This window comes from Natrix helvetica (genome assembly GCF_964273705.1).
Source record: "Natrix helvetica genome assembly, chromosome: Z".
Lineage (NCBI taxonomy): Eukaryota > Metazoa > Chordata > Lepidosauria > Squamata > Natricidae > Natrix > Natrix helvetica.
Genome location: NC_138554.1, coordinates 39,866,796 through 39,987,362, shown reverse-complemented (window position 1 = coordinate 39,987,362; position 120,567 = coordinate 39,866,796). Strand labels below are relative to the sequence as shown.

Genomic DNA, 120,567 nt, shown 5'->3' with positions numbered 1-120,567 from the left:
CAAAGGGTGGAGACTTTATAATGTAGCTAAGTACTAGTTTGTCCTCTGCTTGTCTTTACTTCATAATAAAAAGTAGACCCTGATTTTTATCCATTTGTTGATTTGCTTTGAAATCTGCTCCAGTAGATCAGTTTCCTTCTCTTTTCCTACCAGACTTCTAGGACTCTCTGTAATTCTCCTTTCCAGGTGGGATCAGAAAGAAACATGGGGTGGGAAGAAACCCTTAACAGAAGAACCACAACAGCTCAGCTTCAACACAAGAAAACCAAAACACGAGGATGACTGGAAGAGTTGAAACATCACCTTTGAAGCTAAAGGCCCAAATGTAATTCATTGCTGATATTGTGCTCCTTCTCTCTTCTTTATCCTCAGGTCTTTTCTCAGCTACAAAAGTGTCTAAAATTTATTGTAGCACTGACACTAACATATAAACACAAGAGGGAAGGGGTGGAAATCACAGAAGTGTAGCTTACCTGAGGCACCAAGACATCTTCAAAAACCTAGAGATCTAAGGATCTCATCACTGCAGTTTCCGAGTCTTTCGCTCTTCTCCCTATCATCTCTCTGAATCCTCCAGCAGTTCTGCTTGTTATCGTCTTCCTGCAATATCTGCATCCAAAATCAAAACCATCAAGCTCAAGAAGAGTAAAGCAAGAGAGGAGGAGGAGGAGGAGGAAAACATCCAGATCCGGGCTGTTTTCCTCTGTGGAGGTGGAGCTTGCAGCTTTGCGGTGCTGATTTTTAAAAAAGGGAGGGGGGGGAAACAACCCAAACCAAAAGAAAAAAGCAATAAAATAAAATAAAATAAAATCAATTAGCCTCTAAAATAATCAAGCTGGGGCTATGGGTGGTCCCAGGGTACTAGAGGCGGAGATTAACTGAAAGCTGGAAGCAGCTTATCCGGGCGACTGAAGCAGGAAGAAGACACAAGTGCGGTGTAGCTTTTCTGAGATCCTTGAAGCTTTTGGCTAGGACAGCCTGCCTGCCTGGCTTCTCTACTTCTCAGGAGGCCTGAGTCTGATCTGATGGTATCAGGCATCCCTCCAGGTGGCCGGAAAGGATAATGAGCAAACAGATCCATATGGATGTGGAAGGGGCGGGGAGGAGGAGGAGGTGGGATAAGTGGCAGAAGGACGCTGCAAAATCTGCAATTTTTGATGGATCCCAGAGGTCCCCCTCCCCTATGGGAAAGTCTTGACTAAGAGGAACACAAGTGGCATGGAAATTTTTTCCAGCTTTCAAGTTCTGCAGAATTATTTGTCAGGTAACTTTTTTTTTTTTTTGCAGAGGAGGAGGATTTGCTTAACTTCTGATATCAAATTATTTTCTTCACAGAATCTCAGCATCACTGTTTTTATATATCATAAACAGATGATCTGGCTAGTTTACACCAGGGCTTTTCGTCACCTGATGATTACATCATCATGTGATGACATTCCCTTGTGAATGGTCTTCAGGTTTTGAATATCACAGAATCTATATGCATAAACACATCATTTAGAGTGAGTTCCTATGTTCAGATACTGTGAAATGTCCAGTAGTTGCAGGTAGAGAACAAATCCCCAGTGTATTTGTCTGAAATGGTATAGAGTTTCCTGAGCAATGGGGCAGCAGATTTCCAGAGCAGGGAGTTTTCTGAACAAGGTCCTATCCAACTCTGATTCTGTTATTCTATATGCATGAATAAAGTAGACTCCCTGGTTCCAGTTCTATTGTTCAAATTATAACAGCTGCTATTTAGTGAAGTCCTGAGGCTATTATCACTTAGAATTTCCAAAATGTGCATTGGGAACTTGAGGCCTCCTATCTGTTGCTAAACTACACCTCCCAAAATTCCTTACCTTTTTATGGCCAGTGTTATTGGAAATTCAAGGATATCTGTAGTGTCATAGAATCTTTTCCCTATTATAGTTGATATTCATTAACTTGATATCCACTACTTTTGGAAAGTAACCCCATAATAAATCCATGGCTCAATCTGTACAGTGACCTTCTCCAACTTGGTACTTCCAGAATTACGAGAACTATATGCTCCAAAATTCCCAGACAGCCTGTTCATCATGACTATTAGGAATTCTGGAAATTTCTCAATTAGTTCTGGAGAGGACTGAATTAGTTAATATCATCTTAGCAACTCTGGACCATAGCAGCCATTATATACTTTTCATATGGCATTAAACTGAGAATGGATATATGTTGCAAAGTTTATACCAATTCCTGCTCAGCTCTCATGAACAACCTATTTATTCTTATCAAATGGAGCAGTGATCTATGCAGTCTCCCATCCTGGGAGGAAGGAGGAAGAAGGAAGGATTTTAGTTTAATGTACAATAAACCATGTTACCAGGTATTTAAAAAGTATGTAAGTTTAGTTGAATAAATCATGGTTGTATATTTTAAAAGTCTATTCTGTCATTAGTAAACCCAACATTTTGATTGTTAAGGGTAGTTTTAATTCCAGATGTGTGTAGTCAATGTGTGTCAATTTAGTGGCCTTTAGAAAAAATGCTAAGACTCGGCTTTGCCCTCAGGAATTAGGGTCTAATAGAGTGGAATCCCCTCTAGTTGATTAATTATTGGGTTACTATTTTATATATATAAAAGAAATGTTTTTTAAATGATGGTATTTGTAGGGATTCTCAGTCATCCAAGTCATGGTTGTCCCAAAGGTGCTTTTTCAGGACTGGACTTTCTTGTTTTTTCTTTGAAGATGTTTCACTTCTCATCCAAGAAGCTTCTTCAGCTCTGACAGGATAGTAGTGAATGGTGGCCCTGAGAACACAGATAGACTCCAAGTGCTTCAACAACCCTCTAAAAGGATGCAAATGATCAGTTGTCTGCAAGGAATATAAATCCTTCCATTCCGCACTATCCTGTCAGAGCTGAAGAAGCTTCTTGGATGAGAAGTGAAATGTCTTCAAAGAAAAAACAAGACAGTCCAGTTGCCTCCTGAAAAAACACCTTTGGGACAAATGATGGAATCTAAGCAATTCTTTGGGTTGAAATTTATTTTTATTGTATGCTGTACTGAATGTTGCATGAATCATACTGCTTAACTGGCTGGGTCTTAGGCAGCATATAAATGTAAAAAACAACAGCAATTTACATTTCTCAATTAAAATAGGGCACACTGCTTGGATCCACACATATTCTATGGCCGTTCATTATGACTACATCAGCTGTGGTTACACATTTTTGTGAATAAAATAGAAAGAATAGGATTTGGGCACCTAATGTGTGGAATAAATGTGTGGAATAAATAAATATATGCACAAATGTACTTCAGATTCTTAGTAAAGTAATACTGGTTTGACATGAACAAAATTGCTCTTGTTTTGTTTTGCATTTGCAAACAGTTGTTTGGCATCTCTAAACAATTAGGTATGAATCTAAGCAATTTAGAAATTAATTAATTAAGTTTGAATTTATTAGCCGCTCCCTTTCCAAGTAGGACTCGGGGATAGTCCTTTAGATTTAGCATATCTTGTAAAATTCCTTCTCTGTAGGAAAATTACTCCCTCAGTTTATCCTCTCCTGGAATCATTTTATCCCTTTCCCACCTCATTTGAAAGAGATAGTGATATAAACTTCTCCAGCCAGGTGTTTAACTCATCTTTCCAAATCCATGTTCTAAGAATTAAACAGGGATTTAAAAAGGGGGTTATTTTGAGATGACAGCAGGATTTGTTCAGAAGAGGTAAAGAATTTGGTGCTGAATGGACAGCTCCAGAAATTTTTTCAGCTAACTTGGTTGAATTTGTAAAATAAGATTAAAAGTGAGAAAACATTTTTAGATGGTAAGTCCCATTGAGTGTAAGAATACAGATTAAAGCTTTTCCAAAAGTAGTTGCATAGCCATTCTGAGTTAACGTATGTAATTAAAAACAATGCATTATTTTTGTTTAACATAATTTTCTTTTAATACAGCTGGGCCATAGCTTATGGCATAAATAGTGCAACTGGGTGGTGATTGATGGGGATGGGGGGGATGGGCAGAGATTATGTAGCCAAAATCATACCTTTTGTGCCTTTCCCCTGGAATGAATGATTAAAAGCTTGGACTTTTTTGGTGTATTTTAACGTTTGAGGTAGATTAGTTGACTAAAGGTTGCTTTAACATTTACAGATGATGCCTGTTTCAGCCCTTATGAAACCTGTTCCCAAAATAAATTGTAGCCCTGGCTACTTTTAAAATAGATGCAGACCTCAGGCCAACAGAAATTGAATGTCTTAGTAATATATAGTCATTTTATTACACAGTAGAGTACAGCTATTTCATTGTTTAAAAATTGTGTGGTGAGTGCTAACAGATGAAAAGTATTCATTTTTAAAGTCATACTGTATATCAGAGTTTTATAGTTTTATGAAACTACACCTCTTGCAAAGATGTTTAATGACACTGAAATGCAGAGATAATTAATATTAAAAAGACATTGCACATATTACAGATATGGTCATCAATAGGATTCAAATTGGATATCAATAACAGGGTCTTTCCTATGTATATTCAAATATGTATCCACTCCATTATAACTAGCTATCCAAATAGATAAGATCATTTGATAATGCAATAAGCCTATATCTTCTAGGATAGCTAATCATAGCATAAAGAGAAGCACTGTTGCTCACAGATAAATAGCTCCAGATAAACAAACAGTAGCACTGAAGCAATAAAATTCCTGCTCATTTAGAAAGTATTTTTTTAAAAACTGCTGATAAATGTCTAGCCAATCAGATATGTATCATAAATCAAGATTTCCCAGCCTTTTTGTGGCAATGTGAATATTTGGAGTTTTGAAGGCATGTTGTCATTAATTTTATTAAATCAGTATTTCTCAACCTTGACAGTTTTAAGATGGGTGGATTTCAGCTTCTAGAACTTTCCTTCCCTTGTTAAATGGTTGCCACTAAATGGTTGCCATGTTGCACTTGGTCAATCATAAAACATTTTATGTACTATAAGGGAATAAAGCACAGAGCTACACTTACGTTTTTAAGATTGCCTGTATGGCCTACTTGAGACCCAGAGGTATTGTTGTAATTACAGAATATGCTTGCGGCTAATGCTTTGCTGTATAGTGAAGTATTTCCTATTCATTTAATAGTAATTTTTTTCCAGAAAGGAACGTCAGTTGGTGAAGACCAGGAGATGCATTTTTCCCAGCTATAGCCCAGGTTCTTCCCCCACCTTTCCTCCTAAAAACCTGGCTATGTGCCTTAGCCTGGGATCCTGAGCGCCTGAGAGATATGTTTCTTGAGTATATATAGTTTATAGTTCATCTGTTATTTGCTTTTCATTTCTTTTCTGTCCTGTGTTTTGTTTTTATGATTGTTCGCCACCCAGTCACTGGTTTGAGTTGAGTAACTATATAAATTGAATGAATAAGATTATTTAATAAATGTACCTTTCTATTACAGTTAACATTTTTGTTTAGCAGAAACTTTGGGTTGCCCTTAAGGATTTGGGGATCACTTGGCCTGCAGTATTAAGCTGTGCACCATGATACTAATTGTTTAAATCAGTTTGATTTTGATGCAATTCTTCCATAGTGCCTGTGTTTTCTCAGATGTAACTTTTTTTTGTTTACTTTTAGAGATGTTGACTTGGGTAATTTTCCAAAGTTGCTATTGGGATTTGAAGCTATTTGAGAAGATGGGCTCTCCCTTGATGGAGATAATTCATCTGACATAGGACATTCCAGCCATTTGTTGGGAATACAATAACTCAGGGAGGCTAGCTTAAATGACCACCCAACTCCTTTACTAATCCTATAGTAGTGGCTGTAGTCCCCTTATTCCATGACTATTTTACCTTAGGCATGGCTTCCCTTATTTTCAGGAATAGCATAGTTAAAATGCAATATTCCAAAGATGTTTTTTTTCCCCCAAAATGCTACTGGACTGTTTTTTCTTTGAACACATTTTGCTTAACCAAGAAGCTTCTTCAGTTCTGACTGAAGACATTTAAAATGGAATGGGAGAAGAGGTTAAATTATGTTCAGTTTGTTTGGAATCATGCATTGGAAAGCATCCATAGTGCATCGATATCTGTTCCTTTTAACAATACTGCATGTAGACAAATTCTAAATATATTCCTGCAGCTGACCAAACTTTGAGAATTTGTTTGTGCAGTGTGTGAAATATAGGTTTTTTTTCATTAGCTCCTGAATTTCTCAAGATAAGTTAGCCCACATCTCGAACTCTCATCTTCCTCAGCCAATCTGGACGTGGTGTTAAGAGATGATGGTAACATAAGTTACTAGATTTAATTATGAGTGATTTTCCACTTCAAGAAGAGCTATTTCAAATTATGTCAAATTTACATCTTCAGAAAAGAAATTTATAGAAGGAATAGTGGAAGCTTGTAACCAGGTTTCAGTGGAGGTAGTGGGTCAGTCATCAGTATGACTGAAACTTGTTTGGGATAAACACTTGCCCATCACCTTACAAAAAATAAAAAATAAAATAAAAAATAAAGATAATAGACATTAAAAAGAAAAAAAACCCTCAAAGACTTGATGGACCACTCGGTCTTTTTCTGTTGTTAGTTTTCTATTTTTCTAAGAAACAGATTATTCTCCTAGTTTCTTTAGTAAGATATGGTGAAAAAAGATGGATAGGCTTAGCAATAATTTCATCAACTGAATTAGTTGAGCTTCAGAAAGGTTCTCCACCTTTAGAGAGACAAGCCAATCAGGAAATTGTGTTTATTAAAAGGGGCCTATATTCTGATTCACAGTAAAGCAGGGCTGCATGTCCATAATCTAAATACAATAATATCTCACAAATGAAGGCAAATATACATTTCCCAGGATGATGATGTGAGGTCAAATTTGGGTCAGTCCTGGTGACTAATCCACATTTGACCTCATTGTAATATCTATTTCTCTATATTGAAGAAAAAGGAAAGAAAATTGGGGAATTTTCATTCTGCAATTGGTAGTGAATATCATTTTAAGTTCTGCATTATCCTGCACCCAAGGTCTTAGCTTTCAAAATGTACCAGAGTTGAAATTTGACTGGCAAATGTGTTTCTAAAAATCAGGACTCATTAACACTAGATACTTCAGTGGCATTCTTTCTCTGAACTAATGTAATTAGTGAAGCCATCAAGACTGCACTATTAAAGTGGGAACACATTATAAGGCGTTCATTGAGTTTTATTTTTTTTAATATACATGCTTGGATTCAAAGAGGTGGTGCTATTAATCAACAGCCTGGTACAGCAAATCTCTGGTACTAAATTACCAACTAAATCACAATTGATTTGAGTCTGTAGCATTCCCAATGACTAGTATGACTAATGACAAAGAATTATAGGAACTGTAGTCAAGATTTCAATGAGCATCACACTCCTAATTTAGCAAGTGCCTTGCTTACATACAGAATTATCTATTTAGCCTAAGGAAGAAATATGTGCGTGCAAGCACACGTGCACACACACACACACACACAATTTATGTAGAATTCTGTATGGGCCAACAGACTTGTCTTCTATTTGTCTTAATACAATGGATCATCCTTTATTTTTAGCAACTTATCTCCCAATATCATCTAAATTGTTCATTTACAGGTAGTTCTTGACTTGCAGCTGCAATTGCCACCAGAATTCTTGTTACTAAGCAAAGTGATGGATAAATGAGTGGCACTTGATTTTACGACCTTTTTCTCATATTGAGTTAAGTGAGTCACAGAAACACTAAGTGACTTTGCTTGCTGGAGCTAGTGGTGAAGGTTACAAATGGTGAACATGTGACCCCTGGATCTTGAAGCCTTGGTATATACATGCTGTTTGCTAAGCAACTGAATTTTGATAGGATGACTGTGGGGATGCAACAACAATAAGTGTGTGGATTGATTGTATGTCACTTTTTTCAGTGCTATTTTAACTTCCAATAGTTGCTGAATGAATGGTTGTAAGTCAAGGACTACCTGTATCATTTATCTCAGGAGGATGAATCACATATAGCTGTAATTTAAATATTATTATCACTACAAGAAAAGCTGCAAGTGAATGTTGCAATTTAGCAACATTCCTGCCAGGTAACCATGTCCATCCCAGAGTGCTCCTTTCCATTCTTCCACTCATATAGGTTTTTGTAGCCCAATAATTATGGAGCAGAGCCCATCCTTATTGGGCTGTTTCCTCGCACCCATCTAACACCATGCTTCTTCTAAATGACTGCATTCCTCATCTTGTTCGTGGACTGCCATTTCACTATCCAGCCATTAGCCACAGTACCAGAGTTTGCTATTCGAAGGGCAGATTGATTAGCTTTTATTAATATACACATTAGACTAAGTTTAGCCTTCAGGTCTTCCAATATCAAGCCAAACACTTTGTTTTTAATGATAAATCAGTCAAGTCTTGGAAATATACATTTGCAATACTACTTTAAAGGAGGATATTTGTAGCGCAGGGTTGAAGTGAGAGATCCTTAGTGCTCTCTGAACTTTGTTGTTCACTTGCAGGGGTTTCATTACCCAAACTAGGTAATATCACCAATGCTAGTGACTAGCAAGGAAAAACAATCAAGCACAGAGAGCACCAAGGATCCTTCACAATACAACTTGGCATGGCAACAGCCTAGAAACACAAATGGCAAACTACATTTTCACAGGCAAATCTATAGTTAAACCCAAATTATTATTTTTAAAGAGAGACAGTTCAGTGTAGTGGTGGAGATACTGGCATAGAATTCAAGAGATTGTGAGTTCTAATTCTGCTTTAGGCATGAAAGCCATCTGGATGACCTTGGGCCAGACACACACACACACTCTCTCTCTCTCAGCCCAACCCACCTCAAAGGTTGTGGGGAAAAAGAGGAGGAAGAAGTATTATGTACATTTGCCACTTTGAGTTATTTATAAAGTAATAGAGGCAGGGTTAAAAATCTAATACATACCATGCTTGTTTACACCTTTTGCCTCTAATTTTGGTAAGCTTGTTCTTTTTATTGTGGCTTTCTGATGTGGTAGACTTTTCTATTTCTATTTGAAGGCATGCTTTCTGAGTCCCAGCCAAACATTTTCAATCCCAATGATATTGAATGGCCTCTCCATGAATACATCAAGGCAAAATTACAAGTTAAGAGAATCAAATAGCTCAATTCTGAATTGAATATAACAACCACCACCACCACCACCACACCACTATTTTTTTGAGAACTTCACTTGCTCTTGAGATTGTCCTATTGCACAGGATGGACAATTTCTGGCCCATGAAGTCATATGTAACCTTGCATCTTTTTTATTTGCACTTCCTGGAGCCCCCTTCAGTTGACAAATTTCTCTAGCAAATTGTTGAATTATAGTATTATTATTATTTTTTTGCATTTAGAAAAGTAAATACCATAGCTATTTGTGAAATCTCCAATAGGCTTTAAAAACCTGTTTTGCTTTAAAAGCAACAATAAACTTATTCCCAATTTCCCTATAGGGATGAACATTACAATCCCACTTTATCCAGAAACATCACTTTGCCCCAAAAGTGATTCTCAGATGCAGAACAATTTTTAAGGAAGTGCAACTCCCCTCCCTAAACTGCTCCTACTTTCATTTGACTCTTGTAACATTAATCTGCCTTGATATTTTCATTTCTTTTGCAATCCAAACGGGAGGCCTATAAAAGGCATTAATGGAATTTAATGGAAGTTATACAATCCCATCTTGAAATCATGTTCATATCTCTCAGTGTATGAATTTCTGGAGCAGTTATCCATTTGTATGCATAAACTGCAGACACCATAAAAATGCTTTCCATGCCACCTTTCCATACCTGGCTATCTTGTTGGGTGAGGGATTAAATAGTTTTTGTTCAAGAAACAGAGAGAAGAAAAAAGGCCAACATCACGATGAAAAGAGGATTTTATATTTGAATCCTCATTAATGGGTTACATCCTATCCACCTATCTATATATAAAAATTTCCTCTTGCTCTTCTATAAGAACTCTCTTGAAGAACATTTTTAGCTACGTCAGCCAAGTGCATTCATGCAAGTTCCTCCCCTGCAATGTTTGAAAAACTGAACAGGGTTGGAAACAAAATCTTGCTATTTATATGACCAGATGGTAGGACAATTGGAATACAAAACCAGGAACAATACGTACGTACATACATACATACATATATATATATTATACATATACATTTATACTTGTGAGATTAAATTTAAGATGTTTTCTTTTAAATCTGATCTGCTTTTCAGAAGATTACAGTTCCCTGTCCACCTTTCATCCAGTTAGAGCATTTTGTATATCTCTTATACTATCTTGCTGGATGCAGATCTACTTAATCTGCTGTAATTCAGTATGGAGATGAAGGAGAGTCTTTTCGAGCTACTTTCCATGGTTTTCATTTTGTATGTATGGGAATTCCCATGTTATTAGGAGAATGGCACAATTTCTCCTGTTGTGGCTATTTCTGCAACTTCTTCCATCTGTATGTATAAAGAGAACATAGTATAGGACGTGTTATTTTGAATGACATCACTCAATCATACACATGTAAGTTCCTACCGAACCTGGATCCTTCAAGCGCCAGACAACCAACTCCATTATCACCCCAGCAGTTGATGGAAAATGTGCTGCAACAAATATAACATATAAAGGGGACTGAGGCTGTAAATTGGCTGAACTACACTTGCAGTAAACTTTTAAGCAATTCACAGAGCACTAAAATGCATACTCCCCACATTATATGTGCATGAACATACAGTATGATGCCTTTAGCTTTAAGAGCAGTGAGCTTTAGGATAGATATGTGAGAACATTTACAATGTGACCCTTTCTATGTAGAGGAGATAGGAAAGTAACCTTTCCCAAATCCTTTGATTCCCCACTTCTAGGATAAAAAATTGGACATCTCAGTTTTTTTATTTTTAATTAATGAATCCAAAATATTTGCCATGCTGAAGTTCCTTGTTCAAAAATCATGGCATGTGGATAGAATACCCATTCCATATATAAATTGAACTTTGGAAAATAATCCACCAAATTGTCACCGTTTGACCAATTTGAGTATATAAGCAGATCATGGAAATATGCAAAGATTAACCTAGCTTTGGGAAGTGATCTTCTTGAATACTCATCTTACGTGTGAACAGTTTTCACACATCAAACCTTTGAATTCCAAATAATGAAGGATAAAATGAATGATTTTTATCACAAAGAAACTACACGTCCTCATGACGGGATCTGGAAATTTCTAGGTGAATCCTGGAGAAATAAGTGAAAGAAATCATCATCCTTCAAAATAAACCAACTTCTATATAATGCCGACCCTGGTATTCAATCTCTTTCATCACCAGTATGTTATTTTCCACAGCAGTATTAATCCAAGAACACCTCTCTCAAATTATAGGAAGGAAATATCTTGGGATTTTCCTCCCCACAGTGAAAAGTGCATGAGCACCTGAGGACCAGGACATGACAATTCTAAAGGAAACCATCTAGACCTTTCCTGACAGAATACTATTTTAAAATAATTAATTCCAAGCTTTTGAAGTAATATAGCTCAGTTCTTTTTGACAAAAAAAGTCACTTTTCCAGCAACTTTTCAAAATATACTTTTACTGCCACTTCTCATAGAAGATATTAAATAAATAACTGAGGGCAGTTAACAACGCCATTAAAAATACTGTCAAAAGACTTAATATTACCAGAATTAACCTGGTATTGTTCAATAGGTGGTGCTATGATTGGATGAGAGAAATTGCATGATTTGAACCCCCACCCCACCCTTTTAAAACATTATATACTTTAAAACAACAAGATAAAACAATCTAGAACAGTTGTTTCTGGAAGTTTTGCCAACCTGTATCTTCTGGGTGTCCTGAATTACAACGCTCATCTGCTGGCTTGGAACCATATGAATTATAACTTCACCCATGGAGGACACCAGCAAGGGAAGGAACTCTCATGTTTTTCAACTCTCATGAACTTACTTTATATGCAAAATCGTATACGGGGACTTGATTATGGGTGCATGTTTAAAAATTATTTAAATAATACAACATTCAACTAAAATCCAGGCACAAGAATAAGTCTAAGTAACTAACAAGAAATATTCTGTCTAAGAAAGTAACAAGGATAGACATGTCTGGTTTCACACATCATATACACTATGGTATGTTTACTGTAGTTTATTGACTAACCTTCAATTGTGCTGGATTTGCACATGGTAAACGTCCAACAAACTACAGTATGCCTTGGTATGTTGTATGAACCAAGCCCATTAATAGAGAAAACATTTTTGGATATCCTTCTTGAGTTTCAGCATGCTACACTTCACAAGTCTTGTCTTTTTTCCTTACTCTCTTTAACATTATCCCTGCATAAAACATTGGCCATTAATCCCAGTTACATAGCTCCTTCACATTGCGTAGCTTATAAATTGACCATGAAACTGATGGAATACAGAAGATTTCAAGACTTGTGGTGCCAAGAAATGTTCTTTTGCAATCTCTTTTCTGTGGTGTAATATTTGATTCTGAATGAATAGCTTTTTGGAATATTGCTTCCTAGCTGATGATTCATAAGCATGCAGGAACATAGAATAACAACTATAGCATTCCGCTTTGCTTCATTAAATAGAGGGAAAGGGGTAAGAGGCAAAAAAAAGTTGAAGTCCTCTGGCACCTTGGACAGCTTTTGTAACCCACTATCAGCATCTGATGTAACTCAACACTGCTGCGGCATAAGATCTCCCAGGTAGCTAAGGTGTTGCAGCATTTTGGACCTTCCTGTAGTTACTGTCTACACTAACTGTTTCTTCAGCAAAGAAATGTGTTGAAGTTAAGATACTGACAGGTTAATATATGTGCGACACATGACATTGTGTCACTGCCAGGGAGAGCAGTATGCCAACAAGAGAGATAAACTCTAAATCCCAGCACTAAATGGATCTGTGCAGTGGTCCTCAGACCAGATGTAATGAATGAAAACAAAACACAATAACCCTTACCATTAAATTAAAAAGACAAGATTCATTGTACAGTTTGCTTTTGACCACCAGGGCTTTGTTTTCATGTTTTGCTCCTAATTAGTTCCAGATTCCAATTTCCCCAGCAAACCCTGATGCTGACAGTGGTGAGATGGATCCAGCACAAACTGGTGGCCTTTGGAGATGCAAATACAGAATGGCAGTTCCATGTTTTTCTAAAGTTTCTGGCTTCATTTCCTGGCTACAACTGCCTTGATATATTTGCTCTCAGTAATTACGTCTGAACCCTCAAGTCCTTTGGGGGAGTCCAGTTTGTTAGTCTCCAGAATGTAGATTCCCAGGAATCTTCCAAAAAAAAAGGAATAAAATGTAATGAGGAAAAGAAAAACAGGCTGATACTTCTTCCCTGATGTAAAAGTCAGTTGCCAGCAGGGATGTCCCAAAGATGGCCAGCAAAACCTCCTGCTGGCTCATTCGTTAGGAAACAGATACAGTTCCCACCACAAAACATAGAGAACAATGGATTCCAAGTTGCCCAAAGGATGGAAAATTAAAAATCTTCCCATCTCAAAGCTAGACAAGTGTCCCACCCTCCACCCCACCCAGCTCATAAGATCAAGTTCCAGGAAGCAAAATGAAAACCGCTGGTCTTATTTGTCACCAGCAGAGTCTTTCTATGTTCTAGTTGCCTGCACAACTGAAGAGCCAACAAGTCAATGTATAGACATGGGGCATCAGTCCCAATCCATAAAGATTCTCATCAGGCAGATGGGACAGAAGACATACGTTACTGTACACAGATGACCACCTTCCCGCCCTCCATGATCTGTTTCTCCAGTTGACACAAGATGCACACCAGACACAGAAACTGACAATGATTCATCCCCATCAAGAGGTGGGTTGTGTCTCTGCAGTCCATCTAGAATTTCACCACCCCACCTGGTCTTTCACAGCCTCATACTCAACAGGGTCATCTACTATTTTTGCTGCAGTAGTTCTTCTGACAGTGCTGGGCTTTACAGTATTTCCCCTGCAGTAAAATAAAGGGAACGAGGCACAGGATGAGGAAGAATAAAGACTGGGCATGGGTGGAGGAAAATTCTAAAGATGTCCCTTGCGAATAATAGTAATAGTTAATAATAAGATGAATTAATTTCTCTGGTTGGTTTATATGTTTTTCTGCTCTCTCTCTTTCTCTCTCTTTTTAAGTCGTGTTGGCATTTTTCAAAGTTTGCAGCTTCGCCTCCAGTTCAGAGATCTGAAAAACATATAACAGAAAGGGATAAAGAGAAATTATCCAGGCAGAGTAAGGAGCGTTTGGGATGGGGAAGAGGTAGGGTGGACTTAGGAAAGAAATGCAGATAATGTGGCTGGAGCCAATGGTCTGTTGGCTCAGATTGGCAGATAACAATATGAAATGGCTAAAAGAAAAAATGGTGAGGGGAAAAAAATTAAGGGCAGTGAAGGACAGTAAAGATAATGTTAAAATGTATATGAATACAAATTAGGAGACCTTGTTTCCTGCAGATTTCAAATAGCTTAAGTCTGTAATCTCTTTCCATGTCACTTTCATTTCCTGTTGCATTGCTATACATCAAGTTCTTTATAGTTGGCTGAATTACCTTCCCAGTACTCCTCATTACTAGACATGCTGACTGGGGTTGAAGGCATGAATTAGAAAAATCTGCAGGACTGCAAGTTATACACATGGCAGAGATATTTCTGGATCACTCTGTTTCTTATTCATTAATAGAAAGAGAAGAAATGAGCGTCCACTAAAATAAAAGTAGACTTACCTCCCATAACGGTGCTATTATACTTTCAGATCATTAACTATCATATGTGAGAGGATGTATGTAAATCCTTGCCAATAATAATGGATTACTTGGATATGGGGCCACACTTGGGGACAAGAGTTCCCTCTATTAAAAGAAGTGGGTTGTATTACCCATATCCACAAAAGATCTGTGGGTTGGCCATCTACCTGATCCAATGGTAACTGTAGATCTTCGGGTAGTAGAGATGCAAGGAATGCATTTATACAACTATGCTTTCGGCATTAGAAACAAACTTTCCTGAATTGGTGTAATTTGGCAACATTTACCAATGCTTCAATTATATCATATTTAGACTACTACAATGCAGTGAGACTAGTCTGAAGGATATGAAAAACTTCCACTGATTAAAAAAAAAATGGAGGTACCCATATAGGCAATGAGCTCCCTAAGTTAGACTTATAATTTTTTTAATACAGAATCTGTTTTAAAGCTATTCCTAATTTACAAAGGAAAAAATGTGACTTTGCTGCCACAATATCACAGTCTTGGGAGAAAAGCTCTGAAGAGACTCAAAAATGGGGCTTAGGGTATGTTTCATGAACCATTGTTTGCTCACTTCTGGAATAAATGGCTAATGGTTTCGATTAAAGCTTAAGTAGTAGGGAACTTTACAGATATCTAGATGTTAGACTATGCCTATAATCCTTGACTTTTGGCATGCCAATGAAAGACAACATCACAATGATGTGTTCTGTTTTCAAGCTTGGACTTAACAACCACAAAGCTATTGTCTTAGAAACATTACTGCAGTAGGTAAATAGATTCAACATCTTTGGAAACTCAATTTTGCCTATCCTTCCTTCTAACTCTTGTCCCAAAATTTCTGTCATTGTGTCCTTTATTTATTTATAGGCTGCCCAATTCCATCAGCACTGTCCACCAGGTACTTGTTTTAGAAACCTTGTGAACAATTAGCTACTGTGCCAAAACAGAAGGAGAGAAGAAAATGTTGATCAGCAACATACATGGGGAACAGGTCAAGGATAAATCAATGGAGCGATGATGATGAAAGAAGTGTTTGGGGAAAAACAGAATGTCATGGGAGCAACAACTGGGAAAGCAAACCCTTTGTGACTTAAAGAAAGGTTAAACTCCTTAAAAAAGGAATGGAATTATAGTGAAATCTTGTACTTTTAATAATAATGGTTTGTAACATTTATGTTTGTTAGATAAAAATTAGACTGTCCAAATTTCAAAAACAGTCAGGGAATGTACACTTAATTCAACTTTGTAAAGGAAGGAAGAACTAATATAACTAAGCATAACCAGTTCCCTCTGCCCATAAATCTATTATTTTTTTCTAAGCCTGAATATCGCAGCAGAAAACAGAGGGATTTTTTAAAAAATCCATTATCTACAATCTAGATTGAGGCAGCTCATTTCTATCATTTTTGTAATCAACCGCTACCTCAGACAGATCTACTTCCAGGCAAGATTATTATTTTTCACACAGGTACTCTCTCTGGGATATATACCAGCTTGCATTTTTGCCTGGCCTATCCCAAGGTCATACTCTTACTTTGTCCAGCCACCACAATCATAGCAAATGTTCCCCAATTCTGTTAGTTTTCCATCTGGCAACCCAGGAATAAAAAAAAATGTTGCATGAATCTATGTAAAACTAAGGTTTAATTCCTTCAATAAAGTAAGGCTGACTTCTGCTAACTTCAGCTTTTATACCTATGAACCTGGCTCTATTCATCTGTAACTAATAATCAGTGGATCTGTTTCCATGACCAGGGTCAGGATGGTGAGTGAGGGGAAAGACCACTTCAAAAAGACATAAATGGTTAGTTTTTAGGGGCTGAATTTCCAACTATGCACTGCAGAGGGAGCTGGTGAATAAATAGCCATTAGAGTTTTAAGATATTCACAGAAAAGGTTTTCACTTTGGCTTTGGCTTCCATATCAGTGTTTCCTATCTGTGAAACTATCACAGAAACTGAGAGCCATCACACACACAGAAATGTGCAGGCATGTGCACCAACTTTTAACATACAAAAGCATGAAAACACCCTGACAAATCTGATATGATAACTCTGCCTGATGTAAGATCCAAGATGTGGCAGATTCTCCATGGCTCAGTAAGAAAATCATTGTATGCATGCATCCATGCATGCATGTATGTGACCATGAGATCTGTTGCAGAGTCAATGAGGCCTGAGAGTCCCATTCAGAGAAAATATACATGAAGAAGAGACAATTCCTAAATTAAGATTGATTAGTAGAGATCTATATGGATCTGATATGCTCTGATGTAAAATCAGATAGGTTTCTCAGACTGCAGGACCTGGGGGTGGTGGTGGTGGTGGTGAATAATGGATTTAATATCTGATGGAAATGTTCTCCGGTGGAAGCTTAAGAAAGATACAGTTAAAGGATTTCCACTATGCAAATATAGGATCCTTGGGTGAAAAGGGTATGAGATGAAATTATCAATCAGACAGAAGGATTCAAGATATTCCCCTCTCCTCTCCCAGCTGCAGGAGCTACTGCATAACTAATGATTGGTTGCTTCAGATGAAATCCTCTAAGATAAAAACATTCATGCCCAGCAATAAAGCAGATCAGAAAGGCCTGCATGTCCCCCTCTTCCTCCCCCATCTGTCAGCCTTGTGACAAGTGCTCATATTTACAGCTAGGTCCTTCTAAAAGCAAGTGCTTTCTCATGCGTTCTGAGGCAGAACTATGGCCTCTCCATCCCTGTCCTTCTTTCTCGTTCCTTTTGGGGTCATGGTAAGCCCCCAGCACTGTCCTTGATGCCCACCTTCTCTTGCAGCTTGTCAACTTCCTCCTTGTGAGCCAATTCAGACTCCTCTTGGATGCGACGCTGAGCTGTCTCCTTCTTGAGGAATTCAATTTCTCTGCAGGCGGAAAAAGGAGGTGGAGATTAAAAATCAAAGTCAGAAATGCAGACACTATCCAATGGTGGAAAAGCATAGCATAGGATCACAACTTCTTTTAGGCAAAAGAATGACATTTGCATTTGAATGACATGCTGTAAGCTAAAAGAAGGTATAAAAAGGTAAGCAGGCCCAATAGAAAAAGTAAATTTTATTTAGTATATAACAAATATATTTTAAATTATTAAGTATTTGTCTCTATTTAAAAAATAATTTCCCCTTTTGTTAAGTGAAATGGCAATTTAGTAGCAACTTCAGCAAAAGTTGTGCAAACTATGCCTAAATATTTCAGGAAAGTATATTTGACTCTAGAACCCTCTAGCTCAGAGGAATGTTCTGCTTTAAAAAAAAATCAGTTTATTCAACACACCTAATAGAACAAACATTAGAATGCTTTCTCTGTGTAAAAAATCCTCACCATAAGTGAACCTTCTTCAAAATGCTTATATTGGGCACAAAAACAATAATATCTTTTTCTCTCTTGAAGTATTATTTGCAAGAAACGGGGTAGGTAGGTAGATGATAGATAGATTAGATAGACAGATGCATTAAGCATATAATTCCATATTGAAACTGACCAGCATTTTCAATCATTTTCCAATTCCATTCCACTTATATAAATCAGACTATAGTTTCTGCCTACAGTGCAAATATTCTGTAAAAAGCCACTCACTACCAGTCACCAAACTGTGAAATGGTTCAGCTAGTAATTCACATATAACATATATAGACAAAAAGGGAGGGAGGATCATTTTGCTTAATTATTTTCCCTATCTGTCTCACATCCTTTATCAAGAATGCACAGCTTTATTTTTTAAAACTATATTAAAACTACTAAAGGTGTTTTAAGAAACCGTGTGGAGTAATGCTTATTTTGATAGGTGGTTTGATCAGGCATGCTGCCTATTTTTATTTGTTCTATATGCCTACCAATCCCATTGGATGGTATGGTGCTAATCCAAGTACCCTGGCTTTGGGAAATGGCTTTGTAAGCATGCTTATGATAGAACAGGAGCTGAAGTGATGGAGGTTGATAATTATGAAGTAGATCTGGCATTCTAGTTCTTACTTCTGTTGATACTCCTTAATAAGTCGCTTAGCTTTGCTGTATTTCCTTTCCAGAGTCTGGTACTGGGCCTGGGTCTCTTTTAAGTGCTCATCCACAGCCTGGCATAAGTTCTGAGCCTCCATCCAGTATCCCTCCAGTTTCTCCATCCGCTCCTTGTTTTCTTCTACGCTCTGTTCCAGCTGGGCTTTCTCAATGCGCCAGCGAGCTTTCTCCTGTTCAATTGATTGTAGCTGAAGAAAGAGAATTTGAGAGGAAATAGTTATGTGTTAATTGATAAGTTAATTAGTTGCATTGCATTCATTTCACTTGGTGTAGGAATAAATAATAAATAACCAAACAAATAATTATCTTAATGAAAATCAAGGTCAGACAAACAAAACCAACAAAAACAAAGAACAAATGGAACAACTATTCATAAGGCACCCACAGCTCCATATCTTTACACTGGAATGAAAGCTTGAGAAATTCATATTGTTTACAAAGTCAGGAACTTTATTTTAAATCTGAACATATATTGATAGATAACCCAGCCTGACATAAATTTGCAAATTTACATCCAATAGTAATGTAGGACTGAATGGACTAGACAACTGGAATCTGATGCTCTCCATTTCTTTCTGAATTCTGTCCATCTGCCATCATGGAAAATAGTAGAAATTACAATAAAAAAGTGAAGAATGTTAAGTTGAAATATGTTGTGCTGTGCTTAAAATCCTTCATAAGCAGCTTCATACAAAAGTTGCAATATTTCTTTCAGATGTGGATGATAGTGAACAGGTGTTAGTTTAATTGGAAAGGGGAAAATTAGTACTCTAAGCTTGACTCTAAGATAGTCTTGTTGCAAGCTGGATTATTCTTGCTTCAGCTCTTTTTAATACCAAACCAGCTGACTTAAGAGCCTTACAGCTTGAACAGTGTGAAGGAAGTTATAAGTGGGCAGCTAGCAACTTACACAGCAGAACTCTTGGTATGGAAAGAAAAAAATGCTATGATTTATTGCCATTATAACTGTATTTTAGAAACCAATTTTTTATCTGTGGAATAGCTCATATCAAAGGAAAGGAAAAAGCACAAGTAACATATTTCAATTAAAGTCCAAAGGGGCCATGCAATAAAGTAGGAGATGCTCTCCAACTATTGACAAAAGATCTAACCATGGGAAACAAGGAAGGAAGTAATAACAAGACAGAATTTCCAACTGGTAGCATCCTAGCAGTTCAGTTGGAAAGTCAAAACACTGAAGACAATACAATTATCCATGAAAGAATGTATTAAATTAATACAATTGTCATGGTGGCATTAATATAGCTTATGGGGGGGGGGTGTTACACTCCATTTTAACTATACAAAAACTCCTTTTTTACAAAAACTGTAGTGCCAAGGACTACCCAGTGAGCAAAAGCTAAATATAGATCATGCCCATGTTCTCCTGGTTGGCTCCTTTGAAAATTCAAAGAGAAGTCCTTCATTTGTTCTTCTGCCCATCCCATTTCAAATGCTTTGCACAGCACTATTAAAAATAGTTCAACTATTACAAGGCACATCTACAGAGCCAGTTCTTGCAGCTTTTCTGGAAAACATTCTCAAGAATGGATTTTGGCAAATCTCCAAGGGAAGCAAAGGATTTTATGGCTGTCCTCATAGCCTTCATCCTTACCTTTCTTTTCAGCTGCTGTATTTCGGCTTCAGTCACAGCATGCTTGATCTGGAGCTGCCAAAGGAAGACATAGCAAGTTTAACTCCTTCCCTGGTTTTCATACATAAATCAAGAAGCCCCATAGCTTATGACTGCATTACAGAGAGAAAAGGTTTGCTTTAGGATTTATTTTATTAAACAATAAAAAGTAGGCAAAACATTTTCTAAAGATAAATAAATAAACAAATTAGGAGGCCAGCTTTCATTTCCAATATACTGATGAGCGTTAATTTTAGTTGTGTTCAGGCTGCAATACTTCAACAATCAAATCATGCCCTTTGTCATTTTGGTCTACTTATTATTCCCTTTCTGCACAAAATATTTTTTGTTTGACTTCGGTCATCTTTCTATAGGGACAAGAATTAAATTACAATAAAGCAATCACTACCTTCTGCAGAATTTCTGTGAGGTGTGCTTTATCTGAGTAATTTGCACCACAGCAATACTTGCATACCAATATCTTTTTCAACAAAGACACATGCATACAGGTATGTATAGTTTTTATCAAGAATTAGAAGTACCCTTTGCTAAAGCCACCAGCACCTCACAGTTCTGAGAAGAGAAAACTGAGCAAGCAAAATATGCAGTACTATCCATGCATTTACTGCCTTCTTATCTTCCTTAGAACAAGCAGATGGGCACCCCAAGGCAAGTGTGGGCTCAATTTTGCTCTTTCTCCACACCCTAAAATCAGAGCAGAGAATCCTGTCCTCCTCCTGTATTCTCTGAGTCTTCTTAAGACCCCAATTTAGCATTGCTGTGATAATTATTTACATGCACTCTCCTTCTCTGTCTTTCACCATGTCAGTAAATCAACCCTGAACAGCCATGACTGGATTGCTTAAATGAAAACTTGCTGACACACATTATAGGGTTGATGAGGGACCACTTCACACATTACTGGTGAAGCAATGAACATTAAACATTAAATGTTTTCCAATCAATCATTTCCAAATCCTTCCCTTTTTAAATTACCATTCATACACTGCAGATGCTTGGGTTTGAGAGCTAACCATCTGCAGCTCTTCATAGCACCTTTCTATAGTTGAGGGGAAAGGGGGATAGGTATGGATGTGCCAGATCTGCGTACCAGACCTATAGAAATCATTCAAAAAGGATGCACAGCTATTTTGTGCACAAAGAATGCCAGGAACAGTATTTGAAGCAGCAATGTGAGTTGTGCAAATGTTGTTATGACTCATTCCCAATTTTTAGTGTTTATCACTATCATTTGCAAGATGTATGTCTGAAGGCATCTTGAATAGACTAATCTAAAGTGCATGATTCTTGGCTATAGTAGGGATGAAGAAAATATAGTTTTATTAAGATTGCAGCCCTAATTCACCTGTCCTGGTACCAAATGTAAAGAATATTTGTAGCTTAGGGTTGGACTCCTTGATGCTCTCTGAACTTAGTTGCTAACACTGAAGATGTTATTGGTTGGGCAAGGACAACCAAGGACTCCAGAAATGTCCTACTCTCCGATGAGTAAAACTAAGAGAGGAGAAAACAAAAGCCTTCTGAAGTGTTATATTCTATACTTCAAAACCATTCACCCCCAAAAGAGGGTTATGACTACCACTATGACCCCGCCCTGTCACTAGTACTTCTATTCTGACCTCTCCTGAATGGAGCTATTCTAGTTATATGTGTGTAGACATGACAGATAAAGCAATTTATTAAGTCCATTCATTTAGCTGGCCCTTTGCATATTACCAACCAGCAGAAAAAAGAAAAATGCCAATCAGAATACTTCAATAGAAAGTTGTCTATCTACACGAAACCATTTGTCATCAGTAGGCTCTTTCCTTTGCTCCTCTTCTTCTACCAACTTCTGTCATAATCTGAGTTAAATTCAAACTGGTTTTAATAGCAAAAGATCAGCAAGAAATCTGAATCAGAAGATAGCACCTTCTCCTTTATAAAGGTAACAAATGTCAACTTCAAGTGCTGTCATGTTCTGTGGAAGCAGCAATAGAGATGGGTGTCATGCAGTAGTGCAATTCAGCTGTTTCTATCTGGTTCTGGCGAAACGGTAATGGTGGTGGCGGTAGCTCCACCCCCCGCCTGGATGCCATCACGTCCTGTTTTTGACGCTCTGCGCATGTGCGCACACGCTCAAATTTGTGAACAGGTAGTGAAGGTAAGTTGATTTCACCCCTGGTGTTATTTCAGCATTGCACTTAATCATTAAGGATCACAGAGTTAAACCACTTATGAGATTGCTGGTTGAGTTTTTTAGTGTTATTGTACATTTGTGATATCAACATGCCTGATTGTCCCACAAAGGCAGCTAGGTAATCGTGGCTGGAAACACTATGTAGGTTGCAAGAGCAGGTGTGTCACAGGCATGCAAAAGAAACACACACGTCCCACTCCCCAATTTCAGCTCTACTGCTCCTGCACAAATCTGAAGGACCAGAGGCACCGTGCTGCTTTGGCCAGTTCTTTAGGAAAGAAGAGAATAATGGCAGCAGATGGGTTGACCAAGGATATTATTGTGTATGTTGATACCAGCCTGATATGGAGTATAAAATACTTCTCTAATCCTATCCACTACTGATCCTGACTATATTCAGTGCAATGGGTAGCAAAGTATAACAGGTTAAGAAGGAAAAAGGCAATCTCAACTGAACCTGGAATTTTGGAAGTGATTCATTATGGTTCTCAATGACCAAACTCGATTTTATGAGTGTTTTTACAATTTTCATTAAGTGAATCACATGTTCATAAATCCAAATCCAGTTTATTTAATGGATGCTTTTGCAGTTTTTGGTTGGAAAATATGGAAAAGTTGCATAATGCAATCATGTGATCAAGGGACACTGCAAATGATCGTAAATGCAAGTTTCTTCCCAAGCGCTGAAATGCGATCATAAAATAACGGAGATGGTGCAGCAGTTGTAACTTAGGGAATGGATTAACTTTTATAAATTCTGTTGTAACTTTGAATGATTTTTTAAACAATTGTCCATAATCTGAGCTCTACGTATACAGTTAAGAACAACTTAACAATTTAAGATTGCCCCATTGTGGACTGGACACCAAATGAACAAAATCATATGAAGGAAAAAAAAGCTGCTGACAGGAAATGTTCAGGCTGCAGGTGGGTACAAATAGGAATGTGGCCAAAGAGGCATTTTTATTCCTTGAAATTCAACAAAGGCCGAATTAATTGCATCTTAAGCTAATGAAATAACTGCCTGATGAGCCACTTGGTTAGTTATGTATTATCTTAAAGAAATCCTGGAAAACTGGTAAAGTGCAAAAAGTTGGGAAAAGGGCAAATGCTGTCTCTACCTTCGTAAAAAGGGAAATAATGATGCAGAGAACTTCAGCTCAATCTGTCTAATATTGATGCCCGGGAAGAATTTAGAATATATCATAAATAAAGAGATAGGTATTTTAAATACAATATGGTGATTAGTAGAAATCAGGATGGATTTGTTAATAGATTTTGGATTACTAATCTTCTCTCCTTTTTAATTAGGCAATTTCCTTAATAGATTTTTAAAATGCTATAGACATAACCTATTTTAACTTCAGTAGAGACAGGCTGATTAACAAATATATGTAACAAGAAAGTGATATACTGTTGGCTTGGAAATCATATTCAAAGAAGATTCTGCATTGAATTGGAGAGAAGTATTAAGGGGATAATCCTGAATTTTGTAATATTTTAATTAATGACTTGGATGAAGAGGTAGTAGGAATACTTAAAAGATAGGACATAAATCCAATGAATAAACCATATTACAGGAAAATGCTCCGTTAGCAAATAATCTCCATATTAGATTTACAAATGATAAAAACTGGGTGTAAAAACAGATATTGTGTAAGAATACAATTGAAAACAATTTAGAGAAAAAGGTTCAAAATAATAATTTTAAATGTAATGGATTAAAACTTTAAGTGCAAGGCATATAAAGAGGGATATCTGGCTTGGTAATTGTGAAAAAGATCTTAAAATATAATTGGTTGCAAACTGAATGTGAACCTGCAATGGCTGGAAAAAAAGCAATGCAATTCCAAGATGCATTGGAGGTAAATTTTCTAAATCATAAGAAATATTTGTTCCACTATGCTTTGCATTGGTCATATCTGATATTGACTATTAGTCCTGTTTGGGACATCATAGTTTAGGAAATACTCAGAGAAATCAGAAAACTACAAGGGTGATTAGAGGACAAAAAACTGTGAAGACAGATCCAAGAACTAGAAACTTTGAGAAAGATAGTTGAAAGATAGTTGAGAGAGATATGCAGTAGAATTGCTCAAATACCTGCAAGAATGTCACACATAAAACCGTCATGTTATTTTTTTGCTTCAGAATACAGAATTTAGAATAATGGAGTTAAGATAGAGAAAGTCAGATTAAAGTACAGAAAGTCAGATTCTGATTAAATGTTAGGAGAAATGTCCTAATAATAAAAAAAACCAAGAGTGGTAAGCTCCCTTTTATGGGATTGTTTCATATGGAAGCTAGGCAGGAGTCTATCAGAGATAATTTAGCTTCTGCACTAAAGCAGGCAGTTATATGCCATGATTTAAACCATCCTTTCTAATTCTATTAGATCTACTTACTTCTCATCTCATGTCTCACAATCAATGATGTTTACCTTTTCTTTTCCTTCTTCATTTGTTTGCTTTTGATATTACAGCTTGTTTGCTGTAATGTGCTATCACTCTTTTTGGAGTACTGAAAAATTCAAAACCTCCAGAGAATAACTCTTTCCTTTCACTCATGCCATCATTAAAACCAGGTGATCCTCATAGAAATATGGAGTTACTTCAGAACCCAAATTTAAGACTGCCTTGCAGAAGAGGTTTCCTGCCTAGGCAGGGGGTTGGACTAGAAAACCTCCAAGATCCTTTCCAACTCTGCCATTGTATTATTGTATTATTGTATTAAAAAGTGAAAGACATTCAAAGGTTGTTTTATAGCCTTTCCTAGCCTAGTGCATTTCAGGCATGTTAGCCATTCCTCCCCAAGATTTCACATCATAGCATTTTGATGACCACCAGGTTGGGAAAGGTTGATTTATACAGTTAGAAATAGCAGCTAAAAAGGCCAATGATTACATCAGAACTGCTGGACATAAAGGTTTTTTAAAGCCCCTTTTCTTAAGCAATATTGTCTTTAACAAGCTATTTCCCTCATTATTCTTCTCCCATCCAATCCATTTTTCTTTATCTCTTTTTCTTTTCTTCTTCAGGAAGCAAACCTGAAGGCAAAGACTGTTTTATGAACGATGCAGGCTATCCCTTTATAAAACAAGCAATTATTAAGTAATAAATATTGAAGGAAGGAAGTGTTTCATCTTTTATGAGGCATTCCTCTCATAAGAAGCAGTTTACAGAAGTACTATATCTACTTATAGGTAACATTAATTCCCCCTCCCACCAAGTAGGAGGAATGCTTTAACGTAAGACTACCTATGGAACTGTCTTTGTCCCATTACATTGGCCAATCGCACCTGGTCAGGCGGGGGAAGTATTTTCTGGACCCTGCCAGTTAAAGAATTCTGACTGGCAGAGTCCAGAAAGAAAGCCTTCTCTGTCATTGTGGAACATTCTCCCTCCAGAGGTGAGGCAAACCCCACTCTTTCCTGACCACCCCAAACAGGTGTAGAAACATTGTTCTATGGCCTTGCTTGGAGAGCGCAGGGGAAAAGCACACAACTGTGGGGCTGGTTAGCACCCTGAAAACCTTCCCTTTACCTTTTAATTAATTTTTAGTATTGTTTTCAATAACTCTGGTCTCTTTTTAACTTTTATATATTGTTTCTATGTTTTAATATTTTAATGAAGGACATCCAGAATCCCTCTGTGAGGGAGATGGGCAGTTCTAAAATGTGATAAATATTTTTTTAAAAAAAATAAAAACTTCCCTAAGAATACTGTAGTAGAGGTTAATTAACTTGGTTTTAGTCTAGCTTTTAAGTGAAAATTCAATATTGCTTTTTTGGGGGTAAGTTTTATACTTATAAAAAATATTTTGTGGGGAAAGTATTAGTGGCTTAAGTCAAAATGTATTTTAGAATTAATAAAATAGTTTCCTGAACTAATTACCTTAACTGATCTAAGAATGAACAACTGCGGATTATATAATTTCTCTAATCAGAGAAAGAAGGGAGGAAATGCAGCCGATTTCACTACATCCTGTCAGTGTATTATGAAATCGCTGCTAGTATTCATTGCAATGAGATCTAAGTCCTCCTCTTCTTTCCTATCCAGCTACTCCTCAACAAGTTTTTTTTAAAATCCAGACCTAATGGTAATGTTGCTACACACACATTTAACGTAAGTTGTAAGTTCCAGCTATCTTCCCACCCATCCTCCACTTTAGAAAGCCATATACCTCCTTAAATTTATGCACTAGCTTCTCAGGATCCATCTCCACTGGAGACAGCATGTCTTCATTTTCAGCCAATTCAAAAACCTCAATAGCCATTTCATTGTTGGGGAACATGGGGCTCATCTCTTCATCTTCGTCTGTAGCATATTCTCCTGTCTGCAAATAACAAAAACAGGTTTTATCATTAGACATTCTGATATTTACCTTGACAGCACACTAAGTATAGAACTAAGGACTATTTAAAACAATTCCTTAGAATTCAGGAAGTAAGTATAAGTTCAAGAAAATTACACTTCCTGTTTTGAAGCATGGGTAAAGCTGGAATGATTTGCACAAAAGAAATGAGCAAACTAATTTCAATCTGAAATGTGTACATCTCTTTCTTATAATTCTTTTCAAATGACACATCACATAAAACTAGGACATTCAGCTTGTTTTTGCTCTTTCTGTGCCAGTATCATTTATGAAGCAAAATACAGAAAATGTTTAAATATTCTGGATAACTACAGTTTCAATGTGAGGTGCTAATATAGTAATTAGCAGCACAGAAAACAATACCAAGAAGAGAAAGAGACCTCTACCAGTTATAAAGAAAAAATTGGGGGCCTAAGGAAATTCATGAGTAATCCAAATTTAGTCAAAGCATCGTTTCATTACGGTTGCTAAAATGGTCTTCACACTTGTTAACAGCTGTTCAGCTTCCCTGAATTTAAGGTTGAAGCTCTACTACTTTCCTCTTCTCCCCACAGGCAAAGAGAAATTAATTATACTTACTTCTTCATCCTCCTCTGTATATTGGGTATACCTCTGTTCCATCATTTCTCGCTGCCATCGTTCCTGTTCCAGGGTCTGCTGGATCAGTTGTGCCACTTCACTCTGCTCTCCTGGCTTCTCCCTGCCAATGAGGAACCTAAAGGAAATTAAAATGAATAAATGAATGCATGGCATTAATGTAATAAGGGAAATCTCAGTATGGTCGAATAGCATCTGTAGTTAGGTAGTCAGGCTCTATCTCAATCTCTCTCTCTTTCTCTCTATCTACAACAAAGTGAAAGGTATTCTAGCTCTTGAATAGATATGTATAGATCTGATCATTTCTACTCTAAATGATTCAATCAGAGCAAATAACGACCAGCAAAGACTAACACACCAACACTACTTTCTACTAATTCAGAGGAAATTAACCTTTAGAGGCCTGAGTTGTATTTTTTTTTCTTTGCAACAAAGACCACAATAGATATAATCCCAACTGTTTACAAAGGTAGTACAGAACTGATGACTACTTCAAATAATTCTTTGGAATAAAGGAAGCAGTACATACAAGAAAATTACATTTCCTGTTTTCACACTAAGGTAATGCTGAAATAGTTTACATCAAGAATTGGGCAAGCTAATTTCAAGTCTGAAAAAGTCTCCTTTCAAATATTAACTCTTGTGAAAACAGGAAATTCACTGGAATGTGTGGGGTCAGGCTTGAAACCTCCCTACCCCACAATCATTCAAGGAAAAGCTTGTTCTAGGTATGTTAAATTTATCTGAAGTTTATGACGTAAGTGTTCCTTTGCTTACAGGGAACTGTGCTGCCACTGTTTGGTGGTTTGCTGTGGGAATTTGGGGGATATGATCGCAGTACCTAGTGAATGCAAACAAAGCAAAAATCCTAAGTATGGGCTGCTTATTACCAATGGATTGCCTATTGCAGTGCTAAATGGACACATCAGAGGATTCTTAGAACCAAAATAAATGTTCTTAATATTCAGGCATATGAGGTCAGATTTTTCCCTTAAATTTTTAAAATCAGCTACCAAGCTTTCTTAATTAGATTAGGAACAAGCATACTAGTAAAGAAGAATTGTTCATTCTTCTTTACTAGTATGCCTTTTTAAATAGGACTACTATTTCTGTTAATCTTGGAGGAAAATACAGATGCCTCTCTTTTCTCACCAACAACAGGGGAGGTAGATTCCAACATAAATATAGTTCAAAGAAGTTAACTCAAAAACCAGATAGGTCCTGGGTGTCCCAGAAACACAGAGGCAAAAAGCAGCACAGTTTTCAAGCCTGACCTTAATTTGAATTAGGTCTAACACAGCTATCCTTAATGCTGATTTTCAAGATGGAGTGTTATAATTCCCATCTTCAAAAAAGGAGAAAAAAAATGGATCCAAGAAACTGGAAACCAGCCTGACATCAATACCTGGGAAGATTCCAAAAATGATAATCAAGCAATGAATTTCTGAACATTTAGAGGCAAACAAAGTCATAACCAGAAGCCAACATGGAGTTGTCAAAAACAGATCATGCCAGACAAATCTTATTGCATTATTTGATAATGTGACAATATTAGTGGACCAGAGTAATGCTATGGATATATTGCTTACTTGGACTTCAGTAAGGCATTTGACAAAGTAGACCACAACCTATTTCTTTGTAAGCTAGAAAAATGTGGGTTAAATAGCATCATTAGATTCATAACTGGCTGACCAACCCCACTCAATGTGTAGTCCTTAATGGAACTACATCCAGATGGAGATGTAGTTCACAAGAGAAGTGAGCGCTCCACAAAACCAGAACTGCAAATGCTGCAACAATGGTGCCCCACATGTCTGCCCGACATGTAGCAGAACATTTCGTGCCCGTATAGGCCTTACCAGCCACCTGCTGACACATCGTGGACAGCCCACAACCTGTAGATGTCAAGGTCCTCTTCGAACACGATGGACGAACATCATCATCACATCTACATGGAGGGAAGTAAGTAGTGAGGTACCCCAAGATTCTGTTTTAGGCCCAGTACTCTTCAATATCTTCATCAATGATTTAGATGAGGAGATCGAAGGGAACTTATCAAATTTGCAGACAACACCAAGCTGACAGGAATAGCCAATATTCCAGAAGATAGGATCAAGATCCACAAGGATCTTGACAGATTTGAACACTGAGCTCTATCTTACAAAATGAAATTTAATGATGAGAAAATTAAGGTTCTACATTTAAACAAGAAAGACCAAATGCACAGGTATGGTAGCTGGCTTAATAGTAATAATTGCAAGGGGGATCTTGGAGTCCTACTGGACAATCACTTAAATATGACCCAGCAGTGTGCTACAGCTGCTAAAAAAGCCAACACAGTCCTAGGTTGCATTAACAGAGGGATAGAATCAAGATGACATGAAGTGTTAGTACCACTTTAAAATGGCTAGGTAAGACCACCCTTGGGATATGGCATCCAGTTTTGGTTGCCAGGTATAAAAAAGATGTTGAGAGTTTGGAAAGAATGCACAGAACAAAAATGACTGAAGGCAAAAACATATGAAGAATATTTGCAGGAACTGGGTATGTCTAGTTTAATGAAAAGAAGGACTATAAGTGACATGATAGTAGGTTTCAATAGCTAACAGCAATAGCACAAAGAAAAGGCGGGGGGGGGGGGTGTCAACCTATTCTCCAAGTATCTAAAGGGAGGACAAGAAGTAATGGATGGAAAGTAATCAAAGAAAGAACCTACTTATAACTAAGGAGAAATTTCCTAATAATTAGAACAAAGAATCAGTGAAACGACTTGCGCTCAGGGTTCTCCAACAGTTTTAAAGAAGATATTGGACAACCATTTGGACAGCCAGGTTTCCTGCCTGAGCAGGGGGTTGGATCAGAAGACCCCCCAAAGGTCCCTTCCAACTGTGTTATTCTGTTATTCAAGGCTCAGAATTGGGAGAGTAAACCTGAAGGCTTCTGAACATATATAGAATGAAGATCTGAAGAACTCCATAAAGACACAAGGTTCCCAGCATAGTTGCATCAGGCTTCCAGATTACAGGAAATTACTATCAGACTTATAAAAATGTCTCCACCCTTTCTGCTTTCACAAAGTAACCTCTAGGCAGAAATTTCAGTTTTGTGGAACAGTGTAATTTTTTTAAAAAACAGAGGAAATTGTGGCTAAATTGTGTCAGTGCAACAATTAAATTGATAATCAAACACTTTATTGGTTAACACAATCTTTTCCTTGCAAACGCAGAATGGGTGGTATGCAATATGGAAGAAACTAGTTGCCTAGCAACCCATTCTCATAGTTCCTGTCGCTTGGGAACAGAGCAGCACGTAAATCTCGGAGTAATGGACTCAGTTCTAGGTCTGAGTCCCTATATTGTACAGGCCTTCTGATAGAAAGTGCCTGCTGTAATCACTCATCATCTGTGTCTGCTTGTGCTAGATGTGTTTGGTGACAGACCATTTTCAAGCAACTCATTCTTTTAAAACCAACATTACAAGGATGCTGGGCTAATGCCAAGCCTTGAATTCTTAATACTGCCAGGAAAAGGCAGGCCAAATGCCTCTGGTGAGATTTTAAAAAGGCCACAGAGGCAGCTGTATGGATAAACGACAGATAGAAACACAGCTGACAGGAAAATGCAGTGCACACAGAGCTAAATATCATTTCCAGCCTCCATTCAAAACGTCTTGATTCATTTCTTAGAAAATCAAACATTCCTGATATGGAACACTTCTCTATGATACAAAGATGCATATTCTGAGATAATGGGTGTGGTGCCTCTATAAAATGGACCCAATCCCACTAGGGCAACATTGCCAAGTAAGGGTTCTTGCCAATTTCATTAAACAAAATGTTTATTTCATAAACCATTTTCCTTAAGGAAATATTTAAAAAAATAAAACCTAAAACTTCCACCTAATTTTCCCTTCAAGTTCTGATTACAGTTATTTGGCTTCTCTGCATATCTATCATCTATCTATCTATCTATCATCTATCTATCTGTCTATCATCTATCTATCATCTATCTATCTATCTATCATCTATCTATCTATCTATCTATCTATCTATCTATCTATCTATCTATCTATCTATCTATCATCTATCTATCTATCTATCTATCTATCTATCTATCTATCTATCTATCATCTATCTATCTATCTATCTATCATCTATATCTATCAATCAATCAATCAATCTATCTATCTATCTATCTGAGATAATTCATGTGTGCGCGTGTGCATGCATGCATGCACACACAAGAAATCTACAAACTTCACCATTAATCTGGTGATGAGATGATTTTTCCTCTTTTGCCTATGCTCTAAAATCCAGCAGTATCAGCTCCCTCTATTTCTCCCATTTGCTTTTTTACCAGATGGGCTGTAGGTTTTGAAGAAGAAAAGGGTAACCATGGTGCAGTGAGGGCAGGAGAGAATATAGAAATTTAAAAGCTGCCATGACTCTATAATGTTCTCTTAATAAACAATAGTTATATTTTTAAAATGCATCTGACCAGGACTATACTTAAGTAAGTTATCAAATTCAAACACCGATTGAGATTTTACTGTAATATGTAATACCATAATATTATATATAACTTGATTTATATAATGGCCTTCAATTGGGGGTAACAGGCAGATATTCAGCACTAGATTTCCATGATGGGGAAGGATTACACTTACTAAGCTTCATCTGCATCTTCAGCATTACTACTTTCGTTTCTATTTCAAAGCTGCAATAAAAATGCTTGTCTTTTTTTTTAAAAAAGTGAAACAACACTAAATTCAGTAAGTGAGCTTCCACCACTGCACATCCAAATAGTTGAATTTGTGTCTGATAGGAAGTAGCTAAAATCTTTATGTCCTGCCAGGATGAAAGATATAAACTCTGCCATAAACACATCTAATAAACTAGCTATTTTTCTCTCTTTTGTCTGATCAGTAAAAAAATATTGCAATAAAGGGAATCTTTATTCTTATCTGATTCATGCTGTTTTTCATGTGAATTCCTTTGTGTCTCCATTGTTCTTGATTTGCAAATAAAGGTTCTATTGACAGCAAATGAAAACCAAATGTATTGTTTAAAACCATTAAGACTACAGCCTCTTGGCTACCCCATGATGTAATAAATTTTCTAAGCCAATATTATCTATCTGCTTGAAATATAAACAGAAAAAGCAAAACCATGGCTGGCAGGAAAACCTATCAGTGGCCTTCTTATTCCTACAATGGTAACACAGGAAACAAAAATATCTGCTTATAGAACTTTTTCCTATGCTTCAGTACAACTCTCAATGAGATCATATGCTTCCTTTTCTGTATTTTTACATAGATAAACTAGCTACATGTTCTGGTCCCACCAGAAAACTAGGCTGCATATTGTTCCCCTACCGGACTCTACCCTTGGTATTCCTCAACACAGAGGCTGCAAAGCTTTGAGTCACGCCCACCAAACTGGTGCCATCCACCTCAACGATAAGATCATTCACCTGGATCCTAAGAAAGGAAAAAGAGAAAGTTAGACATAGATCACCTGTCCAACTGCAATAAAGTAGACTTATTGCAAAGTCAAAGGATGTCAAGCTTATGTATTCAGTAGTGAACAAAAAGCATCATTTTATCAAGTTTTTAATTTAAAAAAACCTATCATATTAAAAGTGATTATATTTGCATTTTGGGAGAAATGGAAAAAGATGGGTTATTTTTGGCATCACATTTATAAATTACAACAGGCCCTTTTAATTTAGGTAGCATTTATTTAACAACCACAATTAAGCCTGTAATTTCCATCATAAGTCACTGAAGCCATTAAGTGGATCACCATGTCACCCGACTGGGTTTTTTTTTTTTACTCTTTTTATAATGGTCATAAAGTGAGCCAACACAGTCATTAAGTAAATATATGATTAAGCAGATCCATTCTCCCAAATGGGCATTTTGTTTTTGCTAGAAAATAGCAATGTGTGGCAAATTGTGATCATGTGACCAAAGGATGCTGCAACCATAGTCATAAATGTGAGCCAATTGCCAAATGCCCAAAATGTAATCACGTGATCTTGGAGATTGTGTGAGGTAGTGGTATGTAAGAGTTCTAACCAAAGATAGAGCATACCTTTTTTCAAGTTCATTGTAATGTTGAACAATATTAAGTGATCAGTCATTATGTTGGGAATACCTATATTTAAAGGGTTGAATATTACCTTCATCTGGTTTAAATTGCAATTTGATCTTCTACAGGGCTACATAATAAGCTTTATGCCTAATTGGGAACATGAAATCTTCCATCCAAATTTCATCCACTAAAGTGTGCGTGTCTTTCTATACAAGTTTGTGACAGTGAAAGGATGTACAATGTTATTTTTATTTGTATCACTCTGGGACCGGGCCAAGCCTATTTTTATTGGAATAACATTTGATAGATTCTGAAGAAAACTTGTAGCCTTTTTATAAAATTAAAAGGAACATCAGGTAGAGAAGAAATGCACAAAGGATTTTGGTGGGTACAATGTGCAGAACAATTTCTAAGATTCTACTGAGCTTTCACCCATGAAGGCCTCTGTTTATATTTTGCTGGTGTTCTGGTACTGGGCAAGGAGCCATGTTGGTTGCCATGACAGCATGCAGGAGCCCTGCTGGCATTTAGTACCAGGACTGCTTTTCTCTCCCATCCTATCTTCCTTTCTGAATAGTTCACTTCCATGAAAATAAACAGGCAACAATGAAGCATTCCAGTTCAGCAAAGAGATAGCAGCTCCTTCTTTATTTAAATTAATGGTCTGCCAAATTCAGAGGTCAATCGCTTAGGAGACTAATAAGACCTTTAAAATGTATTGAATCCAGCTTATATTATACCCCTTCACAATGCTTCACCCTGGATAAATGAAGTACATGAAGAATAATGGTATAATATTTGTAAAACTAAGACAGCTCAAACAATCCAAAACAATTCTTAAAGGTCAGCTCTAGAGCATCTGAATGATTGCTTTTCAAAGTCAATCTCAATTAGGTTAATATACAGCAACAGTTGCAACTATAGGGCACACACAAGAGAACTAGGTGACTTTTTATCACTGAAAATGTTTATACAATGATCAGCTTGACCTTCCTTTAAAAGACTCAGAAAGAAAAAGTTTACTGATAATTTTTTATCATGTTGTGAAACACTACATAAAAAACTAACATAGTTATTTTTCATGGTAGTGACATAATTATTTTAATTCTTTTCAAAACTACATTCTGTGAAAAGGAAAACACAGGAATGGGCCTGGTGTATTAGGTGAAACTATCTTTTTTCTTACTGTACTGTACTATTACTTTTATTATCTCTACTATTGTTTCCTCCACTATGTCTTCATTTAATCCATGGGTCGTCAACCTGGTCCCTACCGCCCACTAGTGGGCGTTTTGGGATTTCAGGTGGGCGGTGGGGATTTCGGAGGTTAAAACCACCTTTTGAACTAACGTGCGCGAGAATGCGTGCGTTAGGGATTTCGGAGGTTAAAACCTCCTTTTGTGCGAGTGGGCAGGCGAGCGCAAGCGCGTGCACAAGCAAACACGTGGGAAGAGGAAGGGGAGGAAACTTCTCAGGTCGCACCTGAGCTGGTGGAGTGCAGGCAAGCGCCGTCCCATCGCCAGGGAAACAGTGAGTGAGGTGAATCGCGTGGTTGCTCAGATCAGAAGAAGACATTTCTGAGAAGAGAAACTTCTCCGGTCGGGCTACACCCGTGTGATTTGAGCAACCACGCGATTCACCTCACTCACTGTTTCCCTGGCGATGGGATGGCGCTTACCTGCGCTTCACCAGCTCAGGCGCGACCAGAGAAGTTTCCTCAGTGAAGCTCCTGAAAGGGACGCATGCTCAGCCTGCCAGGCTGCCACCGCTCCACTGAAGACATTTCTGAGAAGATAAACTTCTCCGGTCGCGCCTGAGCTGGTGAAGTGCTAGAAGCGGGGAGGGAGGAGCAGAAAAGACAAAAAGGAGAATGAAAGGGAGAAAGAGGAGGTGGGGGATAGTGGGATCCTTGCTGCTTTCTGAGCTTGGGGGGGGGAAGGAGCAGAAAAGACAAAAAGGAGAAAGGGAGAAAGAGGAGGTGGGGGATAGTGGGATCCTTGATGCTTTCTGAGCTTGGGGGGGGGGGGAAGGAGTAGAAAAGACAAAAATGAGAATGAAAGGGAGAAAGAGGAGGTGGGGGATAGTGGGATCCTTGCTGCTTTCTGAGCTTGGGGGGGGGGGAAGGAGCAGAAAAGACAAAAAGGAGAATGAAAGGGAGAAAGAGGAGGTGGGGGATAGTGGGATCCTTGCTGCTTTCTGAGCTTGGTGGTTTTCTTACAGACATTTCATTACCAAACTAGGTAACATCATCACTGCTAGAAGGGAGTGGGGTTGTGGGGAAAGGAGGAGGAGGAGAAGTCGAAGGACAAAACTGATGGGCGGTAAGGAAATTTTTCCATCAAGAAAGATCCATTAGTGGGCGGTAGGTAGAAAAAGGTTGACTACCACTGATTTAATCCATTTTCTTCTGCTGCATTTTGTAGTATTTTTACTGCCTGTTTTTTTCTACAGTAAACAGAGCACATGTAAACTTAGAAATATATTCGTTGTCTATCAGTATTTAGACTAGCTGATGAGCATTCTGTTTAAAAGATAAAAATAAACTTCTCATAATCCTGCACATACTGAAGCTCAGGTGTTTATCATTACAAGCATTGAAGATTTGAAGTTTGTACGAGAATGTGTAAGTTCATAACATCTGGGGGCAGGGAGGCAGAAATGATGGATTGAAGATGCCGCCACAAAAACCAGAGCTGATGATTGCAGTGGAATGAAAAGCTAGCAAGTAAACCATATCTCTGATAATTCCTCTCAAATATTAGCTAAAATTAACTAGTTTAATTTGAGATAGTCTATAGTCATTGTTTTGGAAAATGGCCAACGTTCTGAAAAACATATGCTCTATGCTGTCCAATACCAACCCACCACATGTGCACGATTTGTGTCTGTGTCAAAAAACCTGAAGATGGCAGCCACAGGTAGCATAATTAAATTCAACTCCTTTCATACATGGACATCACATCACAGACACATAGAAAAGAGGGAGGTTTTATTTGTGCTGCTGCTGGGATCATCACCCTGCTTTTTTCATCCCTTGTTATGAATGCCCCTGGCTCCCACATGCCTTATGCTCTTGATGTTCCCTAGTTGGGTAATGAAACAAACAACCAGCTCAGAGAATACCAAGAATGCCATAGTTCAAACTTATACTAAAAATAGTCTCTTCTATTTGAATTCAAATAATTTACCACTCAATTGTATGTACCTGAAGTTGATACTGGTATTTTTTTTTCTTCCTTAAGCATTTTAATTCCTATTTACAATTGTCATCAAATAATAATATTACATCAGATTATTTTGGATGAATGAAATCTTCTATAATAAGCTTAAAATGTAGCAATTAAATAAAATGAGTACAGCAATGGATGCACATTCAAAAATTAGTGTAATGAGCATGGCAGTTAGATTTCATAATACAAAAATACAGATAGCAGGAATGAATGACTGGTAGTCCTCAAAATGTTGAATTTAAACTTCAATCTCTCATCATTGACTGATGGAAGTTCCTTTACACCTAGAATACCGTAAGCTGCCCACCCAATTTGCAGCACTGATAGCTAAGAATAATAAAAAACACTTTTAACTTTTACAGAATTAGAAAAATTAGGAATTTAAATTCCCGCAATACAATTTTTGATTCTGAAGTCTCTAATTTTAATACCCTGTGAGAACAAGTCTCAGAGACAAGTTACATATTACATCAAAATCATATGTAATAATTCTTTTATTTTTTTCAATTTGAGTCCAGAAATTTGGGGGGTGGGGGAGAAGTGTTTAATCCTTCTTCTGCCTGCTACTTCCTTGCTGAATATTTCCATTGCTCTTTTCATCCATGGGGGTTCCAGACGGTGTTTGGGACTAAAATATTGTCAATGAGAAGCATTTGGACAAAATTTTCAAGGGCAAATCAGCTATCAGGTAAAGGATTAAAGCATATTTTTTTCTAATACAAACTGAATCCTCCGAGGACTGTTTGCTGTGGAAAATGAGCTGCTGAAGCTACAGCTGCAATATAAGATGTATCTAGTCTTCCTAACAATTCTTTAGGAACAAAGGCTGCCTTTTGTTGCATAATACTGTTTATATTTAATGTTTCCATTTATAATTTGTTTCTAACATGTTCATGATCTGTTATGAGGATGGGAACACAGATGGCTTAAATACAGTTTCTCCTATAAAATATAACAAATAATAAATACATCAGTTAGATCGCTTTGGAGGACCACATCTTATGGTATTTCTATGCAAACTGGGTTTTTAAAAATAAATTTTTAACGGGGTTCCCTATATGATCCACATTGATCACATTCAATTTATTAGTTACTATTATGTGCTTTTGTCCTTGGTAAATAAGAACCACATCTAAAAATGACTAAATTTCCTGTGATTTTCCTATCAATGTGTGGAGAGAGACAAGAAACATATTTTGGATGGTTTGCGAAATGTAGTCACCTTATAACTAAACTACTTGAATGTTGGCACTCCTGCCTGCTCTTCTAAGTGACAAATATAACCTCTTATTACATTTTATAGGGCTGTTTTGCTTCAGCTTTTTTAATGCTTCAGCTCTTCTAATGAAGTACGAAGAGGTTCTATATCTGGACTTCTGTGCATTCCAGAGCTTCTTTCACAAATCTGAACCACACTCCTAATGTTTCAGGTTCTGCAGTATATTTGCATGTGCATATAATGGAGAGAAACAGTCATAACTGATATAGATTAAAAGGAAATTAATCCTATGTTTAATTACAAATGTATTTTTAAAAAAGGACTGGAATGACATGTCAAAAAGATCAGTATAAAACAAAGCCTGTCACCTTTTGAGCTACTTTTCTTAATGCTATAATGTGCATATACAGATAGGCCTCGACTTACAACAGTTGGTTTAATTACCATTCAAAATTACAATGGCAATAAAAAATGTGACAATTTTTTACACTTCTGACCATTGTAGCATCCCCATGGTCACATGATCAAAATTCAGACTCTTGACAACTGGCTCATATTTATGCCAGTTATACTGCTTATTGTTGTCATGTCTTTTGCAAGCTTCTGACTTGCAAAATCAATGGGGAAATCAGATTCATTTAACAACTGTGTTACTAACTTAACAACTGCAATTATTTATTTGATAACTATGGCAAGAAAGGTCATAACATGGATCAAGACAACTTAACAGAAATTTTGGGCTCAATTGTGGTTGTAAGTTGAGGACTACCTGTAAAATAGAAGAAACTGACTAAAAGCTTCTTCTAATCTTAGATGCAACTATTGCTTTTTATGCTAGCTTCCATGCACTTCATTAGGAAATATTACACACAAACTAAGGTTGTGGTCTTAAACTTGGCAATTTATTAAAACATAGAACACAATTCTATGTGCTTATCAGACATGTCATACTGACTAATCCTATGCAAATGAGCAAAGGAGTAAAGCCTAACTCCTGGTAAACCTAATGAACTCTATTTCTGAGTAAATCACTCTGTAAATTTCTTAGTACTTATATTCACATTATAAGAATATCCCCAGCACCTGAAATGTTTGCCTGCACAGTAGCAGAATAAAAAGTAGATGTACAGAGACATAATAAAAGGGGAATCTGTCACTCTTTTGAGGGGAAAACAGCCAACAATAAATCCTGGTTGGAAAAAGAGAGCCTAATGGTCCTCAATTAGGGTTGGTACAATTTTTCACTATCTGTCAAGAAGAGAAAACATTGACAATGATGGTGCAAATATAATATATGGGAGATGAGTTTTTAATCTTATGTTGCGGCATCTTATGATCCTGAGTTTTTAGGGAGGAAAAGATATATACCTTTGTCAAAAGTTTCACAGAAAACAATGAAGAAATCTACGATTTTAACCATCTTTCTACTGCAAACAGAGATTGGCTATGATCTATAAAGTAAGAGTTTTTGTTTTGGTAAATTGTTGTTCCAAGTTAAGCTTCATTCCCAATATAATATCAGTCCTACTGACCTGCCATCTCGATGAGCTGCTCCTCCTTCTGTCACAGTCTTGACAAATATGCCAAGCTTTTCTAGACCCATATCAGCTCCAGCCCCCATTCCAATAATACTGATCCCAAGACCCTCAGAATCTGCATGAGACAAGGAAGAGGTGAATTGAATTAAAATATGAGATGCCAAGTCTGAAGGTTACCAGAATCTGGTAATAAATCCAATGAAACCTGCTACTGCAAATTTCTTCATCCGTTAGAAGGGAATCCTTCCTGGCTCTTTAAAAGAGAAATTGACCGTGCATCGTTCAACATGTTTAACAGGTCAGTTAAAAACCTAGCAGCTATATATATGTACAACATACTAAGCTTTATTGTAACTCTCATTGATTAGTTGATAGGGGGGATAGTGGGCTTAGTGTGTTGTGCAATATCAGCTCATTTCTTTTGGTTATGGTTCAATCCTCCCACCCACCCCAATTCCTGCTGTGCTGGCTCATTATCATGGAAGGGGAAAGAGTGGAAGAGGAAAGGGGAAATTTTTTTATCTTTTTATTTTTTACATAATTAAAAGATAAATAATTAAGCATACATAAAGAGCAAAATTAAAAAGTACAGATAAGAAAATAGTACAGATAAAGAAAAAAAAGGATGCTTCTTCTAAATATCCTTATTACTTTCCTATATTCATTTCTCCCCTTTAGAATTACATTATAGTTCCCTTTTCCCATATTCACCCCTTCTTAATCAGCAAATTGAGAAATCATCAGTTCATTTTTGTCCATTTTCAGCATAAAATCCACAAGCAGAGTTTAGAATTTCCTGCAGCATCACCCAAGGCATGAAGGTCACTACATCTTGCCCAGTTAAAACAAGCAGTCACCTGTATTAGGCAGCAGTTATATAGGAAGAAGCTGGAGGTAGACAATCACTTCAGTGCAATAGCAACAATATTAATTCATACTGTGGTAATTGTAAACCACCTCTATATTTTTATGAACAAAACCACATGAATATAAAATATAAAATGATATAATGCTAAATGATGTGCCCCTCAGGTCAGATTACATTCAACATGCTACAAGGAGCTTTGAGAATTCTAATGGTGTTTATAAAGTGGCTCGATTAAAGCTTCTGGGACATTGAGTTCCTGATGTTGCCATACAGGAAAAGAAAATCAGAAGCTGCAAAGTCAGAATTACTTTGTGAACATGGAACATATGAAGCATGAATATCGGAAAACTCAACTCAGTGAGGAAAATCAGACAGGAAACATGACTAGATGAGCTAATTCTACTTTATTGTAAGGCTATATTAACAGAATCTACTTTATTATAGGGTTACATTAACAGAATCTTGTCTACTTGCAAGTCTGAAAATAGAAATTTCCCACCATGACCTTTAACTGCTGTATTAGGTGGGTCCTTCCTAAGTTTCTTTCTCTTGTCCATCAAGTCCCTTGGTAATCCTGCCTCTCTTTTCTAATTGTTTCCTAGGCAGAATCTCTTCCCTCATTCCTTAAGGTCACACAATGAAAGATGAAATAAAACATCTTAGGCATCAATGAATAGAGTCAGAAGATCATAATATTTATTATTCAGGACATTAAAAACAAAGTGACATTATTTTTATAGCTAGGAAAAGTATAGCAAGAACAATACTTGGCTAGAAAGCAATCAATGGCCAAATACTGTAAACCAGAATTTGGGGGCAGCCCTTTATGACCCTTCAACTTTATGGTCCAAATATTCATGCAGAACAAGAGGTGGCCAATGAGTTTTATGATCAAGTTCAATTTAAAAATGATACAACACCCAATCAAGAGATGGAAAGTGAAAATATTAAACTTAATTATGAAATTGAAAAGCGCGACATTGACTTATTAATTTCAGATATTTCAATTACTTCTCCATAGCTTCAAACAACCAAAACCACTTATCCGTATACAATCTCTTTAGATGGAGAATACAGAAGTCAAATTGACTATATTATTGCTAAAAGAAGGTGGCAAAGTTCAATTGTAGCATCAAAGTCATGAACAGGAGCTGACTGGAACAGATCACAAAAGCTCATATGTAAGAAAGAAGAAAGTCAACCAGCTTCCACAACACATGGTAAAACTACACTAATCATTTTCAAGGAAAACAATAGGAATTTCTTTGAAGTCCTGAGCTTCATTAGCAAACTGAAGAATTGGGAAATGAACTGAAAGAATGAATGTGAAAAGGGATTGCCAAGATGGAGAAACAGAAGAGAGCACACTAGATGCCAGAACAAATTTGCAATTAGGAAAAGAAAAACGAAACTATAAAACATAAAAATCTCAGAAAGAAGCTTTACAAAGAGTTTCAGAGAGCTGTCAGAAGAGACAAGAAGCAGTATTACAATAACATTTATAAAGACACTAAAGATGGAAAAAACATGGAAAAATAAAGATGTTTCTAAAGATGTCTAAACCTAGGAGATTTCAATCTTAATATGGTACATTAAAGCAAAATAGCAAAATCAAAGGAGATCAAAGATAGAAGGAATATACTGAAATAGTGTATAGTAGAGATGCCAACATCTGTGAGGGAATGTGCACCAGGAGAATTAGTGGATAGAAGTTTTGGCAATACAGATCTTTTTCAGGGAGAAGGTAGTAAATCTCATTAGAGAAAGGTCAAGATTAAGACACTGTGCAGTCCCAAAATGGATGGGGGAGAAGGCAAAATGTTTAGGGTAGCCACATTCTAGAATATCTCAGAATATATCTAGTAGGTTACAAGGTTATAGCTTTAGTTTGGCAAGAACCTGTCGATTAGGTACAAGCAAATAAAGGATTGGACTTGATTGAATTTCGCTGTGTCATTTTTGGGTTTGGGCCAGATAACATCCAATATAGCTTAGTAGTTATTTCCTTTTTACAAGAACCTCTAGTACTAGAAGATGAAGTAAGATCAGCACTTCAGTCATTACTAAGTCATAAGGTTACAGGATACAGGAATATGGCAGGCAACAGAAATAAAGGTTCCAACTATAGTATCTTAGAAAATTAGAGAATGACATACTAGCTAGGAAATTAGAAGTGGTAAATCTACATTACAATATGAAAAGGGGGTCTTAAACGACTGTGCACACTATTATACAATATTCTTAATTTCACAAGCTAGCAAAATAATGCTTAGAATATCCAACACAAATTAGAGCTCTATGTGAAGAAAAAGAAATGCCAGATGTTCAAACTGGCTTTAGAGAAGGAAGAGGAACATGCAACATTATTGCTGATGCACTCTAGATAATTGACAAAGCTAAAGAATATCAAAAAGAACCCAATATGTGCTTCATTCGTTATAAAAAAAGCCACTGATTGTGCCAACCATATCAAGCTGTGGAACATGCTCAGAAAACGGGATTCCCAAGACATTTCACTGTCCTCATGAAAACCCAACCTACAGATCAGAAAGCCACAGTATGGATAGACCATGGTGAAACAGACTGGTTCCAGGTTGGCAAAGGATGAGACAAGGATATAGATTCTTCCTTTATTTATTCAGTCTATATGCTGGATAAATACAGGTAGTCCTCAGTTTATGACTGTAACCAAGCCTGGCAATTACAATGGCAGATTATGATGATCATAAAGCAGGTCACCACCGTGTGACCAGATCCAATTTTACAATATTGTTTACAGTGATCATTAAACAAATGTGATAGAAAACAAACATTATGTACTCGTTGTTCAGAAAGTTTCCCTGTAAATAAAATTACAGCATCTCTTGTCAATTGTTGTTTTTTTTTTGTTTTTTTTGTTAAACATAATAAATCCATTCCCCAAGTGAAAATGAGATGCAACTATTGGGAAAACTCCCAAGCAAAATTTTAAAGAATTTTTTTTATTATTAAGAATCGAACAAAGATAACAATCAAAATGGATGAATATGAGATAATGATTGCAGTGATTTGTGGTAGATAAGAAACCATTGTAGACTTTCTATGAATTAAATATAACAATAGATTATTAACGAAGGGTTTTGAAGTTTAACTTTGCTGTTAGTTTACCTGTTAACTACCTTTTCTTATATATAATAGATAGATGGCAGGTTAAATTGGTTGCAAATCAATGTATAGAATAAATTATAGACGTGCTTTGCAAGGAGGGGAAACTATTATTGCTGCAATATATTTATCGGTGTTCAACGAGGAGGGCACAATATATGTAGATATGTTTTTATCTTGTGTCTTGTCTAATGCACATTTTTAATGTCTAATTTTGTTTTCTTTTTGTAAATTATTTTTTTTCTTTTTTGGAATTTGTACTTTAACTTTCTGAATAGAATTAAAAATGATTGTGAAAGAAAGCAAACATGGTGGTTTTTAAATGAATCATTGTTCACTGTGTGTCAGTTTTTGCCATCAACCACAATAAAACACTAGTTTATGGCATGGCATGTGACTGTGGGGTGCTGTAAATGCCCAAAATGCATTCAAATGACTACTGGGTACGGGGGCGGGGGAAGAGATATTAGAATTTCAAAACTGGGTTGTAATTAGCTTTTTTGGGGGGGGAGGGGTGTTCATTGCAATTCCGAACAGTCTCTAAGCATCCAGTCATAAGTGAAGGGCAACCTATATTAAGAGAAGCTGATTGGAAGAAAATCAGTGAGGTTTTAAAACTGGAGGAAAAAAATCATCAATCTGTACTATGCTGGTGACAACTGTCATGACAGCTGAAAATGCAATTGAACTGAAAATTCTAGTTATAAAAGTCAAGGAATATAGTGTAAAAATGGACCTACAATTAAATACAAAGAAGACCAAACTAATGGGGTAGGGGACACCAATCATTCTTAAATTAATAAGAATTCTTAATATAAAGAAGGGTAGCTTATCTATACAGGACTGCTCAGGGGTAACGTTGCAGGGCACATGGTGGGTCAGAGTGAAGCAAGCACTGGGTGATAGCCAAACTTAAGTGGGGACTAGATGAAAATGCGTAGTTTTGATTCAGCTTATTGTGGAAAGCCAGCCTTCTCTTAGCATGGTATATAAACTAGGATATCATGATATGCCATAATTCTACTTATGTTTTCTGGGCATAATATGCAGAAAGAGAACTTTAGTCACTTTGATTTAGGGTTTGGCATGATTATGATTCCAGCCACATTGTATTGTAAACCCAGTGTTTTTTCTCTCTCTCTTCCTCTCTCTGTTATTGTTCTCTTCTTTTTCTCCTATGCAGCAGACTGCAGGAAAAGACAGATATGTCTTATCAAAGATCTAAACTGATTTCTTGCTGAACATGTTTTTAAAAATTAGGCTCAGGGCCCTTACAGCCTTATGAACGAAAGTAGCCTATATCTGCCAAAGCAGCTTATTTTTCTTGTTGCTTTTCCTATGCCTTTCCTAAGGGCAAAATAACTGATAGGAGAAGGGCAAGAAGATAAAAGAAAATGATTGGGGGGAAGCAGTTAAAGGTGATGAGCAAAATATATAGCAAGTTGAAAACGAAGTCCTTCTCAGAGACAAGCTGGTTTACAGTGACCTATTCTTAAAATATGTGTAGAAAATACAAAAGAAGAGCTCATGCTCAGGAATATCTGATCAAAATGCCTTATGTTCTTTCTTGATTCATGCAAACAGCATCCCATTTCTACCAGTTCTGAAAAGGAAAAATTCATCGCCAAACACATTTTTCCCATTACCTTTTTCCAGTTCCACAGGAAATAGATCCAGCCTTTCCACTCTTTTTTCAAGTTCATACTCTGCTGAGGCAGCCATAGGATCAACATCTTCATTTCGACGGTCATATTCCTCATTGGAATAAGTGCTGAAAACCTGGAAATATATTTTAAAAGTCAAGAATGAATAATACAGATGTGAAAATACTCTGATTTTTAGTAAATGATTAATGACTAGTGTGGAATTCGTTCACTTAAAACCTGGCTTATGGGCCATGGAAATTAATGCTTCTGATTATGTTTATTTATATATCCAATCAATCTGTATGGCCACTCATCTCACATTTGTGATTTTTGGATGACTCACACAACTAAAAACAACCAATAAAAACAATCAATAAACAAAATCCAATAACTAATAAAAATATAATAATCCTCTTTAAAACCAAAAGCCTCATCAAAAACCAAATTACAACTGAGAAACAGAAAAAAACAGGCGAATGGAAGTCATGGATCAATCAATGTAGCCATCTGCAAACCATAGTCTCCAATATGCAATTTCCATCATTTGCTAGAGTATTTAGTGACCACAACTATGACCTGCAATTTGGTCATTAAGTAAAGTGGCCACTCCCAAACTAATCTACTAACTGTAACTTTTTGATAAAACTGATGGAATTCCAGATGATTGGATATCTAGGAATGAAAATATTTAATGCTCTTGAATACTGAAGAATTTAATTTCCAGGTTTTGGTGCTTTTGGCAGTGTGGGCAGCTGGAAAATGAAGTCAGCATCCCCATAAAGCTCGTCTGCGGAAGGAAGCATGAAATGCTCCAAAATCTCCTGGTAGACGGCTGCATTGACCCTGGTCTTAATGAAGCACAGTGGTCCAAAGTCCTGTTTCTCAGTGGTCCAAAGTCCTCTTTTCTGATGAGAGCAACTTTTGCCAAAAGCACCAAAAACTGGTTCAATGACCATGGGATTACTGTGCTTGATTGGCCTCTCCATTCTTCCTCCATACTCTAGGTCCTTGGTTTCCAAATGAGATGCAAAAGTTGCTCATATCAGAAAAGAGGACTTTGGACCACTGAACAACAGGACTTTGCTTCATTAAGACCAGGGTCAACACAGCCGTCTACCAGGAGATTTTGGAGCACTTCACGCTTCCTTCTGCAGAAGAGCTTTATGGGGATGCTGACTTCATTTTCCAGCTGCCCACATTGCCAAAAGCACCAAAACCTGGTTCAACGACCGTTGGATTACTGTGCTTGATTGGCCAGCAAACTCGCCTGACTTGAACCCCATAGAGAATCTATGGGGCATTGCCAAGAGAAGGATGAGAGACATGAGACCGAACAATGCAGAAGAGCTGAAGGCCGCTATTGAAGCATCCTGGTCTTCCATAACACCTCAGCAATGCCACAGGCTGATAGCTTCCATGCCACGCCGCATTGAGGCAGTAATTGCTGCAAAAGGGACCCAAACCAAGTACTGAGTACATATCTATGCTTATACTTTTCAGAGGTCCGATATTGTTCTATGTACAATCCTTGTTTTATTGATTGCATGCAATATTCTAATTTTCTGAGATGGTGGATTTGGGTTTTCATAAGCTGTACGTCATAATCATCACAATTATGAGAAATCATGGCTTGAACTATCTTGCTTTGCATGTAATGTGTCTTATCTCATATATTAGTTTCATCTTTTAAGTTGCATTACTGAAATAAATGAACTTTTTCACGATATTCTAATTTTTCGAGTTTCACCTGTAGTAGATGGGTCACCTTGATATCACATTGGTGAGTTAGAATTCATTATTAGAGAGGCTGTCAACAATATGAAGGACTAAGAAGTGATATCTAGCTTTACTTTTTGTGTGATCAGTTTCAGTTCTCAATTCTTACTTCAAATCAGAAGCCATATTTAGACATTTTGTCATGTTTATAGGAGACAGACTTTGTTGCCAGAAGAAATTTATCGTGCATCTGTGAAGTTTCAGCTTTTATGCCAGGATCATCCATTGAATATATTTTTATAATATTTTGTTTCCCTAGTAGGCTGCTTTGTGAGTCTGAAATATTAAAGAGTATAAATTAAGTAATTTACTAAACTCTAAAAGACCATCCTTTTTTTGACAGATGTAAGTGGGGATCAGTTTCATGCGATAAACAAGCAAAGCATCATAAATTGATCTAGCAAAATAGCTAGCTTAATTTGCATTTGCAAAAACGTTGAGGTAACTAGGACTTCAATAGAAATGCACCAAGAGGTTGGTGAGAAAGGCAAGGACTACTCTGCCTTCTGCCACTTCACTTGCTTTTAACTAGTCATAACAATTCTTGAAAGAAAAATCTGTGGGCTTATTGCAAAAATTGAATGGCTACATAACACTGTAATTTTGTGCCCAGATTGTATGTATGTATGTATGTGATGGCAGGAGAGAAAACACTGTCCTTGTGACTAATTCTTTGGCATGCAATGCCCTGTAGCGGCTTCAAAAGGGAGGAATAGAAACAGTTTATGGCCAGGATGTGAAGGGTCTCACATATCTTCTCAGCCTCTTTCTGACCCACACAATATACAGGTCCTCAGTGGAAGGCAGGCTGGTTGCAATTGTTTTTCCTGCACTCCTAACTATTCATTGAAGTCTGTACCTGCCCTATTTGGTTGCCGTACCAAAGCAGAGAGTTTTAGAAAGAAGCACAAATGACAGGTTCAATAATTCCTCTGTAAAAGTGTATCAACAGTTCCTGAGGCAGTCTGAACTTCCTGAGTTGAAACAGGAAGAACATTCTTTGTTGTACCTTGCTAATGATGGTTCTAATCTTAAATGTCCATTTCAAGAGAGTTAGAGACTGTTATATTTCAAAAACCCAGAAAATGAATCAGTTCTGTAATCAACCTAATATGTCCTTGATTATGTTTGCTTTCAATTGTTTCAAATTCTCCCAATTCTTATCTTATTTCTTCCCTTTACCCTTTGACCATTTTCCTATGACAAAATACATGGTAAAACTTTTAAGATGCCTGACAAGAATGATGAGGACTTGGGTTTAAAACTGCTTTCAGCGATGAAATAACTATGGAATGTAGCTTTGGGCCTCTGAGACAAATCTATCTCAAGGTTGTTGTAAAGAACACTTGGAGATGGCAAAAGATACCGTGTTTCCCCAAAAAAACGACATGTCTTGAAACTAAGGCCATGCCAGATTTTCGCGGTGGGCAAAAATATAAACCCTCCCCCTAAAATAAGCCCTAGTGAAGGGGTGGGTTTAACTAGAACAAGGGGCAGCCCTTCTCTTCCCCGGTCACCTCAGGGCTTCTTGGCCCCTTAATCGGATCAGTTGGGCCGCTCCATTCACAAAACAGCTGATTCGCGGGTGCCACTCAGGCCTCTACCTACAGCAAATACCGGTCGCTTTTGCAGCCAATCACTGCTGCAAAAGAAGCCGGAGCCCAAGCAACACAACCCAAATGTCTCATGCCTTCCTTGCCTAACGGTGATAGTCACAGCTCGCAATTCTGTCCACGGAACAGGAAAAGAAGGCATTAAAATCCATACTGTTGGGACATCGGAAGAAACCCCGCGAGGAGCCGCTGCTGCAGAAGTGCAGGAAATCCCCCCCCCCCCACCTGCAAATCGTCCTTGCAAAGAGGAGTTTCACCAGGATGAAGGTGACACAAACGCCGCCTTCAGCCACCTCTTCATCCTGGTGAAACTCCTCTTTGAAAGGACGATCTGCAGGTGGGGGAAGGAGAGATTTCCTGCACTTCGGCAGCAGCATCTCCTTGCAGGGCTTCTTCCATGTCCCAAGAGTATGGATTTTAATGCCTACAGGAGGTAGGAGCTTCTCACCTGCATATTCACATTGAAGGCTCGAAATGGGGCGTTTTTGCAAACGGCTTGAAAATGGGGAGGGACATATTTCTGCCTCTCACCCTGTTCTGAAGGTCAGCACAGACTGAGAACAGGATACGTAAAAGACGAAATCCCCCCTCCCCATTTTCAAGAGGTTTGAAAAACGCCACATTCCAAGCCTTCACATTATCCAGGATTGCAGGATTGAAGGCATGCGGGAGGGAAGATTTTGCCAGTCTGTGACCTTCAGAACAGGGGGAAAGGCAGGAATATTCCCCTCCATATTTTCAAACGGTTTGCAAAAACGTTCCATTTCGAGCCTTCAGCATATTGCAGGATTGAAGGCTCGGAATGAGGCATTTTTGCGAACGGCTTGAAAATGGGGAGGGGAGATTTTCCTTCCTCTTACCCTGTTCTGAAGCTCAGCACATAGGATAAGAGGCAAAATCCCCCCCGCCCCTTTTCCTGGCAATCGTTCTTTCCTTGGGATTTCAGCGCAGACGCACATCCCCCAAATGCTCTATCCGAAGCCTTCTCTGCGTCTGTGCAGAGCTCCCAAGGAAAGGATGGTGTGTGGGTGTGTGTGAGAGAGAGATCCCTACCCACCCACCCCAAGGTAGCCACATCCCTCCACTAATAACCTGCTTTCCTGCTCCATTCTCCACTGCCACGTGCAGGGCAAGAAAAGTAGTTTGTTAGTTTAATTCCAAATTCGCGAGATCTTTTTTTTTTTGGGGGGGGGGGAGAACTTGGAAGGTATTTCTGGTATTTTTTTTACCATATGCACAGTCTACTTTTCTTGTCCTGCACGTGGATCGGAGAATGGATCTGGAAAGCAAGTTAGTGAAGGGATGTGGCTGCCTTGGAGGGGGAGGGTGTGTGTGTGTGTGTGTTCGTTCGTTCTGCCAGGAAGAGCCCCCCAAGTCCAAGATGCAAGGAGAACTTGGGTCATTGTGGCCGCAGGCAAGCAGATGGTGGGACGGAGAGGGTGGGGCTGGTGGACTTGCTGCTTCCTGCACCTGAAAAATAATAAGCCCTCCCCCTTTAATAAGCCCAAGGCCATATTTTGTGGGTCAAAAAAATATAAGACCCTGTCGTATTTTCGCGGAAACACGGTACTACTATCTTGAAAACCTAATGGAAAAAAAATAGTTGCTTTATAGATACTCTTAAACATGTAAGTATTTTTCTATATCATTGTAATCCTCAGGAGGACTAGACATACATCCTTTGGCAAACCTTGTAATAGTCCATTAGTTTCTGGCTTCATATAAATAGAAAGCTAGCATACAATGATAAGGAGGAGTCCATCTTCAAGATTCTGAGTATCCATCATTGGTTTCTTTTTTTACCATTTGAAAAGATAAGTTTTCTATATGCCTTGTGTTACCTGAATAAATGGATCAGCACATAAAAACACATACTGTACATATGTGCACAAAAGCATACATTGACCTATGCGAATTCATACAGAAGTCTGTCTTCCTCAAAAGCAGTTCCTGAATTACTCCAAATACAGTGTGCCTAAAGCTTTATACTGCTTTATATTTTCTTGTTCCAGTGATGATCCAGACTCGGCATCATAGGAGGGTTCCAACAGGCACTACTGATGGTTTGCTCGTGGGCGTGCTTTGCACACATGCACAGTGCAAAAAAAATTGATCTGCACATGTGCAGAAGTGAAAAATAAGATGGCGGCACCTATGGCGCCTCCCAGAGAACCAGTTCAGGGGCGTGGCAGGCCTGAGTCGCTGCCAGTTCCAGCGACTCAGGCCACCAAACTATTACCGGTTAGGCCAAATCGGTCTGAACCGGTAGGAACACACCACTGCTTGACATCCACCTGTATATCCACATGTCTCTTATTTATCCATATGAGATATTCTTCCTTTTCCTTTCCCCATCTCTTCCCAAATAAAGAGGAAAATATTCCTTTCTCCGCCTTTTCTTGTTCTAAGCAGAAGCGAGCAACTTGCCACTCTTAGAGTTGCTTGTGATCTTTGGCCCAATTTCAGCTGACTTTTGGAAGCCATTAGTTTAGACCTTTAGCAAGAACAATGTATTCCTCTTACAACATTGCCTGGCAAGGAAGAAGAAGAAAGAGGGAGGAAAGGATAGAGAGAAAGTCAGAAAAAATGAGATGGCAGAAAGATGGAAAGAAGAGAGAAAAAGGGGGAAATGTGGGTCACCTCTAGCTCCACCCATTCATGTTTTCAACTCCACCAACTACTGGCATGTATTGTTGAAGATACATCCGCTGACAAACAGTTATCTGCTTCTATTTCATATATAATCTTGCCCCACTTTCAATTCTTCACTTTCAAAATCTTGACTTAACTGATTCCCCCTATTTTAACTTTTCCTGCTGGAGGAAATCATTCCTAGCTCTTTCCACCAGCATTCATAGCAGCAGGTTCAATTCTCTGACGCCCCCATCCTCAATCTCTATCCTGTAATTGAGCCACACAGGCTGTCACAGCCAGTGAAGAAAAGCAAGAGAACAGCACCCCCCCTCCCTTCCTCCAAACTGCTACAGCATTAATTAAGTTGCCAGGGTAGCCACCTGCTTGCCTTCACCCTGCCATTCCAGTGCATCTTTGCACCACCTCCAAGGCCTGACTTGTGTGTGGGAAGACACAGAAGTTTGGGGAAATGCTCATCTCCCCACCACAGCCACCCTAGATTTAAGAAACCCTTTTTCACCTTTCTTGAATGCAGAAATACTATACCAAGTGGACCTGCCAAGAAAAAAAAATCATCTGCAAAAAGAAAGGTCTTAGCAGCAGGGAGATAAATATATTTAGGCATGATTTCCATAGTTCTTTTCTTTCTACTCTGCTGAAAATTATTATTTCTTAACAAAAATCTTCCAAAATGTTATTTCCCACCCCACCCCACCCCCATCCTCCCACAACATTCTCCTCTTTATATGTATGTAGCTAGGGAGGAATATTTCCTCTAATCAGAAGAGATGGGTACACACAGGGTACTAAGCCACCACTTGTTTTCTTTTGGCCTAACATATGTGTGACCTTGACAAATGTGATTTGGCAGGGATTGAGAACCTGGAATTAGGAAACCTCATGTAGATTCTGCCTGCTTTTCTACAGCCACCCAAATTCAGGGATTCTCTAAATTCTCAACTGATTTAATCTACTGATGTTGGCTGAGCAAAGGAAAATATTGTATCCATACAACCCAGACAATTCCTATGAGGCCATCAGCAAAATTCTCTCTAAATATGTTGATAATCTTCTGGGGGATGTATCAAGCACCAGCAGCATAAGGAAAGCAGTCGCTTTATATTCTGTTCTGAGCAGCCTAAAGCCACCATTTAAATCATTCCCTGGAACTGCAAGCATTTAAAATAGCAATTTCCCACGGAGCCCTGCAGCAATGCTACATTGGGGCATTCTGAGGAATATTTAAAAGGTCAAAATGTGGAGTGATACAGTGGAAAGCCAGGCCGCGATTTAGTTGCAGCTGTGGACTCTGGGCAATTGGTTAACTGCTAAATGATGGCATGTGGTAGTGTGAGCTCCTTCCTTTTCATCCATCAGAATGAATCCATGTAATTCCTAGACTGGCTTGTAATTAGTTGGGACCTCCCTTTTTTATATATATTGCTTGTTTGAAATATATATATTTACATGCATAAATGTTCGACTCATTGCAAGACAAATGAAAATGAAGCCTATTCAATATCAGTTCTTCTCTAAACAACATATGCTTCCTTGCTCTGTAATATAGTATAACGTGGCCTGCATCACACACCAAATTCCCTTCTATCTATAACCGTATATAACTCATATAAATATATCCCAGATGCGAACTCACTAAAGGCACAGAGGAACAGTCACAGAGGATAAACTGACTGACAGAGCAACAGGCCATTAAGGTTAAATAAATCCTCTAAGTGTGAGATAGTCGACCTCAGCAGCTCAGAGGCAGAACAGAGAAATGGGCTGGATTTGGCTGAGATGTGGAGAGAGAGAGAGAGAGAAATCCCAACACATTTCAGGTTTCAAGTGAGAATAGGAGATGAATGCAGAATGTCCAAGGTGAGAATAAGAACCATTTATTGAAGATGGTGAGAAACAATTACCAAACCTATTTTTAGCAACTGTGGTGATTCAAGAAACCATAGTAGAAACAAAGTCCAAAACCTATTATGTTTTATTTTATTTCCTACCATACTTAACATACTCTATTTGATGGAATCTTGCTCATCTACGTACATTTGCTCTGCTGGATCTGCTATCATGATGTGCTTCATGAATAGGGCAAGTCACTCGCTCAGCCCTAGGAAGAACCAATAATAGCAAACCACTTCTGAAATCTTGTCAAGAAACCTGCAAGGATTACTCCAGGCATTCCCAAGAGTCATGATTAACTTGAAGGTGTGCGTGCAAGCAAGCACGCACGCACACGCACGCACACGCACGCACACGCACGCACACACACACACACACACACACAGTGAGACCCATCACTATTCCTAGGAGATAAGCAATAGAGCAGGGAGTCAGGAGGTTGGTGACTGTTCTATTCTTAAGCATCTTCCTTCCTGATCATATGAATAGAAGAATTCTATTCTATTCTATTCTTATTCTATTCTAATTCTATTCAGAGTGGAGATTTTATTTATTTAATTTATATGTCACCCATCTCAATTTGCAAAGCAATTAAGAAGTGCAAAGAATACCAGAAGCCATGCTCTGCATGTTTTCTCTTCTTTCTTCAATTTTTCTACCTTTGCCATGGGATCGTATATTATGGTATGTGTTTTCTTTTACCCATATACTAACCGTGTTCAACTCTATTGAGATTTTTGAGGTATCAGCTCATATTTTAAACCTAACTTTCCCAAGTCGGTGTCAGTCCTCTAGAAGTGTTGAGACTGCAATCCCTTGGCTATGCTAAATGGAAATCTCAGAACTATATTTCCAACATACCTAGAAGGTTTCCCTCCACTATTGAAGAAACCCGGGCTTTTTCCCCCCCAGGCAAATGAAATAATTAAACAAGGATGTTTAGACTTAATAGGGAGTTAAGGAGATTTGCCAAAATGTAGGCATCTTTACCAGAAAAATGGGCTGCACTGGGTGGATCCTGATACTGTGGTTGAAAAATGTGATCCGCTGAATCCAGTCAACATAACTTGTTGCGAAAGGTTAAACAAACTAGGGTTCTTATGCAATATATATAAACTGATGTGATGTATAAACTTGGTTAAAAATTTTAACAGCTAAAAGAAATACTCCCTTAATTGGTACAATCATGTATCCTTTAAAACTTTCCTTCCACATTTTATCCCCACCCCATTAATGTGTCCTAGCAGCAGAGACAAGAGGAGAAGATAACTGCGGTGGTTATAACAGCCTTCTCCAACCAAGTGATCGCCAAATGGGTTCTAACACCCTGTAATCCCCAAACAGCATGGCTACGAACTGTATTGCCCTAAAGAGTAACTCAAAATTCAGCATTATCCAGTTGGGACAGGATTTCCTACAATAAAAATACAGTCCCCTTTACTGATCAGATGACACATCAATTCTGTTGAAGCCATAAATTTAAAGCATAAAATCCACCCCATCCCATTAAAAATCTTAGGAATAACTTGTCATTCTGGTGGAACTTGTCTAAATAGTTGTTTCCAAAGCCCTTGGATTTAAAGAGATTCAAATGCTTGGTCAAAATACTTGAAACCATCTGGTTGGTGCTCAGCCTTTATCTTCTGTCTTCTACCTCCACCCCAGAAGTAGATTTATTTTGATTTACACAGATAAAGATAAGAATCAAACCAAGCTGTACCAAAGAAAATTCTGTCTACATGCAAGCTGCCAAGTTCTACCAATGGACATGTCAACCTACTAAACAGTATGTGACTCAACTGGCATGCATATGGTGGAAGTCACGCATGCAAACTAGCCAAGGCCAGCATAACAGTCAAAATTCAATAGGATTTCCACCTAGTTATATGTACGGGGCAAAACAAAACAGCAGCCTTCAGAGGAAACAACTGTACCGCCTAGAAATCATTCAACTCCTATAGCAGGTGTATCAAACTCGTGTCATCATGGCATCTTCACATGACGTATTGGGACTTCCCCCCCCCCTTTGCTAAACCAGGTGGGGGCGGGGCCAGCACGTACGCATCAAGTTTGATAGCCCTGTCCTATAGTATATTTTTCCAGAATGACTGTTGGATTCAGGAACAAAAATCCAGAATACTTGGAGGTAAGCCTGAGTCCTTCAATCTTTTCCAGTACAATGCAGTATTGGGTTATCTGATAAATAAGAAGAGAAATATTTCCTTCACTACAGAATGACGACAACGAAGCTCTGGTAACAAACAACATTCCTATACTCCTTGGTGCTCTCTGAGCTTGGTTATTTTCTTGCAGATGTTTCATTACCCATACTAGAAAACATCATCAGTGCTAGTGATTAGTAATGATTACCAGCACTGAGGATGTTACGTAGTTTGGGTAATGAAACATCCACAAGAAAACAACCAAGCTCAGAGAACACCAAAGACCTATCATTTCAAAACTCAGCTATAAATATTCTTCTTTACTCCTATACTGTTACAGGCAGATCTGAGCCTTGCCGAAGTTTTTTCTTTGACTAATAATGATCCATGCTGGTTTACAAATTTTAGGAGTTCTAGTTTCCATCTTATTTGAAGAGGCACCAGGTTGGGAAAGTCTGGGTTAATCTTTTACTTAACAAACCTCTAGTTAATATTCTAGATGATATGGCAGCTTACAAAGAGCCCACTTTGTACAATGATTAAGGCATCAGGCTAGAAACCAGGAGACTGAATTTTAGTCCAACCATAGAGACAAAGCCACCTGGGCAATTTTGACCCCAGGAAGGAGGCAACAGCAAACCACTTCCAAAAACTACAGAGACTTATCGGATTAATTTAAAGAAAAAAAGACAGTTCTTACATACAGCTTTGTATAACAAAGTATTCCTTTTTATCTCTCTTGAATTTACTAGCAATCAAGTTCACTTCTATGTATTATGGGAGAGGCACAAAGAAATTTTTTTCTATCTCACCTTTATTGCTATAATATATGATTTCATCTTTAAGGTTCACATATTTTTTCTTAGTAACGATTAGGTTCAAGTTCACACACTTTATTTTGAAACCTAGTTTTGGACTTTACATTTGTAATTGCTCTTTCCTTATTTATGCAGAAAATAATGTTTATTTATTTGGTTTACTTATTATTATTATGTTGCTCCAACCTTGCCTTCCAGATGTGTTAGATTAAAAAACCCATAAGCCCAAATATCACATAGGCTAGAAGTGATGAGTCTGTGGTTTAGCACATCTGGAAGACTTCCAGGTGGGGAAAGTGGATTATTTTATTGTTTTATCCTTTTGGCCTATATGTATAATAAGTGACTTAGTTCAATCATAAACCCAAAATACTCCCCTGTGGTTCCCTGAAGGAAAGGCACGTTTCATATTCAAATCACAAAAAAAATTAAAGTGAAACTCTAAGCATGCTTACTTATGGAATTTATTTCCATCAAAATCAATAGATTTACTTGCATTTAGAATGGGGCTATTACAGTGAAATATGTCCTGTCCTCTGCCATAAATCTCATAGATGGAATATTGCTCACCCCCTATACAAAAGTATATGTTATGAAATTGATTAAGGAAAAGACAAAGCACTAAATTGTATCCAAAGTGAAGCCATATGTTCCCTCTTGATTTCACTTTCCTTCAACAGCAAATATGAGAAGTTACCTGAAATACAGACAAACGTAGAATTGGTGGTTTCAGCTTCTTATCGAGAAAATTGGATGATGTTAAAACACACATGCACACACACATTCATACTGGCAATTTTTAGATGTGCTTGATGTTTGAATTCTAATAAAAAAACCTGGTGCATTATTGTGCATATCCAAAAGCAGCAATTGCGATTTGGAAAATTACAGCTCTTGTGATGAGCCTTTACAAAAAAGGGCTCAACTACAGATCCTGTGCTAAATTTTGATGGCAAAACTGATAAAAGTATGGAAAGCAGCAACTAGGACACATTCTTGATCATTTTCCCAGTGAAATATTTACTTTTAAATGTTTGGTCAATTAATAATTTGAGAAATCCCCTTTTTACGTTCAAGTGATTAAAATATTGGTCTTTTTTTGGGGGGGGGGGTGTACTCTACTTGCATGTTCTGCATTGTAGTATATAAAAGTGTGCTAAATCTCACTACATATACACAATTGCCCATTATCTATTATATCATTTTATCTATTTGATAATTTCACTGACATCATATATATCAAAAATAGTGAACTTGTAACCCTCCATAAATTACCCAAACTACGGCACTACTTTTTGCATGTCTCACAATTGACTATGCTGGTTGGGCTGCTAGAAATTGTAATTCAGTAATATCAGATAGTGATAATTTATGCATGCTTATATGATAATATGTGTCACTTACCTTGACATGGGTTACTTTTTCAGTAGACATGCAGTGCCAACTAAGTAAATACCTGAAATAGTTCTGCTAATTACCTGAATGATTAGCCTTGTCTATGCAGAAGGACAAATGTCAAGAGAGAACTACATAAAAATGTCAAGCGAGAACCACATAAAATAAAAACAAAACTGCTGTACTATACCTGTTGCCTTAAAAATCATTTGCTCAGTATTAATAATGAATTGCTTTTTGAAAGTTCATCATCATTTTCCACAGAGAGAAGATTTCTGAAATGCTGCACAAAAATAAGATGGAAGTACACTGGAGTAGAACTTCAGGTGAAGTGAAATTAGGAGCAGGATATTAGCTAGATCTTTTCTCCATTTTCTGCTTGGTCAAAGAATATACACAGCTCTGGAGCAAATGTCAAGATTGCCTCTCTTCTATTTTGTTGTAACTTTCCCTCATTTTTTGAGATTATTTATTTTGAATGACAAACTCTAGAATATTCTGCTCAAGTGGCTTGTTCCTATACAACAAGAGAATAGCTAGCTTAGTTACCAAGTGAGCTTTATGATCAAATGGAGATTTGAACTTGAATCTGTCAAATCCAGTATATTAAACCTATATTATGCTGGCTGTTTGGCAGATTATTGTACAAATCTATGGCAATACATATTGCAAAACTGTTACATTTACAAAAAGAACAGAAGCATTCCACAAATCCGGATAAGGATACATTTCCTGTTTTGATCTATCTTATGGGACTGACAATTATGAATGCAGAAACAGATTCTCCTTGAACTTTATGTTAGCTGGAAAACTGCCTTCTTTTCCAGGAAGGTTTGTAAAATTGGAATTACATACACAGGGGGCATCCTAAGATTATCAAGTGAAAGCAAATCAGGGTTTTACTGATAAAAGGTTAAGAAAATTCCAATGTTGGGAAGAAATATCCAAAACTGCTTCTGCAGATGCCCTCAGTGCTTGGACTACAAGCAGTTGACTGGGATGTTTGGAAGCAGGAAGTTCCTAAGCTATCTACATCTACTGGTTATTTTTCAAGATAGTTGTTAGTGGAAATTGTCACATTTTGAACCAAGATGTGCACGTAAATTTTTCATCATGGATTTCGCAGTTTGGGTAAGTATTTTAATTTGAGAAAAGTACACATAGAGAAAAGGGTTTTAAAAACAGGCCCTTGTGTGCATTGCTGTTCTAATTGCAATTTCCAATGGTTGCATGAAATGCAAAAATATTAAATACTGAAATCAAGTTTTCCCATTCAAGTTCACTTCAAGTATAATCTTACTTATATTATGAAGATATAGAAACCCTGATCCAAGATTTCCATGAGTACAAATTTAGTAATAAGATAAAAGCACAAAGGAGCATATTATATTATTTGGAACAGATATTGGCTAGATCAATCATTTATGGGGGGGAAAAACCATGATAATTTCTGATCCTTCTGTAATAGCTATATTCCTGCAGTTTACATTCAAATAGCATTACGACTCTGCTATCTTGATCAGTACTATTCACATCATCTCAAATTTAGTGCCTTTGAGATTTCTGACTTCAAGCACAATCAGTCCAGCAAGCATGGCTCATGTTCAAGGATGATGGGAGTGATAGTCCAAAGCAGCCAAATACAGCACTTTCTGTAAAGCTGATCTCTGCTGACTGGCAGTAATTTTCTGAATTTTAAACAGTTCTTTTCCATTTATGCCTGGGGATGCCAGGAATGGAGCTTGCGATTTTCTGCCTTGAAAGTATGAAATATTTCAAGGAGAAATATTGTGTACTAAACTAAAAGGCTCTATGAGATCTTCAAATCATATATGTTCACATGTGCCCAAACAATAAAGCCTTGCATTTGGCCTTCCCTCTTCCATGTGTTTGTGCTTGTTACATGATGCTGACAATACTTCTATAGGTTTTCCCACAGTAACATGCAACATTGAGGTGCAACATCCTGATAGTCACCTGCTCATCAGCAAGAGGAAGATGTTGCACCTTGCAAGTTGTAGTTCATTTTGATCAAGAATCAATGAAATACTAAAAAGAAGCATCAGCCATTCTGCTTGAACAGCTTACCTCAATAGGGCTGGCCTTATGCTTTGATACTTCAAAAGTCTTTTCCATGTGGCTGACCTTTAGGTGACCTTCCCCCCTCTCCAATTTTTTTCTGTATACTTGCTTTTTTTCTTGGGGAGAGGGGTTCCCAACTGAACCAGCTGAGCTAGGACTGGATATATGATATTACCGATAAAATAAGATGGGGCTACAGGGTTTTGTATTTGATAGATATATTGCGCAGAACCCAAACAAAAGGCTGAAAGAGGGGGTATTGCATTAATCCAGCTGTTAATGGGCATATGCTCCAATAATAGAACTATTCCACCCCACTTCCCTTATCACCAACACAAAACGCTGTAGGATGATTCTGCTCTGAATTTTACACCTACATTTTGTCAGTTCATGTGAATAGCAATAGATTTGGAAGGGAAAAAAAACCTCCCCAAAACAACCAGAACAAAACAGACATTAAATTCACAAGAGGATTTCCCCTAGCAATTACTTCTCTACAGAAAAAAAAGTATCCTTGTAAAATTGCCCAGAATATTCTAACACATGTCAGGACAGATTGTACAGAATATTTTTAAGGTTGCTAATTAAGACTTCATTTGAATCAGAGATCATTAGATTCAGCTTTGGGATAAGGCCTGGTTTGGTGCACTATGTGTTTTTACAGAGAGATAGCGGAAGCCACTATCATGAATTATTTTTGTGTATTCTTTAGTTGCTTTGAATAAATAAGTACAATCCTTTGCTTCAGTGCTTTCTAAACATTTATTTTTCCCCTCAGGACCCCTTTGCACTATTAAAAATTATGGAAGATCCCACAAGAGCTTCTTCTGTATGCGTGATATCAATAGATATTTATTATATTAAAAATAAAATTCACTGTTGCTATTTTTCATAATTGTTTTATGGGATTTTAATATTGTGTTATTTTTCAACATGGGCTGGCAAATAATTTTCCTTTTATGGACCTCTGAGAGTTTTATACTGGGGCAGGGTTCCCAGGATCACATTTTAAGAAACACTGCCTTAGATAGTCATAGACATCTACTATTAGGAGGGGGACATTTTTTTAAAAAAAAAATCTGTTTTGGGGTGGGGGTGGTTGAGACTCATGGCATATTGGTTTGGAATTTCATTTGTTTAGAAACGGGGGGGGGAAGAGTTTTGCAAGTTGTACCTTATTTTCAGTAGCATGATCTTCAGGTGCTCTAGGGAGTGACAAACAGGCTGAGGGATTGTGTCAAGTTAGAGGTAATAGACAAGGTGAGGATACTGCATTCTAACATATCTCTACAAAAGAACTGGTCTCTTAATTGGATGAAGAAGCTGTTCTAAAATATTAGAGTTCATGAAGTGAGAATGGCGAGATTTCTACCTTCATTTCTCCAGTTCTATGTGTTTTAGTCTGGGGTTAGATGGAGCTTATCTACATAGGATGCAATTTCCTTGGATGTAAGGAGTAAAGCTGCAAAAAGTGGCTTGCAAACAACTCTTCTGTAGCCCTCATAGTTCCCATGAAACCTTCCCTTCCTCAGACTTTGGGGAGCACCGTAACAAGTAATACAGATGACTTAAGCCTTACAAAAGTTTCAACCGTATGCTGAACCCTTTTAAAAAACACACTTATCTACCTGAAAAATGGGCGACTTGAAGTTGTAGGTCTGGAACAGTTCTAAACATGCCACAGGAGCCACATAAATCCCACAAAACTAATCCTGCCAATGTAGACAAAACCCTAGCTATTTTTCTTTAAATATGCATATAAGCTGTCTTTTGTGTAATTGCATATATGGTTCCAGGTGGAGAGTGAGAAACAAACAGGTGCGTTTTAACTTAAGCATCTACTTGCACCTCTAACAAAACTATAGCAAATAGTTATAGACAGATACTTAATTTCATCAAAGAAAACTGTTCTTTCTCCTGGCCTCACTCCCACTTTTTGTTTCTCCCTTACCCATTTCTTATTCCTTATCTTTCTTTCTTGAATATATAAATTGTTGCAATTTTTCTTTGCCTCAGTTTCCGCAGATAACCTTCATCAACTTATTTAGGCCCAGTGCCTCCTACTTCCTTTCTTCTAATGACAAAAAGGGTGTTGGTACTTACTGATATGCCTCTTCTCATAGTGGGGGAGGAGTATCCACGATGGGTTGACATTGTCCTCTCTTGATTGGACTGAGTCAGATAAGCTCTTTGGACCACGCCCTGGCCACCAGGTACTATCCAGTTATCAGCGAAGAACTCTATCCGACTCGCTGTGTCATCCACTCTAAACCTTATTTTCAGTTTCAAACCTTTATTATTATTTCTTCAACAACCAACATAACGAATTGCTTCATGACCATATCGGGAGGGGCTGGATACTCCTCCCCCACTATGAGAAGAGGCATATCAGGTAAGTACCAACGCCCTTTCTCCAGAGTGAGGGGGAGGAGTATCCAGGATGGGACGTACCAAAGTCTACACGTCCCTAGGGAGGGTTACACATTTATATATATATGTATATATGCCCCGAGATGTCTGGAGAGGCGGCTCCCCCACCTTGTAAACAGCCTGCAACACCCTACGCCCGAATGAGGCTTCCGCAGAAGCAAAGGAATACAACTTGTAGATCCTCACGGATGGTGATGGGGAAGACCACATGGCTGCCCTACACATCTCAGTCAAGGAGGTCTGTGTGGCCCAGGCCGTCGATGTGGCGGCACTTTGTGTAGAGTGTGCTGTGATAGGGCTTGGTGTCTGTAGACCCCGTGTTTGATAGGCATCAGTAATACAGGTTCGTAACCACCTGCCTATAGTGGTGGATGTTACCTTGTTCCCCAGGGATCCCTGCTGGAAGGAGACATAGGGCTCCCGATCTCCTGTGCGGCCTGGTTCTTCAAAGGTAAATCCACAGAGCCCTCCTCACGTCCAAGGTGTGTCACTTCCTCTCTTAACAGGCGAGAAGGATCCGGCAGAAATTGGGCAATATCAGCTCCTGCGAGTGATGGAAGCACGAGCCCACCTAAAGGAGGGGTCCAACCCTTAGCACCACCATGTCCTGGTGGAACACGCAGAGATCTTCCCTGGTAGACAGAGCCTGCAGTTCGGATATCCTCCTGGCAGAGGTGATGGCCATCAAAAAGGCCACCTTAAGGGTCAAAAACATAAGAAAAGATTCGAACGGGGGTTCTGTCAAAGCGTCCAACACCTTGTGTAAGTCCCAGGAAAGGTACCTGTGCATCATGGACGGTTTAAGGTTGGAGGCCCCCTTGAGGAACCGTCTGACCATGGGGTGGTGAGTCAGTGTTTGAAATCTACCGCACAGCAGTACCGATGAGATAATAATAATAATAATAATAATAATAATAATAATAATAATAATAATAATAATAATAATAATAATAATAATAATAAATATTTATTTCTTAGCCGCACCCTCTCCCGAAGGACTCGGGGCGGCATACAATAAAACACATGAAATAAATATCTAGACAGGACATACATATAACAAAGACGTATACCAAGACGTGTACAAGGAGGAGGTGGGCTGATGAATAAAAACAATTAAAATCACAATGTTTAAAAACCCCTAAATAAATGAATACAATTAAATTACCCAAATAAAAACCCGTCAGGAGCGATATAGTTAGATCATAGTTGAGCCAGGCCAGCTACTTGGAATAGGTGGGTCTTGAGCTTTACACGGAAGGAGCGGAGGTCAGAGGTATTCCTAATATCCGGAGGGAGGTCATTCCACAGGGCTGGGCCCGCCACAGAGAAGGCTCTACTCCTAGGCGCCGCCCCTCGGCACTGTCTGGTGGACGGCACCTGGAGGAGACCCTCTCTGTGCGAGCGGATTGGACGCAGGGATGTATGGGGCAGAATACGATCCCGCAAGTAACTAGGTCCTGAGCCATGGAGCGCTTTAAAGATCGTTATCAAAACCTTGAAACGCACCCGATAGACCACAGGAAGCCAGTGCAGCTCGCGCAGGAACGGTGTCACATGGGAGTACCTAGTACTCCCCATAATTACCCGCGCGGCTGCATTCTGGACCAACTGTAGCCTCCGGGTGCATTTCAAGGGAAGCCCCATGTAGAGAGCGTTACAGTAGTCCAAGCGAGACGTCACCAGCGCATGAGTGACTGTGCGTAAGGCGTCCCGGTCTAGTAGGGGGCGCAATTGGCGCACCAGGCGGACCTGGTGGAACGCCCCCCTAGCCACGGCTGACACATGGTCATCCATGGACAGCCGGGCATCCAGGAGGAAGCCCAAATTGCGCGAGTTGAATGCCCCCGATGGCCAATGATGGGATTAAATGGCTGAACCGGGGAGCCGGTACCCACAGCCACTCCGTCTTGGAGGGGTTGAGTTTGAGTCGGTTGTCATCCATCCAGACCCGTACGGCTTCCACACACCGGGACATCATTTCGACGATGGCCGAGACCTGTCTCCTAATTGTGTTGGGAGCTAACCCTCTGTCCAGACCCACCTGAAGGAAGTCCAGAACTTGTGCAACAGATGCTCGAACCGGATCTTGGCCCTTGGAGATGTACCATGTTGAAAAGGCCCGCCATGTAGCGCCATAAATGTGCTCTGTGGAAGGTCTGCGAGCTGCCTGGATCATCTGAATAACCCTGAGGGAGAAATGGTCTTCCTTCAGGATGCTCCGCTCAAGTGCCAAGCAGTCAACTGGAGCCACTGAGGGTCCGGGTGTTCCAGCGACCCCTGACTGAGGGAGATCCTCTCCAGGGGAATCCTCCAGGGCCTGTTCACCGAAAGGGACTGGAGATCTGCAGACCAAGTTCTCCGGGGCCAGTGTGGGACAATCAGAACCACCTCCGCCCCCTCCTGTAAGATTTTTTGTATGACCCTGGGGATCAGGGGCAAGGGTGGATAGGCATAGAGGAGCCCCCGAGGCCATGGGCAGCAGAGAGCGTCTACCCCCTCCGCCCCCTGTGTCTGGTACCTGGAGTAAAACCTTGGGAGCTGAGCATTGAGGTGAGTGGCGAACAGGTCAAGCTCGGGGTGCCCGAAGTGCTTTGCCACCTCTTCGAAGATTGCTGGCTGCAGCTTCAACTCCAAATTGTCCACCTCGGTCCAGCTGAGCCAGTTGGCTCTGGTGTTGTCCACCCCTGCTATATGCTCTACAGTCAGAGAAAGAAGATGTCTTTCAGCCCAAAGCCCCAGTCTTCTGGCCTCCAGCATGATGGCCTTTGATTTGGTCCCCCCCTGTCTGTTTTATGTGTGCCTTGGTGGTGATGTTGTCCGTGAGGACTAAAATATGGTTGCCTCTGACAGAGTGATGAAACTGCAGCAAGGCTCGGCGGACCGCCCTGAGTTCCAACCAGTTTATGTTGTGAGTCAGTTCCGCCCGGCTCCATGGTCCCTGTGCCATCTGAGCTCGCAAATGGGCGCCCCATCCGAAAAAGCTGGCATCCGTTGTTACTGTCACCTGGTCTGGTGTTCTGAAGACTTCGCCCCTGGTTATTGCCGGGGACGTCCACAAAATCAATGAGCGGGATACCTCTGCTGGTAGAAGGACTTTGAACTGGGAGTAGCTCATACGCTTTCGCTGGAAAGGCAAAAGGAACCATTGGAGGTCTCTGGAGTGGAGCTGAGCCCAAGGAACGATGCCAATGGCGGACACCATAGTGCCTAGCAACTTGGACAGCTTGGCTAAAGAAACCCTACACTCCCTGGCTACCTGGGCAGCTAGCTGCCTATGAGAGAACTGTCTTTCTGATGAGAGAGACCGTGCCTGCCTCTGCATCTATCAGGGCTCCTAGATGGATCAGACTAGTGGAGGGATGAAGATGACTTTTGGTGAGGTTCACCAAAAACCCGTGATCTCTCAGGACTGACATAGTAATGTCGAGATCCCGTAGGGCACCCTTAAAGGAGGATGATTGTAACAGCAGATCATCTAAATAACATTGAATTCGCATCGGTACCTGCCTCAGGTGCGCTGCCAATGCTGCCATTACCTTAGTGAAAACTCGAGGGGCTGAAGACAGCCCGAAAGGTAAGGCTCTATACTAAAAGTGGTGCCCTAGGTAGCAGAACCTGAGATATTGATGGTGTTCTGGGTTATAGGTATATGCAGGTAGGCCTCCATGTGGTCTATGGAGGTGAGGAAATCTCCAGGCCTAACACCTTCCAAGATGGAATGCAGAGAATGCATCTTAAACCTCCAATAGCATATGAATCGGTTCAGGGTTTCAAGTCAAGAATCGCTCTCCAGGCACCCGAGGCCTTGGGAATCACAAACAGAATGGAATAATATCCCTGGCCTAATTGCTCTAGAGGTACTGGTTGGATAGCCCTGATGTCCAAGAGGTGTTGGATGGCCACCTGCATTAGCAACCCGCGGATCAGATTGTTTGAGACAGGGCAGATCTGGAAAGATCTTGGGGGGCTGGAGAGAAATTCTAGTGAGAGGCCATAGCGAATGGTGTTCTGAACCCACTTATCAGAGGATCATAGGTCCCATCGGTCAGCAAAGTACGCCAAGTGACCCGCAATGGGGGGGTGAGCTAGGTAAAGGTCTAGGTTTTGCAGAAGGAATGCCCACCGCCGCTTCCTCCACCCCCTCGAAAGGGCCGCTTCTACTGTCTGCCCTTCTGCTGTCCATCTGGGAATCTCTGGAAGCCTCCCTGGTACTGCCTGGAGCCTGAGTACCCAAATTCTGACCCCCTGAAGGAATCCTGACATGGGAAGGAGGACCCGAAGTCTTGACCCCAAGGGTAGGAGCGCCTGGGGTATGGAGCCGCCCTGAAGCTGTTCTTCTTCGGGGATGTGGGAAGCACCTTCCGCTTGTCCTTGTTCTCTACCAGGAAGGGATCAAGCGCTGCTCCAAACAGGGATTCCCTCGTGAATGGGGCCGATGCAAGGCGCCACTTGTGGCACACGTCCGCTTGCAATTTCCGCAGCCAGAACAACCTGCGAGATGCCACAGACGAGGCGATTGCTCGAGAGGCTAACCTGGCTGCAGCTAAGTTGGCATCTGAAGAAAACTGGATGGCAGCCACCAGCTTGTTGATATCTTGGTGTGACCTGACATCCGAAATGGGGATCCACTGCTGGAGGTCCTGTAGCCACAGAAGAGAAGACCAGTTGAAGAAGGAGGCGGTGGTAGCTGCTTTCACTGCCCAGGCTGCTGCTTGATGGCTCCTCTGTAATGTGATATCAGCCTTTTTGTCTTCCGGTTTCAGAGCATCCTCTGGTTGCCCGGGCACGTTGGTAGATATATGCAGGGCCATAACCGCTACATCGACGGCGTGTTGTGACAGCACCTGTGCCATGTCCTTGTCCTCTTGTCCGGTTAGGAGGTTAGGAGGTTAAGGCAGTCCGGAAGGGAAATTTAGAATTGGAAAATTTATGGCAAAAATAGAACTTGAAAGAATGTCCTTTTTTCTCAGATTCCAGAACCTACCAGAGACAGAAAATGAAGATCTTAAGGATATTATGAGTACAATTTTAGCAGAATATATTAAGAGAAACAAAGAACAGTTGTGGTGGGATATGGATCTGGTTTACAGGATTAATTCAGCATATGCTAGAACACACAATGTTCCAAGGAAGGTACATGTTAAATTTCTTAGGGGGACCACGAGGGATGAGGTGCTAGGGGCCCAAAGGGAGGGACCATTAAAATATAAAGATAAAGAAATTACCATTCTTAAGCAAATTCCGAAAAAAATAAGGGAAAAAAGGAGGAAGTATTCCTCCTTATCAAAGAAATTATACAACAAAGGAGTTTGGTTTAGATGGTTATTGCCAGAGGGAATGTTGATTTTTTGGGAGGGAAATAGAATTAGAATTAATACAGTGGAGGAGGCAGAAGCCTTCATTAAAAAACATATTTTCTCTCCTAGAGGACGAAAATAGGGGAGGTGGTGAAAAAGGTAGTAATGTACAAGATATGAAGGAGGGGGCTGTGGCTCCATCTGGGGACAGGGAGGAGGGAGCAATATCGAAAAGGCTCAGGTCACAAAAATAAATGCATTTGAAATATTATGGTAATTGTTGATATACTAGAAAGTGACAAAGAAAGAGATGATTGAACACATGGTTGATATAATGTAGAACAAGACTCTGTTTATGCTTATCTTTTATACGCTGTTTTTAACATTGTAAAAATTGTGAGATTTGGAGGGATTTCTACCACTAGCACGGGAGCTGCCAAAATTTTCTATGTACCTTTTTACCTTTCCCCATAAATGCTTAAAAACCAATAAAATTATTTTTTTTTTAAAGAAAAAGGTCTTGTCCGTGGAGATGGGCATGGAGCCGGCTGTGGGGGATGTCCATTGCTGCTTGATCAGTTCCAGAAAGGACTTGGGTGTGGGCAGCGTGTCGGCTTCGATGGGCTGCTCTTCAAAGATGTTCTCAGCTGAGAAGCCCTGGGGGTGCATCGGTGTTTCTGCTGGTCTGTTGCCAAGTTTGGCAATTGCCTTGGCCTTGAACATCAAAGATTTATACAGGGAGGGCTGGAACAATCCAGAAAAGGTAGGTTTAGGAGGAGGCATACCTTCATTTTCCGAGAGTTTGTCATCTCTGATTTTGCCCTCCTCAGATTCCAAATCGCTGTCCTCCTGGGATGAGGCCTGGGGACTTGAAGGGACCTCCTCCTGGGGCTCCAGTCCCTCAGGGGCCCCTGGCCAGGATGCCACCTGAGGCTGCACCTGTGGCTGTTGAAAGGCTGCTGCCATGCATTGCTGGAAGGCTTGCATCATCATATTCTGGAGGTCTGGGAGCCCTGCTGAGGTTGGCTGTCCAGTCCCCATGCCCCCAGGTGTGTGGGGGAAGACCTGAGGTGATGGCGCCATTGCTGGTGCACGTGGGGGTGATTGCCATCCCTGTGCAGCTCCCCAGATGCCTGAGGTATCGAAGGGGATCCTCACTTTTAGGGAGGGCTCCCCCTCTGCAGGCCTGCTAGGGGAAGGCAGTCCAGATGGTATCTCCTTAGGTTCCCATCCGGGGTGTGCCATTTTACTGCTGCCTTTGTGGCAGATGCGCTCCAATGCTTGGTGCTTCTGCTTTTCGTACTTGGAGCTGGGCTTGGGAGGTTGGGATCCACAGCCTTCTTCCTTGGCTCCCCTGGTGGAGATGTGTTTCTTTTTGGACTTTGCCTTCCCTCCCCCGCCCCTGGCTGAAGCCTCTGAGAGGGTTTTTGACCTGCTTAAGGACTCTTCAGCGCCTCCGATGGGGTTGCTGGTTGCAGGGCTGGGTGCTTGAATCCTGCCGGCATCTTCAGAGCTGCTGGGGGCCGCCATCTTGGACCATGTAGTTTCCAAATGACGCCCGGTTCCAAATTCAAAAAGCTCCTCTTCCTGGGAGCACGTGGAAGCGGCTTGTGCCTTTGCAGGCTGTCGCATGGCTTCCGCTGCCGCTGGGGACTCTCTCTCACGTCCCCTTGCTGCTCTTTGCGAGCCACTCTGGCTCTCCTTTGTCTTTGGCAATCTCCTGTAGGTGCGGGCGCTCCGCGGTGCTTTAAAATGCTGCAGTTCATTGCTCAACCCCTGAGGGGAGTGACGGAGCGCTCCGGCACTTTTAGAGCCTCCACGGATGATCCTCGCTGCAGCGGAGCTCACTTGCCTCCCTTCCAGTGAGAGTTCTCATTAGTGTCCTGGGTCTTGCTCTGTGACCTGGGCTGCACGCTGCCTTAGCGGTTGCAGCGCGGGCTTTCTACCTCCGCTGAGGGTTTCCTCAGCCTCTAGTGATTGATCAGGCAGCGTGGAGGCAATTGTGATCACGTTTGCAGCAAATAATATTTCTTTAAGTTTCTTCAGGATCTCAGGATGAACACAGCCATCCGTTGATGGACTGAGTTGATAACTGGGTAGTACCTGGTGGCCAGGGCGTGGTCCAAAGAGCTTATCTGACTCAGTCCAATCAAGAGAGGACAAGGTCAACCCATCCTGGATACTCCTTCCCCCCACTATGGAGAAAGAAATGAGTTTAAACATGCTGAAAGCTCCTCAGTTCTTGCACCTTTGCAAATACTCATTTATGTTGAACAAATTCCTCCATGGAGGTGGTCCTAGTACAGTGATGGCGAACATTTTGGACTTGGTATGTCAAAAATTTGAAAAATGTCTAAGTTGGTTCTACTGGTGTGTCATCCCCTCAATAAAGAAGAATTTAGGCAAGAGGCACTCGGCAGCAGCGCTGAATCTGGGCCCGAAGTAGAGGGCAGAGCCTCAATTTCAGCCTTAGTTCTACTGCAGCCACTTAAAAAGGCTGCTTCATGCCATTCCTCAAGGTGTGTGAGCCTTGGAGAACAATGAAATTGACCCATGGACCAGTGCTCCCCAGAAACGTGTGTGAGAACAGGGCACTGCTTTCTATCATAATTGTTTTTGGAAGGGACCGAATGCTGGCGTGTCACCTCAAACGTTATGGCATGTCACCTTTCACGCACATGTCATAGGTTCACCATCACTGCTTAGTCAGTAATGTGGACTCCATTTCCCCACCCCCACCCCTTTGGTCATCCTGTTTCCTTTCTTTCTTTGAAAGAAACAGATCCACTGTTGGAAAACAGGGAGACCAAACAGGTCATCTGAAGCTGAGGTTCTTTTTTCATTTAAAATGATATAGTAACACATACTACTATACTGTACAATAACCACCATTTTGAACCCCACTCTGAAAATAAGGAAGTAAGGCTAAAAGCTCAGCTGGCAAATTCATGATAAAGGTGAAATTAGAACCACTATCACATTCATAGATCAGATTCACAACTAGTATGTTATACCAGTTTTTTACAATGACTTTTAAAGTCCACAAAATTAAAGGTGTATCAACATATTAGTAATATTTTAAAAAAATGAAACATCACAGCTGCTCAAAAATTGGGGACTATCAGAAACAGAGTCATATTTGTCATAAATGACACGCAGCAACAACCTCTAACCAAAGTTTTAATCTGCTCTGTTCTCTGGAGTTATACAAGATAAGGGATTTTATGGAAAATAACAATGAAGATCCCACTGACTGCCATTATTAAACTTCCACAATACCGAGAGTACCATTATACCTGAAGTATTTTTGAAAATTAAAATGGCAGCTCCCCCAGCTTCCAGATACCCATATCAGGTTTGTTTTTTTAAAAAAAAAAACCTCATCAATGATTATAAAAACAACAGACTAATATAAGGCCTGGTTGGGTAATTAGTAATTTAGAATGTTGTGGGAAACCAATTATTCTCTTAGCATCTTACGCGAACCAGGCAATTGTCACTTAAAGCTACGATGTAGTTTACTACTTGCTAATCGAAGAATTGATGCCTTTGAACTGTGGTGCTGGCATAAATTGCTGCATATACCATGGACAGCTAGAGTAACTGACAGAGAGGTGTTAAATCATATAAAATCAGACACATCACTGGAAGCTAAAATCATAAGGTTATGTCTGATTTACTCTGGTTAAGTTATGCGTGCAAATTCATTGGAGAAGGCAATGATGCTAGGACATGTTAGGAGACAAAGAAGAACTGGCAAGCAAAGAACACACTGGCTGTTGATACAAAATTGAATATACAACAATTGAAAGAAGCTGTGCTTGACTGGGCAGCATGGAGAGCACTTGCCTATAGTCACCAAGAGTCATACATTACTAAATAGTTAAAAACAACTGTTTACTGCTTGAGCACAGCGATTTATGTGAGTACAACATTTATGGGTTATGTTTACCCGAGTTCAGGGTTAAGCCAAACTCTAAACTTGAGATGAAATATTAATCATAGAACTCTGCAATCTCTTTTAATAGAGACCCTAGAATGTGAATTATGATTCAGCTTTGCCGTTTTACTTGTGTATCAAAACTACAACGAAATGATGGACTGTATTTACTGCATCAAAGGAAGAACAGCGTTAATAATAAAGGCAGAAAACTCAGAGATTTTAATGTTAAGATATGGAGGGCAGATGACAGAATAAAAAAGGAGAAAGAAATAACCTGGTTTTTTTTAAAAAAAGGAAAACATTGATAGCTTCTTCTGATAATCGTTCTATAATTAAGCATCTAGGAGATTCTTACCATTCTAAATAAAAATAATGTATATCCTACATGATCATACACCAATAAATTAAATAACATTTTTACTGTTCAAAGTCAACTGATCCTTTCAGTAACTTTCCCACAATCCTGTACTACAAAATCAGCAACCAACATGAGAGAAGTTCACCATAAAACCTCCTACACACACCATTTTGAGATGGGGACACTGACTTTTTCTCAGCACTAGGAAGGAGGTAAAGGTAAACCAGTTCTGAAAAAAAGCTGCCAAGAAAACTCTAGGGGGTAGTTGCCAGAAGTAAAAAATGATTTGAAAGCACAATTTTTTTACAGATCCCTAAAATAAAGTTGGAATAAATAATGATATTTTTGACCAAATAAAACTAGATTGGCTACACTTTCTACTTTGTTTTAATTTAGGCCAGCGTGAGTATGAATGCATGTACTCTTCCTATTTCACATACCCAAATCCACTTGCATAACAACAACCATTACAAAAATGCTCCTGAATTTGGGGAAAGTTTATTCTTGATACTGTATATAAACACTAGTAAATAAAGAAAAGCATCTTAACAGTGACGTGCAGTGAGGTTTATGGCTGGTGAGGCACTGACACAGTGGTGGGTTTCAATTTTTTTTAGACTTGTGGACTTCAACTCCCAGAATTCCACAGCCAGGCATGCATAGTTCCGATTTAAAGCGACAGCATTTGTTTTTCTCCTTTGCGAAAGAAGTTTCCTTCTTTCTTTTTCTTCTCCCTTCCCCTCCTTCCTCCCTCTCCCTCACTCCCCCCTCTCTCAAACACACACACACACACACACACACAAAAGTTGGATTGGACTATCTCTCCTACCCCCTTCCCTCTCTCTCATTCACTCTCTCTCAAATAAACACACACACACACACACAAAGTTGGATTGGAGGGAAGAGCACCAGCGAGGAGACCACAGGAGGAGGCAGGAAGCCAGTCAAAGAACCATACTGGAGCACACACACTTTTCCCCCAGCCCCGGAAGGATCCAGCCCAGCTTCACTGATTACAGGTTTAAAAAGGCAACGTGGCTCTGCCTGCAATCAAACTACAACCCAGGGAGAGCACAAGTGAGCCAGAGTCCTTCCCTCCAGCCTTTGCCCAAAGCCCCGCACCAGGAGGATGAAGTTTGAATTCTTCCCCCTCCCTCTGACCCACACGTACCTTTTCCAGCTGTTTCAGAGAGGATTTCAACTCTGCTTTTGCCTCGGGTCCTCTGAAGAAGCCCTGACCAAATGAGCGCCCTCTACTATGAGGCAGGAGAACTGCGTGCCTCACCTACGGCAGGAATTTTTAGGCTTTTAACCCTTGCTTAACTCTGCTAGAGTGATCATAAAACGCCTAAAGTCAGACTAGATGAGGTATGCAGTTCTCCTGCCTCCTAGTAGAGGGCGCTTTTTAAGAGGCTTTTTTAAACAGTTAAGCAGAGTCATCCACGGTCAGGCAGCAACTAGCTCAGCCTGACCTCAGCTCTCGCCTTTTTCCTTTTACATTTTTTTTTCTTTTCATGACAGTGGTGAGGCTCTGCCTCCCCTGACTCACCTGACTGCACGTCACTGCATCTTACATATACCTTCTATTTAATATAAGATATGGGACAAAAGATGAGTAATTAGCAATTAGTTGTAATTAACTATCATTTGGTCTATATCTGGAACCTACTTAGACATTTCTCTGCTAACATGGTTCACATCACTGATGGCGTTCTACTGGTCTAACTGTGGAAGACCATTTGAGTTTATATACAACTATAGAGAATTCCAAGTATGAAGGGGCTAAGCTAATTCAGTATTGCTTAGTTACATGCTGAGGGGTGAGTGATTGCTAGTGGTCTCAAAACAGCCACATTTCTATGGCTTAATAAGGTAGAAGATCAGCATTATACACGCACACATTTTACTCCTTCTATATAGGAATATTGGAAATACCTTGTTCCTATTCAGATGAACATTTTTTTTAGTGTGGCAAAAAAAATGTAGCTTACTTGTTTGGAAATAATGAAAAAAAATCAATACACAACTTTTTTCTTTGGTATGAGCCAGACTGGTAAATATATTTTCAACCACATTTTAATGTCTTGTTTTTTCTAGTGCTGATAACCAATTTCTCAGTTTTAATAAAAGGGAACCTAGAAATGAATTTTGCATTGCATTCAGGGATTATGTTCATGTATTGTTTTATTATCTGGTCATACAAACTAAGGCAATTATTGAGTATTCTGGAGAACGGTACAAAAGCCCAAAAGCCAAAATATTGCTGATTACAGTAATCTATCTAATAAAATCCTTGGTGGGTCTTGAACAGAAGCATGCCCGCATACATATTAAGAAAAGCTACCACTTACCACACTATAATTAGCTGCTACTTTTTTTAAAAAAGCAAGCAACCAAAAAGACAGCTTTGTTGGGAATTTCTCTAGGTGACAATCAAAAAGCTCATTTCCAAGATATTCATAATGGTAATTCATTTACCATTGGTCAAGGGATGAGCTAGGGCAGCTACTGTTATCAGTGCCAAGCTTTTACTCTTTATATTCCAACAATGGCTATTACTGCTATGATTATATAATACTTTGCCTTGCCATATTTTTTTCTATTCTTCATTTGCTCTTTCTTGTAGACCAGTTTGGTCTTTCCAGTACTCAGTATGCCTTTATGGTATATTAGTCTCAATGTATCTTCTACACTGTCTTTTACATATTCTTTTAATGCCCCCCTTTTCCTTCTTCAACTGTCTGGTGTACTTGCAACAATCCTCACCCACCTATTTTCTTTAGTAAGTAGAGCCTGTCAGCATCACTGTGTGGAAGAAGGGCATGATTCATTGTCACTATTTTTCTGGTCTTTCTATCCAGGGATTTTAATTCTGCCTGAGTCCAGTCCATTATTCTAGCTGTTATCTAATGACTGGAATTGCCCAGGTGTTAATTGTCTTGAGGGTATTTCCTCCACTGAGTTTGGCCTTTAATATTTTCTTCACTTTCATGATGTATTTATTTCTAACTTTCTTGACTTCAATGTGCTTAATTTGTTATCCTGCATGATGCCTATGCATTTGTAGTGATTGTCTTCATTCAGACTCTTCATCTTATTTTGGAAAAGCTTCACAATTCTTTTAGTTTTTCACTATTTATCCCCTACTGATGCAACGCTGACAAATTTGTCTAGTCCACATTCCATTGCCATATCTTAGCTATACAGACCAAGAGTGCTGAGTAGCAATTCTATTTCAGATGGTCAGGTTCTTTTCATACAGCTTCAGATTGTCCCTGTGAAGGGGATGGGATAGCATGGCAGATGTTTTTGATGTTTTACAGCCATGGCATGATTTGTTCAGTATTGTTGACAGAGCAATCAGTGCAATCACAAACAATAGTGATGATAATGAGTCTCCTTGAAAGATTTCTTTTGATATTAGCCTCTCCCAAACTATCACCATTGATAAGCAACCATGTCTTCTATTGTGCTACTGATCGTTGCACAAAACTACAGATATTCCTACTAACTCCTGTTATTTCTAGGTACTTAATTATTCAATCATGTAGCAGGGAGTCAAATGCCTTCTTGTAATCAATCCAAACTACATTCAAGTTGATCTTCCTCCTCTTGCAGTTTTCCAAAATCATCTTGTCAATTAGATGTTGATCTTTTGTTCCTGTGCTATTTGGACAAATTCCCCTCTGCTCAGGTGGAAAGAGCTTGTTTTCAACTAAATGCTGCTGGACTGCATCAGCTACCACACCAGTTAGCAAACTGAAAGTTATTATTGCCGGAATGATGATTAATAACAGAATTAAAGTACTGATTAAACCAGGCAGAACATTAGCTCACGTGGGAGAGTCACACAAGAAAATCATACCAAAGCACAATTCACATTGTAACTGGGCTTGATTCATCATTGCTTGGACTTGCAAAATAAGGGCTGAAAAGAAAGACAAGAATGGAATATTCCCAAAATAAAATAAAAGTTTTTGGCATAAACAGAATTAAGAGCACTTGTATATAAAAGAGAGCTGGCAGTAAAGAATTAGGCATTCTTAGATCACTTCTCTTCCCTTATTCAGAATTCTCAGCTGAATATGCCAATGAAGATATGTAGTGGAATTATATTGATTTAATTTGTTATCGAGATATTAACCAGTGAACATAATGTTAATTGAATATAATCTCATAGTTCTCTTTATCTGTAAACCAACATTAGGCAGGACAGCTCTTCAAATAAATGAAGCCTTATAATACAGAAATTTTAAACAAATCTGTCCTATCCAGAACTGTGAGCCTTAGATGCTGAGATTTTCTTCATTTTTCTGAGCTGTAGAACCTCTGCAGAAATAGCTACAATCAGAACTGATCAAATGAAAAAAAAGCAACCACCACCCCAAAAACCAGAGGGGAGTGGAATTGCAGAGGAAAAGGAGCAGAAAGATTAATTCTATAAACATCTGCTGTTTCAAGCATTATTTGCTCTGAACCAGCTAAAACTCTTAGTATCAATAACAACTTTCCCTCTTCACCTTCCGCTATCTTGAGATCTGAAGAAAATGCATGAAATAACAAAGCAGTAATAAAATATTTCTTCCTTCGTCAGAAATAAGCAACTTACATCCTTCCAACCCCAATATATTGGATTACAAGTCAAGCTTCCCTACCCACTAGATACACTAAGTAAGGATGCTGGGAGTTTTAGAAGCTGCATGAAGAGAAAATTGTGAAGGAGATGTCCTTCACCATAATGGCTAGGAAGGAAATCTGCCATTCCTGTCAGCAGATCTGGGTTAAGGAAGATGCTAAATCTCTTCTAAACCACTGGGATATGAACCAAAATCCTTATTTCTTTCACCCCCTCCCCCTGGAAACCTCTCTTGAGAGAAGCTTGATTTCAAAGCCAGATGAGAACGCAATAAAGTGATAGCACTGAATTCCCCTCTTAATGCTAAGAAACAGTTTTCACACTTCTCTGAATAGGATGAGAGCTGCTTTGCCATGTGCTAAAGAAACTGATCCTAAAATATAAATCAAAATATAGCAAGCAAATCTTCTTGCTTAAGTTTATTTCTATGGTCGTAATGATAGAGTCTTCAATAAACCATAGAGCATAGACCGTAATCTAACCTGGCAGTGAATTTTGGGATTAGTAGGCCAAATGAAAGTGGAAAGCACCAGGTTAAGATATCTTTAATACTTTATAAAAATGATGTGTGGAAAGAGTAGGCATAAAAAGTCCCCCTTCCTTCCATAATACTTAAGCTTCAGTTCCCAATAACAGTGATTAGCAGATGATTTCAGTTAGACAATTCATTGCTGTGGGATGCAATAACAGCCACTAGGTCAAATATTTTTGAAAAGTAATTAGATTCATCAGACTGCCAGTGGCAATTAGATGCAGTGGCTATATGCAATCCCTGAATTAATGGGGGAAAGCAAGTGGAGAGTTAGATTGCTTTCACACTAACTTTGAAGGCTTCCTGGATGCACATTTTAGTCACTATGGGAAGGAAAATGGTTTTTGGATCTAAGCAGAACAGTTATCAGAAGTACCGTATTTTTGGAGTATAAGACGCACCAGAGTATAAGACACACCAAGGTTTTGAAGAGGCAATTTTTTAAAAAAGTAGGAAGGTAAATAAAGGGATAGAGAGAGAGAGAGAAATAGAAAGAGATAGAGAGATAAATACAGCAGGTAAGTAGGGGGAGAGTGTGTGTGTGTGTGTAGGTAGGTAGAGGTAGAGGGATATAGAGAAAGAAATAGAGAGAGAGAAATACAGTAGATAGATAGAGAGCGTACGGAGGGAGGGGAAGGAAGGGAGGGAGAAAGACAAATACAGTAGGTAGGTAGGGAGAGTAGGTAGATAGGTATATGTTTCCGGGTGTATTTATATATGTGCTGGAGAAGGAAATTTCTGACAATCTGCAGCACCTAAGTCTTTGTTTTTGCTGGCACAGCACTTGATCAATGTAATTCTCATCAATCAGTTAAAGAGCTTTCCAAAAGGAAAAAAAAAGTTTTTGCACTCTGCAAACCTCCCAAAAACGGGCCCATTTTTCCCCAAAAAAGGCATGAATAGCATTGGGGGGGGGGGTTGTAGAGTGCTCCTGGGGTGTGGGGAGAGCCAAAAACAAGCAGAAAATGGCCCAGGAGCTCTCTGAAAGCCTCCATAAGGCTATGCACGACCACTTTGGTGAAGGGATGGGGCTTCAGGAGGCAAAAAATGCTGTATTCAGTGTATAAGACGCACCCAGATTTTCAGTCTCTTTTTTGAGGAAAAAAGTTGTGTCTTATATTCCAAGAAATACTGTATCCTTTCCTTTTTCTATCAGGTTAAAACCATTCAGATTATCCTCTGTGACAGTGTCTCGATCTTGACAACTTTTAAGATGTCTGGACTCCAACTCCCAGAATCCCCCAGTAAGCATTGTGGTCGTTCTGACTTGATGTGACAAGAGTCTTTCTCTCAATCTACAGATAGATATAGATATAGATATAGATATAGATATAGATACGTACGTACGTACGTACGTACGTATGTATGTATTTGTGTTACAACCCCTGGTATGCCCAAATATGGGAGGGAGCTCACTACTCCCCCTTTCTGTCCACAGGAAGAGCCTGTGGCTTAGTGGCAATTACATCGGCCTAATATGCAATACAGCCCTGGTTCGATTCCCAGTAAGGGTATGGCTAAGGCAGAAAACCATATTTTTTTTATTTTTAATGTTGCCTTTTTATATTTGTGTTGTATTTGTACAACTCAACTGATAAGGAGGAGAGCCTGTGGCATAGTGGCTAAGACTCCTGCCTAAGATATAATACAGCCCAGGTTCAAATCCCAGTAAGGGTATGGCTAGCTGATGAGAGCTAATTAGCTGGAAATAGATCTATACTAGTCTCCCTTTATTTATTTACCAGTACAAATACAACACACACACACACACACACACACAGATATACATATATCCTAGTCTCCCTTTATTTATTTATCAGTACAATTACAACACACACACACACACACACACACACATATATATATATATATATATATATATATATATATATATATATATATATATGCTCACTAAATTAGTTAAACTTGCCTATGAACACAAAAACAAAATAATAGAAAATGTTATTCACTTACCTATGTACTAACATACTCTGGAGTTCAACACATATCCCTATAACACATCACATATCCCTATTGTTACTTTTCTTTTGGCTGTAGAAATAGTAGGAAAGCTTGACAAAACTCAAAACATGGCATTCTACATTTTTATTGTTTTTAAAAGGATGGTCTCATAATTGTTTCCCTTCCTCTGATGTCCATCTCATGTTCAGGAACAAAAGTGAACAGATGGTTTCTCAGCCAGCAAATAGAAGCTACTAACCAAGAGGATAAAGCAGGCTATCTCTTGAGGAGGGGGTGGGAAAGGATTATAACAGCAGGAGTTAAAGACAGCAACATCACTCAAAAGACCCTATGGCTCAAAGATTAAGTTCTCATACCTGTTGCTCCAGACACTAGAGAGCCAAGGAAAATTTCTTTCCTAAAATTATTATCTGGATTCACATTTATAAAACCTGCAGGTGAATATCCTCTGGCTACTTTTGAAATAGACAGATTGTATTTGATATCCCAATTTATTTGGTTTATTTACAGATTGCCATCATGTCAGTTGATATGTCTAACTGGCACGGATCATTAAAATGGAGGGTTATTTGGGTATTTAATTATATCAATCTTACTAATAACTGATGTTAAAATGTTCTATTTCGGGAGACGTTTTCAAGTTTGGCTGCTCTGACAAGGAACTCCTGCAATTTATTAGGCTAGTACTCCCATATGCAATATTTGGGCTCCTGATAAGGTTCCAGGGTTAACCAAGATCTATAAACCATTTAATATTTTTTTAAGGCTTCAAATGTTTATTTCTCACAATGTTCCAAACACGCAACATTTTAAAATGTGAGGAAATTTTAGAGTGAGGTTTTGAGCTGCTTCAATGATAGAAGCCCTGTGGCTGGATGGCTCATTAGGTGGCACTCTTCCAAATTCTTTTCCCAAATTGAAGCTGTTCCTGCACATTAGAGTCATTGTTTTAAAATTCACTGTATCTGTGACTCATTGCAAGCTAAATACACAGGCAACCCTGACATGTCATACTATAGAGATTTTTTTTTTCAGTTTAGAAAGGCTAATCTGCCCATTTCTGTTGTCTCTTTTGGTGGAAAAAAAAAATCCTAAAATAGCCAGGCTTTCCCAGGTGGTCAGGTGAAAACAACTGATAACACATTTTGCTGTTTAGATTGTTAGCGAGAACAAGATTTCATACTCAATGGAATTTGTTTGTATATTTTAAAATCAAATAACGTTTGATGTCTATTATACTACAGTAATCAGAATTTGACAGAATTGAATGCACAGATGGTAAATCTGTGATTCTCCCATGTAGTTAAGCTTAATTTTGCTGTATCTTACACCACTGGAAATACTGAGCTTGACTGCTGGGAGTTGGGTTTCCCCAACTTCTGAAAAGCTACAGATTGCTGAATTTTGATTTAACAGATGACTGAATTTGAAGCTTGCTGAAACAATGTAAAATTAAGTAATTCAAATCTTAAAATACAAGATATTCTTCTGCCATAAAACCTTCCGCTGAACATTTCCAGACAGAGCAAGTTTGGAAAGCTTGAGTATGTTTATTTTATGTGAGGTTTTCTGATGGGATCTGAACAGATCAAAAGGAAGCTCATTTCTAAGAAGATATGGGGCATGTTAAAGCATAGTCCTTTACTTCTCTTTGAGAAAGCCCTGGTTTTGATTTCTAGTGAAGTTGTGATGGCAGCTTACAGCTTCACAGTCCTGAAATTTTGTGCAGGCTTAAGAGCACCTTTTTTGTATTAGTCTTAAGCCTGCCTAAAGCTATCTGGAGCAGACAGATGCACATTAAGGATTATTGTACTGGGAAATCCACTCCAAACAGGGATGGCCAAAGAGATTGGCCTTGCATAGAAAACCCTCAACTACATTAATTTCAAGTGGATTCATTTCCTATTTATTAACTTGTTATCACCACTGAAAAATCACTTCATGTACTCTTAGAAATAAAGCCAGATCAACAGAAAGTCAGACAGAAAGATGAATAAGATTAGCTTGTTAATTTTTTGTGTACTACTTTCATATTATTTGGATGAAAGGTCCTTCTCTAAGCTAAATTTAGAGAGGCACTGTAGCACTGAACGTAGAATATATTTTCCTACAGGATGTCCCCCCCCCCCCAAGCCTTAGGGAAGAAAAGTTAGGGAAGAAAAACCTAGATCCGACCTAGATAAACTGGATCAGGGTTAATTATTATGGCAGGTTACACTCAACCAGTGTCCAGATGCAGCATTAGGCCACTTCCTATGCTCTTAAGCTCGGTTTTTCAAATTCCTGACAGAAGACAGCCAGTTCATGTAGTGGTTAAGACAATTGGCTAGAAACCACCATAGGCATAAAAGCCAGCTGAGGGAATTTGGGCGAGTCACTCTTTCTCAGATTAACTTACCTTACAGGGCTGTTGTGGGGAAAATAAGAGGAGGAATGAGCATTGGGTATGTTCTCTGCCTTGAGTTATTTATAAAAAAATAATAAAGGTGAGATAAAAATATAAAGAAAAGCTGTTTCACACTCATTTGAAATGCCACTTTCTTTCTGGGCAGTTCCAATGCCTGAATGTCTGCCTCATAACATCTTCTACTATTGTTTTGTGTTATATGTATATCATCTCAGGATTAGATCATCTTGATACTGTAGTTCATGCCAGCCATTCCCAGCTTCCAGCCTTGGGAACCGCAAGCCTCAAAATTCCAAGTCAACACTGCAGCTTGGAATGTACCATACCAGAGAAAGATAAACTTTACTAAATTTAGGCAAGATCACACCACCAATTCAAACCTCACTAATTGAACAGTCACTGAATGATTTTGGAATATGGATTCTTAAATGATATTGGTAACCAGCTTTATAGGATCATTCACTTCATTTGTGACAAGTAGCCGGGACATCAAAAAACTGAACATATGAAGAAAGTATTATGATATATGCAAGGATACTGGTGTGAGAAGGTAACCTTGCTTTCATAGGACAAGATATATTTTTTCTTCGATACCGTTTTGTTTAGAAAACAAACACAGATAAAACCCTGGATTTTAAAAAGTAACGTAAGTCCAGAGTTACATGTATAGAAGCATCAGCCTCCTGGTGAATATAAACCAAATCAAACAAAATTTCACAGGCTATCCCATGACCACATTATTACATCACACTGTGCCATCAAACTGGCAGATATTCTGGCTGGAACAAGCTAAGGTAGTTCTCGATTTACACCTATTTGTTTAACGTCTGTTCCAAGTTATGATAGCGTTGAAAAAAGTGACATGATTGGTCCCCACACTTACGACTGTCACAGTGTTTTGTGGTCACATGATCAAAATTTGTTTGGCACCTGGCATTTATTTACAATGGCTGCCATGTCCAGGATCACATGGTCCCATTTATAAACTTCCCAGAAGACTTACAACAAGTATAATTAATGGGAGAAGCCAAATTCTCTTAACAACTGACATTTGTAAAAAATTATAAAATCGAATATGACTCACAACAATCACATCACTTAGTAATGGAACTTCCAGTACCAATTCACAAATTGATGTTGAGGCCTATCTGTATATTGAATTTTGTTCAGATTATACTTGAAGACAGGGATTCTCAATCTTATTTGTTTGTTTGTGGCCTCCTGAACCTTATTTACTTCTGTGATGGTATTTTATAATCAACAACGCTTATTAATCCAAAGTGTGTCATATAAATACCATACCCCACTAGAAAAATGACATGGCTCCTGAAGTGAGGAGGCATACGGCCCATGTTAAGAATCACTGCTCTAAGATATGGATGGCCAACTCGCAACCAGTTAGCTCCAGGCAACTATCACACTTTCTTTATTGAAACCATTGGCCTAATTTCAAAAGCATTCTGAAACTAATGATTCTAATTTTTGCCTTTTTTTTTTACAGTTCACTATGTAGAAGGAGAATGACATAGAGTGTGAGGGGGAGGGAGACAGACAGACAAGAGGTTCAGAGAGGAAAAACAGGATACCTGGAAAAGAGAATTAATGCCCTCATCTACTTCTGGCTCTGGTCCTCTCATATATCCTTCAGTCCTGGCAACCATTGGAATTCATTCCTTAACTGATTGTACCCTGAACAAAAAAGAAAGAAAAAAGATCCCTGCGCTTGGATGGCAGAAACTGTTTCGGCTCCACTAATAGAATGATGTACAATTCTGCAAGAATTTAATGCAGACTTTTCCTACTGCCATACTATTATCCTGGCATATGAGACCATGCCAGCATAATACATAGTGGGTTCTGTTATTTCAGTTCTTGTGAAAGAAAACCTTTTAAGCTTTTTTTTTGGGGGGGGGAGGTCGGAGCTGGAGGAGTAGAGGTCAATGTAAGTGCTTTTAATTTTTTAGGAGAGTAAATAATAAAGTCCTTTGGTGTATGAAAAAGTAACTAAGGGGACATATGCTAGGGGGCACTGAAGCAGTGAAAACAGAAAAAGAAATTGGAGGTGGAAATTGGACATATAGAAAGGACCAAAGTACCACATATTCCTAAACAGCTTGTTACCATTCTCCCATTAAGAATGTGGTTCAGAAATCTACCCTGATTGTATTGTAATGCTGAAAAGGCATATCCTTATTTTTACTTGTGATTTAGCAGATTCAAGTTGAATCTTCTTCTGACCATTGATTGACATGTCCTTCAAACAGAATACCCTGCAACTCCCATCAACATCACTGCCCATGGATTGCTCCATTTTCTACTCTATATGGCAAAATCTTTAGTGGAAATGCCAATATCTTGCAAGTTGCAAGAGTCCACAGTTTTGTGAAATTTCAATCATGTAAAAGATTTAACTTTAAATCAAAGTTGTGGACTTATACATGGCGTTTATCAAAACAGCAGACATCTTATCACCTCCAGACACCGTGTCACAATTTATTATATAATCGAGATAGATCCTTTCTCCTTTAAAGTACTATCTTTCTATTAGAATAGGTTGCTTTTCTTTTTAAGAAAATAATTCACAATCTCCTTATACTTAATTTGAAGTGATACCATCCACAGTATCATGTCAAAATTTTGCTATTTCTTTCTGCTTTGTGCTTGGCTCAAGTTTTAAAATTGATGAAGAGAACTGTAGAAACGGAATTATCCATTATCCTGCAATTTACTCTGGTGCACTTATAACTACCCCCATTTTATTTGTTAACCAGGAGATAATAGCAACATGATCCATAAGAGGAGAACAAGGAAGGTATTTATTCTTACATTGTGTGCTGTCTGGAGAGTACAGTACAAGCTTAGCATGCCTACTCAGAAGCAGATTGCATAGAATCTTATTCGGAGTCCCTTTTTTCTCCTGTACTCAGAACTCCCACCTAAACTTTTCCCCATGCTGGAGAAAAGACATATTTTTCTTGCCAGAGAACTGAAGTGATTTCTTACAGAGGGCTTTAGAAATTAGGACAATGGCTCCAGGTTGCTCACTCTTGACTTAAATAATTAGTTAGTGTGGTGTAATGATTAGGTTTTGATAGAGTTACTCTACTGTAATATGGAATTGCTTGGCAGGCTTCAGGCAAGAACAAGGGTCCATCTGCCCAGCTTTTTCTTACCATGGTGTCCAACCTAATTACCAATATCCTATGACACTTTAGAAGCAGAGCATGAATGAACAGCTATCTTCTCCTCACTAAAATATCCCAGCTTCTCACTAAAACATCACAGCAACTGGTATCCAAATGCATACTTGAACACATCCACCCACAGAGAGAGAGGGAGGGAGGGAGGGAGAGAGACTGTTTGTATGTGTATGCATGCATGCATCAACTGGTCCTCTTTTAAAGCTGTTTCAGCAGCCAACGTATGATATTTATGCCAGTCTATAATCATAAAAAAGATTGTTTGAGTGGGTACAATAACAAATTTCACCACTTAATTAAAAGAACAAAATAGGTCTGTTCATCAAAAAACATTTATTAGGACCCACCAAAGTGGCATAGAAGAATGTAGTGTGTAGTTAGACCTTGCTTACCAAATTCCTTGTTTAGTGATTATTTGAATCTGTAATATTAAAAAAAATATTTCTCACATTTATAAATCCTCATATTTATGACTATCACAAGTTGCACAGTGACGTAATTGCTATTTGGGCACTTTGCAATTGTTGCTCATTTATAATTGTCGAAACATCATGTGACTATGTGATTGCCATTTGTATGTTTCACCAATAGGGTTAACAGAAAAAGTGGAAATAAAATCGTAAGTTGCAGTCATGTAATGTTTCTGTTAGCAATCACAATAATTTGCTTAGCAACTAAAAGCGAAAGAGTGTTATAGTTCCATTGCAGTCGTGTGGTTTTCTGCTTAGCAATTGTGCCCTGAACAACAAAGTTGCCAGTCCAAATTGGGGTTGTTAAGCACAGGCTACCTATATTTGGTTCAAGGTTTCCATCAATTAAATATTGCAAAAAGTTAAAAATTGGAGGAAAAACAAGGACGTCCAAAAGTAGGCCCAATCTAAAGCTATGAGACCTACAAATTTAGTTTCAAGATGGGAGCTGTAAACAATGGATTTCTTTGTGATAGGTGAACATAATATGAAGTTTCACCTAGAACTCAAAAACAAAAATAATAGTGTCTCTTCCTATGTCAGGAGTGAAATCACGAAAGTAGTAAGTGTCCATTTTATCCTGGATTCCATTCTACCTTCACTGAATGTCCCAGGTAGATATAGGAGTATTATCTCCTTATATTTTCTGTACATTGTGCATCCATTCACATTTATGCATCAAATAAATGTCTTCCTTCCTTGCCTTTTTTTTTTTTTGAACCAAGAAAGACCAAACTTCTTGGAGGAATTCTTTCAGCTTCTTGTCATTACCATTACACTTCAACCTAAATTTTAATCAGAAATGAAAATCCATGCATTTAGCACTCCCCCAAATGATCACTAGACTACAAGGCTACATAAAGCAATTTTCTTCTGTCAAGTGTGTTATGTGTTTTGTTTTTCATTTTAATTGGCTCTCAAATATGGTAGTCCTTGACCTATGACTATAATTGAGCCCAAAATGTCCTTTACTATGCAATACAGTTCTTCCCACTTTTATGACCTTTCTTGCCACAATTGTTAAGTGAATTACTACACATTAACTTTGTAACACGATTGTTAATTGGCTTCCGTCTTGATTTTGTTCGTCAGAAGGTTGCAAAAGATGATCACATGACCACAGGACACTGCAACCTGTCATAAATTCATGCCAGTTGCCATGTGCCTGAATTTTAATCACATGCCCATGGGGATGCTGCAATGGTCGTAAATGTGAAAAATAGTCATAAATTCCTTTTTTAGTGCCAAACAGTAACTTCAAACAGTCACTAAATGAATGGTTCTAAGTCAAGGGCTCCCTATGTAGCAAGGGGCACGTTTCTCTTTTGGTATGGAATTAATGCTAGCCTATGATTTTAATAGGCCTTTACATAGTTTCAATTTATAAGCCAGTCCTGACAGCAGTGGGGTACTGATAAAAAAAGGATTAAGTAATCCCATTTTTAATGAACAAGATGTTGCATTAGGAATAGAGAGATATCAGTTCAAATCCATCCTCAGCTTTAGGCCATCCATTAGCTACATTCACACAACATATTTAACTAGGTTCATTAAGACCTAGTAGTGCACCCACATTATATGCTTTTTTTGTGTGTGGCTCAACTCAGCATATCATACAACTGTAGTCAATTGGATTAAGTCTGAATTGACCAATATAAGCATATTATATAAATTCTCTCTTTGACACACCTATCCCGTAAGCCAGTTGGGGAGAGGGGAGAAAACACTACTATGTACACCACTTTGAGTTCCTGGAGAAAGATGAATATACATTTAATAAAAATGAATAAATAGGAAGAGCTATTCCCTTTCAAATTCTAACTTCGTTTATATACTGAATAAACTCCTACTGGGCTTGATAATAGTTGATAATATTCCTTCCATCCATACTGCACTATCCACATTCCCCCGCCCACTGAGTGGGAATTCATTTGGTTGATGCTAGGATTGCATTTCCTGAAGATACGTCCTTTCATTCCTTGTTGATACCTGTGAGAGTAACAGAATTTGTCCATGATTCACAGATAGGTTATGGCATGGTAATCTCTCTTTTTTTAATTAGTTCAGGATTGCTGGTGGTCACAATATCAATGAAGTTGGCAGCATTTGGACTGCAGCATTTGAATCAAGCCACATATGTCCAGTACACAGTTCATGCACAATTGTGCATTTGTACTCCAGAAATCCAGTGGACTGCCAGTTTGAATTTAAAAGTTTCCCTCTGCCAGGCATAATCTTTCCCCTAGTCATAAAACTAATAGCTTTAAGTCTCCCATTTACTTAGGATTGTCTCCCCTTTTGGGCTGATATATTTGTAGAATTCAATGCCAAAAATGACATAAGGATGGGCAGAGTCTTAGATGGCTTGAAAAGGCACGTAAGACATTTGTAACTAGAATCATCATATGCAGCAGCAATGCACATTTATACATTTGGATAGTGGAGCCATATAACAGTGCAAATAATACTTCATCCATGACCATAACTGGGACTAGAGTTTCTGGGCTAAGTGAATCATGCTCAATTTTATGACCCTTTTGCCACCATTGTTAAGAGAATCACTGTAGCTGCTAAGTGAATCATTTGGTCATTAAGCAAATCTGGCTTCCCCCATTGACCCGGCTTATTGGAAGCCGGCTGAGAAGTCACAAATTGCAATCACAGAATCTGGGTTGCTGCAACATCATAAATGCATGCTGGTTGCCAAGCACCCAAATTTTGATCACATGGCTGTGAGAATGCTGCAAAGATAATAAAAGGGAGGACTGATCGTAAGTCACTTTTTTCGGTGCCATTGTAACTTCGAATGGCTGCTAAATGAATGGCTGTAAGTCGAGGATTTTTATTACCTGTATGCTTTATTTCGTAGCAGACTGTAGATGTCAAACTCAATTTCATTGAGGGCCGTATCAGGGTTGTGTTTGACCTCAGCAGGCCGGGGGGGGGGGGAGGGAGCGTGGAGCATAGCCATGGTGGGCATGACACGGAACTCTTCTCAGGGGCACGTGTGGTGGCCAAGGTCTAAGGCAGAACTTCCCTGAGATCCTCCCTCAGTCCCATCATAATCTCCTTCGTTCGTTTTCTTCTTTTTCCTTCCCTCTTCATTCTCTTCTTCTTTCCTCTCTTTCCTTCTTTTTCCTTCCTTGCTCTCTTCCCATCTTCCCTTCTTTTTCTTTTTCTTTTTCTTTCCACTTTCCCTTCTCTTTTTCTGCCCCTTCTTGGATGCTTAAATGCAAAAGGGGAGACATTTCTCCTTTTGTTTTGTTTTTAGTTTATTTTGATAGTCCTATGCCAGCAAAAATGTGCGGCTCCATTTTCACTAGCGGCACCAAGGGCCAGTCCTTTGTTGTTTCCAGGCCAGCCCCAAGGGCAAGATCTAAGCACCCCGTGGGGCAGATCCCCATGCCTTGAGTTTGACACGCCAGCTCTAGACAGTCACTATTGTAAACAAGGATGCATGATTTGTTCCGGCATTTTTTTTATATTCTTGTACTGCACTCTAAATTCTACCCCATGCAGATTGTCTGAATTAAGCTATATCTTGGGTGAGATTACATAGTTCTCTGTGTACACTATATGCTGACCTCTGATTTAAAGTAAATGGCAAGCGAGGGAAAGGTGAAAGGGAGCAATAGTCAGTGAGTCCTCTTCCCCTAGGGTCTGTCCTTGTAACCTAGAATTGATGCTAAATGTTAGACAGTAGCTGGCAAATGGAGCATGAAAGGCTGCCACTCTTATTATAGGGCCAGCCTTTGATTTCACATATCACGATACAGTTCCATGGGATTTGGGTCATATGTAATGGAGATTGGCAAGTACCCCTGACCGCTTTACCCAGAATGAAAAGAAGGAAGTGTGCTTGAACACTGCTTTCTGCTCTGATACCTTGCTGTCACCTACAACAATCTGCCAGTTGAGATGGTTGCATCACCCTCCCCAATGCTATTGAAACAAACAGAAAGACAGGATACACACTGATTGAATATGTAAAAAAGTAGAACCATTACTAACCTTGTCCTCAAATCACTCCCTCCTCCTCAGGCCCACATTTAGCTGCATGGCAGAAAAATTCTAGCATCATCAAGTGTTTGGAGGAGCACAGAACAGAACAAAGAATATGCTAGCATATTCTAAGGGTTTGGGATCACATACTTTGTCTCTGAATAGACTTAACCGTGTAGCGAAGTCCATCCACAAACAGAGCAACCTATATGTATATAGGGTTGACAGTCTTCCATCCTTCCGAAGTGGGTAAAATATAATGACCCAAATTATTGGGAGCAATATGGTGACTCTGTAAATGGCTTAGGGAGAGCTGTAAAGCACTGTAAATAAGTCTATTTACAGTATATAAGTCTAAGTGCTATTGCTACACAGCAAGAGTGGATCAAGGACCAGCATATTTGACAATCTAAGATAGTCTCGCCTAAGAGAAATGTTTATAGAACTATGGGATATAAAAGTTAGAGAGTACTAAATTCCACCTTAAGAACTCCAATGGGCAATGACAGGAGACCATCATTATTCAAGGTAGGCTGTTTCACTGCTTTAACCGCTTTAATCATTAGGAAATTCTTCCTAATACTCAGTCTGAACTCTTTAATTTTGGTCTGTTGGTCTCTATTTTATTCTCAGTTTCAACAAAGAATTGGGCAATTTCTACCTGGATGTAAATGCCTTTCAAACATTTATATACTGCTACCGTATCTCCCTTTAGTTTTCTTTTTTGGAAGCTAGTATTTTGTAAAATTGTGATAGCACAAAACAAATCAAATATAACTTTTAATGTAGGGTCTCTTCATATAATTTGGAAAAATTCTTTCCAACCTCCAATATCTCACATGCTTAACATCACAACCTTCCAGAGTCACTACAGGAAAGACAAATGTCATCAAGCAGCCTTGTGTTAGCACTCCTCAATTTTCTACAGCAAGAGTCCCTAAAAGTTTTGTGCTATTTGGAACACTTGTCCATTCACAAAATGGCTGCAATGGAAGAACATAATCAGTTATAAAGCACTGATTTACAGGCATGTTACTTACCATCACTCTCTACCCACATCATGCAAAATGCTCCCACCTATGCCTGATTTCATTTTTTTTATATACAAGGAGATATATCTCTAAGTAATGAATTACATCTAACCCTTAGAAAATCTAGAGATATTTTTGAAATTAACATGATACTGATGTTGGATAAGGATACTTTGCTTTGTAGTATGCCAACTTTCCATTTTTTTTAAAAAAAAAATCTTAGTTTAAAAAGTATATGTAATTTAATGTAAGCTATTGGAGCTGTGAATGGGTGTCAAGAAAGATGTATTCCGAAACTAAAGCTCACAATGGCCAGCTTTTATTATTCAAACATGTTGAACTATAACTGCTCAACCTTCTTGACTAATAGGCTCACATATGGAATCCATTTTTGTTCTGCATCCCCTGGAAACTTGAATGGATTTATTGTTCACAAAAGCTTGCATGTCAGATATGTCCCTTCTTCCATGACAGTCACAAAACAATAAACAACAAAATATATTTCAAATATCCAATATTTATGCCACCTCTAACTGAGAGACATTCGACTTTTTCAGGGTGCATCTAAGCTTATACTGACAAGTTACCTTTGGTAGTGAAGAACTTATTCCTGCCCATTTCTAACTGGCAGAAAGTTAACTCCCAACTCCAAGATTCTTATCTATGACTTATCTATATGTATTGTTCAGATTGTGCTAACCTATGGCATGCTTTAATAATGGTGACATAGTGCCCTAGTTCACGTAATTTCTGGATAAATAAATCACATTTTGATTTGTTAGTTACTAAAATTTATGTGAACCCAGTAACTGATTCACATAATACGCTAGACTAGGCCAATATGATGTTGGATAATTGGTATTTCAGCATGTTTTGGAACCCAATCATTATCTTAGTGTATTATAGGAGATAGGCCATCCACAATGATCCAGCATAGTTTATTTGGGCACTACATGTTGTACACATTTGTATTGCATTAACCTGGGTTTAAGGATTAACATAATTAGTACATCCGGTCTTGTATAAATCTTACCATAATAAAATTGAATCATGATTTACAAATTATAGTCACTCAGTTCATCACACTGAGCTGAAATCAAACAAACCTTATTATGGCCTCCTGCTTTGTATAAACCTGAGCAATCTCACCTTAGATTCCATCAAAAGTTATATCCCTGCATGTGCTATTTTTGGATGGGAGTCCATTTTTCTCTCAATTCAATTGCCTTTTCCTGTGTAAAAGCAAAAGCCCACCCATCTCTGATTTACCTTGGCAAAATGGGTCTTACAGTGTCAAATGAAATCCAGTTCGATCTGGGAAATTATGCCTGGTATGCCTTTTATTCTTCCAATTTATTTGGCTTGGGGTGGGAATGTAGCTAATCGAAGAGTCCACAGGGGAAGGAGAGGGGGGAAACAGATTACAATGGTGCATGTTCCTTGATTTGTGTCAGTGACTTAATCCCACCACTACACAGAGAGGAGGGGGGAGGGAGAGGGAGAGGAAGAGAGAGGTGGATAGCTCCAACACAGTAGATGAAATGTGAGAAACTGAGATTTCACATCAAATGTGTTATTCTTATTACCAGCAGCCTGCTGCAAACTGGTCCATTTATATACCTCCCCTACTTCAGTATTTCATAAAAGCCATGCAAAAAAAGATGAAGAACTGTGTTTGTCTTTCCATTCTCCTTTGTAAAATCAAGTCTCTTCAGCATCTTTAAGTCTGTTGGATTGTCAAACAAGAAACTGCTGTTTGAAGTCACCACCCCTTCCCTGCTTCTCCTATTCCTGGTTTTTGCACATAAAACAGAGGGGGGAAACATTGGTGAGATCCATGATGGCACTTTCAGTCATGACATCGGTACAATTTTTCTAAAATCACCTTTGTTGATAAATAACCTACAAAGGCAATTCACTAATTCAATTCTTAACTCAAGTGAAAGGCTAATCCCATCAAAAGTATCCCCGTTCCATTACCTCTAGGATAGAAGAGTTTTACAACATTCTCTCTTCAAAATTTAAATGTACAAACAAAAGCCAATATAAACACACTCCTAACAGGCTTTAATGAATTAAGGGGACATTTGTTTTAAGTGTTGAAAAATCAAGGCCTTACAAGAATAGCATCAGTGAGGAGCAGGTGAAAAGGTCCTCTTTGCCTAGATGTAGGCCTTTCCAAAATTAAGAAGTAAATCTGTAACTTGGGAGCTATTTCAGATAGAAGATGAAGATTTACACATCTGAAAGATCCTCCCTGCAAAATCTCCCTTGCACAAACTTCCCCATCTAGAGAAGTGCACGAGGGAGAATCAGTGGTTTTAAAATGTCTTCTGGATAGGCTAGTTCCTTTCATACAGAGAACTGTCCTTAATGAATGAACAGCAATTCTGTATGAAAAAGGAGTCTTCCCAATTATCCTTACTTAGAGATCTTGAATAGGTTTACTATAGTCAGAAAATAGGTTTTTACTCTAAATTGCTATTTTGTGAAAACTAGGCCCCAGGGCAGATCCTTGGATCTTTCATGTTGATAATAACAACCATGTCCAAGGACCACCAGACTTCCCAGAATCCAGATGTCTTTTACAGTATCAATAAATACTAGATTCAAAGGCCTACCTGTATTGGGGCTGTGCTGAAGTGGATCTTGCGATTAGGGGCAGCTTCATCCTCTTCTGACAGCCCAGGGATCTCGACACAGCTAGATTCCGGTGCATACAGCCCATCACCATCCTCGTCTTCATCCAACCCACTCCCTCCAGAATCCTCCCCCAGTCCACTGTAGGCACTAATGTCCACCAAGTCAGCCTCAGAGAAGTCCTCCTTCTTAGACTCGTCACCCAGGTCATTCTCCTCTGGTCCCTCAGCCTTGGCCACTTCCTCACAGTAAGTGTCTGCCAATGGGCCTGGAGTTTCTAGGTATCTTTCACCACCCAGCTGGCCATTTTCCAAGGCCGCATGCACTGTGACCTCAGCCTGAATCACCTCTGCCCTGAGAGGGTCAGAACCCTTAGAGGCCTTGCTGTTCTCATCTGCCACTGCTGCTGCTGCCACTGCCACCTCAGCTGCCTCAAACTCCTGTTCAGAGTCCCCACTCTCTTCCACTTCCACAGGCTTGATCTTGCGCACTTCTTGGACCTTCTGAGGACGTAGCCCCATGCTGGAGTCCTTATCCCCTGGCTTTGCTGCTACTGACCCACCGGGCACCAGCTTGTTTTGGGCTTTGTCAGTCTCAGGCAACCTTGCTCTCACTTGGAGCGCAGCCCCATCACTATTCCTGTTTTCTACCTTGGCACCTCCTTCTGGAGCCTGGAGGAAAACCCTGGACCTTTTGCTAACAATTTTGGAGTTGAGAGGCCCAACTTTGCCAGGGGCTTTATGGAGATTATTCCTCAGGTCAGCTTTCTCAAAGACAGCACTGAGTTGGCTTACAGTGGGAGACACAGCCTCTGTGTCTAGCTTGTCCAGGGATTCTGTGCTGCCGTTGAACCTCACCACCACATCCAACTTCCGGTCTTGGAAGCCAGCTCTCTCTTTCCTCAGGAGCAGTTTGTTGGTGGTCTCCTTCTCCTGGAGACTTCTCTCGAAGATCTTCCGTGTCTCCTGGAGCTTGGACAATGGCTTATCTGTTTTGGAGTCAAACCGGCTCACCCTCTCGGATACGCTGGTGCCCAGTTTCAGCAATGCACTATGGTCTACATTCTCGTTCAGGCTGCTGGCCCGGGGCAAGGACAACCGGACCGGCTTCTCCTTCATCTTGGCCAGATCAACTGCTCCCTCCCCTGGTGGTGGCGCAGTGCCCATTTGCAGGAACATATTTTTGATCCGATGGACATTGGACCCATATTTCTTGTTCCTGGCTTTCTTGGCCTCCTCACTGTCAGCTTGGCACAGGGCATCCTTGGAGGCTTTCAGAGCTTGAATGCCTGCTTCGTAGGCATTCCGGTGAGGCGAGGCACTCCTCAGGCTGCCCCCAGCCCCATTGCCACCGGTGGTGCTGCTGCCCCCACTGCTGCTGCTGCTGCCGCCAGGAGTATTATGGGACTCAGTCTTCATCATGGTTCACCAAATCTTCTGGTGTCGCTGACACCACATAGCCTCAGGCTTCCTCCACCCCCCGGGCCACGCTGCCTCCTCTTCCTCCTTCACCTCCAGCAGCCGCAATAGAATCACATCGCGAGAACCCGAAAGGGGCAAGGCGGCGCGGCACGCCGCTTCTTCTCTACCAGGCGGCGCTCATTGTGTGTCAAGGAAAAAATGTGGTCAACCGGCGGCGGGGGCGGCGGGAAGAACCGAATCCAAGGAGCTTCTGACCCACGGCGGTGGCAGCGGGAAGGCAGGTCCTCCGAAGGGTCTGGATTAGCTGAGGCCCATTGCAGCCGGCTCGTCGGATGTGTTACACCTCCCCTTCATCCCCCTCCCTCCTCCTCCTCTTCCTCTCCCTCCTTGTCGCTTTCGCTCGCTCGCTTTTTGCAGCGCGATGACGGAGACCAAACCCTTCTGCAAACGCCACAGCCTGTCGCTCCTTAAAAAAAAAACCGTGGAGGTGGGGAGAGCAGAAGGGGGGAAATGAAGAGAAAGAGGAGGAAAAAATACCCCTCTGGGTCTTAAAGTGATCACACTCCTTGCACCTCCCTCGTTTTCTGCTATGGCAGGAAAGGAAGCCAAAAAAAAAAAAGGGCAGCGACGCGTTCTTCCTCTCTTTTTCTCCGCCCCCCCAACCCCCCGTTGCTTTCTCTTTACCGAATAAGCGAAAATGAGTCCATCAATCCAATTGTTAAGAGGAAGGAAGAGACGCTGTGGGGAGGGAACCTCGGCTAACGCCAGCTTTTGGATTTACCTCGCCGATGAATAATTTAAAAATAATAATAATAATGAACAATGTAATCCAATTCCTTCCGCGTGTCGTCTGTTTCACGCCTTATTGGCGTTGGGGTGGGGGGGAGGCGGTTTAAGCACTCGTGTCTACGCACACATATGCACCCACCTCACGTGTCCTTGCTCCAAAATTGGATTAGCCGTGGACGCCTCTTCCCAGACATTGGCCCACCCTGATATTTTCCAACTCTTTGGGGACAGTGTTATCTCCGAATCGCGGGTGGTGACACTGATGCTGTTGGGGATTCACCTCCATTTTAAGGCTGAGTTGTCTTATTGAATCTGTAGAAGGGGGACACTATCTAACCCTTCCACCGGAAGTGTCTAACCCTTGGCCCATGGGGCTCATGCAGCTTTGGACAGCTAATAATGTGGCCCCGCGAGATCAGAAATGTATTTATTATTATGTGTTTTGCATACGTTAACTATGTTATATATTTGGCACAAGACAATTCCTCTTCACCCAATGTGGCCTACGCAAGCCAAAAGGTTGAACACCCAAAAGGTCCACAAAGATTGTTTATATTCATGCAGACCTTTTAATCTGGATAGACATGAATAATCCATTTGCTGGGTCCCACAATACATTTAAGTTGTGCAAAGCAGCTGCCAACATGTTAACTGAACATAAGCAAAACCTCTGCCCAACACAATGAATTTATTTGGCCTATGAAAAAAGAAGTACATAAATAACCATACTATTTTCTTGTAAAATCTTTTTTGACTCTTAGAAAGGCATTGCAACCATGTCTGTGTATTTTACTAGCATCTTTGTCTCGGACAAATGTAATTGTTTATGCTCTTTTACACTGTCACAAAGTGTGCTTGGATAAATAACCAATTTTGTTGAATTTAAGTACAATGACAATAAAGATTATACTTAAATACAGTGCATTTAGGTATTGTAAGTGAGCTTACAAATGGAATATATGGGGAGTGGGGGTGGAGCGGAAAGTGCTTTGTGACTATGCCTATAGAAAAAAAAATCCACTCAGTATATTTAACTTCAATGAGAAGGTTCTAAGTTTATAAAACAGGAAAGGACTGAACATTGATGCTACTGCTGAATATGGGCACATAGAATGAATATCACCTACCTCAACAATACTCTCTGCATTGAGAACTAGAGAAAATAAATTACAAATCTTTTCCTGGTGTCATTGTTAGTCTGTATGCATAAACTAGCATTTGCTCAATTCCTTCATTTGATAAAGGAAAATGTACAGTAGAATGATCTGATAATCCTTAACAGGTATTCAAAATATTATTGTTAATGAAGCTATAAATTAGAATTTTCCATCTTAAAATATGAAGCAAAAGCATTCAGTACAATTTCCTGTGCTTTCAAAAATAATTATGATTGATAGTGAAATGAACATGTTCTGAATTAGGAATAAAAACAGAATCAGGCCAAGAGATTATCTAGGTTCCAACCTGTCAAGAATGACTTGCAATGGGATTCCTAAAAGTTTTTTTTTTCAACTAGAGGTGCTGATTTTGTCATAAGTAGTGCATAACTGACATGATGCATCCACCCTTGTACTGATTTAACCTTAATGTAAAGTGGGGTAGGGTGAGGCATATGTAAGTGAGTGCTTAGAACAATACATTTAGCCAGCTGTCAAGTGTTTGACCTACAAGTCTGATGTGGAAAAGTGAATATGATGAAGCAAGCTGTGCACCCCAAGTGAACCTGTTTAGTTCAAACTCATATCTTAATGTGTGACCTACTAGTCAGGCTAAACATGGATCTAGTACACTTCTGAAAGAGTGCTAAATTCATATAAAAATAGTGTAAGAGGTAGCACAAAAAATGGAGCCCCAAATGAAGCAGGAAGCAATGATAATGAACAAGCTCTGTTTTCAACTAGTGTTGGTGGCAGTGAGTTCAATTCTGACTTCATTGCTAGCAGCATCCAGGGGGGAAAACACCATTAGATGGCTATGTGGCACACAGAATAGTGACTGACCTGCGCGTAGTGATTATAAGGTTATAAATATAATCTTTATTGTCATTGTACTTAAATATAGCGAAATTGGTTATCACTAAAGCCTCTAGCCCTGCCAAAAAAACATGTAGATAAAGCAAAATCTATCCCCAAAATAATAAAAACAGTATAGTTGTGTACAATTTCTCTCTGGCAAAAACAGTGGAAAGCTTAAATTGATCCAACAGTAACAAAATGAACAAAACATAGCTGACAGAATATGGCTCCTTTTTTTAAAGTTTAAATCAATTTATATATGTTGGGGCTAGCTTGCTTGAAAAAGACCACTAAACCTATATTTATAAGAGCCAATTCAGAACTTGCAAACTATTAGAAAAGTGCTAGATAAGCATTGTCCATTCTCTTTTATAATCCAAGACAACCTGTTATGGAAGGGATTTCTCAGGAATTAGATGGGAAGGGGCATATTTGAAGCAGAACGTATCTGTGTTAGAACATATCTATGACAAAAACTACATTGGGAAAAGAAGAAAATTCTGTTTTAAATCTGGAGCAAGTAAACATGACTCTTAACTGAAGAGACGCCAGTGTAGCTGGTGGTGAGTATAAGATGAAGATAATATTATGATGATATGGCATTAAAAAAAAGTTACCAAGATACCATAGTCAGGGGAAAATGAGGAAGAGTCCAAACCTATGAGAAAAATGTAGCTAATCTCAATATGTTCTACAAATATAATCACTTAAGTTTTGGTTAAGGTTATCCTTTGAACACTGAGAAATACTGATATTGTATTATCTATAAACTTCTGAACATCTGAACCTTAATTGCTTTCTAACGTTTTGATTATTGATTCATTCATTAAATCATAGATTCATTCATTAATTCTCATCAACAAACCTGTAAGATGGCAATAAAGAGGACTACTGCTGGTCCATCATCAATTTTTGTGATGAACTGATACCATCAATGAAGTTCTTTCATTTTACTCCTAAAGGCTACAACCAGATGACCATTCTAAAATTATTCATTTCCTAGTACAAAGACCGCAAAGCAGAATAATCACAAGGATGTTCATATGGCAATAGGTATTTACAAAATAAACCTTAGCAAACACTCATGGATAATGTCCTTTTTTAATGTAGTATTGTTTTATTAAGAGTGTATTTAAGATTTCTTGTGGCTATACATTTTCCAATTACATTGAAGCATACATAGTATGTTTTGCAAGAACTACTACCAATATTCTTTTGATTTCCTTATGATGTGTAGCAGAGTTTTTCAATCTCAGGAACTTTATGATATGTGGACTTCAGCTGACAGAATTCCCAAACCAAGGAATTCTGAGAATTGAAGTTAACATATCTGAAACTTGCCAAATTTGAAAAGCACTGATCACTGCTATGATTTTTTTTTTATTGCAAATTTAGGCTGGAGACATGGTGCTCATTTTTGGCTTGTTATAAGTATAGCTGGATTACATCTACTTTTACACTTTCCTGGGAATATTACTAATATTACTGAAATTACGTATAAGATCTAAATTAGTCCTCATGTAACCATTTAGAAGAATCCACAGCTTCTTTTTTTCAGCTGAAATGTGTCATCGGTGAACAATGACACAAAATGAGGAAAAAACTGCTTTTGAACTAATGCAGTATAAGTAAAATTGCCTTACATGGATACAGATTTCTAGCAGTTTAGCAATGGCTTCTTTCGGGGTAGCTTTTCAACTTCCTAGTCTAACCTGCAGTCCTGGTCTTTCCAAACAGATTCCCATCTGAATGGTAACCTGAGCCAGCTCTGTTTAGTTCGCTAGGTTATCTGATTGGCCATATGCTATGTTTTGCACCCTTTCCACTTCATTGCCCTTTTGCATATTATTCAGTAGCGAATTTAGTTTGCCAATTTCCCGATCTATATATAACACTGCATCCATAAGGGGGCCTTTTGCTTAGTGTGATAAATGAATTTTCCCATAATGGCTAAACATTCTATTTGAGCTAAGCCATTATAAGTTGTAAAAAAAAAATTAACAATGTGAACTTAATATGAACCCAGCCTTATTGGACTTGCTCTACCTCCATCACATTTACATTAACAAATGCATATTGGTTGCACTGACAAAGTGCTTGGTTTCCTCAAAAGTTTTCATTTTATGCTCTTTCTGGGAGTTCCTGCCTAACCACAAATGTTTCATATCTGTCAGTCCTCCTATAGATCACACCCATTTATCATCATACATGTGGAGAATGAAATCCATAGATAGACATAAGTAACTGGCCACATCAGGGGAACATCCTACTTGCAAAAGAGGCTGTTTTAGAAGGGGAGGAGGGGAGACATTAATACATTACTCTCAGGGATCACATGTAGGTTAAGCTTCTTGGTTAGGCGCACCCTCTTCACAAACTGAATAGCATGTGCTTTGTTGCCACTCTGCTTGACACATGGCTATGGCCTTTGGGTCTCTGTTGAGACAAGCATCGTAAAGAAAGTATTTGCTGAGACTCAAAGAAGGACTGAACATCAAGAAGATATTTTGAGCCTTAGCTCATCCAATATCCTGTTCTGGAGCCTAGGTTTGGGAGGAAAGGAAGGATAAAAAGAGAGAGACTGAGAAGGAAGATGAAAAGGGGGAGCACCAGGACCCTGAGGAGCAGGAGGCAGACTTCCTTTTTATGTTTATGGTTTCCTTCATGCATACATGCCAGAAAAAAAAATCTTATTCTAGCTTCTTCATTGTGCTCCTCAGTTCAAACATTTGCTTCAGTCATTCCAGCAAGAGATCTTGTGGAGGAACTCATGATTGCAAATTATTTTCATCTCAGGAAAAGGCTGGAATTTCTTGGAAATGTGCAGGCGGTGTGATGCTTCTAGATGACTCCTGTAACAAAGGGGAAATCCTCTGCATATGACCGGAAGCTCTTTCAAATCCTCAGTTTGAATCCTGAAACCTGAAGTTCAGAAAATTTACCCTGGTGCTAATGGATGTGAAAATTGAAAGGGTAGCAAATACAGCTTTCATAAGTTGAAAAATTTATTTTCAATCTAATGATTTCAAATTATATTCCTCCATTATATATACCATTCTTTCCTTTTAGCAAAGTTCACTTTCACTTTATTACCACACTTTCCTTTCAACTGAGATTCTTTGCTTGCATCAAAACCTATTCAAAAAGCAGAAGGGTGATTGGGGGAGACAATCAAAGCAGCAGCCTAAAGTTAGCTTCTTCCAACCTGCACCTTTTAAACAGTAGAAGCTATGATTTTGTTATCCTCAGATGAATTTGCAGTGGTGGCATTTGTTTTTCAACCAATCCATAAAGTAGTATTCTGAGGGAAACCACCTTTAAAAAAGGAAATTCAAAGTAAGTGAGTTAAGCCCTAATGTTTCACCATCCTAACAAATTCTTGCATTGAACAGGAACTCTGAAAGAGGAAGTGCAAACCACTGGTGCTTTTACTGCAGTCTCTTCTGCTACTACTAGTCTGAATATAACTAATTGTACAAAGACTCTGAAGACATATGACAGAAGAAGCATCTAGAGATGTTTTACTTTTTCCATATCAAAGGAATAAAGACCTTATTCTGAATTCTGGAGCTCAACATTTAAAATTTGTGGGCTATGTTAATTAGGAATGGTTTCTGGTATTCTTTCCAGCCTGCAAAGATACAGGAAAGGATTTTTATTTATTTATTTTTCCATTGTCTACATCCTGATCTGATTTATTTTCACATTTGAACTTTCTTTTGCTGGCTTTTTCCATCCACAATCATCACCATGCACACCTCAATTTTGGTCTTATTCTGTCCATTTTTCAGAGAATTATCCGGATGACAGAATTCAGAAGCCCTTTGCCCCATTTCTAACAGCTGAGGAGAATTTTTTAAAATAGCCCTTTTATTTTAAGCTGTGGACAAATCATTTACGCTCTCCCTACTTTAGCCCTATCCACTAACAGAATCTAGTAAACAGCAAACTCAAAAACCTTACTGTCTATGGACATTCTTAGTCATCCAAGTCATGGGTGTCCCAAAGGTGCTTTTTCAAGAAGCAACTGGACTTTCTTATTTTTTCTTTGAAGTCATTTCGCTTTTCATCCAAGAAGCGTGAAGAATCCAGAGCTGAAGTTTCTTGTATGAGAAGTGAAACATCTTCAAAGAAAAACCAGAAAGTCCAGTTGCCTCTTAAAAAAGCACCCTTGGGGGAAAATACCTTATCTTTTCTCCAGGCCATGACTGCTGATCAGGCTTATAAGTATTCTTTATAGCAATGGAATAAATGAAGCTCAGAATAACAGAGTTAGAAGGGGACCTTAGAGATCTTCTACTCCAATCCTGTGCTCAAGCAGGAAACCCTATAATATCTCAGACAAATGGTTATCCAGTTTCTTCTTAAAAACCTAAAAATGTGTTAGAGCACTCACAACTTCTGGAGGCAAGTCATTCCAGTGATTAATTGTTCTAACTGTTAGGAAACTTATCCTTACTTCTAGGTTGGTTCTCTCTTTGATTAGTTTCCATCCATTGCTTCTTGTTCTGCCTTCAAGTGCTTTGGCAAATAGGATGACCTTCTCTTCTTTGTGGCAACCCTAAGATATTGGAACATGCTATCATATCACCTCTATTCCTTCTTTTCATTAAGCTATACCCAATTACTGCAACTGTTCTTTGTATGCTTTATCCTCCAGTCTCCTAATCATCTTCGTTGCTCTTCTCTGCACTCTTTCTAGAGTCTCAACATCTTCTATATTGTGGTAATCAAACCTGGATGCAATATTCCAAATCATTATAAAGTAGTATTAACACTTCACATGGTCTTCATTCTATCCCTCTATTAATGCAGCCTAGGATTGCATTGGCTTTTTTTGGCAGATGCAGCACACTGCTGACTCGTCTTTAAGAAATTGTCCACTAGGACTTCCAACATCCCTCTCGCAGTTACTACCTTTGAGCCAGGTATCACCTATTCTATTCCTGTGCATTTGGTTTTTCTTGCCTAAATGTATGTCATTCAGTAGGTGTCACTCAATAAGTGCCACTCAGTAGGTGAAATGTGGCCTGTCACTTATATATCACAAAATCTGATTGATTTATTAGTTGTCCAACTAAGATAGGCTCTGTGGTTTGGTTCTAGATTTCATCATTTTCCTACTAATGTCTCAGTCTTCTAGCATCATCCAGCCACTACTGATGCAATGTAAATTCTGTCTTCATTGCTGTTATAATGATCCAAAGGCAGCTGGAGGGATACTGTTCAATGATGCATTAGGGTTAGCCTTAGAATATTGTGATTTGGGTCCAGCCATAGTGGCTTATAACCCGCAGCTTTATAGTGCAATGTGTAACATTTTCGTATCCACACCTAATCTACTTCAAAAGGTTGTACAAGTGGAAGACTGGTAAAGCAAAAATGATGGCCTGTGTCAGTAGCTCCAATATCACTGACCTTCTAATTCCTCTCAATTATTCTACCTACAAAATTAGCCAGCAACTAGTAGAGTGCAGGATTTGTGTGTGTTTTCCAGTAAACTCCAACTATCATGACCCAGTGGCGCCAAACATTAGTAGAAACCATGAGGAAGATAAAAAGCCTGAAAAAAAAATCCTTAATGGCAGGTGGACTTGTCTTATCATATTAGTTTCTACTAATGTTTAACATAAGGAATAATCTTGGCTACAAATTCAACTATTGAGGAATGCAGGAGCTTAGTCCCTGGAATTTCCAGAGACTGGTTCTCTTCTGGGACCCTAGAAAATGGTTACCTCTCATTGTTGTTCATCTTTGCTAACAGTGATGATCATTAAGCACTGGATTCCAACTTCCATAGCTGTCATCTGACATATCTGGTAATCAGAACATTGGGAAGGTTTTGTTGGCTGGAAATCTTGGAATTTGTAGTTTCATCACAACTTGCAGACCCAACTTTGGGCAAGGCTGCTTAAGACAGTCCTGAGCTAAATGGACAAAATCAGCTTCCAAAGTCTTGATATTTCCTGTACTAGTTCATGGAACTGACAACTCTGGATCTTCATCAAGCAAACACATTCTGAGTGCAGAAGTTTCCTTCTCCACAAAACCTACAAAATATTTTGAATCCGGGAGAGGGAAGTTTGAAATACAGAAAGGCATTAATATCCAATTGTCTGTATTTTTTGAGAAAAATTCCTATGTTATTTTAAACTCAAAATTCCATTTCTTGGACCTGTGATCACAATCATACTCACCTGGCTGAATGTTCAGTTCTGGATTGTAGGTCATCAGTAGGTCAGTAGGCTTGTAAGTTCATCAATAAGTTGTTTCTCCATGAAGCTTCCAAATCTGCAATATGAGTTAGGATTTGAGTGTATTAATCCAGGTCTGAATTAGAATGATGTTGAATGAAGGTTCAGAAAAGACATCCACCTACCTCTGCCATCAAGCTGGCTGTTTCACCACTGTCTTCTCTAGGAGTCCAATTTGGCTGAAGGAGATTTCATCTCTATATCTTCCAGAGTAATAGCACTACAAGGAGAAACATTTCAGGATGTGGTAGGAAAGAGTGGCATCCAAGAGTTGAATCAGCTCTGATTCATAACAGCTCCCCTTCTCTTCCACCCACCGTGGGATTTGCAGTAAAAAGGGGGGATAAGATTTAATAGCAAGATCTTGCTGATTACAATTACATGATGACTGGTTTCCAGCACAGTTTGAAAAGACTAGGGGTGTGAGGCTCTGTTTTCACTGACATTTATCTCCTGATATATTTTCTACAATGGTCTATATTTTCAAACAGAGTTGAAATGAAAACTAGGAAAATATTGCTTTTTTAAAAAATCAAACTTTAAAATCAAAATGAACATATCAATAGTTGGCCTTAGAACGTTTTATTTTCTATTTTAATTTTTATTTCTTTTTTTTTTAATTCAGTGTTGTAGCAGCATAAATGCTAACATCAGCAACATCCACAATATTAAATATACTTTATAAGAAAGATGAAGTGATCAAATATTGAGTGGATTTCAAATGTAAATAAATTTTAAAATGTCTTATGATAAAAAAAAATTACTAAGCACATCAAGGATAAAAATGAAACTGATTATAACATTTCAAATGTAATGCAATGTCCTCCTGTATACAGGTTATCCTTGATTTACAACAGTTCATTTACTTTAGTGACCCTTCTAAATTACAACAGCACTGAAATAGGTGGCTTCTGATAGTTTTTCACACTTATGACCATTACAGCATCCCCATAGTCGCGTGATCAAAATCCAGCTGCTTGGCAACTGGCATGCCTTTATGACAGCTTCAGTGTCCTGGGGTCATATGACTGCCTTTTGTACCTTCTGGCAAGCAAAGTCAATGGGGAAGCCAGATTTACTTAACAACCATGTTACAATACAATACAATACAATACAATACAATACAATACAATACAATACAATACAATACAATACAATACAATACAATACAATACAATACAATACAATATAATACAATACAATAGTAGAGTTGGAAGGGACCTTGGAGGTCTTCTAGTCCAACCCCCTGCCTAGGCAGGAAACTCTATACCATTTCAGGCAAATGTTATTGACTTAACACCTGCTGTGAGTCACTTAACAATCGTGGCAAGAAAGGTTATAAAACAGGGCAAAATTCACTTAACAAATGACTCACTTAGCAACAGAAAATTTTGGGCTCAGTTGTGATCATAAGCTGAGGACTTCTTTTTATAGGAGGGAACTGAATCATAACCCATTTAGAGTCTGCTGGAAAAGCCAAGTCTCAAAGGTTTTATGAGCACCCGAGGAACAACGTTGGTTGGATTTCAAAGGGATTGCTGTTCCATGGGGCAGACACTACCAACCAACCTAAGTGTCGCTAGAACATTCCCCATGTTCACTTTGTGATCACCAAATTATACCTTAGATAGGTATCTGTTCTGACCCCCTTTCTTCCCTCGCCAACACAGAACACACTCAGGACCAAAACTACTTCAACAGGATTTATTGCACAGACAGACAGACAGATCCTTGGCAGCAATCCACCACGACAAGACTCACAGAACCCTCCAGCACAGAGACACAATAGCAGCTATCCAGCATGCTAAGCTTCCAAGACAGAACTTTCCCAATAGTTCCCTTGTTGACTTCTGCAAAGGGCGTATGCACAATCAGTCCTTTTATAGACTGAAGAGGAGTCTACTTATCAGCAGCTGAGAGCCCTTACCGCCGGTAACTGTGACCTTGCTCCTTGCGCCTGTGGGCGCGGCGGTAACGAGCATCTAAGAACTCCCTGCTGATGTCTGAGTCACTGTCCCATGACTCCTCCCCACTGCTCCAAGGCATGGCATCAGGAGCCCCCCTCCTTTGGCTCTCACTGCTGCTCCATGACTCCGGCACCTCCTGGTGGCAGACCAGACTCTCCGATCCCTGCTCAGAGTCAGAACCCTGCCCAGGGTCCTCCTCCAGAGCCGACTCATAGGGACCCTCGCTGTCGGAGTCTGGTGGCAGCTCCAACAGCTCCTGCTGGGCCACAACAGGTATCATATTCCTAGCCATTTGCTATTGTAATGATGGCATAGCATAGCAGTGGTAGAAGATACTTCTTATAAATACAGCTTATTGCTCCAATCCCAGGCTTTTCAGATACAGAACAGAGTTCTGTTTTTAAAATAACAATAACTACGCCTACTCAGAAATTAAAACCAAAACTTTGTGAACCAGCATTTAGTCCTTCATATTCTGCAGGAAGCAAAGGAGCTATAAAATTATCTAGAAATGAAAAACATATGCCATTTTTGAAGTATGTGCTTGTGACATTTCATTATCTCATGGGGAGATAATCATGTGGTACATGTGGCTATAACAAGTGCATAAAAATGTGGAAAGTCTGTGAGAACAAAATCCTCTCTCACTTTGTTGGGGTTTTGGTCCAATTCATAACCCAATGACAGATAGATAGCAAACATAGAGTTACTTCTTTTTATATGTACAACTTTTATTGAAAGTTTTAAAAACAAAGGTAAAAACTAATACAAACGAATATAGGGTAAGGAAGAAAAAAGAAAAAGAAATCAAAGAAGAAGCTGAAGTGCGAGATAGATAGAAAGAAAAAATATATACATTGGCTTCTGATCCTCTTTACAGCAGATATAAGTAAATTATAAATTTACCTTTTTCTCTAAAGTTATATCACAACTTTCTTCTTTCCATAATGTAGCCGATCAAACTGTGAACCATAAGTTTATTTCTTTTTGTATACACAGAACATCCATAAGGGTTTTCAAATCACCAATAAATGTATCTTTAATCAAACAAGTCGACTTAGTTGTTTCAGTTTCACCAATCACTCCATTGTAGGTATTGCCAAATCTTTCCATTTTTTGCATATAGTAATCCTATATGCAAAAGCTGATAATAGCTGTGATTATCATACATAAAAACAAAGTTCCATGCCCTTTTTTCAAATGTTTATTCTAAGTCCAAAGAGGAAGAACTTTAAAAACTTCCGAATCATTGTACATATTTGAATGCAAAAATTTCTAGCTTTTTTGCACATCCACTAAGCACAAAATTACTTTTCTAGGGCTTTTTAATGCAAAATAATTTATCACCAGCAGGGAATGGCTTTTCAGAAAATTCAAAGGGCATCAGCTTTCACTTCTTATTTGAAGCTGTTTCTTGTTTTGAACTTTTTACACCAAGTGCCTGCATCTATGCAGCCCTGGCTGCCCTTGAAAAAGCTAAAGAAGTCAGACTGGTTCATATTTAGATTGGAAACTATAACGAAATTTCAAAAATGTCAGGCTAGACTGGGAAGTTTTTTTAAAAAACCATAGAAAATAATAGCAAAGTATTGCATCTACATGGAGGGAAGTATGCAGTGGAGTACCCCAAGGCTCTGTTTTAGGCCCAGTACTCTTCAACATCTTCATCAATGATTTGGATGAGGGAATAAATGGGGAACTCATCAAATTTGCAGATGACACCAAGCTGGCAGGAATAGCCAACACTCCAGAAGACAGGCTTAAGATACAGAAGGATCTTGACAAACTTAAACATTGGGCACTATCTAATAAACTGAAATTCAATGGTGAAAAGAGTAAGGTTCTACATTTAGGCAACAAAAACGGAATGCACAGGTACAGTATAGGTGGTACCGTGCTCAATAGTAGTAACTGTGAGAGGGATCTTGGAGTTCTAGTGGACAACCATTTAAATATGAGCCAGCAGTGTGCAGCAGCTGCCAAAAAAGCCAACACAGTTCTAGGCTCCATCAACAGAGGGATAGAATCAAGATCACGTGAAGTGTTAATACCACTTTATAATGCCTTGTGAAGGCCACACTTGGAATACTGCATTCAGTTCTGGTCGCCATGATGTAAAAAAGATGTGGAGACTCTAGAAAGAGTGCAGAGAAGAGCAGCAAAGATGATTAGGGGACTGGAGACTAAAACATATGAAGAATGGTTGCAGGAACTAGGTATGTCTAGCTTAAGAGAAAGAAGGACTAGGGGAGGCATGATTTATTTATTTTATTTATTTATATTTGGTGCTTCTAGACCGCCCCCTCTCCCAGAAGGGACTCGGGGCGGTGTACAGTCCATAGAGAATATCACAAAATACAATAAAAAAGTTAAATAGTTAAATATGTACAGTTTGGAGGAGGTTAAAATGCAATTAAAAGAACTGTACAAAGCTAATATAAATATAAGTATTAAATCCCTAAAACAAACACAACAAATTAAAAAAACCCTAAGATAACCAGATAATAATACATTTGCCAGGAGGGACAGTTGTAATTATGCCAGGCCTGCTAATCGGAACAGGTGAGTCTTCAATTTTTGCCGGAAGGAGCGGAGGTCAGAAGTGGTTCTAATGTCGGGGGGGAGGTCATTCCAGAGGGTTGGGCCCATCACAGAGAAGGCCCTACTCCTTGGTGTCGCCCGTTGGCATTGCCTAGTGGACGGCACCAGGAGAAGTCCCTCCCTGTGTGAGCGAATTGGCCGCAGGGATGTATGTGGGAGGATGCGATCCCGCAAGTAACTAGGTCCCGTGCCATGGAGCGCTTTAAAGATGGTAATCAGCACCTTGAAACGCACCCGAAAAACCACAGGTAGCCAGTGCAGCTCGCGCAGGAGAGGTGTTACGTGGGAATACCTCGTACTCCCCATCACAGCCTGCGCGGCTGCGTTCTGAACTAATTGCAGTCTCCGGGCGCGTCCCAAGGGCAGCCCCATGTAGAGAGCGTTGCAGTAATCCAGGCGGGACGTCACCAGCGCATGAGTGACCGTGCGTAGGGCATCCCGGTCCAGTAGGGGGCGCAATTGGCGCACCAGGCGAACCTGGTGGAACGCCCCCCTCGCCACGGCTGCCACATGGTCATCCATTGACAGCCGGGCATCAAGGAGGACGCCCAAATTGCGCGCCCGTTCCACAGGGGGCAATTGTTCGCCCCCTATGGCCAGTGATGGAATCAGCTGGCTGAACCGAGGTGCCGGTAGCCACAGCCACTCAGTCTTGGAGGGGTTGAGTTTAAGTCTGTTGTCCCCCATCCAGACCCCGACGGCTTCCAAGCACCGGGACATCACTTCGGCAGCCTCGTTGGGGTGGTTTGGGGTTGAAATATACAGCTGAGTATCATCAGCGTAGAGGTGATACTCAACCCCAAAACCACGGATGATCTCACCCAGCGGCTTCACATATGTGTTGAACAGGAGAGGCGAGAGGACCGACCCCTGTGGCACTCCACAAGTGAGTGGCCTCGGGGTCGACCTCTGTCCCCCTGTCAACACACATTGCCTCCGGTCGGAGAGGTAGGAGCCGAACCACCGCAAAACGGTACCTCCGACTCCTATCCCCTCCAACCGGCGCAATAGGATACCATGGTCGATGGTATCAAAAGCCGCCAAGAGGTCTAATAGGACCAGGATAGAGGAACAACCTCTATCTCTGGCACTCCAGAGATCATCAACCAACGCGACCAAGGCTGTCTCCGTGCTGTGCCCGGGTCGTAAGCCAGACTGGCGTGAGTCTAGATACTCGGATTCGTCAAGGTGTCGTGGAAACTGCTGCGCCACCACATTCTCAACAACCTTCGCTAGAAACGGAAGGTTGGAGACTGGACGATAGTTAGCTAGCTCCATTGGGTCGAGTGAAGGCCTCTTAAGTAAGGGCCTCACCACCGCCTCCTTCAAGGCGGTTGGTAAGGATCCCTCACCCAATGAGGCATTCACCAGGCCCAGAAGCCAGCCTCGGGTCACCTCCCAAGATGCCAGTACCAACCAGGAGGGACACGGGTCCATTAAACATGTGGTGGGTCGCAGCCGTCCACGCAACCTATCCAAATCCTCGGGGGCAACAGAATCAAACTCCTCCCAGGATGGTCTCACAAGACTCGCTGTTGGCGGCCCGTCCGGTCCACTGAGGGGGGCCCATCCGCTCCAGATCTGAGCGACTTTATCCTGCAGATATTCCCCAAACTCCTCTGCTCTGCCCTGCAAGGGTGCCCCCTGCGACCTCTGTGACAAGAGGGAGCGGGTTACCCTAAACAGGGCGGCAGGGCGGTTATCCGCGGACGCAATAAGAGCAGCGCAATATCTACGTTTGGCCGCCCTTAATGCCACAAGGTAGGTCCGTAAGTAGGCTCTTACCTGTGTTCGATCAGATTCGGAGCGTGAGGACCTCCACCTGCTCTCTAGACGTCTCCTATGGCACTTCATCACCCTCAGCTCCTCGGTATACCAAGGAGCCCGGGTGGGTCGCTGCCGCAGGAGAGGTCGCAAAGGCGCAACCCGGTCCAAGGCCCCAGCCGCCGCCCTATTCCAGGCGGCCGCTAGGTCCTCTGACCGAGCGCGGGTCAGGGCTACAGGTAATGGCCCAAGCTCCGTCTGGAACCTATCCGGCTCCATCAGGTGCTTGGGGCGGTACCAGCTTGGACCATCTGGTCCCGCCTCCTCGCGGTGGGGGGGTAGCGCCAGGGAAGTCCAGCCGGAGACATGAGTGATCTGACCATGACAGGGGTGTAACAACAAAGTCCCCTATACCCAGATCACTCGTCCACTGCTCAGATACAAAAACAAGGTCCAATGTGTGGCCACCTTCGTGTGTGGGGCCCTGAATTAACTGGGTCAGGCCCATGGCTGTCATGGAAGCCATGAACTCCCGAGCCACCTCAGACGCTGCTCCCGTCGACGGCAGGTTGAAATCCCCCATAACCACAAGCCTGGGGATCTCAACCGCCGTCTCCGAGATCAGCTCGAGGAGCTCGGGCAGGGCCGCTGATGTATAGCGAGGAGCCAAGTATACAATCAGCAAACCCAACTGCCTCCCTGGGCCCCATTTCACACCAAGGGACTCACACCCGGATATCTGAGGAACAGTGAACTCCCTCGGCTCTAGACCTTCCCGTATGACTACCGCCACCCCACCACCCTTACCCAGGGCCCGAGGCTGATGGAATGCGCGGAAACCCGGTGGGCACATTTCCACGAGGGGTAAACCACCCTCGTGGCCCAACCAGGTCTCCGTTATCCCTGCAAGGTCCAGCTCCCCCTCAGAGATCAACTCATTAATGAGGGGGGCCTTGTTGGTTACGGACCTTGCATTGCAAAGCATCAGCCGTAGGCCCGGGCTCTGTAGTTCCTGGCCACCTAGGTTGCGGGGGTTGGTACAAACGACCGGGCGTAGCCAACAGCCACGGTCTCCCAACCGACCTTGTAATCACTGATAGCAGTGTTCCAATATCTCAGGGGTTGCCATAAAGAAGAGGGAGTCAAGCTATTCTCCAAGGCACCTGAGGACAGAACAAGAAGCAATGGGTGGAAACTAATCAAGGAGAGAAGCAACTTAGAACTGAGGAGAAACTTCCTGACAGTTAGAACAATTAATCAGTGGAACAGCTTGCCTCCAGAAGTTGTGAATGCCCCAACACTGGAAGTCTTTAAGAAGATGTTGGATAGCCATTTGTCTGGAACGGTATAGGGTTTCCTGCCTAGGCAGGGGGTTAGACTAGAAGACCTCCAAGGTCCCTTCCAACTCTACTATTGTATTGTATTGTATTTTCATATTATTGCCCAAGGAAATAGCCGGCCTGTTCGGCCACATTTACACAGTTTCCAGTATTAGCAGCAACTATTCTGGATTTTTTCAAATCATCACCTGAATTACAAAGAATACAGATAGTCCTCAACTTACACAACTCGCCCCAAAATTTATTTTGCTAGGTGAGAAATTTGTTTATTGAGTTTTGTCCCATTTTATGACTCCGAGCCGAGGTGGCGCAGTGGTTAGAGTGCAGTATTGTAGGCTACTTCTGTTGACTGCCAGATGCTTGCAATTTGGCCATTCATATCTCACCGGCTCAAGGTTGGCTCAACTTTCCATCCTTCCGAGATGGGTAACATGAGGACCCAGATTGTTGGGGGCAATATGCTGACTCTGTAAACCGCTTAGAGAAGACTATAAAGCACTATGAAGTGGTATATAAGTCTAAGTGCTATTGCTATTAAGTGAATCACTGCAACTGTTAAATTAGTGGTTAAGTGAATCAGGATTCCCCAGGGATTTTGCTGGTCAAAAGGTCAGAAAAGATCAGATGACTCTGGGACACTGCAACCGTCATAAATATGAACCAGTTGCCAAGCTTTTGAATGTAAATCTCATGACCATAGGAAGTGCTGCAACAGTTGTGTGAAAAATGGTCATAAATCATTTTTTCAGTGCCATTGTACCTTCAAACAGTCACTAAACAAACTGTTGTTAAGTTGAGGACTACCTGTACATAACCTCATACTTCACTCTTGCTTCCTTGAAACTGTGTCCAGGTTTTAAAAACTAAGTTGGAAAGAGGGGGGTACAATTACCTTTAAAAGAATAAAATGCCATTACAAAGAACATAACTTCTCCAAAAGCAAGCTTTTTCTTGCAGCTACTATTGTAATTAAAGTTATTTAGGTTTCAACCTTCAAAACACCACCAGAAAAATCAGGTTGCATCTATCCTACAAAAAGCTATTTTTTCCTGTTAAAAATCTGCAGACAGAATTTATTGTCACAGAACAGCTTCTTCCTTTCCATTCCAAAGGAAATGGTGATGCAGCACAATATAAGCTGACATGCCTGGATGGGAATGGAGGTTTGTACTGTTTACATTTCCAGTGAACAGCGGGAAGGGGGAACAAATGCAGTCATCCCAGCTTCAACCCACCATCCAGGTTCTCTCAAAAAGAGGACACATTGTTCACATACAATCACTCAACCATCTGTGACAAGGACAGATTTTTCTTAAAAAAAACAAACAAAAAAAACCACATAAATTAAATCTCCATGGAGCTTTCAGCAGAACTGTGCCATGAAAATATCACTATTTTGAAGAAACTAAAGAAAAGCCAAGGATTGCTCTTGATTTCATCATGAGCTGGAAGACTTCCAACATGCAAAGAGGCCTAGTAATGGTGAGTCAAGGCTTTTTGAGATGTTGGGTCATGCCACTCCTTTCTATGTCCACTAACTTGCAAGGGGCAAATTAAAGAAATTGAGGGTCCTCTTAAATTCCATCTGATCTTCCTAAGATAGTATGAACAAAGTGGAAATTATTGCAGGATTAATGAAAAGTCGCCTAAACTATCTTTCTTGCAAGTGATAATACAGTTGAAGGAGCCCCCTTGCATTAGAAAATGTTCTTCTGTTTGGAGAACTCAGTGACACGGGGCAAAAATATTAATATAGTCAACATATGCAAATACCTTTTAAGCCCTTGCTTAGATACTGAGTCAAAATTATAGTAAGTTGCCTGAAAGTGGTAGGATAAATTAAGCTCAACTAAATTCAAATTCAGTTTGAATTTGAATTGCTTATCCTAATGTCCCACCAGCCAATTTTACAGAATGTACTTTCATGTCCTAGCCTTTGTTTCATTTTCAACCCACTGCGGTGGCAGCTTATGTTCATCTTTAGGAGTTCTGTTCTTTCCCCCTTCTTTTCTCCTGACACAAGTTCAGTCATGCAAACATTCTGTAATGTCTCACTGACAAGACAGGTGATGATAAAGTCAGGGGCCAGGGATCTGCCCAGCTGCCAATGACTAACTATGGTTTGTTGCAGACAGTCACCCCCTTCTCCTTTAAATCACTGGGTACATTGTTCCATGAGCTGCAGAAAACATCAGACTCCTGACTTGCGTTCGTTCGAAGGAAGAACTTTCCTCTGTCCTTGTGATTGATACTTAGGCTATTTCTGCACATGCGTCTGTGACTTGTCAATGTCTCAGAACACAGACCCAAGCTGAAGCAGAAGGAAGCTTTTTTTAATGCATCCCTTCCAGTTTCTCACTGCAACACTCCTCCTGCTCATTAGCTTTTTAACCAGGTTATTTGGACACAGCTTTATTGGTTTTTCAGAAGTCTACTGGTCTCATTGTTTGAGAATAGACTGAGTATATATTTGTACCCTATGACTATCATTATGTGTTGTACCATATGATTCTTGACGAGTGTATATTTTCTTTTATGTACACCGAGAGCACATGCACCAAGACAAATTCCTTGTGTGTCCAATCACACTTGGCCAATAAAGAATTCTATTCTATTCTATTCTATTCTATTCTATTCTATTCTATTCTATTCTATTCTATTCTATTCTACAAGTTACCAATGCAGAATATCTTCATGCTGGTGATTAGTCACACTTATTAAGAAAAATGTTTGGTTGTGTTGTTTCCACTGCAGGTGAAGACACATAGGAAATAATTCTAAGTCAAAGAATCCACCAGTCTCTATATTTGTATGGTTCCACAACTAAGCTATAATGACAGGTACCCTTCAAGCCTCATTAGGGAAGCAGATTAGAGTTTAGCTGTTAGGACAACACTAATTATATAGGTGAGAGCCAGTGTGGCATACTGGTTAAGGCTTAGGCTAGAAACCAGGAGACTATGAATTCTAGTTCACATTGAGGCACAAAGCCAACTAGGTGACCTTGGGCCAGTTACCTTCTCTCAGCCCCAGGAAGGGGGCAATGGCAAACCATTCCTGAAAAAACTTTGCCAAGAAAATTGCAAGGACTTGCCCAGGAAATTGAACAGAAGTGGGAGAAAGTTTTCTGGTGGAGTGTTCTGCCACACCAAGGGCTGAAGGAATACACATTCATGTAGTGAGGAAGAGTCTTGAGACTGCAATAATATAACACACTCAACTTAGCTACCGAATTAGTCCTTTTTCTGGGCTTAAATAATACATTAAATCCATGTTTTTCAATTTGGCCATCTTAAGATGGGTGCCCGTCAGTTCCCAGAACTATCCAGCTGTGAGGTCATAAAATGCCTTTATAAATGTGTCCTTTGAATAGAGCTAACGTGTGGCTAAATTCAAATCCAAGTGTTTCTAGCCACCGATACCATTATTTCAGATTATTTTTTTTTAAAGAAAACTTATTTGTCAGCTTTTAAACCATCTCGCAATCACTCCCAGGTGCTTGTTTTATAAATTAGAAACAGGTGTTCCCAAAATCCACTGGCTGTAACTGGGTTTAGAGCAGGGGTGTCCAAACTTGGCAACTTTAAGACTTGTGGACTTCAACTCCCAGAATTCTGGGAGTTGAAGTCCACAAGTCTTAAAGTTGCCAAGTTTGGACACCCCTGGTTTAGAGAAACTACAGTAAACCCTGTGAGCTTGATGTGTCAAAAATGTGGAAAATGCCTAACTTGACACTTTGGCATATCAGTGCCCCTCCCCCAGGAACAAAAAAGAAACAATTCTTTATATTCACATTTATTTTAAAACAATATACTTCAATTATTTGTGGTGCTGTGTATTATATAAAATACATCAAATAATTATAAAAATAAAATATGAATAAAACAAACTAATATTCAAAGGTTACAGAGGCTGTGTGAGAACACTGCTCTTTCTGCCCTGTTAGATGTTGGAAAACACTGGCATCTCACACAAACATTTGTGACACACTTGCCTTTATTGTTTTAGAAGGAAAGGGCAATTTCATTTGGGTTTCCAAATGTATAATTTTCCTGCAGAGCCACTGTCCCCTATAGTGGCTCTTGTATGATGACTTCTTTGAATGGGGATTGTAATAGGTCAGTGATGGTGAACTTTTTTCTTATGGCGTGCCAAAATTGTGTGTGTGCGCGCTATTGTGTGTGCATGCGTGCCCACACTAATTCAATCCTCCCCGCCCACCTGCACATGCCCCCCCCTACGAATGCGTGCACAACCCCTCCCGGGAGGCTGAAAACCAATTGGCTGGCGTGCACATGTGCACCGGAACTGACTGCTGGCGTACCAGCAAATATGGCTCTGCATGCCACCTGTGGCACATGTGCCATAGGTTCACCATCACAATAATAGCTCATGCATTTGAGGTTTGAACTCCATTGTCTGAAGCCCAGAGAAGTGGTATGACCTTGCTGCTCTCTGTAGTTTGGGTTCAGTTCCAGTTTGTTCTCTCTAACAAGAGATATTTAAAATGTTCAAAAAATGCAATGGCGCCAAGGAAACATTTATGATGGGTTCGCCCACACAGTATGCTTTAAAAGGCAGGACACTGACTTAACTAATTATATAAATGTCCTTAACTAACTATATAATGACCTGAAACAGCCCAAATCTTCTCTGGTTCTAACCTAACTTCTCCCATGTTGTATAAGTTCCTCACTGAGGTTTTATTGCCCTCTCTGATTTAAACACAGAGATGAAATCCTAGAGAAGATCTGTTAAACAGACTCCTCTAGGAATCCCATTTTTGTCACTCTGTTACTCTCTATTCCCTAAAGCAGTTCTTCTCAAAATGTGGACCAACGAAAGGGTCCCCAAGATCCTTTCAGGATGTCTGCAAAGTCAAATAAAGAAATATATCAAAACTTCTCTGTTTTAATTGCTAATAAATATCAGTAGATATAACTGACATAAACAAAAGCTGTTTGGGGCCATCAACCATTTTTAAGTATCTAAAAGTGTTCTGAGATCATAATGTTTGAGAACTGCTGCTCTACAGCTACAGGGAAGAATAAAAAGGAGATACAAGACATACTTGCTATTCCTGGTATATTAGGTGAGATAAAGTATTATGTGGAGAAGTTTATTCTGAGTCACACAAATATATTGAGTACAATTACATATTTTAACCTATCAACTGAACCCTCGTTGTCCCTTTTAATATTATGTGGCATGTGTAAAAATCACAGGGCATAATGCAAAACCTATGGTTTTTAAAATATTTTTCTAGAACTTAGGTTGGAAGCAGGAAAAAATATAAGAAAGAAAGTCATTGTCTATTTCAGGTACAGGCATTGCCCCAGGATATATCTTATGTTGTAATAAAGGGCAGATAACTGCAGTGGATATGGGCAAAGTTCATGAACATGATAGCATCATGCCAAGATTTTCTGAGACAGGTAATTGTAGGTTTTCTCTTTTTAAATTGTATCAAACTGTCCCTGATTTCCATGATTAATATCCAAACAATTATACATACACACACACACACACACACACACACAAATACACAGGGAGATTTTACTCTCTTTCTCAACACACACAGACATATACAGTACACACAAATGCGCATTGTTAGATATTAACACTAGCTACTGTGGTTTCCACTCTAGTCCTCTGTTCCGGCGGGAGCAGAGGTTTAATCTGATTGGCTAAGAGGTCTGACAGCTCCCTATAAAAGGAGAGCTGTCAGACCGAACAGTTGCTGGATTGTACATACTTGTTCCTCTGTAATAAAGAGCTGTTGTTGTGTTAAGCCTGTGTCTGCCTTCCCATTGCCCTATCTAACACTGGCGACGAAGGTGGGATTGAGGGGCAGATAGGCAAAAAACAAACAACGAGACATCCAGCAAGTAAATCCAGCCCGGAGCATCAGCGCGGCATCGAGTGATCATTTTGAGTGGCAAATTCAAATCGCCTCAGACAAGAATGGCCATGCACGCCCCGCCAACTCCGTATGACCCAGTGGCCGAACACTGGGAATCGTATATGCTGAGGTTCGAATGCTTCCTCGAGGCAAACGACCACATGGGGGTTCCCGACTCCCTCAAGAAAAACCTCTTCCTGGGCTACTGCGGCCAAGAGGTCTTCGAAACAGCGAAGGACTTATTGGAGCCAACTCCGATCCAAGCAGTTCCTTGGGCGGCGTTACAGCAGACTCTAAAAACTCACTACGGGCCCAAACTTTCGAGGCACATTCGCCGCCACGAATTCAACATGCAGAACCAAAAAGAAGGGGAGTCCATAAACCAATATGTTGTGGCCCTGCGAAAGGCAGCAACATATTGCGACTTTCGTGACCTATACGACCAAATTTTAGACCACTTAATCTGTGGAGTGCAGGACATTAACCTGCAGAGACGTCTGCTAGCCAGATCGAACATGTCTCTGCAGATTGCACTCGACAAAGCCAGGGCGTCCGAATCGGCTGACAAGTCCACGGAAGTATTGCAGCACCAGCACAATGCGCCACAAACCGCGCAGAAGCAAACACGCGTACATCACAAGGCCGCTGAACAAGAACTCTCTGACAGCGAAGACGATGACAGCTACCGCATGCGCAGTAGCCGCACAGAACCGGCGGGCAAAGATTCAACTTTCGCCTGCCGCCCCATGCAAACTGCGGAGGGGACCATGACTGGTCTACCTGCCGGTTCCGGGACGCAACCTGCCAGCGTTGCGACCAAAAGGGGCACATTGCCAAAGTGTGCCGGAGCGAATTCCCTGCCACTGCCTGGCAGCCAAAACCAAATCCAAACCGCCAACAGAGGCCCAACCCAGGGGCCTGATGGAAAACTCAAGGGCACCCAGAGAGCACCCAAAGTAACCTATCAAACCACGATAGGGCAAGTCCGCGCCAGGCAGCCAAAAAAGCTGAAAGTCACAGTCCTCATTGAGGATGCTCCCTGCGAGCTTGAAGTTGATACTGGATCGTCCCTCATGATCATCTCCTGATCGACCCTGAAGCAAGCCATCCCGAGCCTGAAAAAATGGCACCTTCACACGCCAGACATCATGTTGCGTGACTACCAGGGGAACCGAGTCCCCATCGTAGGCCAAGGCACCTTCTGGGTGCAATTTAAAGACATCTGCACCAAGCTTTCCGTGACTGTGGCCAGCGCACCACTACAGAGCCTCCTGGGCCTAGACTGGTTCGAAGCCCTGGGGTTGGAAGTCACTGGGATCAACGACATAAGAGACGGCGCCGCCGAGGTGATTTTTAAGGAGTTCAAGGACGTCTTCAGCTCCGGTCTCGGTAAGTATGAGGAGACGCCAATTTCTTTTAAATTGGACCCCAATGTCGCGCCTATCAGGCTTAAACCCAGGAGAGTGCCTTTCACTCTCCGCCCTAAAATCGATAGGGAAATTGACAAACTGGTGAGCCAGGGGATCCTAGAGCCAGTCGACCATGCACGCTGGGAGACCCCCATAGTGACGTTGGTCAAGCCGGACGGGTCAGTCCGCATCTGCGTGGACTATAAATGCACAATTAACAATGCGCTGCAACAAATCACCTACCCTGTGCCCATTGTACAGCACCTACTACATTCGCTAGGGCCAGGAAAATTTTTCGCTAAATTAAATATGGCACAGGCATACCAGCAGTTGCCTGTAGATGGCGCCACAGCAGAGACTCAAACCATCATGACGCAAAGGGGTGCATTCAAATGCCACCGCCTGCAATTCGGAGTTAGTATCGCCCCTGGACTGTTCCAAAGTGTCATGGAACGGCTTTTGCAGGGGATACCAGGAGTTGTCCCCTATTTCGATGACATTTTGGTATCAGCTGCAAACAAGGTGCAACTTTTAAAAAGAGTCAGGGCTGTTTTGACCAGAATTTGCGAAAAAGGCCTCCGGTTCAAAAAAGAAAAATGCAAAATTAATGTGCCCAGGGTAGAATTTCTGGGGTACATGATTAATGGTTCTGGGATCCACCCGACATCCCAAAAAGTAAAAGCTATCCAGGAAGCCCCCACACTTCACAATCAGGCCGAGCTGCAGGCATTCCTCGGGCTCCTTAATTTCTACAGTGTCTTTCTCAAACAGAAAGCAACAGTCGCTGAACCCTTACATCGCTTCCTGTCCAAGAACGCCAAATGGTCCTGGGGCCGAGCCGAGGCTGCCACATTTGCCGTGATAAAACGCCTGCTGACTGCTGACTCCCTGTTGGTCCAGTACAGCCAAACCTTGCCACTGGTGTTAACGTGCGACACATCCCCTCTTGGCATCGGCGCCATCCTCTGCCACTGCATGCCAAATGGTTTGGAAGCCCCCATCGCGTTCTACTCGCGAACCTTGTCTCCCGCTGAAAGGAACTATAGCCAAATGGACAGAGAGGCTTTGGCTGCTGTAGTGGGAGTCAAGCAGTTCCACGAGTACCTTTACAGCCGAGACTTCGAACTTGTGATGGACCACAAACTGCTGCTGGGGCTACTGGCTGGGGATCGACCTACCCCAGTTTCCTTGTCTCAGCGCATGACCAGGTGGACTGTTTTCCTGGCTGCTTACTCCTACAAACTGATTCACCACCCTGGTTCCACGTTGGGACATGTCGACGCTTTAAGCCGCTGTCCCCTACCTGAACTGCTGGCTGACCCCACTCCTGAGACACCGGTCCTTCTTATTGACTGCCTGGACTCTGGACCTGTCTCGTCCAATGACGTTGCCCGTTTTTCTGCTAAAGACTCTGCTATTAAGCAGATTCTGAACTGGGTGTGGAGAGGGTGGCCCAAGGGGCCTGTTGGGGCCGAATTTAAAATGTTTTTTACTAAACGTGATGAGTTGTCGATAATCAAGGGCTGTTTATTGTGTGGGGACCGGGTGGTTGTTCCAAGCAAACTGCGAAAGGCAGTATTGGAGTCACTACATGTGGGGCATCCAGGCATCGTCAGGATGAAATCCTTGGCTAGGAGCTACCTCTGGTGGTCTAACATGGACAGGGAGATAGAAGAGTGGGTGGCTACCTGCGCTCCATGTCAGGAATTCAGACCAGCTTCTCCAGAGGTGCCCGCTAAGGAGTGGGAGCGCCCTCAGGCACCCTGGTCTAGGGTGCACATTGACTTTGCAGGCCCTGTTCATGGCCAAATGTTCCTCATAGTTGTGGACGCATATTCAAAATGGCTAGAAGTAGCCCTGATGACCTCTACCACGGCAGAGGCGGTCATCAAGGTGCTACGGAGACTTTTCTCCACGCACGGGCTGCCCAACGTCTTGGTCTCAGACAATGGGCCCCAATTCACGGCCATGCAATTTGAGACCTACTTAGCTAGCCAGGGAATTTGGCATGCCCTGGTCGCGCCATTCCATCCTGCCTCCAATGGTCAGGCGGAGAGAATGGTGCGATCTGCTAAAGAGGCCGTTGCCAGATTGGGCCCAGGTGATTGGCAAACACGGGTTGATCACTAACTACTAATCCAACATATTACGCCAAGCGCCACCACTAGGAGAAGCCCCCCTGAGCTTCTCATGGTTCACCGTCTAAGGTCCCACTTAGACCGGCTATACCCAAACTACTCTGCCACATCGCCCCGAGACTCCACAAGCAAGATTTGAAACTTTAGCATAGGGGACTCAGTATACACCTACAACTATGCCGGAGGAACTCTGTGGATTCCTGCTACGGTGATAGGCATCACCGGGCCTCGCTCTTATCTATTAGAGCTAGAGGATGGTAGAAATTGGAGGAGGCATATTGACCAACTCCGTGGTCACCTCTCCCACTCC

General features: G+C 40.0%; 1 protein-coding gene across 3 annotated transcripts; it reads right to left on the bottom strand.

Annotated features, from left to right (window-relative positions):
- Nucleotides 1-8,287: 8,287 nt before the first annotated feature.
- Nucleotides 8,288-94,859, bottom strand: PPP1R9B (protein phosphatase 1 regulatory subunit 9B). Of its 3 annotated transcripts, none has more exons than XR_014173596.1 (11): nt 92,639-94,859; nt 45,338-45,470; nt 39,674-39,794; nt 32,972-33,076; nt 27,581-27,716; nt 26,810-26,962; nt 20,410-20,463; nt 18,753-18,982; nt 17,548-17,644; nt 12,964-14,200; nt 8,288-11,216 (listed from the first exon to the last, which is right to left on the bottom strand). XR_014173596.1 is itself a non-coding variant. In XM_081933265.1 (10 exons), exons 1-10 carry the CDS (start codon nt 94,076-94,078, stop codon nt 14,147-14,149), a joined length of 2,523 nt encoding a protein of 840 aa, XP_081789391.1. In that variant the 5' UTR covers nt 94,079-94,859; the 3' UTR covers nt 8,288-14,146. The 3 variants fall into 3 exon arrangements, 1 of the variants encoding a protein (XP_081789391.1); XR_014173597.1 differs by having other exon boundaries at nt 8,288-10,438; XM_081933265.1 differs by having other exon boundaries at nt 8,288-14,200.
- Between the last annotated feature and the right edge of the window lie 25,708 nt (nt 94,860-120,567).

Coding starts and splice junctions, on each gene's coding strand:
- PPP1R9B (XM_081933265.1), bottom strand. CDS start 94,078: ATGATGAAGACTGAGTCCCATAATACTCCTGGCGGCAGCAGCAGCAGC. Junction 45,471..92,638: donor TCAGCACAGCCCCAATACAG/GTAGGCCTTTGA, acceptor ATATATTTCCAG/GTTTTCAGCACTTATTCCAA. Junction 18,983..20,409: donor TACAGCAGCTGAAAAGAAAG/GTAAGGATGAAG, acceptor CTCTTTCTTCAG/CTACAATCAATTGAACAGGA.